General features: G+C 34.6%; 7 protein-coding genes and 3 long non-coding RNA genes across 16 annotated transcripts in view; 5 read left to right on the top strand and 5 right to left on the bottom strand.

The window, feature by feature from the left end:
* Positions 1 to 526, bottom strand: part of LOC126815061 (solute carrier family 52, riboflavin transporter, member 3-B) — a 6,833-nt gene extending 6,307 nt beyond the window's left edge. Inside the window, exon 1 of the mRNA XM_050540592.2 lies at positions 379 to 526. The gene's annotated coding sequence lies outside the window, so the exon portion shown is untranslated. The remainder of the gene's footprint in view (positions 1 to 378) is intronic.
* The window catches only part of LOC126815059 (bromodomain-containing protein 7), a 22,271-nt gene extending 6,490 nt beyond the window's left edge, over positions 1 to 15,781 (top strand). The window contains exons 1-14 of one of the 2 annotated variants that reach the window (XM_050540591.2): positions 780 to 976; positions 6,099 to 6,271; positions 6,609 to 6,826; positions 7,910 to 8,054; positions 8,767 to 8,877; positions 9,870 to 10,036; positions 10,454 to 10,571; positions 10,864 to 10,936; positions 11,442 to 11,552; positions 12,148 to 12,283; positions 12,701 to 12,878; positions 13,385 to 13,427; positions 14,930 to 15,079; positions 15,466 to 15,781. In XM_050540591.2, coding sequence (XP_050396548.1) covers positions 916 to 976; positions 6,099 to 6,271; positions 6,609 to 6,826; positions 7,910 to 8,054; positions 8,767 to 8,877; positions 9,870 to 10,036; positions 10,454 to 10,571; positions 10,864 to 10,936; positions 11,442 to 11,552; positions 12,148 to 12,283; positions 12,701 to 12,878; positions 13,385 to 13,427; positions 14,930 to 15,079; positions 15,466 to 15,701 — 1,920 coding nt within the window. In that variant the 5' untranslated portion in view covers positions 780 to 915 and the 3' untranslated portion in view covers positions 15,702 to 15,781. Of the gene's footprint in view, positions 1 to 779; positions 977 to 6,098; positions 6,272 to 6,608; positions 6,827 to 7,909; positions 8,055 to 8,766; positions 8,878 to 9,869; positions 10,037 to 10,453; positions 10,572 to 10,863; positions 10,937 to 11,441; positions 11,553 to 12,147; positions 12,284 to 12,700; positions 12,879 to 13,384; positions 13,428 to 14,929; positions 15,080 to 15,465 lie in introns of those variants that run through there. The other variant, XM_056099531.1, reaches the window with a different exon arrangement.
* On the top strand, positions 1,302 to 2,354 carry LOC126827608 (uncharacterized). Its single transcript, XR_007682774.2, has 3 exons — positions 1,302 to 1,513; positions 1,816 to 1,931; positions 2,269 to 2,354. It is a non-coding gene; the product is annotated as an uncharacterized LOC126827608 (long non-coding RNA).
* Positions 15,782 to 16,668: 887 nt separating the features above from the next.
* LOC126816815 (E3 ubiquitin-protein ligase TRIM9) lies at positions 16,669 to 57,266 on the bottom strand. 4 transcript variants are annotated; one of them, XM_050543558.2, is made up of 8 exons: positions 57,133 to 57,266; positions 52,133 to 52,318; positions 24,829 to 24,978; positions 23,253 to 23,806; positions 22,269 to 22,364; positions 21,457 to 21,755; positions 20,718 to 20,839; positions 16,669 to 19,838 (listed from the first exon to the last, which is right to left on the bottom strand). In XM_050543558.2, the coding sequence occupies exons 2-8, from the start codon at positions 52,179 to 52,181 to the stop codon at positions 19,279 to 19,281; spliced, it is 1,830 nt and encodes a 609-aa protein (XP_050399515.2). In that variant the 5' UTR covers positions 52,182 to 52,318; positions 57,133 to 57,266; the 3' UTR covers positions 16,669 to 19,278. The 4 variants fall into 4 exon arrangements, with proteins under 4 accessions (XP_050399515.2, XP_050399514.2, XP_050399516.2 ...); XM_050543557.2 differs by lacking the exons at positions 52,133 to 52,318; positions 57,133 to 57,266 and adding an exon at positions 46,076 to 46,544; XM_050543559.2 differs by lacking the exons at positions 52,133 to 52,318; positions 57,133 to 57,266 and adding an exon at positions 35,140 to 35,159.
* Positions 26,222 to 29,072, top strand: LOC130012332 (uncharacterized). The gene is made up of 3 exons (XR_008787755.1): positions 26,222 to 26,492; positions 27,993 to 28,105; positions 28,627 to 29,072. It is a non-coding gene; the product is annotated as an uncharacterized LOC130012332 (long non-coding RNA).
* A 5,901-nt stretch (positions 57,267 to 63,167) lies between the features above and the next one.
* On the top strand, positions 63,168 to 82,104 carry LOC126816816 (uncharacterized). Its single transcript, XR_007678614.2, has 3 exons — positions 63,168 to 63,388; positions 68,364 to 68,723; positions 78,532 to 82,104. It is a non-coding gene; the product is annotated as an uncharacterized LOC126816816 (long non-coding RNA).
* A 2,558-nt stretch (positions 82,105 to 84,662) lies between these two features.
* Positions 84,663 to 97,227, bottom strand: LOC126816814 (toll-like receptor 2 type-2). Of its 2 annotated transcripts, none has more exons than XM_050543556.2 (2): positions 97,093 to 97,190; positions 84,663 to 90,582 (listed from the first exon to the last, which is right to left on the bottom strand). In XM_050543556.2, the coding sequence occupies exon 2, from the start codon at positions 90,307 to 90,309 to the stop codon at positions 88,432 to 88,434; it is 1,878 nt and encodes a 625-aa protein (XP_050399513.2). In that variant the 5' UTR covers positions 90,310 to 90,582; positions 97,093 to 97,190; the 3' UTR covers positions 84,663 to 88,431. The 2 variants fall into 2 exon arrangements, with proteins under 2 accessions (XP_050399513.2, XP_050399512.2); XM_050543555.2 differs by lacking the exon at positions 84,663 to 90,582 and adding an exon at positions 91,862 to 94,400 and having other exon boundaries at positions 97,093 to 97,227.
* A 2,488-nt stretch (positions 97,228 to 99,715) lies between these two features.
* On the top strand, positions 99,716 to 101,291 carry LOC126816774 (uncharacterized). Its single transcript, XM_050543495.2, has one exon. It carries the CDS (start codon positions 99,864 to 99,866, stop codon positions 100,956 to 100,958), a length of 1,095 nt encoding a protein of 364 aa, XP_050399452.2. The 5' UTR covers positions 99,716 to 99,863; the 3' UTR covers positions 100,959 to 101,291.
* Positions 101,292 to 106,571: 5,280 nt separating this feature from the next.
* Positions 106,572 to 117,509, bottom strand: LOC126816771 (monomeric sarcosine oxidase). The gene is made up of 9 exons (XM_050543490.2): positions 117,388 to 117,509; positions 115,541 to 115,610; positions 115,286 to 115,342; positions 113,722 to 113,853; positions 113,063 to 113,276; positions 112,328 to 112,494; positions 111,817 to 112,003; positions 108,976 to 109,109; positions 106,572 to 106,805 (listed from the first exon to the last, which is right to left on the bottom strand). The coding sequence occupies exons 1-9, from the start codon at positions 117,506 to 117,508 to the stop codon at positions 106,643 to 106,645; spliced, it is 1,245 nt and encodes a 414-aa protein (XP_050399447.1). The 5' UTR covers position 117,509; the 3' UTR covers positions 106,572 to 106,642.
* A 3,862-nt stretch (positions 117,510 to 121,371) lies between these two features.
* On the bottom strand, positions 121,372 to 140,956 carry LOC126815167 (monomeric sarcosine oxidase-like). Of its 2 annotated transcripts, none has more exons than XM_056099807.1 (9): positions 140,798 to 140,956; positions 135,642 to 135,711; positions 135,394 to 135,450; positions 133,892 to 134,023; positions 133,165 to 133,378; positions 132,575 to 132,741; positions 125,066 to 125,252; positions 123,244 to 123,377; positions 121,372 to 122,189 (listed from the first exon to the last, which is right to left on the bottom strand). In XM_056099807.1, the coding sequence occupies exons 1-9, from the start codon at positions 140,916 to 140,918 to the stop codon at positions 122,015 to 122,017; spliced, it is 1,257 nt and encodes a 418-aa protein (XP_055955782.1). In that variant the 5' UTR covers positions 140,919 to 140,956; the 3' UTR covers positions 121,372 to 122,014. The 2 variants fall into 2 exon arrangements, with proteins under 2 accessions (XP_055955782.1, XP_055955783.1); XM_056099808.1 differs by lacking the exons at positions 121,372 to 122,189; positions 123,244 to 123,377; positions 125,066 to 125,252 and adding exons at positions 126,468 to 127,383; positions 129,725 to 129,858; positions 132,110 to 132,296.
* Positions 140,957 to 144,179: the final 3,223 nt, after the last annotated feature.

Genomic DNA, 144,179 nt, shown 5'->3' with positions numbered 1-144,179 from the left:
ACTCCTTGTCACGTACAACCGGGGATTCGAAACCACGCCAGTCGACTCAATGACAGACTTTATGATACACCGCGTGCACGCTAACCATTCAGACATCCCCCCCCCCCCCCGACTTATGCGAAGGCGAAGTTTACTGTAATTATAATAACATATAAATTTATATAATATGTCTGCGTTCATTAGCCCGATTGGTGTTGAAAAGTGGGACGTTATAAACCCCATTAAATTACATTTCCCTGATTACATCAGCTATATAATAGATCCTGGTAGTGGTATGAGTATGACATTGACAAGTCAGTTTACATCATTTATTATAGGCCTATATTAGACATAAATTGTTGTACGAGTTTCTTTTAGTAACAAAGGTTATATTCTCACCTCCTATATATTCCACAACGTCTAAAACATATACTATTTCGGTATCAATTAATTTCAATACACAAAATTATTATCATACTCTCTGCCCTTGTAAAATGTTGAGAGACATCGTTTCATTCACAAATTCACATGTTGTTTACTTGGTGAGAAGGAAGTTTATGACGTAGTCTTGGACAAACAAACGTATACAAACCATAAGTCATGATAACCAAGACTACAAAGACCCATTTCGTCTAAACTATGGATACAAATCCGCCAAACCGCCGTGTAGTAAATCAACTAGGATGTTGGTATAAACTTAAAAAAGTTATCTATCACTTGTAACCCAATTTCTATAGCAAACGTTCATAAAAGAAATCGTTTCTTTAATAATATTATTAGGAATCGAAATATAAGTATCCGTGCCGGTCCATATACAGACTCCGCTTGATTCACGTCCCTTTTTAAACTTATCCAAAAAAGCCGGAAGTGTTCGGTGAACGAAAATAAAGAGTCTCGAAAATAAACAAAAGAAAATAAAACAAGATAGCTAAAGAAATGGGTAAAAAACACAAGAAACATCATAAATCAGATCGAATTTCGAATGACGAAGAAACGGGTGAGAAATCGTATTTTATCTTCAATGTCTGGTATGGCCATGGGCCAAGTTAGGAAGGAACTTGGAAGGGTGTCTTAAAGTAGCTAAGTCTCTAACTCAATATCATCCAAAATCTTCAACATTGAAAACACAAATTATTTGTCAATTTAAATCAACATTGATGCTGTGATCTTACCGGAAAAATGTGGGCTTCTGATATCCAATATTTAAGACAAAATAAACATTTTACCATTGGTACACGAATAGTGTACCATAATCAATTCAGCCCCAGTTCTAGCAAGAGACTCGAGGAACGAGGCTAGACATATTGCACCAAACCATAGATAATACCGTATGATTGCCGACTCATGAATTCTCGACGTTATGTTGCGAAACGCGTGAAACGGCGAGAAAGGTGGTTAATCACTTCCGGTCTTCTGTTCTCGCTGTTTGTTTACTATAGGCCCAGTAGCGATATTTTTATTTAGCGCTTTCTTGTAGTATTAAATGTGGCATCATCTGGTTAAATGGTAACGAGAAATAGAAGCAATGTTCGAGGTAAGAATAAAAATGAATATCTTATAATTTTGATATTATATTGTATTATAAATAAGTATTACATTTCATGAAAATCTCGACACGTGTGTTGTCCAGTTAAGGCAAAGTTTGACAGCTTTGACCTACTTTTAAAAATCGGCAAAATAGAGTTTTCAATTCATTAATTTGTAAAATAATACTTGCAGATCATTAATAAATCGTAAATATATAAAATACAGTTTGGTATGAATAATAACATTGCTGTGTTGGCTATATATAAGCTTTTAATTACACAATTTTTTAAAAATCTTTTGTATTTTCAGCAGAACGTACTGGTAGTGGTACCCGTCTTTTGTTTGCTACCTAGGGGCCTAGGGGAGTGCCAGCTTGTGAAGCAAATATATTTCATGTTGATTTATTGTGATACTGATAAATAATTGTATGTTTTATTTATGTTATTTACTTCTTTTCATATTGTGTGTGTGTGTGGGGGGGGGGGGGGGGTATAAATATTGAGACACTAGACATTAATATATTGATAAAGTATTTTATTTTATGTATCTATTTATTTATATTTTATTTTTTTTTATTCCATTTTTTTTGGGGGGGGGGGGGGAGGGGGGGATATTATTATTTTCATTATTTTATTTGTTTTATTTTAATACTCAACAAGGGATTTGGTTTAAATTGTTTGATTGTATTATATCATTATTGATTTTAATTTTGTATAGTTGAATTAAGCATAATTATTTAATTTTATGTATTTCAAACATCAGAAAATAAACCATTCAAGCTATGTGTAATGTGTTTGTATGGTTATGTTGATGGTTAAATAGGTTGAGAATTGAAGCCAAATGACCAACTTTCGCGAAAAAGGGGATCTGCCAGTTGGTGTTACAGAATTCAGTCAATTTTGCTCCGATATTGATAAGGTTGGTTTTGTTACAATGCTGAGATGTATGGCTTTTCAGGAAATAACACGGTTCTGGAGAAAAATTAATATTTAAAAATAGCTGCCGGTCAATATTTAAGGATATGGGTTTACTGTTCCATGTAATTAAATTAATCATTAAAAATATAACCTACAATTTTTGTTTCAATTAAATAAGTTAATCTTAACAATAATATTAGGCTATTGCATTTTTTGATTTAAATAATTTAATCTTATCAGTTGAGGAAGAAGAGTTGGTATTTCAATCTAATAAGGTGCCTATAAATTATATAATTATTCATCCAATTATGTAACATTAACATTGTCTGATCGCTTTATTTAATAATACATTTATTAATTTATCATAAAAGTATTGTTAATTAAAGATGCGTTTTTAAATGTTAAACAGGCATGATGTAAGAGCTAAATCTGCTTATTGCAGGTCTTTCTTTGGGCCTTAATGTTATGTAAATTATCAATTAGACATTTATTTACATGAATAGACCATAATCAACTCTCATGCCATCTGATTGCTCAGATTTTAAATAGATTAGAACGGTATGGTGGTAAATTTTCAATATATTCAATTTGCATTATCTATTTTTGAAATGTTATAGTTAATAACGAGAACGACCAGCTCTTTATCTAAATCTTACATAATTCCCCTTCAAATTTATTTCTATTGTTATTGTTTTATTTTAATTTAGGACACAAAGAAATATATTTTGGTTCTCGCTTGGATGACGTGTTTTAATTATTTTTTTTTAAAAAAAAACCCTTACAAAACAGTCTTGTTAATTACCCCGGTTACACGAAGTAACTCTGTAAAAAAATTTGACTAGATCTATAGGCTAAATTGTCAAGTATGCAAACAAGTTAAATGTTAATGACATGAATGATATTGGATACCGTAATCATATATTCATATAAACAACATGATGAGATAAATGTAGTGCCTTACAATTTTTAAAAACTCATCTGTTACAAACAAGTGATAACTTAGAGCTAAAGACTTTGTGTAGGTATGTTTTGCCAAGCGCTATGAACACAATTTTTGCGGAATTTTGGCGCTATAGAAATGGACGTTCATTATATTTATTTATTTGGTTCTTCTGGAAAAATACATACATCTATTTAAACACCAAAAGTACTTGGCTGTACTGTTCAAAAGCTTATAGTTCCAAATTTTTAAACAAAACATCTTTCACATGATTTAATTAGCTATTTATTTTTATATCGAAGCCCGAAGAACAGGAAATCAAATTGGTGTGGCCAACATTGAAATATCAGATATCAAGGATGAAGTTGCCTTTATCAACTCTTGTAAATCTTTTAATGTACAGGATTCCTGGAAGAATCTATTTTAGAACAAAAATTCCTTTTCATTGACAACTAAAGCAATAATTCCGTTTTTATTTAATACTAATAGTGTTTTCTTTTTCCTTATATATAATTGTTATATCTACTGAAGCTAATTTAATTTCTCAACAAAGCCTAGATCAAAAAGACTATGAATAATTGCTTACATTGGGGTGGATTTATATAAGTAAACTTTTTTCCAGTTGTGCAAGCTGAAAAAAAAGTATGTGTGTATTTTTTATTTTTTTTTTATTTGGGGGGGGGGGGCTGCATTTATAAAATTAACTAAATTAAATGACAGAGGGACTTAAAATAAATAAATGGCCATTTTCTAAAATTATTAATTAGGCCTAGATTGGAAAAGAATTTTGTAGGGATATTTACATCTTTATCAACTAAAGTATACAAACAAAGCTGAATTTATTAAAAAAAAAATGCACATTTAAATATAAACAAGATTTTTAAAACTGTTCTAATATACCATGCAATTGATAATAAAATGCAACATCTAATTTTATTAATCATACTATTACTAATTACTGTCTATAGATAGGCCTATACCGTAGGCCTGTGTGTGGCACAGAGGTGCGGGTTAGTTAGCTCGCAATATAACCTTTTTCCTTCTGCAAATTAAATTGTAGAACATTTTTTTTGAAGTATTAGAAAAATAAAAATAAAGGTGTTTGAAGTATTATCTCTATATCAGAAATATTTCCTAATTTTAGTGTAAATTGGTACGGTACATGATTCATGAATGAAGAAAGGCATTTTTTGCCCATTTGTAACCTTTTTTCAACTTAACGTCACACAGTAGCTATTTAATCTTTTGCAATATTCTAAAAATATTTTGGAAGGAGATATCTTGTTCTTTTTTTTCATATAATTTTTATATACGTGTTCATTTTATTAATTTCATAAACGTAAGTTTCAAAAATGTCAATTTCGCGTGTCACTGTGCGTACGTACTATCGAAACTTAGACCGGAAGTAAACAACCCCCCCTGCGCAAAAAAATATGCGCACGAACCAGAACGCAACATCACGTAAAGGGCTAAAGACGAGTCGGCAATCATACGGTATTATCTATGACCAAACCAAACAGCGTATGTAGACTGGAATAACCAGGCGCTAGAAATTTGCATTCGATTGAGACTGCTGGCTCTCGCGGAAGATAACTGATTTGAAATTAAGAGTAAAAACGGAAACCATTGAATGTATATCAGTTTATATACATTCAAATTACAGTATTATATGAGTTCCGACCCACTTGTGTCAATTTCTAGGTCCCAAATGTTAGCGATTTAGCTCCTTTAATCAGACGATGACCTCTCGCCGGTCTGAGTTTATTATTCCCACCTCTGTTCTTAAGGTATTTTGGAATCCGTACCGTCAATATTTCACCGAGATTCTTCTTTGTTCTCCAAAAGGAACTATTTCTCGCCACATCTGACACAAATTTATAATAATTCAACACTATTTTCAATTCTTTAGTAGAATTTTGCGATTCAATAAACAATATCAATATAAATATATTTGAATGCAGTCTGCAGAGATTGCCCGGTGCACGCACGAGTAATTTTTTTCAGAGATCGGTGCACGCAAATTTTCTATAGATTTGCATGCCAGTTTGGCACAACATTTTTACCTTGCACGCAGCAACTTTGTCAGTACTAATTGTCATTTTTTTCCATATTGTCTATCGGCATTCGATAATAACAATAATACCTGACATACAAGGGAGACAACTACCATAACGGTAAGTAGTGAAGTGACACAGTGTGCGAGGCAAATTGAACCAATCGAGTTACCATGTGTGGTTAATGTATGCGTGCAGTGGTTGCTATAATTTTGAATTTCAATGGTACTTTTTTTAAATTACACGCCAGAAGAAATAGCATAATTTATCACTCGTGGATTTATCTGCTTCAGACTTGAAGTGTTAGGTTGCACGCCGGAATTTAGTAAGGATTTTCATTGCACGCTCGGTGTATTTCTTACGATATGAATCTGTTGCATGGTGTAGAAATGGTCGGCTATATAAATAGTCAAAAACTGACAAAAATGATTATCAGATATGGCCCGGATTTGAACTGATTTGTAAAACACACACAGACTTAGATAGATGGATCTGAGGTGGCTCAAATGCACAAGGTGTATTTTTTACGATTATATGAATAGAATGAATCTGTTGCATGGTGTAGAAATGGTAACCAACTTATATGTTTTAGATAAAGTAGGTGCTTGAAGTTCGAAAATGCAAATGACGATCAGCAGTACAGAAATATGCCATATATAATTTAGTGTTCTATTCTTACAGAAGTGGACAGACCAGTAACCAAACCATTAAAACTAGTGTTGAAAGTTGCACAACCTTCTGATAGTCTATCTGACAACTACAGCTCACCAGCGCACGATGAAAAGAAACATAAACATAAGAAAAAGAAGAAGAAAAAGTCCAGTGATAAAGAAAAATATAAAGATAAAGATGAGGTACAGTACATTAATTATAACTTAACCGCAATAAGATATTCTTTAGATAGCTATTTTGCAGATTAAAAACGTAGGTTAGATGCCATTTTGAGTATATATTCATGATTCATCGGTTAGACATTCACTAACAATCTTATGGAAACAAAACATTACTGCATGAAATTGATGGAAATTAATTGGGTTGAGCAAGGTGAAATTCTACCAGTATGTTATACTCAGATAGAACATCTTATTTACTGGATAATTTATATATAGCTATTGATTTGTGAACATTATACTAAACATTTTAAACATTTGTTTAATTTTACTTCTATTTGTAATTGTTTTATTTCTTTAGAGTCGAAAGAGAAAAGCTGAATCTCCTATATTGGAGGAATACGATAGTCAGGAATCGCCGGTCGTTAAGAAACAGCAGCTTGAAATTGATGAACCAGAAACGAAGATGGAAGTAGATGATTCAGATACAAAATCTGAGTCCAGGTTTTCAATGACACAAGAAAATGATGGAGCCTTATTAAAAGTTTGTCTTCAGTATCTTCAGAAAACAATTCAAGGGTGAGTTTAGAAAACATTTTCCATAGATTAGTGTATCAGACAGAGAAAATTTTACATAGAAATGAAATGAAATGGGGTTTAACGTCCTACTGTTCTGCTCCTATGCTGGGCTAATGAAGATGGACATACGCCATACAGTGTGCTATGAGGGAAATTTTGTCCAGTCTGTGGCACTATCGCCTGCTCTTATATCGAATTCCAACTGCCAAGGGATCTTTTACGTGCATTCCAATGTATACACAGTACCTCGATTTTTCGTATCATCCGAAGGACTTGACAGCTGTCCTTGTCAGGCCCTCCGTCCTGCATCACTGACAAGGGGGAACCACGCCGGAAAATCTGGATGAACTTTCTCGGCCAATGCAGGGATCGAACACCCGACCTCCAGGCTAGCGAGCCAGCGTCTTACCCACTTAGCCACTTGATCCCCCTATTACATAGAGCTAGTTGTTTGGCCATTATTGGATCATCATATACACACAGACAACATTTATAGCCAGTTCATTCTAGGTTTTTGGTCCACCATCATTATGCTATCTATTACATAGAGCTAGTTGTTTGACCATTATTAGATCATACAGTATACACACAGACAACATTATAGCCAGTTCATTCTAGGTTGGACCACCATTATGCTATCTATTATATGGAGCTAGTTGTTTGGCCATTACTGGATAATCGTATACACACAGACAACATGTTTATAAACATCTTTTATCTCTCTTCTTCTTTTATTTATTTCTCTGTTGGTATATTTGCCATATCTCAATCATTACAATATGGGGGCACTTACTTGTATCAAGACGTGCAGAGTAAATTTTTGTAGCCACAAAATTTTTCACACGTTACCTGCCACAAAATATTGCACACAAGTGTCATGACGTCAAAGTACGTCATTTGTGGCAAAGCAATGGTGGTAATCAATAGCAGATATTACTTGGAAAATAATCATTTGCAAGCTTCTTAATCAGAAATAAGATTTTTGAAAATGCACTTCTGTCATGCAGAATGAGAAAGGATCTTTTCGAAACTCCCAATCAATCATCAAGTCAAATGTATTTTGTTACTATTTGTCTTCAACAGGAAAGATACACATGGGTTTTTTGCATTCCCGGTAACTGATGCTATAGCGCCTGGTTATTCTAGTATAATACATCATCCAATGGATTTTAGTGCCATGCAAGCTAAAATAGAGAACGAAGAATATCGCAGTGTTGGTGAATATAAGGTGAGATATATTAAAGATATATTATGTAAGATTTAGATAAAGAGCTGGCCGTTCTTGCTATAATAGTTAAAAAATAGTGAGAAATGAATATGTTGAAAATTTCAGTCAAAATACTTTATTCTGAGTGAAGTGTTTGAAGATTTCACAAGATAGTCTTGATTGTCAAGTACCGTTGCTATTATAAAAAAAAAACAACCAAAGTCTTGATTATCCATTTTAACATTCAATTATTAAATGATGCAGGTGTGTTCTAATTCATTCAATACCACGGTCATCAGATACTCTAGAGCCTTGATTATGGGCTTGTTATGTGTCTGTCTATATAATAATTTATATAACATTTGAAGCCAGAAAAAAGACCTGCAAGGGGCAGATTTAGTATATAATGCATCATTAACTGTACCATAATTTATAGGTTGTTTTGGATGACGCATTTGGTTGTGTCGGTTAGAGGACACTGGACTCACAACCAAATATTTCAATCCTTTGGGAGCTTTCAAATCAAGTTCGCACCGGTTGATCCCTACAGATGAGAACCCTTAGCAGTCAGAATTTGAAGAAGAGTAATTGGATATGCCACTGTCTGAGCCTTATTCTTCATCTTGCATTGTATGTGTAACCATAGAAAACAGAACATATTTTAATCTCAAAATGACATATTGAATGCTACTGTTTTTCATTGATCTCATACAAGAATTTGATTGTTTTACAGAAAGATTTTGTTTTGATGTGCAATAATGCTATGACATATAACAGACCAGAAACTATTTATTACAAAGAAGCTAAACGATTACTGTTTATTGGTGTTAAACAACTTAGTAAGGTATGTAAAGAAGACATCACCATCAGTGTATCTGCCTTTCTACACTTATTTAAGAATGGTTTAACGTGTGTGCTTTACTTCATACAGTCTGTCAACGAGTCAAGTGGCGTGGTTTTGATTCCCCACTTGTATGTGACAAGAAGTAGGGTTGCCTGTCCAACCTAATGGATTTTCTCAGGATCCTCCAGTTACCTCTCACTGCTTAAAACCCATATGTACCCAAATGTGCAAGATAATTATTGAAATAGAATTGAACCATGTGTTTGTCCTGAAATGACTTAGTTTGTGTTGCGTGAATTATTTATCTCTCTATCTTTCTCTTTTCTTCACTTATTTCAGATTTATTAGTGGGAAATTTTAAATGATTTGGATTAAGAATAAGTTGTTGCTCTCAATGCAATTTATCTGTGGGTATCTGTCTACTGCTTTTGTGTCGACTCTTGGCAGTTAGACCAATAATGAAACTAAAACTAATAAATAGGTTTAGCTGCTCCTTTTAGTGTTTATACTAAATGCCAATTTAACTAAATGTTGGAATAGTTAATGAGTTGATTATGTTCATTGCCATTGCATCAGGAATAGGGGGGAGGGGGGGGGGGTGGATGGCTGAATGGTTAGCACGTGCGCGCTGTATCATACAGTCTGTCATTGAGTCAACTGGCAGGGTTGTACGTGACAAGGAGTGGGTTTTCTCCGGGTCCTCCGGTTTCCTCCCACTGCTAAAGACCCCTACGCGCTATCGAATTATTGAAATAAAATTTAACCATGTGTAAGTCCTGAAATGACCTAGTTTGTGTTGAGTGGACGTTAAACCCCATTTCTCTCTCTCTCTCTCTCTGCATCAGGAATAAGAGATATTAGAGACTATAAGTTGGCTGTATTTATTTTATTCAACGATTTTTCTTGTTTATTTTACACATGTGTAACTAAAAGAAGATTATGTCTATATTAATTTAGTAACAATTTATTGCATGGCTGAATTTGTATTGTAGGAGAAGTTATTACATATGAAGAAAAGTATGAGTTTTTTAGCTAATTTATCATTAGAAGAAATGGGTTTAGATGAAATAGATAAATCAGCTGAAGTTGTTAATATGATTAATGAAGAAGAACAAAGACAAAAAGAACTCCAAAAAAAGAAAGAAAAGCAAAACAAAAGGTAAAAATGAATTGTGTAACTATCAGATTAGCTGATTATAGTTGTCTGCGGTTGTTTAATGTTTGAAACAAAATCTGATGGATAAAACAATGAACCTGCCATTATGGTATCACAGATCAATCTACTTTCAAAGAGTTCACTTATTACTTGTTGATTAAGAAGCCAGTCAAGCCACCAGATAATCCATAGCATTCATCCAAGTGTAAGATGATGCAAAATCGTTTTGCTTAGTTCACAATCAAATGAAATGAAACAGGGTTGTTTAGCATCCTACTTTTATGCACTAATAAGTCTTAATGAAGACGTCAGATCACGAACAAAGTAATTAGCACATTTTAACCATATTAGTATTAGGCATTATTACTGCACGTTTTGCTCTTATCTCATTATTTTTGTGTTTATTTATTTCTATTACAGTTTAGGAAGATTTGAAGCTGTACCAGATAATCTATCACCAGAAGAAATATTAGCACAAGCACAAGCAGCAGCTAAAGAAGCTAAAGAGGAATTAACTTTACGACAACCTAAAACCGATGTAAGTATATTATGCTTTTGAGTCTAAGGGCAGACTGTTTTAGGCCTAGAAATATAAAAATATTTTTTTACAGTATAAACTTCTAGTGGTTTTATTACATGTATGTCAGTATTACAGGAAAGTATTTAACACAGGCAAAGGATCAACTTGGGTCCACTATCTTCATTTTTATATCTAATACAACTAGTAATTTCTTGCAAGAGGCAATTGTTATGGAATATCAGAATTATTTAATTGGCTTTTTTATTAGTTGGTTTCTTTAGATATATATGAGTCATATTTTATTTTTCAGTTTGCTTTTTTGAGAAAAAGGGAAGATGGTAGTACAACATTAAATATTTTAAATCCTGATAATGATGGCAAAGGTAAAGTTTCAATTTATATTTCTTGTCTGATTTGACTTAATATTCCTCTGTTTGCAGAAGACTTGTCACATTTTGTGTTTTTTTTAAAAAATATTTTGCAGTGGGCCCAATTCACAAAAACGTAAAGTAAAATATTATAAGAATTCAACCCTTTTATTTCCTATAGCTAAAATTTGTCCCCGGATTTTAACTCTCTGCCAATAAACTGGCTGCATTCTTAACAGATTTTCATGTTAAGTTTCGTGAACTAATATTGATGTACTATATGGTTATTGCAGGTTTTATTAGGTTTATTTTTCATTGTGATGGATGAATATTTGTGAACTCTATAGATATTGTAGTTATTATTAATTTTTTTAAAAAATAAAGTAATCATTTCATTCCTTAAATTATTAAGATAAGTTGAATTTATGGAACCATTATCACTTTCATGAAGAAAATAATTTTTTTATTTTAATGATTTTTTAATGATGACATTTTAAAAATTTATTTATATATGTTACAGTAAGTGAAACAGAGAAAGTTGTAAATATTGGAACGTTAATAGGAAAGTTAACCTCAGGGACGGGCACACTAGCTGCTTATAAAGAAGATAAACGAAATAAAGTTACACCAAGTAAGTTAATATGCAATATTGCTAGAAAACCTGATACCACTTTAAATTTATTTGAGGTGTTTTATATCATAATATTTGAAATTATATCAATGGTATATGGAAAGGGTATGAGTCATTATTTTCACGGACTAAATTTTTTTAAATAACTAAGACAGTTATCTTATTCAAATTTAGGAGTCTCTTTCTTTATTAATAATAATCTTCAGTACAGCTTTTCTGAGCCTGCATTTGACCATTTTTTTTTCAAAATCATGGCATGATATATTCTAAATAGGACATGTTATTGCTTGAAAACTGTTTGGTAGAGAGTCATGCTAAAAAAGACTGGGAAAGAGTAAATAAAGGGGATATACTGTATACGCTATTGTGTCTAGAGCATCTGATACCACACCTTAATTATTTGACAAGTTCTAACAGATAATAAAAATGTGTTATACGTTTCCATTTAATACTTAATAAGAATATATTTTTATGGCTACACATAATATCAGTTGTAGTGAAACTGCTGTGTACTTGAATTTCAATTTTCCAGGCATTTTTTAAATATGCTATCAATATTATGAGATTTTTCTAAATTATTCTCTTGTTATTTCAGTTAACTATTTAAACTATGGACCATTCAGTAGTTATGCACCAACATATGATTCTTCTTTCTCAACTTTATCTAAAAGTGAATCAGATCTTTTATTGGCTACATATGGTGATGAGACAGGTGCTCAATATGCTACCAGGTAAGACACCATGGTCAATACTACAGGACATGCTGGTCGAGGATTGGGGGTGTGGGCTGTGGGGGGCGGGGGGTGCATATAGGTCTAATTGTACAACTGACATAAAATAAAATCATCATACCTAAGTTTTTTCAAAAATTTGAAATTAATTTCATCAATGCTAAACGTCAGAAATCATCAGTATTTTTTGTGGATAAAAAGTAAATGGTAAACATAATACTGTTTTTGACACAGTAAATTTGTACACACAAAAGACAAGAATGCTAGTCAATTATTTTTATTTTGCTGGAGGTTTTGATCCGGTCACCTAAAGAAACCAACAGTTTTTTTATACACCGTATTTATTGTGGACCCTATAAATGTCAGATGATTTTGCTACGACTTACACTCTATAAATGTATTTCTCTATAATTATAGTGTAATGGATTTTGTGGATACTTCTGGTGATTATGCTGTTAAAATGGTGAATAATTTATTAGATATCTTAACTAAATGTGAACACAGTAAAACACAGAGAATATTAGAAGCTAAACGTAAGGAAGAAGAACAACAGAGAATACAAGATGCTAAAGAAAAGGAGTCTATTAATAGCGTGGTAAGTTCTATTATTGTTATTTTTAAGAACAGGGAACTATTAATAGTATGGCAAGTTCTATTATTATTTTTAAGAACAAAACACCATTCATAAGAGCTGTTCTGTTACATTCTTAGAACATGACACTAATAGCATGGAAAGTTCTGTTATAAAACTAATAGCATGGGAAGCTCTGTTATAAAACTAATAGCATGGGAAGCTCTGTTATAACACTAATAGCATGGGAAGCTCTATTATAACACTAAGAGCATGGGAAGCATTGGGAGTTCTATTATATTTTTAAGTATAGGACATCAGTAGCATGGAAAGTTCTATTATATTTTTAAGAACAGGACATTAAATAGCATGTGAAGTTTTTAAGAACTGGACTATTAATAACTATAGCCTGGTACGTTCTATTATTAATTTCTAAATATATTCTAATGTTCGAATATGCATAGAGAAACTTTTGTAAACAGTTTTGGTATCTTCAAAAAATATGTTATTAATATGTTATTTTTTTGCAGGTTGCTGAGCACACAGCAGTAGATACATCCATTGTTAAAGAAGGTAAGAATTTGGTCTTATAAAGAAATTATTCTGGTTCTCCTCAGACAACTCGTGTTGCTTAAAAAAATCCACAAATAAAATGAATAAAAACATCCGCGGTCATAGTTCTATGAGTCCGGAGCAAAAACACAGAAACTATTTTTATGAAAATAATTAGAATTGATAGGGACCATTGTACTAGCTATTCCTGAAAATATGATAAAAATCAGCATAACCCTTGAACTACAGAACTTTTGCAAAATAAGTCAACAGAGACCCCAATATTAACTGTTTCTGAAAATTTGAGCAAACTCAGTTATGAACTTAACTGATTGAGTGCATCCAAGTCAGTGTGGACGGCCGAACAGAGGTGACACCATTTTCTGATCACATCAACATGTGTAGGTTTATAAAAATGGCAATAGTTTTAGGAAATTTGTCAAATTTTAAATGTCTTAAGTTAAAGGAGCTAAATCGATAACATTTGGGACCTAGAAATCGACAAAAATGGGTCGCAACACATATAATAATGTAATATGAATGTATATAAACTGATTTACATTCAATCGTTTCTGTTTTTACTGTAATTTCTAATCAGTTATGTTCGGCGAAATACGCCAGAAGTCTCATGTGAATGGCAATCTTTAGCGTCTGGTTTTTCCAGTCTACACAGATGGTATTTATTGCGCATGCTCTTCAGATAAGAATATAGTGTCACCATTTGACATGACTTGTGGAATATGTCTATCCCTGTTCTTTGAATGCCTTGTTCCAAATGGCGCTGAAACGCATTATGGTACCAATGGTAAAATGTTTATTTTGTCTTAAATATTGGATATCAGAAGCCCATCTTTTCCCTGTAAGATCACAAGACCATTGTTGATTTGAATTGACAAATAATTCGTGTTTTCAATGTCGAAGATTTTTGATGATATTGAGTTAGAGACTTAGCTACTTTAACCATAGCCCTGTATTTACAGAAATAAATTTATGTACATACAGAACAAGAACATTATATTTACATGCATTACATAAAATTTATTTGAAACTAAAACAAAAACTACTAAACATTTATGCATACCGGTATGCATGTATACAATCTATATTATTTTGTTAAATTTTATAATAATATAACTGTCACTGCTGTATTTGTGTATCATTTGTTATGGCTGTGTTTAATTCTGCAGTTATCCTTTTTTGTATATTATTTTCCGGTAAGGTTTCTTCTTGTCAGTGGTACAGGAAGGAGGGCCTGACAAGGATTAGCTGTCAAGTCATTTGGATGGGACAAAAAAATGAGGTCCAGTGTATACATTGGAGTGCACATCAAAGAACCCTTGGCAGTTGGAATTTGATGTAAGAGTAGGCCATAGTGCCGCTGCCCGAGCAAAATGTCACCTATAGCACAATGTTTTGCGTATGCCGGTCTTCATTAGCCCAGTCAGAGCAGAATAGTAGGACGTTAAACCCCATTTCATTTTTTTTTTGTATATTATTATTTATTATGCTTTTGATTTTTTCAGAATCAGAAATGGATAAAATACAACAGAAATTAGATCATACAGCTAGTTTAATTACTACATTACATGATAAACAGAAAGAAAGACTTAGTGCTAAATTACCCTCACATTTAGCTCATATACCAGGTCCTACAGAGAAAGAAGCTGAACTAGGTAAGCAGAACATAGAAATATAGCCCTTTAAAAATAAGGCATTTCCGAGATCATTATAGTCCTTTCTCCGAAAGTTGCAAAGAGAGTAATTTTTTAGAGCAGATTTTAATGATAGCTTATATTAGGTGACTGCCTTATTTGATAGAGCAGTTGATTTTTTGTATCCAATACTTCTTTGCTAGGAATATGACTGTATCTAATTTAGTGTGCCCTGTTTCAGTATTGTATCCAACGCTTCTTCGCTTGGAATATGTATCTAATTGTTGTGTGCCCTGTTTCAGTATTGTTTCTTCTGTCCGTGTTTTATTCTACATTTATCCTGCATTATCTATCATTAGCATGGTTTTCTTCTTTCTTTATGTATAATGATTCTTTTTGTTTTACAGCTGAAAAAGTTACACAAGAGTTAACTGCCCTTGCTAAAGCAGCTGCACCACAAGAGATAGTCAGTATGAATTCAGTTCGTAAAGCAATGGGTATAACACTAGTACCAGTTTCACCATCCTCTACACAACCAGCAGATGACAGTAATACCGAAGCAGACGTGAATAATCAGAGTATGAATAGTGATGTATCAGAAATAGACAATGAATTTCAGGAATTTTTGCAGTCGGCTTCATGAATATTTTGCATTATTTTATTATCATATTTTTTCTTTCATTTTTTTTCATCCTCACATCGTAATAAAAGAATGTAAAAATTGATTTTTCTCTTGATTACTTTCATGACTCATGCATCTTCAATATAAGGCTTGATCTTGCTTTAAATCTGTATATCTTATCAAGACCTCCACGTTGAACATGTGATTCAACATGGCGATCGGGGCGTTAATATAGTTAGGTATAGGTTAGTATTGAATAGTTTTATTGTAGGAGTCAAGATTTGGACTGAAGTGTCTTGGAAATCGGAAGTGGGAGACGACCTGCTATATGCCCCTACCCCTCGGTGTTCTAACTTTGGATTTATATTTAGTCTTGTAACCCTCTCATGGGTGTTATCTCAACACCTTTTTCTATATATTATCTCTTTATTGTATGACAAGTAACAATGTCACACAATTCAACATAACACATCCTTGTTACCAGATATGATACTAGAACATCAGTCTAAATGATCAGTTGACAAGCTCTGTACAGAGAGGGAGAGAGAAATGGGGTTTAATGCCCACTCAACACGAACTAGGTCATTTTGGGACTAACATATGGTTCAGTGGAGAAAACCCACGAGGTTGGACAGGCAACCCTACTCCTTGTCACATACAACCGGGGAATCGAAACCACGCCAGTTTACTCAATAACAAGTTCTGTATAACCCCGATAGTAAATCTGCTGATCCTGCTAAGAGGCCAAGCCCAGTAACCTTGCCTGGGTTTAGGAATGGTATAAATAAAAGCCTACAATGAGGGTCCAATCGGTTTGAAGATTTCTATAGAACGAAATTAATCACTGATACTCTGGATAACCAGATTAATAGCCTTTCTTATCTCTAATATTATACAAAGATTATTAGTCTGGATAAACACAGCAAAATGTAAACAGTTTTCAAGGTGTTGCAGAATTTCCATCTAAAAACCATGTAAAATTTAAAAAAATTTTTGCAGGAATATTTTATTAATTCTGTGTAAATATGGCAGCACAGATAACAATTCTATATCTACATTGTACATATAATAACATTTATATATAATAATATATTACTATGACATTTAATCAGAGGTCGTCTATTTAATTAATTACCATATAAATCATGACGAGAGAATTACAAGATTCTATCAATCATACCAAACACATGTTTATTACCTCTTTCTTTTCAAAATAAACCAATGATATGTTTTACATAAGTTGCATCTAGCTCTTTTTCTTGAATTTCGTAGATAAAACCTTGTAATTCTCAAGTAGTCACAATTCATTACGAATATACAAGATATAACAACAAACGTTATGCTATATTTAACAATATGCAATCTAACATAAAAATAGTATTCTTATTGATATGTAGCAAATTATATACTGTTCACAACTCAAATCAGTCTTGTCATATATTTAAATTTTCCTTTCATCTTAAAAAATCTATTTAAAATATAATTGTTTAAATGAATAGACATTTAACTATTTAATATTTACGGCTGTTAGCTATGCCTTTGTAACAGAACTTCGCCAGATCCAAACACCAATGAAAGATAGTTTGCAACAGCGCTGTTCAACTTTCAATATTGGTATTGTGCAAATAAGATTTGTGTAAAACTGAAAACATTTATCTATCTATAATAAATTTCCATTTTGTGCATTTTATTTTTGCATGTATAAAGAAAACAATTATTGCATACAGTACAATGAAAATCATTAAATAAATTATTTACTGATATTGAAGTACAATCTAGTTCAAATAAGGTTAGCTCTTTACACATGGTATATGTACTGATAATTCACTCAGGGACGGACTGGGATCTGGAAGGCTCGGAGATTGATCCCATGACCGGCCCCCAGTCTTAAGCACAGCCTAGCTTATGACTGAAAAGGGCCTTGAAACTACTTGAGAACATTTACTTATTTAAGGGAACAGAGTCTGCCATACATGCATGATCCTTCTCAGTCCGTCGCTGTATGAACTATTTTAAGGCATATGGTACTATATCTGTAAATATAAATGCACAGGAATACCTGTAAGTCTAAGAATGCCCTCTAGGAAGAGTAACTTATTTTAACGTTGTGTGCAAATACCTTTACAACAAATAATTTAATAAATGCAAATACATGTTTTTAACCTGAATGTCAAGATAATTCAAAGTATGTAGACACACCATCTTGATTTTTAGTTATATTATTATCATTACTCTATTTAAGTTTAATTTGTCAATTCCACCATCTCAGGAGGGTTTTACCATAAAAACAAAATTAGGCAAGAATTTCACCATTGGCCTTGGCCATCATTGGTGGATCTTTTGAAGACTGAAAGAATGACCAAGGTTCACAATTATCTATTAAAACTAGATATACTAGCCACATGGTTTCTGCCTTGGGTATTTCTCACTAGAACTAAATTTATAGAATTATGTTAATCAGTTCTATATATAACAAAACAAATTCTCCAGCAAGCATGTAAAGTATATTATTTTGTTTGATATTATGTATAAGGCAAGTACATTAATCCCAGCCCAAGCTTTATAACAGATGTATAAAATACAAGTGTAAATCTTTATCAAAAAAATCCAATTTCCGGTACTTCACAACCTCACAGTTAATAGATTAAAAAGACTGATTACTATTGCATTTACAAATCTTATATTAACTCCAGTGAAACATGCCATATACACATAGTGCTCCGTTTCTTATTCACAAGAACTTAAAGAAACCAAACCTCTTTGATTTTGGTCAATATAAATTATTGAATTGTGTTGATCTGAAAACTTATTTTGATTAGTGGTAAAAATAGTTCTTTATGATTCAACTTTCCTTTCAAAATATTAAGTTTTGTTTTTGGTTTAGATGTTGAAATGTCAAAACTATCTGAGGTCCTAAAATTTTAAATATAATTACATCAACACATTGACCCAAATCTAAGAGCATTTAGCTATTTTCAATTGTTTGTAAAATAAAATCATGATTGTAAAAATATCATCTCACTAAATCAAGAAATGATTGCAAGTTATATAAGTTTTGTTAATATTACTGCATTACTTTAATGTTGAGATATTTATTTGAAATTCATTTCCAAAAAGGAGGAATTCCTGAAGTTACTGGTAATCCATTGATACACCTGGGTTTAAATTCCAGATGGCTTACATGCAATGGGTCACCAATTATAAATCATAGCCACACTACCAAGTAGATATAGACATGGTTATCCAAATGCTGCAACTATGGAAACCTCTGGCCAATCACAGACCTTCATCAAGTCTTTCGAACAAATTAACCAGATTTGGAATGGCTCCTTTAAATTGTATAACAATAGTATAGAGTAACATAAGTATTTTCAATAATAAATTAAATGTCATTGATTTCATGTACTATGGAAATGAAATCCCAACATTTATGGACAAGAATATACAGCTCATTCACTAGCGTATGTGCGTTGAATCTATAATAGATTTATTGCAATAAAACGTGAGACCCTTATGTAGAAAATACACAACCGCATAAATAATACACAACCTCATAAATTATACACAATCAAGATAAACAGTCTAATTACCCTGATACTCATGTACCTGAAGTAAATTGTAATTTGACTCTATGACTGACAGTAAAGACAGGGTGAAGAGTTTGTTTAAATTTCTGATCCGTGATAACTTTCTTTCCACACAACATATCTCCCCATCTCGAACATTTGACTTTATACGAGAAAATTAAATTTTCAAATGAATCATGCGTTACCGAGAATGTGAGAGATACTGGTAAGTTACCTAATTCTAATAGAGATTCCATTTTTCCATTATGGCACATACAAAGATTGCCATTACTGCAAACGACACCATAAGATATGGGATTCATACCAACTTGATCCTTATTTTTCAATATTTGTGACGATATTCCAACTCCAAATAGATAACCAGTATTGATGTTTCCCATCTGGCTGGAATTTTTGTCAAACGTAATTGACCACAATGAATTAATGTCTATGCTTTCTGCTGTAAATGTGGTGGAACTAAAACCCCATGTATTTAAACTTTTACTCTGTACTCGAGGTGTGTCTGCTTTGCCAGGGGAGACAACTGATAGGATAGATGGTAATATAGCCTTACACTGATCATCTACATCAGCTGAAATAACATAACGAAAATAGAAAATAAGTTAAAATGAAAAACTCTGTGTGTGAAATTACGATAATAGTCAGTGGAATCTAGTAAAGAATTTAGCAGTCACACTTGTAAAGATGTTACCATAGAACCCCACAAGCCCCATCTATAACCACTCGGCAAGCCTCAGCAGATTCCAGTACCCTACATCTAGCCTCGGCTGTATGACGAAGTCTGCCATGGGAACTACTTTCAAGTTCCTGGATTACCAACAGTGTTGCCCATGACGACGCCTTTGAAGAATGTTTTATCATACAAATATTTCAAAGTCTGAAGCTGTTTTTCTTTCAAGTTTATCCGATTTTCTTGAAACATGGACAACTTTGCACTAAAAATTCTACACGCTTCGAACGACGCAATTTTAATAACTAATTTTTAAAAGTGGCAAGTTTTCCTAATAATTGTATACGCGTAGGTACATATCACTTGCCGTCATACAGCCGAGGCTAGATGTAGAGTAAAGGAATCTGCCGTGGTTTGCCGAGTGATCTATAGCAGATTTTAAACACTAAATACATCATGTTACTACCATTTTTATCTTATATTATATAAAAATAATGACTGGTAGTAATATTGATGATGTCACATATGACATAATAATTTTTTAACTCCAAATAATTTAGGGCATTAAGTGGAATTTAGGGCATTAAGTGGTGTAACATATGTGCTGTGAATCATGAGGTCTGAGTAGGGTCTAAATTTGTGGATTCTCTAATTGCTAAATGAAATAAAATTTACCATATTTTAGTCTTGTAATGACCTATTGATTGAATGTTTCAACTCTTTTTATTTCTGATTTTGAATCAAATATGCCTTTATTAATATAAAATATTTTATACCTACCAATTATGGAATTAACACAACCAAGTGAATTCTGTTTACTTTTATCAACAGCTTGTTTCAAATCATCAAGTTTCGGCTGATTGTTAAGAATTGTGGTATAACTTGTTTCTTTCCTATTAATTCTGAAAAATAAATATGACATATTATACATGTATATGTAGCTCTATTGACATAGCGGTGAGGGCCACAGCAGTTAGGAAACAAGACTTAAAAGCAGCCGGGGATTTTTCTAGCCCGGTTCAAACTCATCAGGGGTAGCTTCTATGAGACTAACAAGAAAAATGGTGCCTACTCATGCGGATGTTATTTAATACAACTCTTGTTGTATTTGTAAATGTTACTGCCCAAGCCAAATGTCTGTACATGCATTGCACACATGTCCATTGTGGTTCCCCCTTGTCAGTGGTGCAGGACAGAGGGTCTGTCAAGGGCGACGTATAGTCATTCGTATGGGACGAAAAACCGAGGTCAGGTGTACACATTGGTGTGCCCTTAAAAGAACCCTTGACAGTTGGAATTTGATATAAGAGTAGGCTGTAGTGCTGCTATCCAGGAAAAATTTCCTTCATAACACACTGTATGGTGTATGCTCGCCTTCATTAGCCCAGTCGGTGCAGAACAGTAGGACATTAAACCACATTTCATTTATTTTAAATGAAGTAGTAATATGTAGACACAAGTTTAATTACATGCAAGGTTTACAAGCTTAACACAAATGGAATCATATAAATAAACTTACTCTTTAGAAAACTTTTCAATTTGACTTAGAATAGGTTCAACTTCTGAGGCTTTCTGTAGAATTTCCTGATTATGGTCTTCATCCAGTAACTTTTTACAGTTTTCTGCCAGATTCTCCATGGATTTCAATATTTTCTTATTACTTTCTGAATGACCTTTATATAATGATGTGGTGTGTGCTTTTTGTTTGTTCATTTTACTGATCAAGCCTTGTTTCTGCTGATCAAGGGCAGACGTTAAATCATGGATTAACCGTCTGTAGTGATGATCTATCATCTCTGCTGCCTCCCTATGGATTTTCTTAAATAATATATGAAATTTTAATTAAATAATAATTCAAAAGGATTTTTTAGTTAGTAATCTAAATGATTAAAGGAAAAATTTCGGCTAAATGCGCTATTAAGCTTTACATCCATTGAATATGATCTTGGAGAGAAACAAGATGGCGACACAATAGAAAGTAATAGGCACTTAAGATGGCCATAACATCGTTTTGGCAAGTCTACTTTTATTGTGTATGGTCTTCAAGTCTACATGTATATCTGCCTTTTATTCTGGAAAAAATGTGCCTTTAATAATCTATCTGTTTTCATACAGATAAATCTAAATTTGTCCTACTTGAACAAAACTTTAGAAGAGACAGAGTTACCCCCCTTTAGTCTTCAACAATTCTCCAAATAATATATCAAAATTCTATTTAATTGTTATATTGTAATTTTTTTAATTCTGCACAAACATCACTTCTGGATGCAAATATTTTAAATTAAACATTCAGAGAACACATAATATATTCATTTAATAAAAAATACCTACATCAACATCTTCTGTTATTTCTTCCATTTTACCATTTTGTTCTGTAACTTTTGACATCATAGATTCTAACTTATCTTTACATTCTACTACACAATTCTATAAAATATACAAAATTTAATCATTTAAAAAAATATATTTATGGGCAACTGAGGATAAAGTATAGTTATGTAATATTTCATCAGCTCTGGATATATTTTTGTGAATAAAACTGGTTAATTTTGTATGAAAAACTCTTTCAAACAGTTATCCTCGAACTGTGTAACAATTTGAAGCCACTATTTCAAAGAAATACAAACATTCAGTTTCCATGTGGATTAGCTATAAGCCCCAGAATTCAATATTGTGTGAGTACCTAGATAAACTCCTAAATCTATTTGTTAAGGTCAGCTCAATTTTTGTCAAGGTCGTTGAGATGTAAATAAGGTTAGGGCATGTGATTATTGGTGAGATTGTAGGTTAGGGTAAGCATTGGGGTTAGGTCCAGGGTTTGGGTTAGGTTTGGGATTAGCGCTAGTCCTGTTTACATCTTGTGACCTATGACGAAAAATTGAGCTGGCCTTATCATTTAGAACTAACCCTAGATAAACTTGTCTGTGTACATGCCAGAGGTTAAAGTAGTAACTGATAGTCATGATGATCAAGTCATGCATAAACCCTGTTAAGAAAATCTAGCGATCATTTCCATACGACTAAAGACTTTGAGTATAAATTTTCCTTCAAGGAAAATAGGCTATTTCATCAAATTTCATTAACATATTAAAACTGACTTTTATATACAGCTTTCTAAGTAATTGAAAATTTCCCCTATCCTATGAACAATTTCGATTTTTAAAGATTAAAAATTTTGACACAGAAAGATTTGGAGAAAAATAATGAGACTATCATTTACAATGGTGGGAATTGCATAAATAATACACCTCTGATACATTCAGCCATCTTAATTCAACAAGCAAAATCAAATGGTTTAAAAGAGTTTAAACTTACTCTCAAGGATTTCCATGCAGCATTCAGTGGTAAAATTTTATGACCAGAATGTTTACCGACATCTTCACAAACACAAAGATGACAAACTAGTACTTTACACATATCACAGAAAATATTAGATAACTCAGTCTCGTGGTCTTTACAAAACACAGGTTTCAAGTCTGTCTCAGCTTTAGAAGGTTTGCGTACTCTGTGGTGCTGTAGTTGCCCTCGTTTAGGATGAAAATTATCCAGACACTTTTGACAATAAAGAACCGAACATTGCTGGCAAAACCAGACAGCTTTTAAAGCAGAGTCTTGATCACACAGACCGCAATCTTCACTGCACACAGTTTCATCAGTAAATACTGGTAAGTCAGAGTCTATTTGATCTGACGAATCTTGGGAATGGTAACTGGATGAAGATAAATCCAAACTTTTACTTTTCGTCATTGTATTGCTTTGTATTTCTTGGAATCGAAACACTATGTTCTCTAATGCCAAGTTTTTAGGTAGTACCCCCATTTTGTTTTTTGTGATGGCATGCATCTTTCTACAGGATGGGCATTCTAGTCCTTAAATGATAAAAAAAATCCAACATCATTATTATGTACCAATACATGTTTCTATAATATTAAAAAGTTTCACAATAGTAAAAAAAATCTTTCAATATTTGAAAGCAATACCATGTTTTTGGAGAAGTGTTGAGCACACCGAAAACTATTTTAAAACAAGAAATTAATCAGACCTGAATGGAGAGAGAGAGCGGGAGAAATGGGGTTTAAGGTACACTGGACACAAACTAGGTCATTTTGGGACTAACATATGGTTCAATTTTATTTCAATAATTCGCTCGTGTGTTGGGGTCTTTAGCAGTGGGAGGAAAACAGAGGACTCAGAGAAAACCTACGAGGTTAGCACATGCTAACCAATCGGCCATCCATCCTCACAGATCTGAATGGAGTCGAGAGAAATGTGTATTGTAATTAATTGTGACCTGCCATATCTTACTTTTCTTGACTATGATGAGTGGCTTAACATATAAGTATGTAATTAACATATAATGACACCATTGTTAAGCTTATCTATGTTATTATTAGTCTCTATCATTCTGACAAATATTCTACGAATATTAGTCTGGATCGGTTGTCAGTATTTGAGAATAACTAGCTCATTGGATAGATTATCCTGTTTTTTACATCATCATGAACAAAGTCTAAGGGAGGTAATTTTACTAGCCCTAAAATAAGACGTAGACGGATTTGATACTGGGCTTGTACCTGACAAGGAATAGCCCACCTGCCTAATCTTGTGAGTTTACTGTGGGTCCTCTGGTTTCTTCCAACTGCTTAAGGCCCCTATCATTCCCAAATGATCCTACTGGTAGATTGTGGTGAGTTGCTGTTAAACCCAATTGTCTCTTTCTCTATTTAAGTACATGTAAACTTGGAATTCAGAGTCTATGGTTCCGTGAATCGGATTTGAACTGAATATATTTTTCTTATTTTGCTATCATCAAAATATTAGATAAATGTACATGGATAGGGTGGGGGAGCGTCAAACCTTAAGCAAAAATATCAAACTACTTAGTACTTACCATCTTTACCAGTTTTTGTTCTGGAACCCAGAATATCATGTAGACATTTCTTACAGATACTATGTGAACATGGCAGCATCAGAGGATCTGCAAATAGTTCCAAACAGACGGGACACGTTAACTCATCCTCCATCATATCATATGTCATATCTGTAAATAGAGAAAATATTTAAATAAATCAATCCGCCTTCCATCAATCATTTTAAATGTTGTAAATTATGTAAACATGTCATGAAGTCACGTAAAGATTAGTATGTATACACATACACACTGTCAAACTCATTCATGTGTGTACATTTAGTTATAGTATAATAAGTCCATGCAAATTTTATAGATTTGCATAGTACATATAAAAATAATACAAAACAAACACAAACATTGCTAAAATGGTGAATAACATACATGGAGCACTTGGTTATAAGAGAAATTTAGGATACCGGTATCATAATATCTAAATCAATTAATAAATTACTAGTTTTGATCATAACACTATCGCTTTTTCCAGTCAAATATCTCCAATTGATTTCTTAGACTTGTCTAACATACTAAAAACTGTTTCTAGGTTACTACTTCAAATGTCAGACAATACCCAGAACAATAGAAATAAATGAATGTAATATTAATGGTTGAGTTGTAGACATAAAGAGAATAAATCTAATTACAGTAGTATGTTTAATATTGACTGGATATTAATACACCATGTATGATTATTAATCTATATTGTGTTTTATCATAGAACTAGAATAATATTCTAGTTGTATGGTTTTATTTTCTATACGTGAGTAGTAATGTTTTATCGCATTTAAACATTGATTTATGACTAGATATGACATAATAAACTCCTTCAATTGTAATACCAGCCTTCAATCTTACATACAGCATAATAAACTAGTCAAATTTATTATATAGGTTTCAAGTCAACTGGTTTTAAATTTTTGAACCTGTGATTGGAATGTAATCTGATCATAACAACCAAAAAATATTAATTTTCCTTTGATAAAAATACTAACAATCTTATTAATTTGATAAAAATAACAATTTTGAACATAGTTTCAACTGATCAATACAGTGAATTAAAACCCCTGTGATTTTTCATGTGTTTCCTGGTTTTTAAATACAAAAATCTCCAACTGGCTTTTCTTTTATCCTTATTGACATGTGGTCAACTTGCTCTACAGGGGAGATAAATATCACACAATTTACATTCAAATATAATTCAAGCTACAGTATTTAGCAAACATGGACGTAACCTTTCATTATGGAGATATAACCTTTTATGATATGAAAAAATTCTAATACATGTGATTCTTTAATACTTCCTCCTTCATTCAGCCCTCCGGTCATGTTTTCAATAAATAAATGAAGTTTCTTTTATAATTGCCTGACAATTTCACTATTATTTAACCCTCATTAATTATATAAGACAAAAGATGAAAACCACACAGTGGTTACTGAGACAGATCTCGAACCACATGGTTGCAGGCTTCATCCTCACTCTGCCTGACTGTTAGAAACCTTTAATCCTGTCCATATTCCTGTCTATCCCACTGTAATTTGGTACAAGGCCAGAAAAGCATTTAGGAGTTAAAATAGAACAGAAACCAAGATCCACCAGAGTTTTTCTTCATGTGCACATAAAAGACAAGTCTGTCTTCATTGACCAGGTAATGCAGAGCACTAGGATGTTAAATTCCATTTTATTTTTGTTGATGGACATTAGCACTAATAGGATAGTGCCAGGTAAATTTAACGTAGCTTGAAAATTCTGTATGTGACTGAGTAATTAATGACCTCTGTGTCCACAGGAGTAATAAAACTTGGAGTAACTGGCCTGCTAGTTCCAGCTGTAAAAATTACCGGTATTTTAGCTATCTTCTTGTATTTAATTTAATTCTATCCATTGTAGTAATAAATCTGGATTGCATCTATTTCTCTACGGATCAAATTATACGAGTATATACAGAACTAACTTAACAGTAACAAAATATCCCATCTATGAAAGCATGGGTATAGCCTACAAGATCCAGTTTCTACTTTTATTTCATAGGATATACCAACCACTGCTATGATTATCCATAAATGTACGACCAATGCCTATAGGTCATATGTTATTTTATTATTTTTTAATTCTGTTTTAATTTCAAATCTCTGTTTTAATATTCATTAATGTTTGGTTAGTCATTAGAGGGAGACAGCAATTAAAATTATGACAGGCTGCCAACTAATTAGTGGCTGATCTGTTAAGATTCTTGTTTTAAATGCCTTAAGACTTTTAATCCTTCAATAATTATATGTTTATGTCAAAACCTTTTATAGTAACTAATTTATATGAAAAGACAAATGTATATAAGACGATTCATTAGTTCGAGAGAGACCAGCTTAGTGAATCTATATACTAGTTGGAAGCCGATATACAGGAAATTATAAGTTGTTAAATTGTTGCTGCTCCTGAAATAAAGTTTTGAAGATCCATTTTAAGAATCTGTATTCATTTCTTATACTTGGAGAACACACGTCAACCAGCTACATTCCCTGAAAGTCACACAGTGTTACATGTAACAAACTGATAAGTTTCAACCATAAAACAATATGTTCAATATATCATCCATAAAATCTGTGTATAACTGTTAAGTCTATCCATGAATTATTAATTAACATGTCCATTAGTTGATTAAAATCTATCTTTACAAATCAAACAAAAATTATTCACTGAATTTGACTATCTTTTGAGAACACTGTAGAAATTATATAAATGACATTCCAATTGTGTGGACTTCTGTAATGTTGACAAAGATATTACTTTACTTTATCCAGCCAGATAAGACATAATAAAATGATGCAGAAATTATCTCTTAAACAAGATACCACACCTGTTCTCTTTCTTAACCTGTCTGCTCACAGTTTATGTCAATAACAATCCCAATAACAAGTGTGTCCTTACTTCCTCACTTAAATCATTAATAACTAAATACTTACTTATTCATGTTTGAGTGACATGTATTATACATTTTAATATGCTGTTAAGATGGCAGTCAGCCATGACTGAATTCATCACGTGAACAAAAGAACTAATATAACAATCCATTTGCCAATCTTTTTCTTGTTGTAATGGATATTGGATATGTGGGGTTGCATTTTGACATGATTATCTATTAATCTTTCAGGTTCTCCAAGAAATCAACACAATATTTGATTATATTGATAGAATTTCCTTGATTTGGATAATAAATGAAATTACAAAAAAAAGTGAATTTGACTTCTTCATTGGTGACATGTGGTAGCTATAATTTCGTATTCAAAATGATCCATTTAAATGCAATCAATTTTGTTTTAACAAAAATATAGTAGTACGGTAAACCAATTGAATTCTATTATAAAAAAGAAAACATTTTTTTGTGGAAAATATCAAATTTCTCACTGCTTAATCCACGGCCCATGCTGATATGTATTCAGATTGATTATTTAACATTTAATTAAGAAAACAAAATCAAAATACCAACGTAAGATAATATTCAGACTTCGATTCAATCGGATTTAAACAGGCCAATTTGGTTCGTGGTAAATAAAGATGGTGGCTGTCTTGTTACATAGGGAGCAACATAGATGATGTAATATATAGTCAATTCATCATACATATATCTGTGTAAATACTGAACGGAAATGAACCATTTTTGGACTGATATTCCTGGTAGAGACTCAACGCTAGACAATAACAATTACAGAACATTCCAGCATAAATAATAGCTACCTTGTTCTATTATATGTACAACAGCTCACTATGCTTGATATGTTTTTCAGAGAAATAACAAGTAAACTGATGTTGCAATTGGAATCGATCAAGACATTCCCTGGGAGCAACCAAATGTCTATAATTCTTGAGACTTTAAATTATTGGCTACATACAATTACAGCTGGAAGAAAATGAAGTAAAATTGTACAATGACTCACTTTTTTCCCCTTTTAACTCGAAGTATGAAAGTCAAATCAAAAATATTGCCAAAGGGTTAAAATAATAACTCATGATAATAACTATATGTATGTAAATTTATAATATTAATATCAATGTGAATTGAATTGCATCAATAAACAAGTTGTAAACAAAAAGAATAAAATCAACAAAATATGTCACAAACAACACAGATTTAGATAAAGTTCACATTTACCCAAAATTTCATTAAAATACTTAAACTATAGAGACAATAAACAGGTTAATAAAGGACAATATTGGTGTCAGCCATTATCACTGTGAGAGGATATAAGACAATTTATAAAAAGAACTGACTGTCACTAGATAAGAGAAAATGAAAAAAAATAGAATAATTCAGTGCATTACCATGTTTTTATTAAGTATTGAATGAATAAAAACAAGGGAATGTAGAGGCTATTTCTATTTTTCTTGCTTTCTCTTATCTAGTGACAGTTCAGTTCTTTTAATACTTGTCAGATATCCTCTCACAGTGACATTCAATTATTTTTTTGAAATTGTCAGATTTCCTCCCACAGTCTCACAAAACAACTTATGGTCTTCGAAGCAATTATCAAGGAGAAGAAATTTGCCACATATCTGTTATCACTCATCACTTCAATCAGTTATAAAGAGAAGGATAACTCATGCTTTCCTTTGGTCACTTCTGTTTCTTCAAATCCTCGTTACGCATCTATCGTTGCAATGATCTCTGTGTTAAAATTATATTTGGAATGTGTTTAACCCAGTGATTCTCAACCAGTGTGCCCACACTAAGAAAATGTGAAAAACCATGTGATCCAAGTTGAGTATTCACTGGTGTCTACTAATAAGTTCATAGTCGGTTTTTTTATGTTGTGTCAAACTATGTGTCTATGACTTGTCTCTGTCTATATGGTTTGGGTGTATGCCGTCTGACTTGCCATGTTTTTATTTTGCAAAATTCAAATATTTTTCATATATTTAACCAGGTGTGCCGCTATTTTGTCTTGTGTTCCAAGGTGTGCTGTTGGTAAAAAAAGGTTGAGAACGACTGGTTTAACCAGTTCTATCTCATATGTGATAATGGCTGACACCAATATTCTTCTTTAAAAACAGTTATGAAAGTTCCCAGATCAGCAAAATATATTTGTCTAGTAGCAGTTTTGTCTTCAGAATTTTACCTTTTTCTTGCCTTTAACCCAAAAACCCTATGAATATTCCCATTGATCTGTATGCTCATATTTCAAATCATGCCATTAATTTTTGGAAATTTTTTTAAACAATAATTTTATGTTGCTCTAACATATCTTCATCCAAAAGACTGCCTCTAAAAAATGTTTATATAAATATTAAAATTCATAATTAAAGTCTGATGAAAAAAAACAACTGTCCAGACAAAAAGTAATTTCGATCTAACAATGTCTGACATTATAAACTTAATTTAGACAAAACGACTATGTTGAAAACTTAGAATTCCTGAAACGATATTCATGACTAAATCAACCAGCTATAACATGACTAAAAGTCATTGATATCGATAAACAAATGGAAAGAAGCCATTATAAAGTTAATTTATATCATCAAAGTAGACACCACACTGTCATTACAATAAATCAAGCATCAACCATTATGTTGAAATCTCTGAACTTCTAAAGTGATCTCTGATAAAAAAAAAAATAATCATCTAACATTTGATAGTCACTATAAAAATCAAACTTAAATAGTTGACCTGATAATAGCCTGATAACACCTGAATTTAGAACCGACTGGGTTAATGAAGACGGGCATATGCCATAAAGTGCGCTATGAGGAAAATTTTGGCTGGACAGCATCCCTATGGACTACTCTTATATCAGGTTCCAACTACCAACAGATCTTTTACAAGGATGCCAATGTGTATACAGGACCTTGGTTTTCTGTCCCATCTGAATGTTGTCCCTTGCCAGGCCTCCCTTCCTGCACCACTGACACGGAGGGAACTACGCCAGAAAATCCCTATGAACTTTTTCGGCCAACGCAGGGATCGAACCTGGGATCTCCAAGTTAGCGAGCCAATGTCTAACCCACTGAGGCACCATGGCTCCAAATTTCAGTGAAAAATTACTCCAAATTACAGGGAATAGGTGCAAGTTGTCTACAATACAGGCACGTTATTTCTGCTTACAATAGACAATACTTTTAGTTATATTATAAAGATAAAAATCTTGAGACACCAGGATCATATCAAGTGCACTCACTGAATTTTTTGTATGTGTCATATGAATAGGTGTGTTCACGATTTCTATGTTCTTTATACCATTCAGATATTTTTAACCAAAAAAACATTTTAAATTTCTCAAGCGAATGACCTTTTATACAGATACCTAAAATGTATGTAAACCAAACTCAAGAAATTTTCCCATCCATTTATTCATTAAAAGCTGAGTGATTCAATAATATGGGTTCTTGGACCACAGTTGTATGAATAGTTAAATGTTTACAGACTTAACATGGAGATTGTAAAATAAACACATTATTTACATATAGATTATTATAGTCGTATAACTAACAACCAAATTATTTACATGTATTTATGTCAAGAGGAAAACATGACCTACTACTTAAACAATACAGCATGTCTGTTTTTACTCAGATCAACAATAACACTCATATTTCAATTTTCTCCACAACTGGCTTCTGAAATAAAATGGAGTTTAATGTCCTACTTTTCAGCTATAGGAAAATATTGCCAGGACAGTAGTGATACACCCTACTCTTGTTTTGATTTCTAACAGTCGGAATTTTTAACAGGCTGCCAATAACGGACCTGTTTTTTTTTTTTGTCTCATCCAAGAAACTAGTTAAATTTTTCTTGTCACATCATCTGCCCTCTAAAACTGACATGGGGAAAACAAAACACTGAACCATTCAGAAATGATCGGGGTTACATATTACTCATTTATGGAATTCATACTTCTATTATCAGTATATGAGTGACTTGATAATCCTGATGATCACTTAGCACTTTAAAGGGCCAATCCCGATAATATTTTGGAGAATAAAACTGCTTAATTCTGTGTTAAAATCCCTTAAAATTCTCTACCTTAGGGCCGAGCAACTAACTCAACCTACGTGATACGTTTTTAAACAACGTAAACCCGTCAGTCTTCATCTGGAAATGAAACGGTGTCCCAAGCTGTTTTATGCGATGTCTGGATAAAACCAGACTTTTATTTTATAAAAATGACGCGTAGGTGACATTTACTGTTCTTTATCAAGTACAGCACATGGGTCATGCACTGTATAGACCTCTAAAAGAACAGAATCGATTATGAGGTCACCCATTGAAAAAATTGACCCGAAATCTTAAAAGGGTTACGTGTCCGGATAACCACTTTTGACGTTCACGTCCAAACGACTCAATATTTTGAGCTGAAAGTTGGAGACAAAGTAAATACATCATTCCTCTATATTTTGGCGCTTAAATTTCATATTTTCTCAGACTTTTATTTTTGAGACTCTGTTCAAATCGGGAGAGTCCCTTTAAACTCATCACATTGTTATCCAGTACCTCAGAGTTTTAAAAGGGTACAATGACTAGGAAAAAGGTTTGTATTATTGTTTCACCTAAAATAAACCAGCTTTATTTACTAAATTATATTTGGGACTCTTGCTTTAAATCAACTTTGTGTTGGATGAATATAATCTTGTAATCACTGACTTTCTACAATATTCATCTGTATGCACTGTAATGTTAATGCTGACCTCTTAATCTTACAAATTGTTTTTCTAACATTTGAAATGAATTACCTACACACATAAGTAAGTGATTATAAGGTACAATTCTCGGCCATCATTTCTAAAATGGGTGGTCCAACAGATTGACAGCTACATTTATACACATCATTATACTATTATACAATATCTGTTACATTTGAAGTCAACTAAAAGATGTTTATTACTAGAAACTGTTTATGGTAAATTTCTAAAAAATTTAATTTAGAACAGATCTACATCAAAATAAATTCATAACTTCGTCTGAGATTTTATAATTCCAATAAATTAAGGAAAACAATGCAACAGAACTTGGCAATGTTTCAGACTAAAAGGGAAATATAGACTCTCAGACTATACACAATATATAGTACTTTTACCAAAAGGCATTATTATTGATACGAAAATTGTTAAAAGACGGTCAATTTTCATGTAGATTGTGATATAAATTTATTTTTGATTATCTGAATGACAACTCATTTATATGTACCCATGAACATCAAGACCAAGATGGTATCTAACCTTGATTTTCTTTGTTTTACTTGTCTAAATTCACATGCTTCATTCAAACCTTATTTTTGTTCAATTTGAAAATGTTCATTGGTTTTCTGCCACATTGTCTAAGCTTAAAATTTGGGTATTCATGGTCATTCACCCCTGATGGAAACTTAAATTTGTAATTCTTCGAAAAGGTGTCACAAAGCTTCAAATAGTTACACAGTATTAGGATAAAGATTTGCAAGAATCTCTCACTCAAAATCAACCACTAAACTAGATCAGGCACATTTCCTTTAAGTCAATTATATGTAACTGAATAGACTTCATATACGATTTATAAAGTAATAGGCCAATCTAAACTTTATTTTAAAAAAGATATCCCGCTTTTCTAAGTGTAACTGGTAGAACTACTTTTTTGTTTGTTTTTTTTTAAATTCTAAATATAAAAGTGTGACCTTTTTTTTACACAAAGTAATTATAAAGTATTTTTTTAACTTTTACCTACTTGTCACAGGTTCTCAAGTTTAAACCTGTTTTACATAAATACATCACAATAGCTGTATCTATTGAAGCAGTGTATGAATATCAGCGAGCATATAGGGACCCATATGGTACTTTTAAATGGAGAGGGATAATCTATGTCTCATCAGCTCTAGCCACACCTATGTGATTCTGACTTCTGATGAAAGCAAAATTATCTTTATTTGTAAAAGGTATACATCCAATTGTATGTCTATTAATTCTTGAATCTAATCTACATAAAGTATGAGGGAATCTTTATGTGCACTACCAATCTGTACACAGAACATGTGTTTTTCAACTTATCCAAACAACTAGACACACAATCGTTGTCAGGTGACTCCCCTGACAAGATAGAACTGATCTTAAACAATTCCAAAGATTCTACCATTGACCTAACCACACAACCGCTGCTTTCTGTGCTGGAACAAAATTAGAACTTTCTGCATACACCCTACTAGTACAGTCAACTTGGCTTTGACATATTCCAACTACTTCAAACTTTAAGTGTATTCAGAGTGAGGATATCATTCCTTACAAAACAAACAATTACCTCTATACATGTACATAGGATCTAACCAAGGTTACATGTGTTGTAGGTGTTCAAAGCATGTATATATTTATATCACAGCCTACAGTTAATTATCTCACACAGATTGCTCCACACATGGCCCAATTAGGACTGACCACATCAATTAGAAATCACCACTATCTATCTACAGTTAATTAATGGTAACACACATGAGGTCAACAACTATTAATAAGTTCAATTATATCCTGATGTAGCAATAAGCCTGTTATCATTATTATCCTGGCTTCATAAAACTCAATTAATTAGTGGCAACAGTTGTCATCAATAAACAGTACATACACCTTCAGTATATGTCCATATTCATAAAATATTTTCCCAATATCATATTTTGCCTACATCGAAGATGCTTGTGTACAATATTTATAAGGGTTCTTGACTAAATTCCAGTTCAGCTGATGAAGCAGAATTAACTATCGATTTGGCATTCATAATGAAATTTGGAACAAAAAATCAATTAAGAAGATGTCTAAAATACATTATACTCTCCTCGTTTTCGACAAAGTCATCAAAAGACCAGGAAAAAAGTCAGACATTTTCAACTAGGTAAATACTAATTATAAAAGGCTATTATTTTTTTTACAAATCTGAGACAACTCCTTAAAAGTTAATTTGTAATGCATACATAATGTTGTGACTATTATAAAACTAATGCTTGAGTAGGTTCACTATATAATATTCCTTCTACATAATATAAATGAGAACACAATTATTCCTTTCTATCATCAAACAATTCATGATTCCATGACTTATTTTCAAAACAACATGTTACCCACAAAGAGATCTAATGTTGATAATTTCTCTGTCATTAACTTACCACCAATAGATCGTACTTAATGAAGTCATACTAGGTATTTCTATCCTGAACTTCTAGAAAATCCTTCAAATTACAGTTGCGTGATAAAATCTTCAAATACTTTATAGCACATGGTCAAATTACAAACGTATCAGTAGCAGCATACAAAAATAGAAACATTAATTATTAACACAATTTGAACTCACTTACATTCAATAATCATTCGTTTATGGAATCACAAGAAATTCTTGAAAGCTTTCAACACCTATTTATCAACTAACCAATTACGATCTAACCAGTACATCCTTGTGAGTGCTGTTTTAAGGAAAACTGCACAAAAAAATAAGTATCCAGTAACAGTAAGAGGTGAAATCAGTATCTTAAAGTGGCATTGTGTAAGATTTAGATAAAGAGCTGGCAAAACTCTCACTATAATATTTCAAAAATAGATAATGCAATATGAATAGAAAATTACTTTAGTTTGTAGTTTTGACAATATATGTGTGGATTGATCGTACCCACCATACTGGTCATTCAAGCCTTAGCCTTGCTTCTCTAGTTTTAAATTAAATCATTAAATGGTCGAATTATTCATATATATATAAAATCGGAGCGATCTGATGGCATTGAGAGTTGATTATGGTCTAATCATGTCAATATATGTCCAAAGAAAGACCTGCAACAGGCAAATTTAGCTCTTACATAATGCCTGTTTAAAGGGCCTATCCCGATAATATTTTGGAGAATAAAACTGGTTACGTTTTTGTTAAAATCCCTTAAAATCCTCTATCTTAGGGCCGAGCAACTAACTCAATATATTTGATACGTTTTCAAACAACTTAAACCCATCAGTCTTAATCTGGAAGTGGGGACCGGTGCCCCAAGCTGTATTATGCGGTGTCTGGATCAAACCAGATTTTTATTTTATAAGAATAATGTGTAGGTGAAATTTACCTTTCGTTATCAAGTACAGCACATGGGTCATTCACTGTATAAACCTCTAAAGGAACGGGAATTGATTATCAGGTCACCCAACGAAAGAATTGACCCAAAATCTTAAAAGGGTTACGTGTCCGGATAAGCAGTTTTGACGTTCACGTCCAAATGACTCAATATTTTGAGCTGAAATTTTGAGACAGGGTAAATACACCATTCCTTTATATTTTGGCGCTTAAATTTCATACCTACTCGGACTTTTATTTTTGAGACTCCGTCCAATTCGGGATAGTCCCTTTAAATGATATGTTTTAATATCCTTGTAACAGTAGATAGCTTATATCTCTGTTTATTAGCATCTGTGACCATTTGTCCATACAGTTTTATATTGTATCCTGTTTCTTTTTCAGCTCTCTCTTCATAACTGACTGCTTTCTACAATGTCATGTTGACTACAGAAACCAGGGTTGGATGCCAACACAGTACATCTGTAGTGGCAGACAATCTGAGATGTCAAATAGTGTATTCCAATGTGCAACTTTATCATTTAATTGATAATATTTTAAACTTGAATGATTCATTAATTGTCTAAAAATAATTTAACAGAACAGACTCATGCAAATTTGACCAGTTTGTCAAAATTTGTGTACTCTAAGTTTTTGAACCAATCTGGACAACAAAGAAAAAAGATACATTACAATTTTAAGACCATGCCTCATTAAAAAAAGAAATTAATGAGAGAAGAAATGGGGTTTAACATCCTACTGTTCTGCTACACAGGTCTTCTGCTACATAACAAAAAGGATCAGCATTTTCATAAGTAAATCAGCATTACCCCATTTGAACCAGTTTACTTCTTTTCTGTTACAACCCAACACTTCAGATATTACGTGTTGGATTTAAACAATTATTATGTGCCTCCTATCATAGATGCATTTTACCCGGAGTTACTTATACTTGTACTTAGCGGCATGACAAAATTTAAGTTTTATAAACATTTCTATATTTGTGAAGCAGTTTACGCAAATTAATGAATCTACCAACTGTGTACCAAATTTAAATATAGAACGGGCTGTAGCGTCATCTGGCATCATTTTATATGCTGACTACGACAGGTTACATGAATTTCAATATATATATACATTTGGACATAACAATAATGATAATAATAATAATAATTATAATTGATTTATATAGCACCAACAATTCAACTCGGCGAGCTGCTCTCGGGCACTTTACATAAGTAAAACTAATGTAAAATTACAACAATCACAACACATTAATCCATAAAAAAGACAAACAATAAACGGAGAACATTATTTAGTACACATGGTAAAAGTCTTGCATTAATTGCATTAATTTCTTGTTTTACATTAATCAGCTCAGTCCAAAATTAATTACATAAATTAACTTTTCAGGTCGATTTTTCATACGAATAAGATGCTTGTAGATGTCACTTCATACACTTTATTTTTAATATAAAGGTTTTTATTTCAATAACTTCTCATGTAAATTCTGAGTCTTGTTTTGTTGGGGTTTTTTTCTGAAAGTAATTTATACTTCATGTATAAAAACCATACTTCATATAAAGGCATTATATTTTTAAAAATGAAAACCCTGCAATGAGCACTGCTCACATCATCAAATCAACTTTCAAAGGAATTTCTCAGGTATTTCTTGGGTGGCTGTAACAAACAAAAGACCAAACATTAGCGGAATTCCTTTGAAATTCCCCTTGTTGTTTTTTTCCCACCCTCCACAACAGTGGTTTGATTCAGTGTCTTAAGAAGAGCGATCAGCCAACCATCTCCTAATCTCACAGGGTAATGAGGTAAAACAATCTGTAATTAGTGGCCTGAGGACAGACAGTCATTGATGACAAAGCATCTAAATCTCCTTCAATATAGACCTCATTAGACAAGCAAATTATACTGGTAACAGACGGTCATGTAAAAATGACTTTTGTCACGCAATATCTACATCTACAGATCAAAGAAACAATTATTTATAAAATATTCACAAAATACAGCACATGTGGTCAAATCTGGGATTTCAGATTTAGGAACTTTCAACATGAAAACCAACAAGATGCAGAATTTCATGTTTCATAGACTTTCCTTGGAATAATATATATTTAAAGATACCTTCCAGTGTACAAACTCTGCGATTTGATGATATATTTGGTCTACAAACATATTCAAACTAATTAATCTATCAAAATTTTGCTTCAAATCCTTCTCAAAACATTACATTCGTGAGGAAATACCCAAGCTGTAAAAAAACAATTTAAAAAAGTCATGTTTGGATCACAAGAGTGGGCCGACTAGCTAACGCGATACCTAGGCCAGAGGAGAATTCATTGCATATACGAGACGATGTTGTCAAAAATCGCTGTACATTTATCATAAATATCAAAGCCTAATTAAATTCTCATATTATCCACTGCCCACCTCTTTTTCCGTGGTTTTTATCTCAGAAACTGTTGTATGTTTAAGTCTTTCACCTTTTCAGTGACACTGAGAGATCAGACAATCTTCACGTGCAACCTTTGACGTCACTCTAATCGTTGGGTTGCCAATTAGGAAAACCCTTACATTTTTGTCCAGTATGCGCTCTATGGGTGTTTTTTTATTTAGGGAATCCAGTATTTTTCTAGCAAGATTGGATGTTTCTACTTTCCATATATATCAAAATTACCATACTTTTATTGGAGATAACCACCCAATAAATTTGTGGGAAAGTATGTTTAAAGAGGTTGTCTGATTTCTACAAGGACAATAAATATAATTACTTTTGAATGTCATTTATCAAATAACCTTATAGAATCCAATAATTGTTGAAAATCAAAATGCTGCATTTCTTAAAGGGTTTTTCCACATGCATTTGTTAAAACTCTTTGAAAATCACCTGAACATATGTAATATGTATCTATATATATATTTGTGACTGTCGTTTGTCTGTCTGTCTGTCTGTCTGTCTGTCTGTTTGGGGTTGGCGGCTACACTAGGTCTGCCCCGAGTCTGAAATTTGGGGTATAGGGTAAGCTCGGACTGGGGAGTAACATAGGCCAGGTGGCGTTAGTCTACCACTTCCGGTTTCGGAGTTATGACTCCCGAGCGAAGCCGGTCTGTTCGGGGTTGGCAGCTACACTAGGTCTGCCCCGAGTCTGAAATTTGGGGTATAGGGGTAGCTCGGACCGGGGAGTAACATAGGCCAGGTGGTGTTAGTCTACCACTTCCGGTTTCGGAATTATGTCTGTCTGTTTGTCTGTCTGTCTGTTCGGGGTTGGCGGCTACACTAGGTCTGCCCTGAGTCTGAAATTTGGGGTATAGGGGTAGCTCGGACCGGGGAGTAACATAGGCCAGGTGGTGTTAGTCTACCACTTCCGGTTTCGGGGTTATGACCCCCAAGCGAAGCCGGGTATCCTGCTAGTAACTCATAAACTGAAAATTAGAACATATCTGCAATGGCTTGGTAAATTTGTGTCATATTATGCACAGAATCTAATCTGAACACACTTGATATTAACTGTAAAGTGAAATCATAGACCCGTGGTTGCATGCCATGCAAGATATGTCCACATTTTGCAAGAGATGGACAGAGATGGCTAATAACGACAGATAGTGCCATGCAGTGTGCTATGAACAAAATTTTGCAAGTACAGCCGCACGACAGTCTATGCTTATTCTGAATTCCCACTATCAAGTATCAAGGGTCATTTTGCGTGCATGCCAATGTGTACATGTGACCTTGGCTTTACCATCCCCTCCAAATGACTAGGCATTCCTTATTGCCAGAACTCCATCCAGCACCACTGACAAGCGGAAACCAATGACAACAGGAAACCACGCTGAAAATCATGAGGTACTTTCGCTACCAACACCAGGATATGGAACCAGAGAGCTAACGTGGCCCCCCCTTTTAATCGGAATGCCTCGACATAAATCTATGAGTTATATTGTACTAAAATACATGTATGGGTCAATTTAATACATGTGAGATAAACCAGGACAATTAACTGTTTAGTTTGTGCAGCTATCATACACTAATAAATATTCAGAAGAAGATAACTTAGTTTAATCTATTTACAAAGAACATATACTAAAATATAACCTACGTTTTTAATAGATAGAAATCTGCAAGACAAAATAACTGGATCTAAATAAAGTATACCTACCTTTATAAGTATTACGAATCCAATGTGATTGAACTGACATTGTGCTGCTATATAAAACCCTTAAGACATCGAAATAAAGCACCTACATGCAACCCTCTATAAACAAAACTTCACAAGTTTACACACCTCGAAAAGGTCAAAATGCTCTTAATATATATATAATGTACTTCTAAACTGTACCTAGTTTTCTACATATATCAATTCGACTCACATCTGTTTCAAGTTTTAGGTTTCTCCATAATAAAAACAAATGTTTCTCAAAGATAAATATTTCTAGATGGATTTATTGAATGTAAACACAAAATATTAGTTTCCAAAGTAACAATAATCGTGACACGTTTTATATTTTGCTAGTTCACACCTACATTGTAAGAACCAAACAGCATTATCTGCTGTTAATTAATACTCTGTAAATATGAAAATGATAATATTAACACCATATGCCTTATTTGACTGTTGTTTCTCTCCCAATCTTTTATCATAGTGTTAGTTATGGACAGCCATTTAACTAGTTCTCCGGATACCATAAATTGTGTTTGTTATCAGTAAATAACGGACAACGGGCTATAATCCGCCCAATCAATACAGAATGTCTAGACCACACAATATCGTGAAAACGTTTTAAGGAGAAAAACTGGCCTTTTGTTGGAATGTCATACAATTATTTTCGTTTTCACCTTTACGTCTGCTTCCTTAGTTCTCCACCTTCAACTAAAGGTGATGACCAGTACGCCCAGTAATCAAAGAATGTTAGAATGAAAGAAAAATGCCAACGCTGGCTTTGGTCAGATTCTTTGTAAAAGATATCTCATGGATATCTCAATTGGGGTAATTTGTAAGAAATAGGCTTTATTAACCATGGATACAACTTATTTATTACTATTACATATTGAGTTTATTTATAAGATTGCCATTTTTGGGGGTAAAAAATAAAAGTGTCAATTTAACTAAGTCAGTTTATAATGTTTTTTTGAGGTGGGTGTGTTCCTTATACATTTTAGATTTCATTTTAGTTCCACAGATAGAGTCAAAGTTGAGATATAAATGATTTTCTGTTCAGTCATCAGAATAAGACAAAAATTGTAACTAAAACAAGTAAACAGACTATTTCCACTTTAACTATTCAGCTGAAATGAAAATTTACCCATTGATTTAACACACTAGATCAATCTAATTCTACATCTAAATCCAAGAGGTTTAACTCTTAGCTAAATTGATAAAACAGTGATGGGTTGAAATTCAAGCACTGAAATGTTTTCTATACTACACTTTTCCATGTAGTCTACAACATTCCCGAATTTGTCAGATTCTGTATAGTTGCAGGTATTACTTTAGCACATTTCACTGGGTAAAATTAACACAATATTATTCTATTTTGTCTTAATGAAGGCTAGCTCTCTATTATGTTCACAATGTTTGTGGGAAAGGGGAGATAACTTTAGAACAGAAAGTCACTTAACCCTGATGCTCCAGACTAAATTGGAAAAGAGTCTGTGGAAAAGTATAATCTATCACATTCACAACGTTTTTCCAAAAGGGGGGACAACTCTGGACCAGAAAGCCACAGAAGCGGAATGCTGAATATTGATAGAGTGACCACAAATTTGAAAAGAATCCATTAACAACTGTAGCCTCTATTGCATTCAGAAGGTTTCTGCAAAGTGGACATATAATAAAATTAAGTACATGTAGTATCAGATGTTCTAAGAAAATTAAACTTTTAGCATTAACTATTTTACAGTCAATACATGCACATGGCACTAGAATAAAAAAAAAACAAAAACAGAACCAATATTTTTTTTTACTTTGCACCTGATACTTAAATGTATCACAAAAAAATAACCCACATCAAATCCATTTTAGATTTTATAAAAATTAGAATACAGCAGGTGCAAGGGACTGATATTCTAATTTTTGCTGTTCTTGACATTTAAATGCAAATACACAGAGCATCTGTTACCAGTGCTGATAACAAAAATTACTATTTTCCGAATGATAAATTATCTGAAAAACATAAATAATATTTTCTACCCTTCAGTTTATCAAAGAAATGTCCTACAACTGTTTCGTTAATTGGTTTATTATTGATCAAATCAGACAAAAAATCCTGCTGTGCCTGGTTTAACTGTATTGATCTTTTATACATATGTAGGACCAAATAAATACACAGTCGCTAAGAAAAATAATCTGCTTAAAAACAGCAAAATAACATAACAAAATAAAAAAAAACAGTATTTTATTTCTCTTTCATTACAAATAACCACAAAAATAATTAAATGAAATGAGGTTAACATATTACTTTTGTGCACGAAACAAGCTAATGAAGAAAGTCATATACCATGCTGTGTGCTATGTGGCAAATTTTGTCTGGGTTTCTAGTTACTCTTCATAGAATTCCAACTGTCAAGAGTATATTACATGCATGCCAACATATACATGGGATATTGGTTTTTTTTCATACTATCCAGATGACTAGACATTGTTTCCTGCTAGGCCCTGTACCACTGACAAGATGAAACCATGCTCAAAAATCGTGAGGTACTTGCTTGGCCAGCACAGGGATAGATAGAACCAAGGACTTTCTGGTGAGCCAGCGCCATACTCACTTAGCCACTATAAACAATTTAATATCACAACTCATATTTTGGATAGAATTTACCTTTGAGTTTAAGCTTGAATCTGAGTTTTTTTTTAAAGAATTTAATCAGCCAGGAATAAATTAGCTCGGTTGTTCACGGGTTGTGCAAAATAATTTTCGTTTTAACAACACATCAGCCATGTTCAAATAAGATTATATATATGCAAAATTGTATACCCATCTGAAACAAGTATTATCGTTTAAACTTATGAATCTCACTAATACCTAAGTATTTTTTTTAGAGCTTAACAAACTGCTTTGAAAAATTCATTACTCTAAATATTTTAGGGCTTGAATTTTCAATCAGTAATTAGGTGAGTCTAATGTTATTTTGAATATGATTCCAAATAAATTACATTTATTTTCTTGGTGACAGTGATAATACCTCTTTAACATTTAGCCAATTTCTTATTATTTTCTTTGAGCAACATTTACATGTAGCAATTGACACATGCAACAAACACAAAAACATACAATATGAATCACAATTATCATTTTAATTAAAGTGACGCATCGTCAAGGGTTTTTTCAAAGTTATCAAGCAATTGATTCCTTATTACTTATATTTGTTTCAAGATCACTAAACAGATCATTTTAGTAATGGGAACATATAATTCATTTCAATATAATAGTATTATCAATGAAAAAAACAAATCAGTAACTTATGATTTATGTATGTATTTAGACCCTACTTCACAATCAACACATCAGCCATCTTATATTTTTATGATCCTATATTAAAATGTTTACATTTCTCTACCTGTTCCCATATATATCAACTTTATTAGGTCATTGAATCATTATAAATGTCAAAGACGTCAAACTCTATCTTATCAAGATTTATATATAATATTAACGGATAAAAGAAATACTGATAGTATGTGTAGCTTGGATTTAAAGTGACGCTAACACCATAAAAACTTAATAGAATTCAGATTTTATGATTGAATCCAGTCAATAAGATGTATGCGTGTTTTAAAAGAAACCCATTGTCCTATCAACTTAAAGTTTGTGTAATTAATGTAAGCAATAGAATTATTTAATTATGGATCACTGCATATCTACTCTATAAAAAGGTTATCAATTGACGTTTTGAAAATATATCTGAGATCTTAATGAAGAACACACCCAACCATGTAACACATTTATAACAACATCCTGCTGTTATTGTTCATAGGATACTTTTGTGTTTTGAGCAAATAAAACAACCCAACGGGCTAGGTTAAAATCTAATTTATATAAAAAAAATGCAATTTAAACTCCAAGAAACAAAATCAAATTCTTAATCTAATGTTTGTCAAACTTGCAATCACATTAAGAAATTGTGCTGCAAATAATTTAAGACATAATTCATTCCATAATACAGAACAGAAATGTTTAACTTGAAATACTTTGCATAAATCATAGAATTATGTTATGAGTATAAAAAATGTGCCATGTATAACATTTTGGTTCATTCTATTCAGTTTAGTGCTGGCACGATTCACCTTCTCACACTTTGCGTATTGAATCACGAGATGCTGAATCCATGTATTGCTGTTCTTTTTTTATGTTTTTTGTTGCTTCAGTAAGTAACCTGTCACACAAGTAACACAAACACTCTTAAATTGTTTTGGTCCTTATTTTGATGTACATCCATATCGTTATAAAAAACAGTTTTATTTCTTCGAGATCGGCAGGACTAAAAATATCAATTATTCATTTAACCTGTTGTTTTCTTGGTAAATATTGACCTGGTTATGCATCATGATACAAATTGTATCATAGCACCTGAATCGCAATACATATCGTATCGTGACTGCAGTGGCAATGGCCAACACTAATTCAATTCTCACATTTGCCCACAAAACTTTTGGAGAATGGTGTGTAAATGAACTTTTGGACCAGGAACTGGCACCCACTCACTATCGTACTCATCTTGTTGTTCTTGGGGGTAGGGGAGAGGGGCATACGCTTCATAAAAAGTCTAACCAGACAATTCTGCATTTCCTGGTAATCGGTTCCTGGTACATAACGCATGTACGGTACTTAATTTGTTATAACAACAGATTTATGATTCATGCATTTTATTAAACAATGTATAAGTTTTTATCTGCATTTGGTTGAAAATAAAAATGTGTGTAAATGCATCCACAGCCTTGACGTGTCAGTTTGATATCTATTTAATTAATCTGCTTTCAAAGTCATTGCATTTTGTAATTTCTCTAATATATGACCTATAATTACATACATGTATACATACAATAATACAGGTATTTCCTGTTTAATATCTATATCCTATTAAATATGTATCAAATTAATTATAAGACAAGCTGTAACCATGACATTTATAAATCAATGTAAAGTACATCATGTTGATAAAACTAGAAAGTAGAAAATGTCCACTCCACAATAACTATATATTCCATATATTCTTCACTTTAATTCAATTCTTGTTATATAATCAAATAAAAACAAAATGATTATCTAAATTTGTGTCCACATCAAATGCTTATTTTACAGTTTGAATATATATGTCATTATATTATTGGAACACTATTTCAATATTCAATTTAATTTAAATGATCATTTTTTCTTTTTTTTATGGGTGCTTTTCCAGATTTCTGGAGATTGTGAATTTCTCATATCAATATACCTTTATTTAATTTTGAATACTAGTTGATTGTATTTAATTAATATTATTATTAAATATTTCCTATAGGAAACAATGAACTGATCACATTACAATAGTTTTATATAACTCAAATAATAAATACTAGTAAAAAACAACTCAAATAGGTTTGAAATTAGCTGGATTGAACTGCCGTATTATAGTGAGGTCCTGGTGCAATAATTGGACAATACTTGTTACTGGATAAGTAACAAATTAATTCAAAATGTTATTCTCATTTCTCACATTGGTCAACCTGTACACAATGCTGTCAATATTTTGAGCCCCATTCTGTGAAGAATAAATAATAGTACAGTACAGCAACTACCCTTTAGGCAATTAACAAGCCTCTGTTTTAGGAACGTATAACCTATGACATGTATGTAATGTATGAGTTTCAACAACAACAGATTTACACTATATAACAATAAATGATATATTGATATATAAGACTTCCATCAATCATACTCAAATTACTGTTGTTGATTACACAGAAAACTTATAAGTCTACATGGGTCATTTAATCAATAACATTAAGACGATAACAATGTTTGATAAATAATATAACATTATTCTTTTTTGTTTGTATATGGTTGATAAGATATAGACAATGCAATGCACTTGTTCAATAAATCAATAACATTCTGAGATCAAAGTGATCAAACATCAATAAATTTTCAAAAATACATTTTCTATCAAATAAAAGATGAACATTGTCAATATTGATAAATGTTTTAAGAATTACCTGCATTGTTGCTAAATATAAAAGGTCGATAGTCCTTAATACATATGGGAGTCTCCACACCTTTACTACTGCCCTTAGAAGCTGATTTCAAACCAGTCTCTTTATTTGTTGATTTAGATTCATTTGGTAAGGTCAGTTTGACAATCGCACCTTCCTCAATAACTGCCACATTTGAACTAGCCCGAAATGACATCTTCCAATTTCTTAGGTAAATATACATGTACTCTTAATTAAACAAAATTCATGACGGAGTACAGCACAAAACAACTAACTCCTGACCCACACGCCAGTCAACCGCCACACAGTCCTATCCTACACTATAACCCCTGAACTTTCAACTCTATAAGCCATGTGATCTAAGTATAGCATACATACAATGACACAGCCTTTCTCATTGGTGTAGAAATTGATAAATGTAACCAATGTAAAAAAGCAAGGAGGTATTCTATAATTAGAAATGAGTAATCGCTCATGCGGACACCTGGATCTAATACAAATAAAAAGTCAGAGCTTACTACACAATGGTCCACGTGCTGTCGCATGGAGAGTGTTTTCTTAATATAATCTCTTTGTTAATGTTGTATAACGTGGTGTGTATATTATATAAACATTATATTCACACCCCTTACTCTTTGCACATCATAATTTATACTCTTCATTCTTTAATATTTTATCATTAAGCTCATTCAGAGAGAAAACTTAATATAGACCCCTTGAGGCAGGACCCCTGAGTCCATGAAAAGAGCCCAAAGTCAGAGAAAGGGGACCCTTTGACTTCTGTGATAGGACCCATGTTAAGGCACTGAGTAACGTGTCACGAGTCATCCCATTATATACACAGACTAATTATATGCAGCACATTAAATTTGGTGTCTGTATATTTCCTTCTGGTGTGTGCATATCATCAACATTCCCCAATGTATATACTGATCTCAGGATTTAATAATCTATGGGTCAGGACTTAGGTGTACTTGAATTTTTTCATTTTATCACTGAATTAGTGATAAAAAAAGGGGGAATAATTAAAGTGACAGAAAAGTAATAAAAATAGTTGTGAAATTATGTGTATTTTTTTTATATTTTGACATTTAGTCCTGTGCCATTACTTCCCTGCCACTTTCTTCCTGATATTATGTACTGTGTAATTTTATCTTGTGAAATTATGTCTGTATTCTTTCGTTTAATATAATAATTTCTATGTAAAGTAGTCATCTTTCGTATAATTTTATTTATAAACTGTCATGTTATACCAGGTCTATAATTTTTTGACAGTTAAGTTGGCAGATAATCTGTTTCATTAAAAGGTTCAGTCAACTAAAGTGTAAAAGAAAGAAAGAAAAAAGAAAACCTTTTCAATGTTGGAAAATATGTGTATGACAGCTTCATTAAACCCAAAATGATGCATGACTGCAAGATTTATTGATTTGCTAGTTTTTTAAGCCAAAATCGATAAGGCTGCAGACGACTTTGTCATTATCCCCAGGAAGTAACTGGCAATGAGCAGACGTAATAACTATCATTAAAAAGAATAACATCAACAGTTGACGATTCTTTACCGTCCAATTACCGGTACCCAAATAATGGCATGGATTCATTCAAATTTCAAAACCCTCCAATCAATCAAATTCCACTTTTTTCCCATTTTTTTTTCTCCAAAGGTTTGATCCATTCTGCAGAAAATAAATTGTAACTAGCCAAGTTATTGATTTTAAGTTATTTGATACATTCCACAAATACCATGAGAATAGAGTAATAATAAGTCTAGATTGATTTATATTATGTAAAAATAGGATTCCAGGCAACCAACCATACGTCTACAGTATCTAAGTCGTTGGATCAGTCCAGATGTAGATGTCATATTGCTAATCTTTAATTCAATAAAAACCAGCGGCTGCCAGGCAGGATACGCCCACATTTTCGAGAGATGGATAGAGAACAAGCTAAGAAGAAAGTGATTTTTCCTATAATCAAGGGCCATAATTCAGGAAATTACAATTCGATATGCGCAAATATCGAAAAGAACCGAGATCTTTGTGTTATAAACTTACATTTTAAGTTTCAACAAAATCGGATAAAAATTGTGACTTCTATAGGGTTCACAATTTTGATATACCCTACTTTTACGCTATTTGAGAACGAAGGGTGGCCATTTTATCTGTCAGTTTTGGGCCGATTTTCACGAAATTCGAACTCAGTCATGCTTAGGGTGTAACGGTGATATAAACAATACGTTTTTTTAAATCGGATAAAAATTATGACCTCTATAGGGTCCACAATCTAAAAACGTGATTTTTCATACAATCAGGGGCCATAATTCAGGAAGTTACGGTCCGATATGCGCAAATATCGAAAGGAACCAAGATCTTTGGGTTATAAACTTACATTTCAAGTTTCAACAAAATCGGATTAAAATTGTGACCTCCATAGGGTCCACAACCTTGATATACCATATTTTTACGCTATTTGAGAACGAAGGGCGACCATTTTCTCTGTCAGTTTTGGGCCGATTTTCAAGAAATTCGAACTCAGCCGTCCTTAGGGTGTAACGGTGATATAACAATACGGTTTTTTAAATCGGATAAAAATTATGACCTCTATAGGGTCCACAAGCTAAAAACGCGTATTTTCGTACTATCAGGGGCCATAATTCAGGAAGTTACAGTCCGCTATGCGCAAATATCAAAAGGAACCGAGATCTTTGGGTTATAAACTTACATTTCAAGTTTCAACAAAATCGGATAAAAATTGTGACCTCTATAGGGTCCACAACCTTGATATTCCATATTTTTACGCTATTTGAGAACGAACGGCGGCCATTTTGTCTGTCAATTTTGGACTGATTTTCACGAAATTCGAACTCAGCCATCCTTAGGGTGTAACGGTGATATAATAATACGTTTTTTTAAATCGGATAAAAATTATGACCTCTATAGGGTCCACAAGCTAAAAACGCGATTTTTCGTACAATCAGGGGCCATAATTCAGGACGTTACGGTCTGATATGCGCAAATATCAAAAGGAACCGAGATCTTTGGGTTATAAACTTACAAGTTTCAACAAAATCGGATAAAAATTGTGACCTCTATAGGGCCCACAAGCTAAAAACGTGATTTTTCGTACAATCAGGGGCCATAATTCATGAAGTTTCGATCAGATACATGCCAATATCGAAAGCAGCCGAGATCTTTTGGGGATAAACCTATATTTCAAGTTTCGTCAAAAACGGATAAGAATTGTGACCTGTAGAGAGTCCACAAACAATTGTGGACGGACGGACGGACGGACGGGGGCGACGGCATAATACGTCCACATGAAAATGTGGGCGTATAAAAACCTACAATCTTTATTATACTGTAATATATCATTGGCACATTAATAAGATTATATGACATAATCAAGGACAATAACTATTAAAGTAATTATCAGAAAAATCTTTGTAATTGTTTTTCATCACAATAATTTTTAACAAAGAACACAGATCTGATGATGACCTTTTCTGTTATTAGTGTAACCCATTCAAAAAGGTCTGCAGAGTGAGCAATGACCATAATCACAGAAGCAATTAACAAAATTTGTTGAAATTCATGAGGTTGGTCTATTTTACTAATTTGAATGATTCCTATAAATTTCAAGCAGATAGGATAACATCTGTCACTACATGTATCTTATAAGCGTTAACGCAATTCTACAGTTCTAAGGACAATAGCTCAAGACATAACTACCAGAAATCTCTATATGTTTGTGACTGTCGTTTGTCTGTTTGGGGTTGGCAGCTAGCCGGCTACACTAGGGCAGCTCCAGTCTGAAATGTGTGGTATATAAGGGCAGCTAGAGACGAAGAATGCCAAAGGTCTTTTGATGATGCACTATCACTTCCAGTTCTGAGTTGTACTACTTCTTGTTTTATGAAAGTTCTATAGTCTTCTTTGATTTACTTATCTGGACATAACTCTAAAGATAATTCATGTAAAAAAAAACCACATAAGTTTTAAATAGATTGGAGGATAAATTTAGTCAGTGGATGTTGGTGGATAGAAATGAGTGATGGCAAAATACAACAAATGGCTTGTGATGTATAATCTCAAAATTATTCTAAAAAATAATTTACGAAAGGCTATATATCTTTATACATTAAAGAGAATTAGTTACAAAAGAATACCATGAAAAGATTAAACAAAATTTGAGATCTCACAAATGTGATTTATCACACATTCCTTTAATTGAGTTAGATTTACTCTTTTTTTCTTTTTCTTTTGATGTTTAGTTGCTACATGTACCTCTTTTATGATTATATTATAGGAGAAATTACTGATATAATTCTGTTAATAAAACTGGTTGTGTGGAATATCTTTAGCTCTGCTCGAAATAACATTAAGATAAGTTAAAATTGGACATTTTTTGAGTGTTTCACTAACACCTCTTCTTTCCTCAAACAATTCAAGTCTTGAAAAAGCAGAATTTTGATAAATCTGTTAACTTTCTATTGATAATTGTTTATGATATATACTCTTCAAAAAAAGTAGGGGATATTCAGAAACAATACAAAACTGCCGAAATGCACTGCTAATTTTATTAGAGGTAACCAGTGTATGTTAATAACAGGCCAATTGCCTACACGGGCAATTCCACGGTAACGGACGTATATTTTAAACTCGACATATCTTTATTACTTCCAATATTTTCTAACCATGAATAATTAACTGTTTGAGTTTTATATAGCATTAAAGACATATGATTTAAGTATCAATTGACATATTATTTAATTTGTTCATGAACACTGGAAATAAATATGGCTTTAAATATGAGTTTTTGAACAGTTTCATAAATAAATATGAATGAGAGAGATAAAATGGAAATATTTGGTAACATGAAATACTGTGAAAAGTAACGGACGTACATCTATGAAAACCCAAGTTATTCTGAGAATTTTTTGCAAATCTTTTCTTTTTATGTTCATTATAGTAAGAATGGGTTATTCTAGCTTTAGATATGAAGTTTTAAATAATTCTATATAAAAATATGAATGAGAGAAAAAAAATGTGATATTTTTCAATGTGGTTACCTTCACAAAAATATATTATTCCTATATTTTAATGTTTAAATATTATGTTTATATATATTGTCAGATAACTAATACGAAATCATTCATTATGAGTCAGTCAGAACAATCAAACAAAGTAAGAAAATACAATAGAATTATAAATTCGAAGTAAACCTTGACACAAGACCAAATAACAAAAAAATCGGAAGAGTTTCCACCCAAATTGAGATTTTTCTTCAAAATATGGATTATTTCCCACCATTAAGACACTATTTTTGTCCACTTCTCAACTAATTGTATACTTTAGCGTGGAATTGCCCACACATGAACATAAACAGTTCATATGGGCGGCTTATCTGACGGCCCCATTTCACTCGCAAAGAAATACACTGTCAAAAGTGAAAATGGACATTTTTGATTTTTGTCTTAATAATGAGTAATTGCTCAGACATTCAGCAATTCGTCGTGGCATGCTCCTAATTAACCATCCAATCACGATTTGGGGCAATCTGACCCACTTCTCTTGCAGTGCAACACCCAATTCTTGCAGTGTTGTCTGTTGACATTGACATGGATAGGATAAACCAGCACACGGCAGTTTTCATCAACCCTTCCTTGAAGTGTCAAATTTGACAATGAACCCCTCCCACGTGTATGGTGCTATTGCGTGTCACATGTGCAGCTCAGTGGTTCTGTTTGGGCGATAAGTTCTTCATCTGTGAACCTACTCTCAAAGCATGTCAAGTGTCCATGACTATTTATCATATCGCAACGTGCATATGTATTTGCATTTCAATATCCCCTACTTTTTTTGAAGAGTATATATATGTTCAAACTGTCAAACAAACTTTATTGAACTTCAATTATTTTCCCTGATATATAATTGGCATAGCCTGATATGACTTTTTAAACACAAGGGATACATTGCTATCAAAATTCAACTAATCAGGTACCAGTACCAGTTACTGGCCTTCAAAAATTTCTTGACCAATTTCAAAATCAGAAGAAAGGTTTACCTGCAGAGGCAGCTTTGACGTGAATTGGTTTGGGTTTTACTTCTGACATGCTGGCTTATCTGTACTATGACTGCCGAGCTAATACATCACATCAGCATACTGAACGAAAGCTGTAATTGTTCTAGCTTCAGGCTATTCTATGTGCTGTCAATCAATTATACATTGAACTACATTTTCACATTATTTCTGAAATGACAAATTCAATAATCAAAGTATTTTGCATGTAATAATCACACTGTTGGCTGACAATGAATTAGTATTTTTTTTAGTGAAGATTTATGATGGACAAATTCAATGTCTTAAAAAATAACGGTTGGTTGTGGTGTTTTGTCAACATTTCAGCTATTATATCTAAATCTACGTCAAGAACCATCAAGGGATATAAATCAATGCCAATCACTTAGATGGCCCATAAAATATTTACGAGTTAAAACAAAATGTTTACAATAATTAGATTTATATCAAACTTGTTTTTGTTTATCTGTAGTTACTTTTTGAAAAACATTAGTAGCTGGAAGACATTAAACTATTTAAAAAAACATTATATAGATTGAATATGTGTCATTAATGATTCATGAGATGGTATTGGTGTCCGGAATTAACTAGCCAAAATTTTGTGTAGGCTTACATGATAAAAATTTTAAACATCCATTATGTAAGAGTTAAATCTACCTATTGCATGTCTTATCTTGGCTTCAAAAGATATATAAATTATTATTTCATTAAACATTTATTACTATGACAAGTCCATAATCAACTCTCTTGCAAATCGCATGGCTTTAATTTTAATTAGATTATAAGAATACAGCAGCCATTTAAAAGTTTAATGATAAAATACATAAATCAAGACTTAGTCAATATATTAATTTCTCATCTATTTTTAAACTATTATAGCAAGAATGGTCAGCCAAGAACGTGGTAAGTGGTAACACAGGCCACTCTGAAAACACCCAACTCAGGTCACATGACAGTATTACGACACGTTACTTGATTTAGTTCTGTGTGAAAAACAGGATTGTTTCCCTTGAATAGCTATTTATTGTGCAAGCAGACATAGGGAGAGGGATAAATGGGGTTTAACATCCACAAACTAGGTCATTTCGGGACTAACATATGGTTCAATTTTATTTTAATAGTTTGTTTGGGAGGAAAGTGGAGGACCGAGAGAAAACCCACAAAGTTGGACAGGCAGTTGCCGAGAAATAGTCAATATTACATGAGTCACTTTTCATGTTATTTTGCCTGTAAAAGAGTCAATTACTAATGGATTTTAAAAAAAGTGATACCATTTGATGCATAAAGCAAATATGCGTTATATCATATTGATCATAATTTAAAATTGACACCGGAAGTGAAACTATTTTGTCAAAAACTGTATTTCTAACAGAGATATTTTTTCAACTGAGTATTATTTGCTACATTTTGAAAATTTTAAATCCTAGTTTAAATCAACAGATAAATAAAAAAAATGCGGTCATATAAATATCACAAAATTGTTACTAAATTGTTCAGTTACGGAGAAATAGACGATTTTCTACTAGTCACTTTTCAAGGTTTTTAGTCCATAAAAGTGCCAATTATTATTCGATTTTAATAAACATTTCACCATGTGAAGCCCAGTGCCATCTATGGTTTCATAAAGTTTAACATTTTCATTATCACTGAAGTAATGCCATTTTGGCAAAAACTGTACTTTTTCTTTTACTTTTAGCCTCCAAAACAAACATTTTTTTGAAGTAAGTGATATTCATTATTCATATAAAATAAAGATATCTGATTCCAGTGGATAAAATTAAATGAATGAATGTGATCATGTAGATATCAGAATTAAGTGTTTTTAATTTCTTTGCCGAGAAATAACCCAATAACCCATCAGAATTAAGTGTTTTTAATTTCTTTGCCGAGAAATAACCCAATTTTATCAGGATCACATTTTCGCTTTTTATTAAACATACACTATGCAAGAGCTAAATATGTCTATTGCAGGTCTTTCTTTTGGCCTAAAATGTTATCTTAATTATTAATTAGACATTAATTAACCTATCCAGACCATAAGCAACTCTAGATGGCATCGCTAGCCTGCAATCTTTAGTGGATTGTGAGCCAATTTACTGCATAACTTTCCTTCACGATTTAACGATTAAATGGATAATCGAGACTATGCTGTTTATCGTACTGACTTTAGTAATGATGATCAAAGCTAGGCGGAAATTTCAATCGCTTTGTTCTCGGTTCATAGTAGATCAATTTGAATGAAATTTTCAGCAAATTGCCTTTACATTATCTAGTTTTTAACTATTACAGTGAGAACTGCCAACTCGTTATATCAAATCTCCCATAATGTATCTTTAAGGCTTTATATGGCGTTATTACTGTTCAATTTTTAATCAATTTTTCTGTCACAAAAAGGATAAGCAAAGTCGTTATTTCTGTAATCCGATTTAAATAGTGATGTCAACGTGTCAAGCCTTTTTTGCTGCATTTTTATTTTATGACATATGTAACAAATGTATAAATGGAACTGATATTGCTGAATTTATAACAATGCCCATTTGGAAATTTGTTTAATGGTTCGATGTTGTCAGTTCAAGATTAATGTGGCACCGATAAAACCTGTCATCGCAGTTCTAGTTTTAGTAGTGAGTGTGATAATGGCTAATAAAGACGGGCATACCATGCAGTGTGCTATGAAGGACATCAATATTTCTGCCTACTCTTAAGGGTTCCTTAAAGTGCACACCGATGTGTAAACAGGACCTCAGTTTGAGAGAGAGAGGGGTTTAACATCCACTCGACACAAACAAGATCATTTCGAGACTAACACATGGTTCAATTTTATTTCAATAATTCGCTTATGCGTAGGGCTCTTAGCAAAGTAGGAGGAAACCTGAGGACCAGGAGAAAACCCACGAGGTTGGACAGGCGACCCTACTCCTTGTCACGTACAACTGGTGAATCGAAACCATGTCATTTGACTTAAAGGAGCTAAATCGCTAATATTTGGGACCTAGAAATTGACACAAGTGGGTCGCAACTCATATAATACTGTAATATGAATGTATATAAACTGATATACATTTAATGGTTTCCGTTTTTACTCTAATTTCAAATCAGTTATGTTCCGCGAAATAAGCCAGCAGTCTCAATCGAATGCAAATTTCTAGCGCCTGGTTATTCCAGTCTACATACGCCGTTTGGTTTGGTGCAATATGTCTAGCCTCGTTCCTCGAGTCTCTTGCTAGAACTGGGGCTGAAACACATTATGGTACACGATTCGTGTACCAATGGTAAAATGTTTATTTTGTCTTAAATATTGGATATCAGAAGCCCATCTTTTTCCGGTAAGATCACAACATCAATGTTGATTTAATTTGACAAATAATTTGTATTTTCAATGTTGAAGATTTTGGATGATATTGAGTTAGAGACTTTATAGCTACTTTAATGTCAGACCTTATGATACAGCATGCATGTGCTAACCAATCGGCTATCCAAACCCACCTTGTCCTATCTGAACAACTAGATGCTGTCCCTTTTGCAAGGCCCTCCATCACTGACATTGGAAAAGATGGAAAATGCTGATAACTTCCCATTTAACACCTGGATTTAATTCCGGACCTTTTGGTTAGTGAGCCAGCACTGCTTGCAATTCGATCCCTAGCTATCAGTAGAAACATATAACTTCCGTTTAGTTGGATGAAAGCAAAAGTAGGAATATGCAATGCAAGGTGCTGAAATAATAATATGACTATAATAAAAGTCGATATTATAGCGATGTATGAATACAAGTATGCAACTACAAAGGTCTTGTTTATTCGGAGTTTCAGCTATTATTATCCCGGATACGTTTTGTAATTAATGAATTATGCAATTACTGTCGGGAATAGAGTATGCATAAACCAACATGTTTGTTGTTGAAAAGACGACTATCCGTTAGGCCTATCCGTGGCCAGTTCATTTCAAAATGGATTAAGAACCCTGGTCAAAAGGTCGTATACTGTATCTGGATTTTGCGAAATTGTCCAGGAGAGCCAAAACTAGCCCAGAGGTTAAGAATCGAAATGTCTTATAAAATCGTCACGTTAAAATGTCGTATTTCTGAACCTTTTCTCAAATATTTCTGTACAAAATGTAAGTGTGGCCATTTAAACAGTATGTAACGACTCGCACATATCAAGCTCAACATCTACATGTAGTGCAGAAATAAGGAGTGAAAGCTTGTTATTTGCAATTTTATACAGGAAAGACGTATCTCTGGAAAATATTCAGCTTTACCTGCTTCAATTTCATAGATTTCACACAGTAGAGCCTCAACAATAATTTCAATAATACGTATTGAACCATAGAACAATACTGGCTATATTTCATTTGATTGTAATGCTTTGGTTAGACACAAAGTTGATTTTTCCAAGAAAATACGACATTTTCACTCTTAATAATTTTTTTTTGTTAAGAACACCCCATATATGACATTTTGAAACTGTATCTATAAAACCTCTTTTTATTGGCTTAGAAATACGACTACTAGATGAAAAGATGCGCATGAAAATTCTCATTCTGAAAAAAACAAAAGTGAATTTCGCAAAATATGCCAGATACGACCTTTTGACTCCCCACCGACGATATGATGAAGTAGATACTCAACAATATTGGCAAATTTTGGTTTGCTTGTAAAGCTCTGAGAAGGATATTATCAACACTGTGACTGTAGGCCAATTATGAATGAATATATTTGTTTCTTTTGGATGAACATTTTGATTATGAAGAATGAAGAGATGAACTTGTAACAGATATGTCGCTTTGATTTCCAATGGTGTGCAAACCTATTAAAAGATCTGCACATCTATCTATCATACGACTATATATGGAAACTTCGTAACCAACATAAATAATAAACAATTTTATTAGAATTGATCTAACTAGCCTATCTCTGCCAGGGTATGGGGTTATTAACATTGATTGTGAGTTTCAATCAGGTATGAGACTTAATTATTACTTACAAACATTTACACACTGTTATTGACATGTCATACAATAACCCAATGCGACCCGACAATATATTTTTCTTCTTAAAACTTGTCAAGCTGACGTTAGTCAAAACGTCAATATGAACTCTCTTTTATTTAAGGTCTAAATGGTTTATCTTACACGTTTAAAGGTTGTCGTGATTTTGAAGTTAAATTCGATTCTGTCCTACAAATAAACTACGATACATACATTTATAAATATAGCTTAATATGTAGGCCTAAGTGCATGAAGGCGTTGTTATTCGTCTTATTTACATTTAAACAAATATTTGTTATGGAAATACGACATCTAAAATGGAGTTAGCTCCCATTAATTTAAAGCTATGTACCATTGCTAGAGTTTATCAGTAATTCAAGATTATGAATCAACCTGTGTGTGTGTGAAATAGCTTTATTTTTATGTCCACTTCCACCGAGGTTATATCGCAGACAATAACATGTTATATATACACAGTGATATTATTTACAATGTGATCAGCGAATAGGATTTAAAAGGATTAATAAATATGTACAGATTAAAACAATACAGGACGAAATTACGTTACATAACTATAACAGATCGTAGGGCCTACAGCACATGAACATTTTACAGACACGAATTTTTACGAACATTTAGACTGTTAAACATAGAATGTACATAGAGGATATTTGTCGTTTTAGAGTGAATAACATATTTTATTTCATCGAGAAGCAAGAAAACTTATATTTTCACGAATGCGTAGCATGAGTGAAAATATAAACGTTTTCTTGCTTAGAGATGAAATAAAATATATTATTCACAACAAAACGACAAATGTTCTATTTATTTTATGATTTTACAATCATTTTAGGTAAAAACAACATGCACTACTGCTAGCCAGTGGAATAACACTTTTATTTCACTGATAAAACGCGGTATTCCACTACTGATCATAAAATAAATATGTATATTTATACAAGTCATTTCTGTCGGTCAGGTCGATTTGTCCGGTTGAATGGCAGGGCGGTGCAACTCTTCCTTGGGGCTTGTTGGTGAGTGTAGGGCCTGGTCCATTCTTTCTTCCATTTTTCTTCTTGTCCGGTATGGTAGCTGATTTCATCTTCATTTCGGTTGTTGGTTACTTGTTTTATTGGTTCTCTGATGGAAGAATCCAGTACCTGGAAAGAAACGAGAGAGATAAACGAGATTATTTGGTCTTATGTTGTTGAAGGTCATCTAATAAGGCTTCCGGGGGCGGAGGATTTTTTGAGAAAAAATAGATTAGTGAATGAAAACTGAAATTATATAGCATTCTGAAAGTATGATCATATAGTTGATCGCAATATATATGGATTTAAAAGCAATCTTTATTTCGAGTTCATATTCAAATACAATAAAACAGGGTGGTATGCGTTACCCTCTGTGGGGTCTTTTTTGCGCTTCACCCTGCTTTGGTTATTTTAGTTTTGCGCAGGACGAAATGTTTCCCTCTTGGGGACAGTTTTGCGCCCCGCCGCCCTGCTGTATGTTAACATTTATTTTCTCTAGGAGACATTTTAACGTTTTATCTGGCAGCCTTTGTATATCATTATATGCGTTTTGTCATACCTATTTGATCAATGAAGTCCCCGATTAGCTGAGAGGTCCAATATCTGTCATCGGGTGGTGGGGAAAGCAGATTATTGAGACAAAGTGCTTTATCCCTTCTTCGCAATTCGTCAATGACAGATGTTTATTCTTTAATTGATTGCAATCGACTAATAGGTGTGAAGGGGTCGCAATATGTCCACACGGGCATTTGGTTGGTGTATAGTCCACTGTATAGGAATATTCTTTGACAACGTCTATTGTTTTAAGTCTCGGGATGAGCTTGCATACTTTGATCGATGGATGATTGACATAGGCCTTGTCTAGAAGACTGCTATCTATTTGATAGCGATGGGTGTTTCCTTGTTTTATACGAGATTTCCATGCATTTTAGATCCTCTCTTTTGCTTTGCTTGTAAATTCCTGACTGCTATATTCTAAATTGTCCAAATGATTTAGTGACAACCCCTCCTTCGGTAAATGGTCGGCTTGTTCGTTTCCGATAATATTGACGTGGGAAGGGATCCATGCGAGGATCACCTCACTCCCATTGGTTTTTATCCTTTGGTTTAGGTACCTAATTTCTTGGATTATGTCCTGCTTGCTTTTGGGGGAGTTTGATTCTATGGATTTGATACTACTCAGGGAATCAGGCAGTTATGACGGCTGTTTGGCGTGTTTGCATATAGCTGCTCTAGTCGCTTTATGGCTTTGCTTTGTCTAGCCTGCTAAGTTGACTATCACCTGCGTTGGTATATGTCAAACATCCGTAGTCGATAACCGAGCGGATGAGTGATCTGTATATTAGCATTAGAGTGCACCTACCGGATCCCCATTGTTTTCCTCTGATGTATTTCATCATGTTGAGAGTTTTGGATGTGCGACTTACTATGCAATCAATATGTGGCTTCCAAGTAAGTCTCGAGTCGAACGTCGTGCCCAGGAATTTGCCCTGTGCTTTGAATTCAACTTTTGTGCCATTCAGATTTAAATCAATTTTCATATTACTATCAGTCGGATAAAACAGTATTGCCACTGACTTCCACTCTGATATTTTGAAACCCCAATCATTTGCCCACTTTGAGTTTTGTTCTAGAGTAAATTGCAAATTTGTTAAAAGTTTTCCTATGTCCATTGAAGCATTCCAAAAGGAGCTATCGTCTGCGAATAGCGCCGACTCTGTGCCCCCCCCCCCCCCCCAGCTTGGAAGGTCATTTATCATAATGTTGAATAGTATTCGACTGATGACGGACCCTTTGCGGCGTTCCATTTGACATTTTGAACTTTTCACTCATGCAACTCCCTACTCGTACCCTAATATGCCCATTTTTCAGAAAATACTCTATCCACCTATACATTCGGCCTTTGTGAATCAATCTGTATATGACTGACCTTTATAAGTTCAAGTATGCCTTCTGAGGTGACGTCACATCACGGGGTGTCCATCTCTATGGCGCGTGCATTGTTTACATGAGACGTTGTTGCGTTTAATTAACTGATCCGGGCAGAGTGGTGCGTTTTAGCCTACTCATTTTATAATATACCCTTTACACTAAATAGGAAATGAACCAGTAACTGGTCGCTAACCGCTACTCATCTTGTTGTTGTCCTTCTTCTTCTTGGGTGACGCTCTTTGAAAAAGCCCAAGGCTCCGTCAATTCAAGTCTGATCGACATGAAAATTGGCATGATTCTCCTCTGAACAATTCTGCATCGATGTGGCGAATTAAATTTTTGAATTTTATCCAACAACTTAGTCAGTTCCTGGTCCATAGTATGACCGTACTTTTATCTCTTTTTATCTTTTACTTAAGTTCAAACACCGTTATCTATTTTTCTAATAATTTTTTTTTTTCAGAATTTAATTTGCAGTTAATATTGCAAGCTCATTAAGCCGCACCGATGTCATCCTTCTCAGCGATTGTAGCGGCCTAACTGCTGACCAGTGTCATTATGAATAGATGAATAATAAAAGGAAATGCTATTTAAAAAACAACTAACCCCAGTTTTAGTATATGAACCTATATATCAATCAACATGTTATTTTAGAGTAGGTTCAAACAAGAAAGAGGAAAATACATTAGTGTGAGGATGATTCAAATTCGATGACAAGAAAGGGTCGAAAATATTTAGCACCCCAAAATATAGCTCGTTCATTGGGAAAATGTGCAGTGATAAAAAACCCCCACAAAAAACAACACGAGAAGAGACACTGTCAAGCACAATGGGTGGCATATTAATGTAGACACACGTGTAAAGAGGACCTTGTCGTGCCTTTGTGAAAAGTTTTACATTTAAACAAAACTACTAAACGTGTATTTCGTTTGTCAGTTTTTATTCATAGAGCCTGCATTCTAATTCTTTGGGTTAATGGAATACTGATTTTGTAAAAGGATTATTTTTGAGAAAATACCATGTTTTAATAATCAAGGACAAAAGAGGCCTTTAAGACATTGCAATTTAATGTTTTGTTTCTGATTTTAAGGTATGTTTTTGGTGGTAGAAAAATGATTGTTTTTAATTTAACGTGATTAGACAATGTAATAACAACACATGTTTGAATTAGTAAGCTATGCAAACTATGAAATAAATCTGTCATTTACTGCTGAGATACACGTTTTAGCTAGAAATATATGTGCCTCACAATCTAGGGTTATTTTGAACATTATATTCAAATTTAATGACATTTATCTTCTTAGTGACAATATTGATGGCCCGGTATTCGCTGGTCCAAAGATTTATTAATTTAAAATTACCTACCAAGCTAAAGATTTCGCGAGGGGGTGGGGGGGGGGTAGTTCCCGTTTAGTGGACGTGAAACCAAGCGTGGGTCCTGGTCCAGGATATCGGATATGTGTGAATTTTCTGATTCCCAGGATTTGCACAACTATTTTCTGTGTGTTTAAGTCCTGTCGACATCCCCATATGTTCACACCTTAATCCGACCCTGGTAAGTCCATCTCTCGACCCAGGACAGGTTGGATTAATGCGAAATTAATACAAAATTCGAACAATGCATATTATCTTCTTTAAGCGGCATTTAGCAATTGCCACGTAAACACAAAAATATAATATGGAACACAAAATACTATTTTAATTAAAGCGACGTTTTGTTGAGGGTTCTCTCAACATTTTTTATGTTCACTGGTCCTTAAAGTAGCTAAGTCTCTAACTCAATATCATCCAAAACCTTCGACATTGAAAACACGAATTATTTGTCAATTGTAATCAACATTGGGGTTGTGGTCTTACCGGGAAAAGATGGGCTTCTGATATCCAATATTTAAGACAAAATTCAGTGCAATTTGTAGCAAGCGACTCAAACAACTAGGTTAGACATATTCCACGAGTCATGTCAAACGGTGACCCCATATTCTTATCTGGAGAGCATGCGCAATAAATACTATCGGGGTAGACTGGAATAACCAGATGCAGAGATTGCCATTCGATTGAGACTTCTGGCGTATTTCGCCGAACATAACTTCTTTGAAATTAGAGTAAAAACGGAAACGATTGAATGTAAATCAGTTTATTTACATTCATATTACATTATGAACGAGGTTAGACATATTCCACGAGTCATGTCAAACGGTGACCCCATATTCTTATCTGGAGAGCATGCGCAATAAATACTATCGGTGTAGACTGGAATAACCAGAGGCAGAGATTGCCATTCGATTGAGACTTCTGGCATATTTCGCCGAACATAACTTCTTTGAAATTAGAGTAAAAACGGAAACGATTGAATGTAAATCAGTTTATTTACATTCATATTACATTATTATATACGTTGCGACCCATTTGTGTCAATTTGTAGGTCCCAGATTTTGGCGATTTAGCTCCTGTAAATCTCCCTTTCAATAGTTTTTTTGTCGATAAAAATAAAGACTTATACTTTAACAATGGTGCTGTTTTTCGAGGTGGTGATGTGTTCATGTATTCATGGGCCGACAAGGGCATCGCAAACAGTACGAACGTACCCCCCTCTCTATCTCTCTCTCTCAGGAATTTGGTAAATGGTTTCAATGGATTAAGAAGGTGACCATTTCGTCAATGGTTTCGACCAGCTGAGCAGTACACAAATAATGATTTCCACACGGACACCCTTTTCGCCAATATTTACTTTTTTGTTTTGACTAGCCGCTGTAAATATCTTTTTCTCCATGCTTTTTTTAACGGCTTTAATTAGATATTGATTGATTTGTATCTTAGATTTACCACAACCGATTTATTTTATCTCATAACCGCGGTCGCCATTACATAATAATACGTTAGACCCCCGAAATCTATTATACTTCTGACATATTCGTGTTTATCCACATAGTTTAAACATGTCAACCATGAAGAATGCTTTACAATCAATAGTCGAATAGGTTCTTCACCTGAAGTAACGATAGACTTGGCGTCAGGACAGTTTTGACTCATAGAAAATCAAAACCATTTGATACGCATAAGACTGGTAGCTCGAGATTTTATAGCGCACAGTTAAATGCTCACAAAAGAATTTTCGATTTGAACACGTAATTCAGCTTACATTGTTGAAAGGGTCTATTTTACGACCGGGAATACTATTAACCTACCAGTGTTCACGTATTAGCTTATTGTGAAGTGAAACAGAACGTGAACTCAATTCATTATGTTGATACACGATGTAATATACAGTTGACTTACAAATCTGTTACAGGTAAGTCGATATATTTTATTATTATGAAATAATATATTATGATGAAAATTATTGTTCTCGATATCGACCAAATCAGGAACGGATGCCAATCGCGAAATCGTTGTACATTTAAAAAAAAAATAGATTTCATAAACGGACTTTTGGTGCGAACTCGTTCCTTGTAGCCAACCAGGCGACATCGACTAGTTATATATATATATAGAAAACCCAAACCCGTCGGCGCTGCATGTCTTATTTGGAAAGATATACACCGTGTTGATACTAATTCAATATTCTGGATTTAACTGTCAAAGATTACAAGCTGTTGATTATTTTTATTATTAAAGGGGCATTATGGGAGACTAGATAAGAGTTGACAGTTCTCGCTATAATAGTTAAAAAATACATAAAGTAAATAAAATATGCTGAAAATTTCCGTCCAATTGCTCCACTGTGAACCGAGATATTAGCTTTTGAATTTTAGGCAAGCCTCGATCATCATCATTATTATAAAAAACAAACTCTCGATTGTCGATTTTTACGTATTAATTATTTTTCTGAAAATGTATTCCAATCCGCTAAATATCGCAGACTAGCGATGACATTGAGAGTTGATTATGGTCTGGATTAGTTAATTAATGTCTAATTAATAATTCAGATAACATTTCAGGCCTAAAGAAAAGTCCTGCAATAGGCAGATTTAGCTCTTGCATAATGTATGTTTAATTTAGGATTACAAAAATAGATATTTTGATTTTGACAATTATCTTTGTAGCTTAAACATACATTATGCAAGAACTAAACCTGCCCATTGCAGGTCTTTCTTTAGTCCTGAAATATTATCTAATTTATTAATTAGATATTAATTAACCTATCTAGACCATAATAAACTCTCTATGTCATCGCTAGCCTGCGATATTCGCCGGATTGGAATCCGATCTGCTGCCCAACGGTCGTTGATGATTAAATCAAAGATAGGTTGCCAGGCAACAAAACATACGCCCACAGCAGCTAAATCGTCCGGGTGGTCGTCAAGGGTTGTCGCATATTTATTCCTTTGTGGTAATTGGGAGCCTTTACAAGACAGTTCCATACAGACCAGATTATAAATTTTGTCGTTTTAGGGTTTACAAGGTTCTACAAACTGAAACAAGGGTCTCATCTCTGGAAGTAATCTACAGAAATTGTTGAAATTTGACAGGCTTTTTCGTTTTACTAATTTAAATAATGCATACAAATTTCATACAGATCACATTTGTCATTCAAACGTTCACAATCGCCATAACTCTAGAAATTATTGACGGAAATTGCTGAAATTCAATAGACCTGTTTCACAAATTTAAATGATGCATATAAATTTCATACATATCGGATTATCAATCGAGCATTAACAAGGTTTAACAAAGTGAAATAAGAGCAATAACTCTAGAAGTAATTATTGTAAATTGCTGAAATTCAATAGGCTTTTTCGTTTCACTAATTTAAATCATGCATATAAATTTCACAAAGATCAGGTGATAACTTTTTGCGTTAGAGCGTTCACAAGGATCAATAAAGTGAAACAAGGGCCATAACTCTAGACGTAATAAACGGAAATTGCTGAAATTCAATAGGATTCTCCGTTTCACTAATCTAAATAATGCATATAAATTTCGCAAAGATCGAATGATAACTTTTGGCGTTGGAGCGTTCACAAGGATCAATAAAGTGAAACAAGGGCCATAACTCTAGACGTAATAAACGGAAATTGCTGAAATTCCATAGGCTTCTTCGTTTCAGTAACCATAATAATGCATATAAATTTCACAAAGATCGGATGATAACTTTTGACGTTAGAGCGTTCACAAGGATCAATAAAGTGAAACAAGGGCCATAACTCTAGACATAATAAACGGGAATTGCTGAAATTCAATAGGCTTCTTCGTTTCAGCAATCTAAATAATGCATATAAATTTCAGAAAGATCGGATGATAACTTTTGACGTGAGAGCGTTCTCAAGGATCAATAAAGTGAAACAAGGGTCATAACTCTAGACGTAATAAACGGGAATTGCTGAAATTCAATAGGCTTCTTCGTTTCAGCAATCTAAATAATGCATATAAATTTCAGAAAGATCGGATGATAACTTTTGACGTGAGAGCTTTCACAAGGATCAATAAAGTGAAACAAGGGCCATAACTCTTAGACGTAATCTACGGAAATTGCCGAAATTCAATAGCCTTCTTCGTTTCAGTAACCTAAGTAATGCAAATAAATTTCAGAAAGATCGGATGATAACTTTTGACGTGAGAGCTTTCACAAGGATCAATAAAGTGAAACAAGGGCCATAACTCTTAGACGTAATAAACAGAAATTGCCGAAATTAAATAGCCTTCTTTGTTTCAGTAACCTAAATAATGCATATAAATTTCAGAAAGATCGGATGATAACTTTTGGTGTTAGAGCGTTCACAAGGATCAATAAAATGAAACAATAGCCATAACTCTAGACGTAATAAACGGGAATTGCTGAAATTCAATAGGCTTCTTCGTTTGAGCAATCTAAATAATGCATATAATTTTCAGAAAGATCGGATGATAACTTTTGACGTGAGAGCGTTCACAAGGATCAATAAAGTGAAGCAAGGGCCATAACTCTAGACGTAATAAACGGAAATTGTCGAAAATCAATAGGCTTCTTCGTTTCACTAATTTAAATAATGCATGTAAATTTCAGAAAGATCGGATGATAACTTTTGGCATTAGAGCGTTCACAAGAAATTGTGGACCGTTCACAAGAAATTGTGGACGATGGATGGACGGAAGGACGGACGTCCGGACCGACAGACGGACGGACGGGGGCGACGGCAATATACGTCCACATTTCAATGTGGGCGTATAAAAATGGATAATCGAGACTATGTTTTTATCGTACCGACTTAAGTAATGATGACCAAGGCTAGGCTTAAAATTCAATCGCTAAATTCTCGGTTCAGCGTGGATCAATTTGACTGAAATTTTCAGCAAATTGACTTTACATTATCTAGTTGTTAACTATTACAGTGAGAACTGCTAGCTCTTTATCTAATCTCCCATAATGTATCTTTAAATATACGATACTTAAAACTCAATACAAATGTTGGTCTTTTATTAGGTCTACCGTTTAGTGCTTAAATGTGGCATGTGTGTCCAATCGTTCGGGTGGAAGGTAAACCCACCACTGCTCGGAACAATCCCCCTATAGTAAACTGCATGGATATGCCCATCTTCATTATCCCGGTTGGTGCAGAAAAGTAGGACGCTAAACCCATGCATGTATTTAATTTCCATGATACTATTGGTATGGATATTTTACTTACTGTGTTTATAATCCACATAGTTTGAAAATAAAATTATGCAACTGGGGAAGAAGATTGAACCTGTAACGGAATTTGACCATTTTCCTAATCAAAATTGGCAGCCGACGATGATGGTTTGAATTAATATAAGTAGGGATAAAGTCGGTCTGGCATGAATTCTCGCACATAACATTATTGTATTTGATTAGAATCATATACCACACTGAAGTTCTTTAATTACGATTTTTGTAACAATAAGAGTGTTTGTTGTTTTTTTCTCAAAGGGGTATTTATCTACATAGATATACATCTTAGTTTAAACATGAAATAAACAGGGTCAGATATTATTTTGTAGGGTATTGAAATTAACATTGGTCGTTTATTTGTAAGAGAGAAAACTTCATTCTACACCTGTTGAGAAATTTGTGATCTTCAAATATTTAATTGCGAAGGATTTTTTGTTGAAATGTTCTAATGTTGAAATAAATAACTCTTGCGAATTTACCATCTCGCCGAGGAGTATTTATTAGCCTCTTGAGTTTTGATTATATTTGCGTTGAACTGGGTGGGATTTTTCAAACCTTTTTTGTCAAAAATGAAAAACCAAATTGTTATTCGAGTACCGAAATGAATGACCTCTCCTTTTATGTTGAATAATGGACTTTTGTATGGTGACCCATGGATGCCACATGAGAATTACAGCATTATCTCAAGAATATCAATGGGAACTTTCATAAATTCTGTTTAAATGTGGTGTTGTAAAAATAAAAAAAATCTATTTTAAAGAAGAAGTAAGGTGATAAAATCAAACAAAATGTTAAAGACAAACAAAATAAAAATTTAAGAAAATAATATCGTAAAACAAATTCAAAATACTCTTAAATATTTCTTTTATAAAAGTGGAAAAAAAAGTAAAACAAATTCAAAATATTCCTTTGATATTGTTACTTTGTAATTAGCTCGTAGAATATAGATTTTTTAGAGGTGATTATACACATATAAATTACACTCTTCACAATAGGTATGGATTACTTACTATAAATAGAAGACAGTCTCATTAGTTTCAACATAATATATGTTCACTATACATTCGCAAATGTTCCAGTTTTTATTCGATATTCATGTATTATATGATGGTGTCTTATTTCTAAATTACAATAGCATATTGATGAAATTGTGTACATGGATGAGTCTGACACTTGGATCAACACAGTTTTATTGTTTATTGTTATCTGAATCATCAGTCTACTAATATCGATTTATATTTATTTGTATGGAAGCTTTACACTTCTAGAAAGGTAAGGTAAATTGTAATGTGATCATCGGGCATTGGTGGTGGATAACCGAAAAATCGAAATGAGGGTTCTGGTTAATACCTATCCACGGTCATCTCTTATTTAGAAAACGGTGCGACTGACTTTAATATTCCAGCTAAAAACACTATACGACAATATACGTGTAAGTCAGTCATTGAATTTACATGATAGATTAGTAATTTCATTTACAGGTAAGGCATACCAAAGAACCGGTGTCTCCATTGTTATTCTGTTGACATTCGTTATTGACCTCTTTTTTTACCTGTATAAAGTGACAATAAATATCTGAATTATTCCGATGGAGGAAAAGTAGTCCTCCAGACATCGATTAGGTTAATACATTTCTCTCTCATTAAACTTTCAGAAATATGTGTGTAATGTGTCATGTGAGGACGAGAAGCAGTTAGCTACGAGCCAGCAGAGGGTAACAAACAGGGACGTACGTTTGAGAATGATACCAGTGCTCACGCGCTGAAAGGACAATCGGGATAATCGAACGTTACATACGTCTGCTATACCAAGTGTGTTTTTGTGATCCCAGAGCAACCACTCGAGTGTAAACGTTGTAGGTCCATATGATTTTTGACAACAGTACATTCAGTTGTTTAGGTTGAAGTTAAGCCGTTCAACCCAGGCTGCTCTAAAATGGATTAAGCTCATAGTTGGTAAAAAGTGAAGAGAGGGATTTGTAAGCATCTGAAAAGTCGTCCAAAGCAAAACCAAGGTAAATACAAATACCCTTAATTTTTTGTTTACGAAATACATGTACGTCTTGTTTTCTCTTTCTTGTCTATAGAAAATTAGCATGAAGCAAATTCAACGCTTCAAGGCACAAGCAATTTCAACTATAGTGTTTTAGCAACAACACGTATTATGTTTGTCAGTCATCTTCGATTTTCATGTTTTTGTTTTAAAAAAAACTGCCGATCGACAAACTAGGACTTATGGCTACCGTCAACAATATTTTTAGACTTGACTTCAAATTGTGATACCATTTGACAACTTTAATATATCTTAAACATGGGTGTCCCGAATGGAGCTTCTGGTTGAATCTTTTTTTTTCGGAAAATGGTCCCATTTAACTCAAACTAGTAACAATAATCTTACAAAAAGATTACCCTGCTCTCCTGGCAATTGAGTATTGTATTAGCTGCAAAAAATGTGTTTATCTTTTGCAATGTTACCCTAACCACGAACCACACTCACAATAAAACATCCCACATTAGAAACCGCTTTTTTGTGTAAATAATGATTCCCGGACTTTGACAAAACATCCAAATTTAAGATGGGTAGGCCTACAGTTATACTGGCCTGCAGAATTATAGATTTCAGTGACACAGGGGTGAATTTTTTAAAATCGGAAACCGCAGCTGCATGGGATCGTATTTTTGGTCTTGTCACTTTGTAGCTTGGGTATTATAGTTTGTAGTTAAAATACATGGATGTTTAGTCTCGACCAGTGATGTTGATGAGATCTTTATTCACTCGACTGTTATATTACTTACAATAGGCTGTAATTTCACAGAAACAGAGTAATTAAGGAGGAATGTTTACCGTACCTTTTGTTTATCAAAAGTCTAGAAGAGTTTATTGTTGTGATGTAACCCAAGTTCAGCTGTGTTTTACACAGTGGTTGATGTAATAGTCTCAAGACATTTGCCAGTAATTTGTCCTCAACAAACACTTATTACTTCTTGACATTTTTCGTATATTTTTGTGTATCATGTCGTCAGTTCAAGGCAAAGTAATTAGTTAAATAGAACTGGAAATATGTACAGAAGGCGTCAGTAGCAATACATTTTCAGTACACTCTCAATTAAAATAATAGTGCATAAAGTAATTCCCATATAGAAAAATATTTGACTAGCATTACTGTATGAAATTGTTGTCATTTGATGAAGCAAGTCATGAGACATTGGACAATAGCATGCGAATTTCACACTAGACGCTTACCATTGCCAGGCCTTCCGCTCTGCACATTTTACAAGGGGAACAGTGCGGAGATCGAACCCAGGACTTCCTGGTTAGTGAGGGGGGGGGGGGCAATGGCGTTATGGTTTTGAATTTTTGCGCCCCCCCCCCCCAAATGTGTTTTTGCCAAAAATTCACGCGGTTTCAATGCGGCTTTCAACATTATAATCATAATCATAATGCTTAACCACTGTCAAACATATATATATACGGTGGGTCAGATATGCTACAAGTCGACTCTAGCATGTTCCACAAAACCCGATATTTCTCGGCGGCACTGAGAAGGAACCCACCCCCCACCCCCCACCCCCACACACACACATATATAAATATTGTTTTTGGAGGACTGGACGGAATCTTGTTCCCCATGCAAAATCATGGGTCACCACACCCCTGCGCCATAACCGGGCACCGCGGCTCCAGAGATAAATCACTACGAGAAGTAGGCCTATGAATTGATAATAATATATAAGATGAAATAAAACTATGACCATTACACTGTAGTTCAATAGTTCAGTTATAGATTTCTGAAGAAAATAAACACAAATACTAAACAGCTTAAAGTGGATTTATTGTGTCACTATAGATAATTCCATGTTGATAATGTTTTCAGTTTACTAAATCTTTTACAAACAGTGTAATATTTGTTGAGGGAGGATTGTTATGTAAATTTCACTGTGGTCCAAAAATCCCTGGTATACATAAAAAAAAAAAAAAATAAAAAAAAAAAAAAAGACTTGTAGTAGACGTCCACTTTATTATAGTGCCTTTGTTAGAACATGGTCCGTTATACCTGTTCTCTCAATGTCGCCATCTCTATTGACACTGCCTCCATGATAATATATTGTATATTATTATAAGATTTATTAGAAGAATTGTTTGTAGGTGTATTGTTTGATGGGTATTATCCTTTAAGTATCGAGAAAAAAAGGTTTAAGGTGTACATGTACTTAAAATAATATATTTATATAGTAAAAAGTTATGATTGTATTTATATTAAACAGATGTTTTAAACACGACTTTAATTTCATGTGTCACGACTTAACATTCCCATGTTTCTTTATGATAAAATTAACACCACAAGCTAACACAAATATTTAAAAACATTTTTTTTTTGTTTGAAGTAACACTGTCTTAGTAAACAGATTTTGTTATCAGACCCATGTCTTTTTGATTTAACACCTATTCCAATTTCAAAGAATGTTCAGCGGAAGCATTTTAAGTTCAGGTGTAGGCTGAGTTTAAATTGTAGTAAAATGTGGACCTGCAATATTATAGAGTAATTAATTTGAAGGTGCATTATGTAGGAGCCAAATCTGTTGATAGCAGGTCTTTCTTTTGGTTTCAAATGTTATATGACATTTATTCACACGGCTAGCACATAATTAACTCGCCAGGCTATCGGGTGGCTTAGATATTGAATGGATTATACCATCTGCGCCATATAATCGGTTAACGTTAAAATGGACGTAACTGAATAAAAGGATTGGTTGATCACGCGACAGTGTTACGTGACAATCGGCTATTTCTTGTCAAACCCTCAAACAATTCGCTCAGAATGAAGTAATTTGATTGATGTTTTCAAAATATTCATTTTTCATTATGTATTTTTGAACTATTATAGCAAGAACGTTCAGCCCTTTTTTTAATTCTTACATAAGGCCCTTTTAAAATTCATATTACTGGTTATACAAAAGTAATAACAATTTCTATACAGTATATAATCTCTAGTCTTAGCAGGTCATTGATTATTACTCGACGTATTGTTAATCACCCTGTACATGCGGAATCAATCAGTTTGGTAAGTGAATGTAGATTTAAGTGGGGAATTACCTGATAACTAACAATAAGGATTTCCCGATGTAGGTATAATGTTTATACACGTGAATATGTTAATAATTAAGCCACTGTTATACACCGCTAAACATTATTAATATTTAATAAGGAACAGTTCATTTATAATTAACTAAAGGAAACTATAGGGGTTCTAATATTTGAATCAGCTAATCCATGATTAGCTGTATTGAAGCATTCAGGCTATATAGTTTACCTGTAATATATTGAATACCACGCAGGCATTGAACGTACTATTTTCTAAGAATTTTTTTTTAAAATTATTCGAAAAGAAAGAAACCAAACAACTTTAGTGTTCCATTATATCGTCGTTAGGGCAATATATTTTTGCGATAGAAAGCAGGCAGTTTTTTTTAGGTAAGTAGTTATTGATGTGCTTTTTGTGTACATAAAAATATCTGGGGTTTTTTTTTAAATCCCTAGTTTTTGTTATTTGAAGGAAATTATCCGTATTATCACAGAAATATCTGTTATTTGAGATAATTAACTAGTACTTTTACCAAAAAACCTGTTGGTTTAGTTGCATTTCTGAAACTTCGGTATATTAACATACTTTTCAGTATATTAACTGATAGAATCTTTTCAATAACAATATAAATTGTATTATTAATCAAAAGACCTGTAATATTCCAGAATGTTATGTTATTTCACATAGTTATACTGTTGGGAAAAGTTAACGCATGCGCATTGCAGACTTTAGCGGTGAATGTTTGAATGTGTGTTGATGCAAGAGAGAGAGAGAGAGGATTAAGCACACAGACTAGGTCATTTCGGCCCTAACACATGGTTCAATTATATTTTAATAATTCGCTTGCGCGTAGGGTCTTTAGCAATGGGAGGAAACCGGAGGACCCGGAAAAACCCACGAAGTTGGACAGGCGACCTTACACCTTGTCACGTACAACCGGGGAATCGAAACCACGCCAGTTGACTCAATGATAGACCTTATGATATAGCGCTCACGCGTTAACCATTCGGATACCCCCTCCCGCCTCCCCCCCTCGCCCCCAAGAATAAATAATAGAGGGAACTCAACAACAAGATATGAGGGTTGATCTTCCTAATAATAGGTATATGTGAAGACAAATGAACCGTGACTGTTCTTGGATTTAAAGATACAGTCGTTGCACTGTCTGTTTAGTTTGCTGCATTTTTATATTTGGAATATGCGATCAATTCATTATGGCGGCCAAGCAAATGTATATCTGAATCGACAATGTAAAAAATATTAATGTGTCAGGCACAATGACCTAGAGAATATGAAGCTAGGCTATTAAATATTGGCCAAGAAAGCTTCACTGGCTTGTTTTTCAACTTGTCCTTCCTTGTCAATGGTGCAGGTTGGAATTTATTCTCCTTGGACGAACAACTGGGGCCCTGTGTGCTGTTGACATAGTAAGCCATAAACAGATATCCCCACTGCTTTCGCAAAATTTTGCTGATATGATACTCCATGACATAAATTCATATCTGATACATGGCATTTAACAAAATAAATTATTTTTTACAGAAGATGATTCTGTTTTATATTTGACCAAAATAATTATGTTAAAGAACAGAAAAGATTCTGGTAGCAGATTTATCCCATTTTGTTCTGTATTTTTGCTGCTGTGGCTAAACAAGAATTTTCATTTATATAATAAAAAAAAAAAGAAAAAAATTCTGGTAAATCTGCTGCCAAAATTTTTTCTGTTTTTTTTTTTTTTTTACAGATTTATTTTTTACAGTGTATGTTGAATGGATTCCGGAAATGGGTCCTTCTGATTTAAAAATAGAATTTACGTCTTTTCTAAAATACAAATCGTGATAAAAAATGAAGTTTGCGGAATATCCTATAAGGACATATTTGTTTTGGGTAAACCATTAGTGTTATCAAACCGGAGCTTAATTGATTTATTTAATGTTGGTGATGAAACGTGTTGAGCGTAGTTTTATAATGTGTTCCTAATTTGTCTTATTTTGAGAAGATAAATAGGTGTTAATTATATAATGCATCTAATAGCATTAAGTTTCTCAAATTCTATATTCCATATTCATAAATATTTTGAAAGAAAGTAACAAATATGACAAAAGCAAATCATGGAACTGTGTGTGTTACCATATCACATTTGAGATTACAAACGAAATTGAATGATTAATTTGGCACGATCAAAGTTTACCTACTTTCGATGACCCGGAGTTATCAACAATTCGTTTCATGCAGAGAAGGGGGTAGAGGAAGCCGTGATCCTGTGTGTTGTGGGGGGGGGGGGGCATCAAATCAAAGTGTTAAATCAAAATATAAAAAGAAAGTGTTTTGAAATTTGAAATTATCGCTGTTAACTCGGTGTACTTAATTTGAACAAAAAGTATATTTCATCCGTTTTTACATATTTAAATTGTCTTCCATGCTCACATAACTGGGTACAAGCCATGATATATACCAAACCTATGAATGACACACAAATAAATATACACACACGTTTACGTTTATAGTTGTTTTGACAGTGAAATTTTAATAATGTGTCCAGAAAATGATTTTATCCATTCGTTAAATAGCTTCACTGAGCATGGATACATGTTGGAATGTTATTATCCGATTATAGCTATATACTTATTGTTATACATTATACATATTTACCCGTATAATACAAAACACCCATAGAGTTGTATTTTGGGCGTATCAGATTTTATTGTCATGCCGAAGTTAATCTTTGCTTAACAGGATAAGCTATATATAGGATATGATATAGTTATTTAATTAAATCCTGTCAAGTATACATCGATCGATAATAAATCTTCAATATCCACCACATTATGACGACTAACAGGGCGTTTTCTGACATATTGGCTTTTATATATACATATATGTATATATAGACTCTCAATAAATATGTCACGTCATGATGTAAAGTTTTATTCAAAGAAGGGCGGAAATTTAATGAATTGTGAGTATTTTTTCCACTTAAACATGCATTATGCAAGAGCTAAATCTGATTATTGCAAGTCTTAATTTAGGCTTCAGATGTTATAGAAATTATAAATTAGATCTTTATTTAAACAACAAGACCAAAACCAACTCTGTAGACCCACGGGTGGCTCGGCTACAGCTCGGATTTAAATAGGGTTTCACTAATTGATTAAATCAAATAAGGGGTAACCTGATGAAAATACGTCAGTTAGATCGAGGCTAAATGATAGAGTGTACTTAGCGAGGCTGCTGTAAAGCGTTTCCGTTTGCCATTGAAAACTTTACTTGATAATCGAGATATGTAGGTGGAGTTAACGCCTGTCAATCAAACGATCGGTAAAGGTGAAGACGCATTTCGCTACCATTTTTAGTCAAATATTACAACGATGATAACTATGTTCAGAATAAAGTAATTTGACTGAATTTTTCAATATATTTTTCTTTCATCATCTACTTTTGAACTGTTATAGCAAGAATGGCCAGCTCTCTATAAAATTCTCCCATAATGTATCTTTAATGTCGCCCATGATTTCATATTTTTTGTTTGTTTATGTGATTTTGTTAGAAATTAACTTCTATCGTATCATACAATACATAACTATTAGGGACTGTGGTCGAGTTTGGGCCTCTCGACTAGAATACCCCAACTTCTAATTCAAGTCCGGTTCTTACATGTCAGGACTGGCATAATATGTTTGGCTGACACGGACAGTGCCTAATTGTTCGGATGGTACGGAAAATCCGAGGTCCATACCCATACGCACATTTGCGTACATGTAAACGAACAGGTGGCAGTTTGAATTCGAAGAAGAGCACTACCACTCCCATGTTTGTCTCAAAATACCCGGAGCATTATGTTGATGAGATCGTAAACAGCATTCTATTACTTTAATGTTGACTTTATCTATTTAAGATCTGATTTGAAAGAAAGCACAAGAAGAGATAGTTGCAGTTGAAAATACAATATAAAAAAAAAACCCTTCATTACTTATTCCCCTAAGAATAACATTAAGCTTGAAGCAATATTTAACATCAACATTTGAAAACTGATTTAAAGAAAAAATCGGTTGTTGTATAATGTTTAATTTTATTTGGTTCAATCGAAATACGGCGTCATTGGGTCGAGTTTCAGAAAGTATGTACCCGTAGTTAATTATACTGTATTATATGAAGGCAGACCTAATTTACATGTATATATACACTGGGTCACATGTTGTATTGTATCCTCTAATTATTTATAATCAATGTTGCTTCTGAATAGGTAGCCTAATGTATAATGAATACTTTTGAGTGTTTTTCAATCTATAAGATCGCCCCGGCTTACATATTTAAATTCGCAATGTAAACGCTCCACAGACTACACAGAAGGTCTGTTTTTGAGTCAAACCACAACGTACTATGGAGTACACTGCAACTATTCAAAATACTGTTATTGGACATACAGTCATGGCCTGCTATGGCAATGCTATGTTCGATGTAGCTGCAAGACCCGGTTTTTTTCGCCATTATGTTCGTTTGAAATCTCTTAATATTTGTTCTGACCTTTATAGAATTACAGTCTGGTGATTTGTTAATATTTCATACCAGAAATTACAGGGAAATTGAAACACATGAAATTCAATAACTATCAAAATGTATTTAATGTAATCATTTTTAGTTTTAAAACATTCTTTTATTTTTTACATATGCATACTAGTCATCGCTTATACATATAGGTTTCTCTTCTCATGTCTATTTGCTTTTACAGAGTTACTGTCTCATAGTATGGCACACATCCGATTTCAATTTCACTTCAATATTCGACGAAAGGATAGGTAGATTCCGGGGAATTCTCTCAATACAAAGCATTCACAATTTCACAATATGTTCCAATGATTGGATCTTACATAGCATATTTAAGGCGACTTTTTAGTAATGGTTGTGTTTATAGCGACGTTTTGTTTTAGGGTCATGACTTGATATAAGATCCACATTATTTGCAATTCAAATAAGAGCATCGTTATACATTTAAAGAAACCTGGGTAAGACTTTAGAATAAATGATGCGCGATCGACAACAGAAACTCACGAGGGTTTTGTTTTGGTGAAAACCTACTCCTAAGTTTACTATTTATATCCATCAGGTCCGGTGGTGTGGGGGTGGGGGGCTTCTATAATTTGACCGCAAGTATACTTTTCTCCGGGTTATTGCACGCAAATAATTATGCCGTTAGACAACAAGGTTTGATTTTAACATAGAAGTGTGACTTCTAGAACGTAGACTTTCAGAAAAAAAACCCAGTTATACTCTATAGTGATCCCTGGGTAAAGAGACTTCCGGTTGCGAGGGTCACGCTTAGTTAATTGAACAGTCGATCTTTATTTCAACCCCATCTCACTACCGTTGCATCTATGATGACAGATTAGGTAATTAACACCCCCCCCCCCAAAAAAAAAAAACCCCAACAAAACAAACGACGGGATAGACTTTTTCTCACACTCTTTCTCTGTGTCCCTTATCTATCAAATAATTCACTGCTAGTGCTATCAGTTATGAACAGTTAAAACAATCAGTTGCCATGCAAAATACGGCCACATTTTCCAATGGGGAAGAGGTAAAATCAATAGGGCTCATCCTCTCATTCAAGATCTTTTGATCCTTAACATATTTGTTAAGTTTCATCAAAATGGGACAACAATTGTAGCCCTCCGGAGGGCCTACAAAATCCATACATATTTCACATTTTGCGTAAAAAGCAGGGGCTATAGCTCTAGAAGGTGAGGTCTGCTGCGTACCAAAGTCGAACTCATCCAAGAATTTTTGATCCTTAACACATAGTTTAAGTTTCATCTCATTGATCGGAAAAAAATTGTAGCCTCCGGAAGGTCCACAAACTTCATTCATATTTCATATTTTGCTTAAAAGGCAGGGGGCCATTGAGCACCAAAATTGAACCCATCCAAGAGCTAGTAACACTCGTTTTAAGTTCATCTAATTCGGAAAAAACTTCTGACCTCTAGATGGTCCGCAACCTTGGCATTACATGCTTTTATACTATTTGCGTAAAGGGGGGTGGCCATTTGACTGAAAGTTTCGGTCCGATTTTCAAGAAATTTGGACTCAACCGTAATTATTATGTAACGGTGATATATTTGAACGGTTTTGAAAATAAGATACACATGATGACCTCTAGGGTCCACAAGCTAAAAACGTGACATTTCGTACAATCAGGGGTCATAATCCAGAAAGTTACCGTCCAATACGCGCCAATATCGAAAGTAACCCAGACCTTTGGGATATATCAAAATTGGATGAAACTTCGAACCTCTGGATGGCCCACAACCTGGGTATTATATATGCTTTAAAGGGTAGCGGGCAGTTTCGGTCCGATTTTCACGGAATTTGACCTCAACCGTAATTATGGTGTAACGATGATATATTTGAACGGTTTTGACAATCAAATAAAAAATTACTGTGAGGTCTAGAGGGCCCACAAGCTAAAAAAAATGTCGAGATCTTTCTTTTATAAACATACATTGTCAGTTTCATCAAAATCGTATAAAAATTGTGACCTCTAGAGTGTTCACAACCTTGGTATTATTATAATATATGCATATTTTTGTCAAGTTCAGCATCGCAGGAAACCACCATCGACTGTGTTTTCATGGTAAGAGATTTAGAAAAGAAATAATCTCATTAGTCAGAAAGCGTCTCTGACGATCTAGATCCCTGTCCATTTTGATATTTTTAAATTCGTACTATCTTTTGTCTATTTCAGATACCGGTAGGCGATTCAAGATGCCTTCATTCTGGAAGTGTCTTTGTATGCCAAGTAGAAGAACGCGCATGCGTTCTGAGAGAAGAAAATGGCAGAATTTGAATATTGGTTCGGGCCCGTCTTTATCAATTCAAAGTAGTAAACATAGATTATTGGACCACAGTGACCCAGGCTTTTACGACTCAGATGTTATTATACCTCCAGTGGTCGATAGCTGGTCTAGACTAGAAAACCAACCTGGCGTGAAAAAGCGAAAAAAATTGGATGAAATTTTTGAACGTCCCAAACCGGACCCTTTTCAAACTTCTGGCGATTCTTTTCATTTGAAATCAATAGGATTTCCGTGTATGGTGGCGCCACATCTTGAAAGCATGTACGGTTACACCCCAAGGGCAGTGCAAGACATTTACGCCTCGTCGGCTTTAGAGGGTGGCGCGGTGGAGGACTATTTTACAGAGTGCCGAAATGACAAAGTTCTCGACAAATTCGCTACAGCAGAACGCTGCAACACGAGTTTAGAAACGAACACGATTACAAATATAGTGCATTCCAAAACCGAAGATCGTAGGAAGAAATATATCGTGGACAGCGAGGGCGATTTGTCGTCATCAGAATCGGACATGGATGTTACTGACTTTCCAGAACTTTTCCCAAATACCAAATATCATGATGTTTGGCCAAATATTAACGCATTAGCGCAAAGTACAGAAAGTCAAAATGGTTATATGTGTCAATCTGAGTTTCGCGGCTTTCAGAATCAACATTTTGATGAAATATTTGGTGGAGACGGTGAAGTACTATATTAATGTGCAGCGTAGAATTCTGTTGATGTTATTGACTTTTATCAGATGTGCTCTTTTTTAAACAAACAAAAATACAAAAAAAACCCCTCAAAATCACAACAGATTTATTTAAAAATTTGTTAAAATATAGTTATGGAAACAGATTAACAAAATGTGCTTTTAAAAAATTAAGCATACCCTCACTTTATATTAAATATAATATGTTAAGTATAACGGGCGAAATGTCAGAATAATAATAAATAAATCCCATCTTAATTTATAACATTTTTTTATATCCCCGAATTCAAGTAATTAATACATATTGTGATATATCTTCTTAAAAATGTCAACTCATTCTTGTGTTAGACTATAATAACAGTCATGTTTGAAACTAAAATAGAACATTTTAACAGAAGTTAAACAATGGCCCATCTGTTTTTGTTGTGCGCTACATTTTATATAGTATATAATTTGTATTCAGGATACAATGACGTTTATTTTCTTTTCGTGTATGGTGAAACCTAACGGTAATATTTTACCGTTAGTAAATGACACGTCCATTCGTATAATATTTACGTACACACGTGTCTAACAAAAAAAATTCCTTATCCTCACATAAACATTTTATTACTTATCATATGAAATATAAGTACTAGTAGTAAAGCAAAACGTGTAATGCTTTCATAATGAAATAAAACCACATACTGAAAGACCAAAGGTTGATTACCTTCAGTTTTATATGTCTTCACGTTGGTCTTTTTTTCTATTATTCTGTTGATTTCTATTCATCCGTGAATAATGCCCCACTTTCACCGTTATCAATTAAGAATGGGCGAATTGGTTATCAAATAACATTATATTCACACATGTAAAATACACTGTAAGATTTGAGAAAGCATTCATAACTTTTGGGTTCATAAGACATGATAGTTTGCAGTGTTAGGTACGTTGTTTTATGTAATAAAAGTGTACCAGGTAATTTAGGATGCGTAACAAGTCATTTTCTCGTGCACTACACCAGTCTCTGTAGTGAAAGAACTTGAATTTGAGGCCCCTTATTCAATAGTTTAATTGAGTATGTATTTCTTTCTAGTGCACCTAGTATCATCTATTCCTATGTATTTGGAAAGTTCACCTCATTATTTGGAAAACTTTTCAAACATTGAAATCAAACATTTAAAGAAGAAAGGTTCACTAATTTGATCGTAAAAAAATGCACCGTGCAATTTTCAATATTGATTTGTAAATAAAAGAAGTGTTTAGAATAGAAGTATTCTATTTAGTCTATTTTTAAGTTGGTTCCATTGTAATTTATATTTAACTTAATTGATATAATAATCGTTTTGGATATATGTATACACTAACTATAATCCATATTTTCATTTACAATATTTACTGAAGCATTAAGCCGTTGAAGAATCGAATATTTGTATCGTTTCTTTCTCTATTCTTAATAGAAAAGTTCATCTGCGAAAGGATAGTGCAATGGTTAATATAACATAATATGTAATACCGCGTTAAGACAAGGGAATAAAAAATGTAACTATTATTGTACATATGAAGATTATAAACAGTTAATTGTAAAAAATAACAAAAAAATATACGTGTTTATATTACCATCTACTTTATAATTAATTTGTAAATCTGTCATAAATGGTTATAAGAAAAAATGTTTTCTAGTTTTGCATAGTATAGTGATATTTGGATAAGCTGGTAAAAGGACTAACTGATACTGTGCTTTTTTTTCTAGTGGGTATAATTGAATTCGAATATATTATGTAGGCCTCTAAAACTCACATTTACGATTCCGTTGCCAGTGCAGCAACAAAATACATCGCTGTTCTGTTAAGACAACCGCAGATGTCTGTTCTTGGAATAGAGAAGTTAAATAACTGTACATTGTTGAATATATTACATTTTAATTTTAAAATGTTTGTCAATCTAGTCATTATGTATCATTCCTTATATGGACCCTATTCAAAAATTGCCCTATGATAGATGTAACACACTAACCCCTGCAAGGTTCGTCAAATTTTGTTTGAAAGTCTACCTTGGTATTGATAAAAATATTTTATGAAACAGTCACAATGCTACCAAAATCAAGGAAAATGTTAGATATTCTATTTACAGACAAACATACAAGTCAGAATAAAAGTCAAATATATGATCTGAGACAACATTGTCGGTCGGGTTTGTCAAATTCTTTAAGAACAAGATACTCTCTCCATCCTGACCACATGCAACTGTAAACGTAGGTATATATGATTTCTATATTACTTCTTCCTATGCAAACAAGGATATATATATATAAATTATGTATATTTAAGTTCAGATCTACTGGATGGAAAAGAACTCAATTTTATCTATAATACCAAATTGAGAATACAGATAAAGAATGATTATACAATATGGCGTGTTTGACAGTCATACGTCTCAAAGAAGCGACATTATAATAACACATTCGATACCAAAATTTGACCATGATCAGTCACATGGTGATATTGATCGCACTATTTATATAAAAACACGTCAAATCGAAGTTTCTATTTACCGTTTCTACCCATAAATAAAGCCACTTAATCCACTTTTACTCGTGGGGCTACTTCCATATCAAGGAAATGCCGTAGAATATTTTAGAAATTCTTTTGACGCCAACAGCAGTTGTTTATATTAGTAAATCTTATGGAAGTTCTGGTGGCGGCGTTATTGTAGACGAAGATGTCTAGATTTTTTTATAGGGATTAGGCGACTTTCTGCTGTGTATTGCCTGTAACAGTTTGTAACGCAATGATCGGATAAGTTATCTTTTTGTTTTCTAATACAAAATACAATTATTTATGATTAATCAATTGAAATACAAAAGTATAACAAACATTTAGCTTTGTGAATTTTCAAGTAAGAAGCACCTCGGTATCCCGAGCGGTATCTTTCCGTTCTACTCCACTAACCCCGGTGTCCATTCACGGGGGAGACAAATTATCCACCCTTGATCATTGTGAAAATTATTTTTAGTATTTCTCTCCCTTTCCCATTTTCACCCTTTTGCATGGCGATTTTTGTTTACTTTTTGTTGAAGAATCGAAGAAAAGGGTTTGAAAATACATTTTCTGCCAGGTTTTGGTGAATATTCTTGATTTTAAGGCGGAAGGATGAAATTTGGGGCGACTAATTGCATGTTTATTGTTTTTTACTTCCAGTTTGTGTATCTCAAGTTTTCCATGGTGAACCTCAAATTGCTTTTGAGCAAGAAGTTGCCACATGTTGCTCCAGCTGGAAAGCGTTCTACCCAGCGAAAATTTGGGGAAAAGTTAAAGCCGTCTAAAAGACGAGGTTTAACACTAAAGTCAATGGTGAAATCATTAGTGATCAGTGGCCAAATACTTTACAACGGAACGATACCACTAATACCACTGAGGATACCGAGGATAAGTAAGAAGTGTCATCGGATGTAGACTGGTTACAACACAAACGAAAGCAATTCAGTACTCGCTCAAAAATCGATGTTCGGTTCAGTTTGGAGAACGAAATCGATGTGTATATTTATAAGCGCTCTGGGTACGTGACTGAGAGAGAGAGAGAGAGAGAGAGAGAGATGGGGATTAACGCCCACTCGACACAAACAAGGTCATTTCGGGACTAACATATGGTTCAATTTTATTTCAATAATTCGCTTGCGCTTAGGGGTCTTCAGCAGTGGAAGGAAACCTGATGAACCGGAGAAAACCCAGGAGCTTGGAGTGACTGATAGAAGTTTGGGGATATTTGTTATGATAAAAAATTGATTCACAGGCGTAGGGGCTCGATGACAGTTAGGGGGGCAGAACCCGATATGCCCGAAAAAATTTCGGGTTTACAGACAGCAGCGACCTTGTATACCCCCCCCCCCCCCAAAGACAATTTTGGAATATTTGACGGCAGCAAACACGTTTTCCTGCTATTGCAGCCGTTGAACAAAGCAACTTCAAAGTGGTCTAATATAGCCTAATTAAGGTGGCTGACTCGGAATTCCAATCAATCGTTTACAGTCCTCGAAGACGGGACCGTTAGGAGTAAATTTTGAAAATTTAACTGTCGCAAACGCGTTTTCCTGCTATTTCAGCCGGTGAACAAAGCAACTTCAAAGTGGTCGAATATATATTATAGCCTTATTAAGGTGGCTGACTCGAATTCCAATCAATCGTTTACAGTCAACGAAGACGGGGCCGTTGGGAGAAAATTTTGAAAATGTAACTGCCGCAAACGCGTTTTCCTGTTATTCCAGTCTGTGAATACAGCAACTTCAATTTGGTCCAATATAGCCTACCTGGCTGACCCGAATTCCAAACAACCAATCAATCGTCGCGCGGTATATGGAGGCCTCACCCTCCCGGAGAACAATTTGAAAATTTAATCACCGTAAATGCGTTTTCTGCTATTCTAGCCCGTGTAAGCAACTCCAAAAGTATCCAATGGTTTTGTAACTGAAATCCCACTCTGAATTCTAACCATCCAATCAGACTGTTGCATCTGCATTCACAAATAATAATCGATGCCTGAAAAATGTCGCACAAAGTAGAGTGGCTCCAGACAAAATGTTTTAATCCATAGTCAATTCAGTACAAATTCGTGATATTCAATTACAAGAAAAGTAAAGTTAGTGTTTTATTAGGGCTCGATGACAGTTAGGGAAGCAAAACTAGAAATGCCCGAAAAATTTCGGATTTATAGACAGCGGCGCCGGTTTTCTTTGAGAGGCGAATGACCCGCCAAGAACATTTTGGAATATTTGACGGTCGCAAACGCGTTTTACTGCTAGTTTCCTCTGCTGCTTTCCGGCCCGATGCCAGTTTTTCCGGCAATACCTATTTTCGGGCAATACCGTTTTTTCGGGCATACCTATCATAAGAGAGCTTCGGGCATATTTTCGGGCATATGCAGTGGACAAGAAAAAGTGTGGATCTCATAGAAATAAGTTAGTTATATTTTTTCTCTAAACGTTAATAGCAAAAAAAGGTCGTCGAATTTTTCATTGCCCGAAAATAAATTTTTGGGGGGGCATATGCCCCCCTGCCCCCCCCCCCCGGCTCCTACGCCTATGAATTGATTTAAATGCTTCATTTGGTATCAAAGTTTGGTGGAATATACCTGCGTTTCCAATATAAAATGGATTGCCTCGTACAAGACGAGTGAAACAGAAAAACATCGTAAGTGGAGGAATAGCCCACGGGCCCTATCTATTATTGGCAAACGATCATCGTTAGTGGAGGAATAGCCAACGGTCCCTACCTATTGGCAGGGCCCGTGAGAAGGGCGGGGGGGGGGCAGCTGGGACACTTGTCCAGGGGCCCGGAGCCTAGAGGGGCCCGGAGGTATGCCAAGCAATGTTGTTTTTTTTAAAAATTTGTATAAATTAATAAGAAAAATGCACTGTTACTTAAACATACATTATGCAAGAGCTAAATCTGTCTATTGCAGGTCTTTCTTTAGGCCTGAAATGTTATCTAATTTATTAATTAGACATTAATTAACCCATCCAGACCATGATCAACTCTAGATGGCATCGCTAGCCTGCGATCTTTAGTGGGTTACGAGCCGATTTACTGCATAAGTTTCCTTCACGATTTAACGATTAAATGGATAATCGAGACTATGCTGTTTATCGTACTGACTTTAGTAATGATGATCAAGGCTAGCCGGAAATTTCAACCGCTCAGTCCTCGGGTCGTAGTGGATCAATTTGAATGAAATTTTCAAAAAATTGCCTTTACATTATCTAGTTGTTAACTTTTATAGTGAGAACTGCCAACTCGTTATCGAATCTCCATAATGTATCTTTAATCGTAAAGAAAATCGGTGATTTTTCTGAATATGGGTACCCAGTGGCGTTGGTAGGGTTAGAATCGGATTATGTAAGTTCACTTCGCGCAATGGGGCCACGGGACGTCCTCGTTACTTTTGACGTTCTCGTCACCGTCAGGGTAACCGGGCCCCAGCAGGTAATCGGAGCCTAGTCCAGGCCTGCAGAACGCTACAATGATGGGTTAGGGTTAGCTACTATGATGGTGCGTGCGCCTGTGATCTAGCGAAACTGAAAGCGAAATTTTTGCCTATCTCAGTTTCTGTGTTTTAACCAAGTGACCTCCAGTGACTCCAGATAACTTGAGACCACATATCGTTCAAAAATTTTCGAGCCCGGATAACACGCCGCCCCTCAACAAGTCGCTTATCCCAGGACCCGGGCAGCCTTGTCGAGGGCCTTGCTTATTGGCAAATGATTATCGTGAGTGGAACAATAGCCCACGGCCCCTATCGATTGGCAAACGATCATCGTTAGTGGAGGAATAACCCACAGCCCCTACCTGTTGACAAACGATCGTCGTTAGTGAAGGAATAGAAAACGGAGAACAACAGGTAGGTGGTGGTAGTGATGCTGTTGCAGAATACCGACGCTTTAGCTTTGGTACTCTTCTTAAGGAAAATATGACTTCAAAATAACTTTTTTTCTGTTTTCTTTCTGGTTTTTTTTCTATCGATTACAACTTCACATACATGTATTTAAAATGATTAATTAACACTATGCAAATTAACGTTCACACAAAAGTTGAAATAAAAAACTATTACTAGTACACCAAATTCTGTATGATAATCAAGACAATCTGACAGACTATTCAACAAGAGGAGTCGATTAAACTATGACAAAATATACTCGCCATTCACAAATTGTTCAAATTGGCCCTTTAAACAATTCTATTAATCTGATTAAACTAAATTTAAATGCGAAAGTGTTCGACATGCATGTTCATGTACAAACTTGTGCACAACCAATCTCTGGACTTGTTATGTAGCCTTTGCAACCAAAGGGAAAGAACTACAAGCAAATGTGACACCCTTTGGCTAACACCCGCTAAGAATGACCATAATATTAATAGCACAAATCACAATCATCTGATATATAAAAGGAAATGTGTTGCCAATGTCGATATTCTGTTACGCTCGGTCAAAACGTATCGATAGGCCCCGATTCATTCATGTCTGTTTACTTCTTGATCCCTTCGTCTCAAAATGGCAAAGCTAAATCTAGCAAAAAAAAAAAAATGTAAATTAAAACACCCTTCTTCAATTGTCGACCAAAGAAATGGCCAAACGGGGGAGACAAGGGTTAGCGAGAGAAATGTAGTCCGAGTTATAAATAGACAATTTTTTCCTTAATTTTTTTCTCCCCACTTCCTGCAATTTTTGGTTGACTTTTTGGTCTAGAATTGGAGAAAAGGGATCAAATTTGCAATTTCATAGCAGTTTTGGGTAATACTGATGATATTAGAGCGGAGGCATAGGGGGTGTAAAGTGTCTTTCTGCAGAGCAATCATTGTGTCGGAAGTAAGATTTTCACCCCAGTCAACTTCAAATCCCCGTAGCAAAAAATCTAAACGGTCAACCCCCTACAAAATTATGATGAGGAGATTGCCAAATGTAGTCCCCATAGTGCCTATAAAGATGGGAACCAACGGAATGTTGAGCAAAAAGCTACAACCTGTGATGTTACATCCTTTTAACATTGAAGTCAATGGGCAAATAATTGCTTGTTCGAGTCCATAGACGGAGATACCGATTACCTCCCTTCAATGTTGATTTTAAGACTGCGTCGTTTACTGGTCTAATACAAAAATATATTTTATGTAAACATATATACATTACTCTTTAGATAACTATTATTTGATTTGATGCATACTTTACATACGGAACGTTTGATCAATTCAATGAACGAGATCAGTTTAAAGAGGTATAAACATGACAAAGCCTCTAGATATATTACTGCTATGATTTAGTGACGACGCACCAAACCGACCGGAATTAGAAATACAGATTCAGATGAATGAGACCCTTTATGATTCTATAAATTATCGAAAAGTAAACAGCACCTCCCTGAGGAGACTGGTCATTAGCCGACAATTGGAAGGGACAACCTTAAAGGAATTAAAACCAAGATTGCTTATTATTTACAGGTAACTTCCTCCATTCCAACTAAATTAGTAAAGAATACAAGTGCCTGTTAGTGTCTGATTTAGATTGCAAATAGTGCGAGTGGTATTCTACATGTATTATACGTTTTACTTAGGAATATCATAAACCCGTGTAGCGTCCTATACTTATCTAACAAAATAAAGATGGATGGATTCACTATTGAAATATTGCTTGAGCTTTATCTATATTAAAAACGAAAGAAATATTCTGTGATCTATCTGATTTGTCGCCTCACAGAAAGTCATATTTGTGTTCTCGAACCCCAGCACCCCATACATAAAATAACATATTTAAACAAAATACCACATAAAATTACATATTTAAACCATACACCACATAAATTAACATATATGTTAAAGACAATCATATCAAATCACCTATTCAAACAAAGACATGATAAAACTACTTAAAATCACAAAAAAATAACCTATTGCAATCAAAACAATCACATAAAATAACCTAATTAAACAAACATAATAACATAAAAACATATTTAATTAAAATGGTCATCTAAAGGGAAGATAGACAGAAACAAACATTTAGCCAGTTAACCATATCATAATATTACCCGAGTGTGCACTCAATTTTAGGTGAGAGAGGGGGGGGGGGCATAGAAACTCTATACTATTGTTACAGATAGAAACAAACATTTAACCAGTTTTAGAGAATGTTAACCATAGCATAATATTACCCGAGTATGCACTCAAATTTAAGAGTGAGAGAGAGAGAGAGTGTGTTAACTCCGCCCATACACGCTAGGTCATTTCGGGAATGGTATGTGTTAATATGTGCACGTATAGGGGGTCCATAGAAACCCTATACTATTGTTACTGATATATTTTTGTTCTGAAAAAACACAACATGTATATAGATTAGAACACAAATCACTTGTATCTCATCAGTGGATTGGCAGATTGGTCAGACACTTAGAAGATAATTCCATACTAAATCTAATTTGACTTGGTTACATAATGCGCTGTGTTGTGAAATTAATCTCGAACATATAGATAGAGGAAATAGAAAATGATTATGGACTTGTTACTTTTAAATATACCCGCTAACAACAACACAGTCTAGTATCCACACTAAAAACAAATTGAGAATGTAAACTGGAGCCTTAACTAATCACAACAGACATAACATCACTATTTACAGTACTCTTCTTAATATGCACTGACGGAGACGACCTAACTGGGCGGGATTTCTTCGCCAAAGCGTAACGTATTCTGTCCCAGAACAATTTGTCGTCTGCTTTAATAAATGTCATCGTCTGGAGACATCGACGGAAATCTGCTTCGACGTCTGTTAAAGTAACGTCTTCCAAGAGAATAATTACCATATGCTTTCGCTTCTCTAGCAGACTCTGGTGAAGCGCGGTACGGAATTCCAAAACACACCACTCACTTTGTAGAAAATGTCTAGAGACGACCAAAATAGTATGACGACTATTTTCCACACTTGATATAATGTTATCGGAAATATACGAACCGACTTCAAAATCTCGATGATGTAGGCAAAGCTTGAAATTGAAATCCGATTCTTCAACTTCCAGACCCGGTGCCAAAGTTTTCAGAACCCATTCAGTATCCGCACTACTGTAGCTAATAAAGGCGTCGAACTTTTTGTGCGCGTTGTCTTCCTTTGGTTGACATGGAAGAATGATATTTAAGCGTGTAAAGAATATTATACGAATATCTTTACGATATCTTGTTATCAATACAATAATAATCAGTAGTATTATTACAACTGTTGATAGAGTTGCAATCTGTGCAACGTAAATTGAAACATCCGCATCACAAAGAATACTTTTGTTAAGTTCTGATATTTTTCGCCCTGCAAGTCTTGGAGGCTGAACGCACTTTATATCCCACAGATATTCATAGTCCGCCCGAAGTCCCGCGGCTACAGGACCGTCATTTTGCAGTAGAAATTGGTTAAAGTAAGTAATTTCGTTACACTCACACTTAAATGGATTATTTCTGATATCAATTAAGGCGGATTTTAATAGTGATAAAGACTTGATTTCCGTTTCACTTAAAGACTGTATATTATTATACTGAAGGTTTATATAACCAGTAGGTGTCGTACCGTACCCCACGTCCTTAAAATGGAATCTAGATAGATCGTTATGAGACAAATCAAGTTTTTCTAGCTTTGGGAACTCTTTGCGCCAATCAACAAGTTCGTTGGGAATATCTGTGTGACCAGTATTAGTATAGTTTATTACTTTCAGATTGGGGAAATATAAATTGTCAGTCAGCATTGGTAATTCAAACTTGGACAATTCATTTGTATCCGAGAGCTCATAAATTTCTGCTGCTTTGTATCTGCAAGTGTTGGACGGGTCGTGGGTAGATCTGTAGGCTGATAATTGTATATCACTTACAGATGCTACACTAACATTGCGTGCTATGTAAGTTCTCAAATTTAAAGGCCCACACTTGTATTCTGCTGAAATCTCACTGAAGTTTACGGAGATTTGCATTGATTCTTTAAAATCTATTTCTATATTTGTATCTACTATTTCAACATGCTTAAGCTTGTCCGGTATCCTTTTAATAATTTCAGTGTCAAACACCTCTATGAAAAATTCCCGAACCAGACAGCCTAAGACAAATAATCGTACAAGATTAAATGAACGAAAGGGCCACGGCAGTTTAATAACGCCACCTTCTGAGCAAGTTATGGATAAAGAAATAGTGGAAGAATTTGGCTTTAACTTAGACCATTCTCTAAATTTTGTAAATTCAAACACACTATTTTTATCGACACTACAAATAACCGTATAATTCTGTTTCTTTGAGTTTATATCGCACATCTTTTGTATCTGTGAAGTATAATTGCCATCACTGAAAATTTGATCACTTAAATTGTTTCTGTCATTGTTGCCAGATATATTGTGGCCCAAGGACTCTTTTATTGGCGGTGTCTTACAAACTATACACCCGCAAATAAAAGTGAATCCAAATACGACAGAAATTATCTTCAGGACCATCGTACTTCTGGTAAACAAGAGATCGGGTTATTTATATCGCACACTTTGTTTTCTATCTCTGAAATGTATTTAGTACCACTCAAAGAATGATTACTTAAAATGCTATTATCAATATTCCCCGATAGGATTTCTTCAATGCGTCTATTTGCAGCTAGGTTGCCTGGGTTATCGTTTGTTGGTAGTAGTGTCCCGGCAACTATGTATCCACAAATTAGAACCAGTCCAAACACGACAGAAGCTGCCTTTAGGAACATCTTGTTTCCAGTAAAATATCTGTAATCGAAAGGGTTAGTATTATTTGCCTTTACTTATCTAAAATAGATTCAAACATAATATCTTATCAGTAACTAATGCTCTAGAACTACATAATATTTGCTTATAAGCATTGCAAATTGGAAGTTGAGATGATTTTAGCCAACCAATAATAGTATCATAAGAAAGGGGGTTCCCCATGACAAGTTTTCCTGTTCGCGACGAAAAAATGATTACAATCACTTTACAATGGTCACGTGCTCAGTGCAAGGGTGGGGCAGGGTGGGAGAGCGGCCTTTACATCTACTATGTTCTAATAGTCGAGGTCCATTTACGTGCATGCCAATGAGTACACAGGTTTTCATCCAATATGAAAAAATGGAATGGCGTTAACATGGAAAAATGTCGCCGTTCGGTGTCGATCCAGGGTTGGATTCGAACCCGAGACATTATAGTTCATATAAGTAAGACTACAGCGGTCATAGACATACATGATCCCGTGGGATTAGAAGGACTGTATAGATTTTGCCCAAATTTTATATAGAATATTAACCGAAAATGGTATACCCGGGAGTATATAACATGGGTGTTAGTAGTCACTCACGTGCCCATCAATATCTAAACGGTTTGCATAAATAGTCCCGTTTTCTGGTTCAGTAGTTTATAATGTATTCTGCTACCCCCCCCCCCTCCCCCATCATATAGCCATTCCCCCTAGCTTTGCTTCAGGCATTTCTCCCCAGGCCTTACATATGAATGAAAAAGGTTGAAGCTCAGTCAGAAAATTTCCGATTATTGCTCGAACGCACACTTACACCATTTATCAAGTAATTATAGACATAAATTTTAACAAAGGTTAGACGGTATTTTCTAGAGCGTTCACACAGTAGGGCAGTCTGAAAATCACTACCCAAAATTACATATATTTAAAGGGGCATTAGGTAGGATTAGATAAAGAGCTAACAGTTCTCGCTTTATATATAATAGTTGCAATGTAAATATGCTGAAAATTTCATTCAAATTGCTTCACTGTGAACCTAGATATTAGCGATTCAATTACTACCGTTGTTACGATAATAAATAAAGTCTCGATTATCCAATACGCGGTTATTTCATCCACAACAAAATTTAGATAAGATTTAAGACCTAAATAAAGGCCTGCAATAGGCAGATTTAGCTCTCGTGTAATGCATCTTTAATCATCTTACTGATATAAACGATGTAGAAATATTAAAATGATCAGATCGATCTTAGATACGAAACTATCAGATACTCATGAGAAAATAAACACAATGAACCATACAAAAAGTAAATGTATTATTATAAAATATACAATACAGGAACAAAGCACAGATGGATAAGCATGCATACATTTACATCCTAAATGGCAGGACAGAACAAGAAGTATTCCTAACAGACACACACGCAGATACAACCAATTACAGTTGGTTATATAATTATACCACATGGACAATCAGTTATTTCCTCGTTCAAGCAAGATCATTAAGGTATGGATTGCAATTTTGTTAATAGATATGTCATCGGCTGACCAAAATAAACCACGACAACATAACATAACTATTAAAACTACCCGACAATTATATCGCAATAACAATTAGAATAACCATTGAAATATAAACATTTAAAGAGCACATCGCAATATGATAGCTTTCAATATTGTCTGGTATTAAAGTCATTTTATATCTCTAATTGAATAAAATAAATTCGTGACTAAGGCAAAAGTGGTCATGCAATTTGACTTAATGCAGAAGCACATTATGTTTACTTTTATTTTGGAATTAAAACCAGAAAAAATGATAATACAATTAAAGCTGATACAACTATGTGACAGTTTATTGACTCTCTTCTTTTAAACAGATAGGAGTAGTCTTCAAAGGTCGGGATTTCTTCGCCAAAGCGTAACGTATCCTGTCCCAGAACAAAATGTCGTCTGTTTTGATATATGTCATCGTCTGAAGACATCGACGGAAATCTGCTTCGATATCTGTTAAAGTAACATCTTCAAGGAGAATAATTACCATGTGCTGTGACTTCTCTAACAAACTTTGGCGAAGAGCCGTACGAAATTCCATAACACACCACTCACTTTCTAGAAAGTGTTTGGAGATTACCAAAACAGTATGGCGACTGTTTTCCACACTAGATATAATATTATCGCAAATATACGAACCGACTTCGAAATCTCGATGATGTAGGCAAAGCTTGAAATTGAAACCTGATTCTTCAACTTCCAGACCCGGTGCCAGAGTTTTCAGAACCCATTCAGTATCCGCACTACTGTAGCTAATAAAGGCGTCGAACTTTTTGTGTGCGTTGTCTTCTTTTGGTTGACATGGAAGAATGATATTTAAGCGTGTAAAGAATATTATACGAATATCTTTACGATATCTTGTTATCAATACAATAATAATCAGTAGTATTATTACAACTGTTGATAGAGTTGCAATCTGTGCAACGTAAATTGAAACATCCGCATCACAAAGAATACTTTTGTTAAGTTCTGATATTTTTCGCCCTGCAAGTCTTGGAGGCTGAACGCACTTTATATCCCACAGATATTCATAGTCCGCCCGAAGTCCCGCGGCTACAGGACCGTCATTTTGCAGTAGAAATTGGTTAAAGTAAGTAATTTCGTTACACTCACACTTAAATGGATTATTTCTGATATCAATTAAGGCGGATTCTAATAGTGATAAAGACTCGATTTCCGTTTCACTTAAAGACTGTATATTATTATACTGAAGGTTTATATAACCAGTAGGTGTCGTACCGTACCCCACGTCCTTAAAATGGAATCTAGATAGATCGTTATGAGACAAATCAAGTTTTTCTAGCTTTGGGAACTCTTTGCGCCAATCAACAAGTTCGTTGGGAATATCCTTGTAGCCAGTATTGGTATAGTTTAATAATTTCAGATTAGGGAAATACGAATTGCCAACCAGCATTGATAATTCAAACGGGGAAATTCCATTAGTATTTGATTGTTCATAAGTCTCCGTTGCTTTGTAATTGCATGTGTGTGTCGGGTCGTTATTAGCTCTTACGGCCTGTTGTCGTGCCGTTTCTAGACTGTCATCATAATGATAAGAATAGTCTGGTAATGGCATCTCACCAACAATTGACATAGTAACATTGCGCCATATGTATGTTCGAACATTTATAGGTCCGCATTCGTATTCTGGAGAAATGTCACTGAAGTTTAAGGATATTTGCATTGTATCTACAAAATCTATTTCGATATTTGTATCTACTATTTCAACATGGCTAAGCTTGACTGGTATCGATTTAATAGTCTCAAAGTCAAACATTTCTGAAAAAAATTCTTGAACCCGACAACCTGATACAGATAAGTATTCTAGATTAAGTGAAAGGAAGGGCCATGGCAGTTTAATAACACCGCCGGCTACGCAAGTGACGGATAAAGAAATAGTCGAAGAATTTGGCATTAACTTTGACCAGTCTCTAAAGGTTGTAAACTCAAACACGCCATTATTATCGACATTGCAAATAACACTATAATTCTGATTCTTTGAGACTATATCGCACAAATTGTCACCTAAAATGCTAATATCAATGTTCTCGGATGTATTGCTGACCTGGATATTTTCATTGTTTACATCTGCGACTGGGTTGTCTGCGGTATCGTTTAATGGTAGTGGCGTCCCAACAACTATGTATCCGCAAACAAGAACTAATCCAAACACGAAAGAAGCTGTCTTTAGGACCATTCTGTTTCTAGTAAAATGTGTATACTGTGAGGTGTCGGAAGCGAATGCGCTGGCATTATTTCCCTTTATGGCACTGGCGTTTTTACAGATCTAAAATAGATTCAAACATAATATCTTATAAGTTAAAGTTTTGTTATACTGTAGAATTGCTTGTTTATGTGGATGGTAAATAGAAGAATTTGACACCTTTGTCTTCTAGAGTTGTTCAATTATTCGGCAACCCCTTTGATATGTTGTAGTAGTTGCCTTAAATAATTTGAAAGAAGAGAAGAGGTTAGCTTGTCCTAATCTCATTTAAGATTCATATACGTTACAATTCTGATGAGCGAGAAATGGGGTTTAACGTCCACTCGACACAAGCTAGGTCATCTCGGGACTAACATATGGTTCAATTTTATTTCAATAATGTTCTTGCGCGTAGGGGTCTTTAACAGTGTGAGGAAACCGGAGAACCCGGAGAAAACCCACGAGGTTGGACAGGCGACCCTACTCATTGTCACGTGCATCAGGGGAATCGAAACCACGCCAGTTGACTCAATGACAGGCCTTATGATACAGTAATCAATATAGAATAAACTCACAGCGCTCGTCGATAAATGTGGCACACATTTAATTATTAACCCTAAATTCTAATCGGAATGCCCCAGAAACAATATGGAGACACAGGTCCTGGGGTAATTGCCCAAGGGCCATTTATGAATATTTTCACACAATAACATATGGCACATATTTTTTAACTGATCAATGCTGTGATTATGAGATCGCTTAAAAATACAACGCTAAAGTATAGGTCTAATGCAACATCGACTCTGCATCTAAGTTATTTCTCAAAATAAAATCAACACCAACGGCTTATTCTATAGAGCAATCTGCGTTAATACAGAAATGAATTACAACAACGGGACCGTTACCCAATTCATCAATTAATGACAAAGATGATTGCATTTGAAACGAGAGAAAGAAAAAAAAACATGAGCAAACATATTTATCATAGCTAGACGTGACTGATGAATTAAGAATAATATTTGAATAAAAACAATTTATAAGCATACAAGTACCACATAACTGAATGCGTAAATGCAGTTTCTTTGTTCTCTATTACACGCAAGATCAACATATTCACCATGTTCGGTAACCGGATATTGAAATGACTCCATTAGCATCAATGTAATGAAACTTTCTACCGTTCGGCCCCCGTCCTGTTTGTCAGAATATATCACGGAGATTATTTACACACCATACTATACATTACGAAGTAAAACCTACATCCTGTATGTATATTAGTCACATCCTTCAACTGTGTTGCCTTTAAAATATACTGTCATGTCACACTGATTCACCCACATTTCTCCAAGTACCAATAACCGGCTTTAAACTGCATAATTTATAAATCATTCACTTAAAGGAGCTAAATCGCTATAATTATATAGTATTTGGCACCTAGAAATGGACATAAATGTGTCGCAACGCATATAATAATGTAATATGAATGTATATAAACTGATTTACATTCAGTCGTTTCTGTTTTTTACTGTAATTTCTCATCAGTTAATGTTCGGCGAAGTACCCGAAGAGTGCAAATTTAATGGCAATCTTTAGCGTCTCGTTATTTCAGTCTACACAGGTAGCATTCACCTGTGGGATATGTTTAGCATTCGTGTGCCAATTTTAAAATTGTCATTTTGTCTTAAATAGTTGATATCAGAAGCCCATCTTTTCAGGGTTAGATAACAGCATCATGTTGATTTAAATTGACCAATAAGTCTTGTTTGCAATGTCGAAGACTGTCGATGATATTGAGTTAAAGACTTACCCCCTTTAAGATGTATTTCCGAGTGAACAGAAGTCACGATGCGTCAACGGAAGAAGAATAAATTATCTTAATTGTTAGACAAAGATACACCCCGTTAGTACTTGAATAACTACAGAGTTGAATAAATTATTCGGATCCTCCGAAGATAGACACATAACATTTAAATAAAAATACTTAGTCTGTCGAAACCAAATTTAAATGCTATTATTAGTATAGAGGTAGTCCCATCACTAATCAAAAAGGTTTAGATCCTTTAAATCAATAATCAACCCAACCGCCAATTAAGAGCCCTAAAGTTTAGACCGTCAATTCCAATCAATAAAGTTCCAACCGTCAACTCAGAGTTACAATCAATAAAGTTCCGACCCAATCACTAACGTTCCAACAGTCAATTCGGAGTCCCAATCAGTCAAGTCCCAACAGTCAATTCGGAGTCCCAATCAGTCAAGTCCCAACCGTCAATTCAAAGTTCCAACCGCCAATTCAGTATCGGATATAAGTGTAATTTCATCATTTCGATGAATAAGAAAGATGGGACTTGGACTGTAGAAATACGTACACTACGACTACAGGTTTAGGTCTACAACTTTCTTACAACGTTAAACTCCAATTCATTTCATTTCATTTATTAAGGAATGGTCGATATACCATTTTGTTTGAACATTTTAATATTACAAGGACTGTGTCAAATACAATGCATGGGTTCCTCTCCCTCCTTCGTCTTCTTTAGCGATTTTGTATTCTATTGTGGTGTCACTTCGTACAAATAATTATGTATTCAAAATACAAGCAACTGTCCCGTATGACACAACTAAAAACCTCCATCAAATCAAAACAACCCTTACACTTTCTATAGCAAGCAACAAAGATAAACTATCGGGAAATAAAGTGGGTTGATTTAGTATAAAACCATTACTTAATTATACAAATAACATAAATTGAAAATATAACATCGAAGAAGAAACTTACTTTACTAGGCACACCCTTTCTTATTCATTGAACTTCCTTGCTTGACGTAAGTGATTTTACTTGCAGCAGGTGGAGTTTTAATGTAAACAATATTTGGGATGCGGTTGACCCAAACAACGTCTAAATGTAGGACACCATATCAGCCAATGAAAATTCGCGATGCTTCTGGTGTCATGCTGTCATTGAGAAATACAGAAACCGATATGTGTGTGTGTATATATATATATAAAGAGAGAGAGAGAGAGAGAGAGAGAGAGAGAGAGAGTTTAACGTCCACTCAACCCAAACAATATCATTTCGGAGAAATGAGGTTTAACGTCCACTCAACACAAACAATATCATTTCGGGACTAACATATGGTTCAATTTTTATTTCATTAAATCGCTTGCGTGGCATGAAACCGGAGGACCCGGAGAAAAACCACGAGGTTGGACAGGCGACCCTGCGACCCTAATCCCTGTCATGTACAAGCGGGGAATCGAAACCACGCCACTTGACTCAATGACAGGCCTTATCATGCAACGGGCACGCGTTAACCATTCGGACACCCGAAGCAGGATTATTAAGTAGATACTTTCTCTGTACTTTTCCAGTTCATTATATGTCGTTTGGACTTAGACGAAGAGTCAGTTGTGAAATCTTTTAGATGGCCATATATGTAATTATTTAAAGATACATCGGCAAATGGCCTGTTGGTCAAAATAATAACTTGACGTGAATTTACATGTAACCCACCTAAATAATTCTGCACACAGAAAACTATCTACTTTGAGAATAGATCTCTACCCTGAATGACTGCCATGTCCAAAATTATCATACTATTTTTTAATGCGTTTCTACTCCGTTTCACATCTGCCATTCACACGATTTTATTAAATGGAAGCGATGTAAATACTTCTCAGCAATTCAACGTTTACTTAATGTTTTTGACTAAAATCGTCCATATAGGAATTAAAATGTCGGCCAACTAACTTAATGTCTGATCTCAAGCGGGGCTAATTATAGACAGACAGCGTTAGTTTAGTATGTGTTTAAATCTGAGTATATGTCCATTTATTTTGTGACAGATGACCCGTGTCAGTTTACGTGTCGTACAAATGTGTCTTTCTAAAACGGCTACTGATTAGACTATCGGTAATAAGTATATTTTAGATATTATTCAAATTTAAATGAAATCCATTTTTATTAAATTCAACCGAAATGTACAAGTGACCCCCAACTTCGATTTCCTTGTTGGTTCAAACCTATCTGACATTCCTAATTTGGTTATGAGATATATATTTAACTGCGGTACTATTATCTTGTCAGTATTTGATGATTTTGTATTTGTATTTATTATTGAATATTTATATATGTAATGTTAATTTCAGTCCAGTACGTTTAAGGGGGGTTGGGTGGCCGAATGGTTAACGCGTGCGCGTTTGATCATAAGGTCTGTCATTGAGCCAAGTAGCGTTGTTTCGATTCCCCGCTTGTACGTGACAAAGAGTAGGATCGCATGTCCAACGTTGTGGGTTTTCTGGGTTTCCTCCCACTGCTAAAGACCCATTGATACCCGCTGACGAATTATTAAAACAAAATTATTGAAAGGAGTAGGAACATGATAGACAAAATAAACAAAGTTTGCCCGATTTACTTAGAAAAAAATGTCATTTTTCACACTGGCTATGAAAGAAAAAAGGGGCTGGCCATTGAGAATGATACTAAAAAAAAACCTTGGACCGTGTATGCCATTGATAGTACGTTGTAGATGCCTCTCCATAGATCTGGGCAAAATATCCCTAGTAGCACATTACATGACGTATACCTGTCCTCGTTAACCCAGTTCGTGCAAAATAATAGGACGGTAAATCATATTTCATTTCAGAGTCTGGTATCTTGCAGCCATTATTAAAACACTTATCTGTTGAAAGTGGAAAAACGACAACTTAATCTAAAAATATTATGTAACCGTATTTTATATAAAAAAAAAAAAGATTGTAGCCAATATGTAATAATTATCATACAGTTTTAACCTAAGCCTTGAGCAGATGACGTAGACGAGCATGCTTTAGTACTGTTTGGAGGTATCTTGAACATACATTAATCCAACACATTAGAAGATGCATCACAATCCTATAAATATTATAAGGTTATAATTCTACCAAGATAAATATCTATATGCCTGTCAACTTCTCTCTGATGAATCTCAAAGACCCGAATCCAATATCTTTCCTAATGACACATTCCAACAAAAGCTGAGCTTATTTTGTCTATACTGAAATTAAAATTTTTCTTGAGGATATTTTTGTTCCCCTTGTACACGCACCCCCGTGTCCGTGATACATCATTTAAGGAAAACTGTGTGATTAGCTTCATGCGACCAATTCGTGATATACCGTCATGTCATTTGTTTTGTCTCTCTTATTCAACATTGTCTCCTTAAATCCGCGTTGTACGAGACAAATATTGTTAAGTGCGGATATGAAAGCTACACCGCATAAATTATCTTACATATTTATAAAATGAACGGAGATAAAATCACATTATATAGCTTAACACCCCTTTCTTTTTTATTTCAAATATTGTTGTTTGGTTGGCTGAACGAATACATCCGGGTGTCACTTTGTTTTCCCATTGTTGATTCAGTAGCCTCCAAGGCAGATGTTTTCTATTTGACATGCCCGGATCATGTAGGACCAGTGTTTTATATAAAGTAGATGAATTTGTTTCGTTCACTTAGATCAGCATTAGATACCGAAGGTTTATTGTAATATAACTAATATTACGCCATGCTTTCACAACTTATCGTCCTATGCGTTGCTATGAACGCCATCCACGCACGATCAGTTATCACAGAAGCAAGGTTACCCGAATACTGCCTGTCGGATAATCAAATCACAGCCAGGGATACCAACATTAACTGTCTTGTTCCAAGTGACGCCATCCTTAATTATGACGTCTTAAAACTATGGAGTGATCGTTTAAACCAAGATTTCAGCTTTACCATTGAATGTGAAAATGGTGGCACGGTGGAACTTCCATGGCCAATGAAAGCCCAAAGAATCGTAAATTTAAAGGTGAATGGATGCAGAATGGTGGGTTTCTTCAAAAATATGAAGTTACCATCCAATATACCCGACACTATGAAAGATCTGATTATTACGAATTCTACCATTGTTTACACCATGGGAGATTTAATTGAAGTGTTGAAGCGTTACAGTGATGCCAGTTTATCGGAGGAAAACGAATGTGGACAGCAGACGATGACGAAATTCATTTTCAGGGATATTAAATTCGATGCCCAGATGGATATAGTCGATCCAAATATATTGATGGCAATGGAAGGTCATGTGGAAAACATGATCAATTCTTCCTCATCTCAGATATGCGATTACAGACATTTGGCATATTTTGATGAGAGCGGATCCACACCAACGTCCAGTTACCATTTCAAATTACTGACAATGAACACTCAATATCCATCTCTAAGAACGTATCGAACGGCTGAAGTTGATTTATGGAGAATACCGGACCAACTTCAGAATTATCGACAGTATTTTCCTTGTTTAAAACGCCTTGATATGTCTAACAACAACATCGAAACTGTCAATTTTACCATGGTCAGCACAACGCCATGTTTGTTATCGCCTACCCAGCAACCAAGTTACATAAACTTACGCTTCAACAAGATCACAACAGTTTCTGCCGCCATGTTGGACACCATGATGGATAATGACATCATCGTAGATGTTCGTAACAACCCGATAAATTGTACATTACAAGGTGATTCCTTGAAGAATTATGCTGAACACATGGTTACTGTTTATCCGACGTTTTCCTCGCTCTTCAGTGATTTACCGTGTCGTGAACAACAAATATTCTGAGTTAAAAGTGGAAAAAACTTTAATAACTGTAGACTAGTGAACCAATATAAAAAATATAATATTATATATTAAAGAAAAATGCAAATAGCAAGAAAATTAGAATCGTAATCGTAAAACTTCAAAAAGTAAATATAGCCTTTTTGTGTAACGATGTGAAATTGACAACGATTTAATATTACATAAATTTGTATTCTAGTCATAAATTTATTATATTTTATCAATTTGAAAGCCAGTCGATTATCCATAATAACATATAATTTAGCTATGTATAACCTTACAGAATAATCAGTTTTGTAACAATCAATATGATATATTAAAGTTTTTATTATTGTATTGTAGTTACTTTATAATGTCTTATATTTGTAGAACAAGATTTAAAACCTAGTTAATATATTTCGAAGAATTAATATAATGCGAGGGAGAGCGTCTGGGAGTTGGCATACTCGTGCCTAACCAAGCCAGGACATGCCTCCTCAATACAAGTTAGTTCTGGGTGTCTTTAACATTTCGATGTCTGTAACTGATATGTAAGAAGCAGAGAATAAAAGTATTATAAGATGTTAAACTAGTCTTGTCATCCGAACCTGACTTAAAGACCCAATACTGTCACATATTATTTCAGAAGAATCAATATAATAATGGTAATAATATTAATACATTATTTTACAATTAAATTTGTCATCATATATTATTATAATTGCATTGCTGTTACTTTGTATCTTAACGAATTAAACACCAAAAATGGCTTCTATTAAAAATAATGAAATAGGCAATTACAGCCTTATTATTGCATTGTTATTGCTTTAAATTGTCTTTAAATAAAATTACAGCTTGGCCCTGGCTGCAGCTTGCTCTGCTATTTGTTTTCCCCACTGAAAGTCGTTGGGGTAATTAGGGTCAGTAATAGCTTCTCTGTATCTTATAGTGTTCTATTTCGGCAAAATCCGCGTCGCGCGTCGTGCGTAGCTATAGAGAAAAAAAAGCGACGTCGGGTTCAAAACTCTTTTCCCCTATAGCTTAACATTGAAAAAGGCGACGCGTGTCGTGGCCGAAATAGAACACCATAGTATCTTGTAAAACCAGCAATGTCGTACTGTGTTTCACCATCTATTGCCATTTATTGCCAATAAACAAGCAAATCTGTTCACAAAAAGTAAAAATGCTAAATGCTAAATTTTAAATTTATCCCTCTAGGAAGAAGTTAATCGTTAAAACAAATGTTAAAAAACAAAATTCGAAAAAAAGGAAGCTTTTTGGGTTCAGTTGAATCTTTGCATGCCATCTCAAACAAATAATTATAATGCACAGTACGTTGTTTGTTTGTGCTCGAAAGACTCAACAATTTATTTGCCCAATTCGGTTAATTTAATAGCTCTTTATTTTTTTAAAAAAAGGGGAAATAGTTCTCGCTTTTCCACTAATACAGTGGTGTTTTTGAGTTGGTTTAATGGGTTTTATTAAAAGGAATTAGCTTGCTTGAAAGCATGGCCAGCACCGCAGCAAAATATCACATCAGACCAACCCTCCTTATCACATTTGTCTATGACAAAATGTCTATCGGGTGTCATGGTATTTAAACAAGTTTTCGTATACATTATTGGACCTACAAACTATAAAAAGAAATATATATAAACAAGTTAACCTAATTACCGTCAACCCGATTATAGCAATAGTTAACATTGCCAGTGGTGTAGGATGGGGGTTAGAAAAGCTCAGCGTCTAGTTGTTCGGATGGTAAGAAAACCAGATTCCCTGTGAACACGTTGCTGTTTACGTAAGAAAAAGAAAACATAGGTCGTAGGACCGTTGACCTCGCAAAATTTACCTCATAGCCCACTGCATGGCGTGTATGTTGGTCTTCATTTGTCCTGTTAGTGCATTAAAGATGCATTATGTAAGATTTAGATAAATAGCTGACTGTTCTTGCTATAACAGTTCCAAAATAGACAATTCAAAATTAATTAATTCCATTCATTTATATTACTTTATTCTGAGGGTCGTTATCACTGTTTGAAGTTTTGACAATGATTGTTGTTAGCGTAGCAACGATACATTGCCCCGAAAATTGTTATTTCCAATAAAAGTATGGTAAATTTGGTATGTATGAAAATTATAGACACCTAATCTAACTAGAAACAGACTGGATTACCTGAAAACACCCATGGGGCAAGCACTGGGCAAAAATGTCAGGGTATCACTAACAACACTGATCAGAAGCGAATATTCGCTAAGCCGCTACAATCACTGATTGCCCGTAGGGGTCTTTAGCAGTGGGAGGAAACCGGAGGACCCGGAGAAAACCCACGAGGTTGGACAGGCGATCCTACTCCTTATCAACCAGGGATTCGAAACCACGCCAGTTGATTCAATGACAGGCGCTCGTGCTAACCATTCGGCCACCCCCCCCCCCCCACACACACACTGATAAGGATGAAATCTATGCGACTTAATGAACCCCAAATATTAACTTTTTTCTTCCGACAAATTAAATTCTAAAACATTTTTTTTATGTATTAGAAGAATAAATAAAGCCGTTTGGAGTATTTGTAGGTAATATTTATTTCCTATTTAGTTTGAATGGGTATTAAAATGAGTAAAAGGCACCATTCTGCCCAAACCAGTAACAATGCACGCCATTGTGCCAATAATTGATGCCGCGTGATTTGACGTCACGTGTTGAAGGCAGTCATCTTTTGCAGAGATATTAGAAGACTTTCGTAGTTTGAATATGTTTTTAGTCCTATCTGGTTAAAACACAGATCCTATTTCGTTTCGTTTTAATAGTTCAGAATAGTTTAACTCGTGTTCTGAATGGTGTCAGGGATAAACCAATGAAACGGTCTGTTACGGCGAGCTTTAGTCGTGTTTTTCACTGAACTGTGGGTAATCCAATTGTAACATCAATGCTGATTGGTTAATCAAATGTCTGACGTCAAAGGGGTCATAAGTCGGTCTTTTGACCCCTGACGTGACCTATCGTTATAACTTGTCAGATCTTCATGTAGTGTAGGCCATCGAAAGTATAAAAAAACGAAATATAGATCTGTATTTTAATTAGATTGGTTTTTAGTCCAAATATATCATCAAATCAAACATCTTTAATCGAGATTCAGCCTCGCTTCTCTATTTTTAAATTAAATCATTAAATGGCGATCGTATGTAGCACCATGGGCCTTCTGTCTGACGTGGAAAGCGGGGATTGGAAACCGGTCGCCACATCCTACGTACGACCCATGCATCTTTTCTTCCTACATATTTCTGTAGCCTTGTGATCGTCTAGTATTAGTCTCCAGCTGTCTTTACTTCTGCTTCACGTTGTGTATTTACTTCTTACAGTTTTTTTTAAGACGTTTGTCTTACCAGGAATAACAATGGAACAGTTCGCTTTTAAATTTAATATATATATAGCCGAATACATGTATACAAGCATAATAGATAACAATACTAGCTAAAACCATTTCTCCACCCTAGCCAGCCTCGCGGCTGTCTAGGAACTCAGATGGAACCTCTCTGGAAGCTAATGGAAGTCTGCTTGAAAGTTTCAAATAGATATCTTATATAGCACTCACTTGTGTAATGAACAAAATGATTGGTTAAATTAAACCTAATGACGCAATACTACTTTTCTTTGCACATATGCTCACTGTGGTATTTTATAGACACATGTTTTGGCTAAATAACTCTTTTTTATATAAAATTATGTCATTTATACCCTAAGTTGATTTAAGTACACACTATATATGATATATATGTGAATATGTGTGAAACTATTAATTTGCCAAATATATTAATTAATGAAATATAAAGTCATCTTATTTCTCTATTCTTTGTCTATAATAGGCACCTTTAGCTCTTACATAATGTATCTGTAAGGTAAGGTGTTAAACCCCATTTGATTTCACATTGGTAGGTATTCGGAAACTTATCGCCAACCACACAACACACACTTTATTTGTGACGCCTATTTTATAGTTGTCATCAGCCAATATTTACATTTTAATTATTATTTTGCGATAATTATTTTCAAAACATATTCTAGTGTATATAGCAAACACAAATCTGGGAAATTCTTGTAAAATTGACCAAGCTTCCCTGTATATTTACATCATGATCTTTACTTATAGTTCCCCCTTGTCAGTGATGCGGGATGGAGGGTCTGGCAAGGGAAGCCTATAGTCGTTCAGATGGGACGAAAATATAAATCCCCGTGTACACAATGACGTGCACGTAAAAGAATCATTGGCAGTTGGAATTCTATATAAGAGTAGGCCGCAGTGCCGCTGCCCGGGAAAAATTTCCCTCATAGCACACAGCATGGCGCATGTCCGTTTTCATTATACCAGTAGGTGAGGAACAGTAGGGCGTTAAACCAAATTTCAGTTTATTTCTTTACTTATAGGAATGTTTATATAATGATTTCTGGATGTACTGATGTATATCACTGTAATATAATGAACTTCTAGAAAAGACTGATCTAATCTAGTTCTACAAGCGGCAGTTTCTTATTTCCCGTGGTATCTGTTTAAACAGTTGGTTCAAGAATGCAAATCAAACTCCAAAATCAAAGTTCAATACAGTCTAGTAGTTTCAGATTAAATATTGGGGAATTTCCAAAAGGAGCAAAGTAACACAAAAAGTTTTTTTTTAATGTAGATTTATGAAGAAAGCATATCTTTAGGACAGTGTTATTCGTAGGCACAATGTTTACGAATAATGAGTACCTCGATCGTAATCACCGTGTTTACAAATAAAGATTACCTCGTAATTACGACGAGCTAGCCCTAACCTGGCCTTAATCTAAACAAAATGTGGCTACGCATAACCTCTTTCATAACTTAATAACTTAACTATACAAATAGTGCTGTTATATTACCTTTGGGGCAAGCGATTGCATCAAGTCTGCACATATTTTTTCTCTTACTGAGTCCACAACGAAGTTCCTGGTATTACCAGTTACAGGTGGACCGCCAGCGTCCACACCAATCTTACTACAGGAATTACCATGAATTGGAATCTGGTAATAATCGTGTTATTTGGCATGTATATATCCAAGGCCCCCGCCCCCGACTTTCAGACCGCAAGTTATTCTGGGCATAGAATCCCCAAAGACCAAAGAGATTTACCGTTACAGGTTTATAACTGTATATAAAACAAATGTGGAGAGGTTTTAATAATGAAATACTCACACACAAAGTATTAATATACTAAGTAGTAAACATGATGTATTCGATATGCAATGAAAATAGAGCACAATCGATTCTAACCAGCTGTCAATTTCCATATCTAGTTCAATATTCCGTGAACAGAGAATAGACATAGAAACATGCTGAAGAGACAGGTATCTCGACTAAAATACCCCGGGTTCGTATCGCATAGAAGCCTTTTAGGAAATATCGGCATGTTTTTCTTTAATCCTAGATATCTCTTGTCAGGGTTAACGTATTTATAAACTTGGGCTAATTGGCACCATAGTCTCAAATTACCTATCTCCTGGAAAACAAATTGATGTGTTTAATTCTCATGCATGAATCATTGACGATAATTTTGAAATACAAATATTTATTTCAAACATCCAATTCTTTTAAAAAGAAAAACTATGCTATAATGTAGTTATGTAGATTAATATAATCCATGTTGTAAGTAAACATGTACATAGGTAAGGTTTTATTGCGGCATGTCCTCTCCTAAAGTTTAGCTTTGTTGGCGCTGCCACCAGCCATTTGGAAAAGTGGCTTGAAATTAGGATTTGTTATGGCCTCTCTGTCTTTGGTAAAACCAGATATATCGTATTGAGTTTGACCATCTATCGCCATTTCACTCAAAATTTTACCAATGAGACAGGCAAATCTGAAATAAAAAATCATTTTATTAAAAATAACAACAAACTCATTCTAGAGGTGTGGTACCATGTGTGCGCGACAATCCGTGTCATTGAAAATCCATATCACTGATACCCATCATGCATTACCCATCTTACCAATGGCGGGTATACGTAGACTACACATGCAATGCAAGCCTTAATGTTTGTTTGAAGTATGATTCCTATACGGTACATATCAAAATCATTGAAAACCTCCTGAATAGCTTCTATGAGTACGCACTGCGTGACGTAATCAATCTAGAAATAATTGTGTCATGTGTTTTTGTAATCAATCCAGTCTGTGTTCAATGATTTTGATATATACGCACCAAGCTTTGCACATTTCGTACACATGAAATCGTAGTCTGACACAGCCGCTCCGTGCTGTCCACAAGACCATGCAATATTTCCTGAATGTAGTTAGAATCAGAATCACTGATAAGGATGACATCAATGCGATTTAATGAGTCACAAATATTAACTTTTTTCCTCCGACAAATTAAATTCTAAAACATTTTTATTTTATGTATTAGAAAAATAAATAAAGCCGTTTAAAGTATTTATAGGTAAAAATTATTTCCTATTTAGTATAAATGGGTATCAAAATGAGTAAAAGGCACCATTCTGCCCGAACCAGTAACGTCTTATGTAAACAATGCACACGCCATTGAGCCAATGATAGGCGCCGCGTGCTATGACGTCACGTGTTGAAGGCAGTCATCTTTTACAGAGATATTATAAGAAGACCTTCGTAATACTCTGTCTAAATTATATTCCCACCTTTACCGGAAGAAACCATTCCCTAGAATATCAGAGTTATCTCCCCTAAACAAATGTGGGCTCCTCTACTCTTTATACATTTAGTTCAATCGCGAATAAACATTTCTTATATTTAGATATAGATCCTTGTCTTAAGGACTAGCATAGATGTGACCTGTGTTTTAATCACTTAAATTTAAGAGGGGGCAAATAGCGAGTGTTCGAGAGGCCCCTGTTCCTCTTCATACCCATCTTCACTCCAACCGGATAATATTACGTTCTTCCAAAAACAAGTACTATGGACCAGGAACAGGAACTGAACATGACCCCATCGCCGCCATCTTTGCATACCAAGTTTCATATCGGTGGTACTTGAATTGGCGGAGTGTATAGGCGCTCCTGGCTCAATTTCACTTTTGCCTGATCAGAGCAAGAAGTCGCCCCAGAAACAGAGCAAGAACAACAAGACGAGTACGTAGTGCTGGGGCCCAGTTCTTAATTCAAAAATATAAAAGATAGGTTGCAGGCAACGAAACATACGCTCAAAGCAGCTAAGTCGGCCGGACAGTCAACAAGAGTTGTCGCATATTTTTTTCTATTGTCGGTAAAGAAACAATTATAATACACTAATATCTGATAAAGAGTAACAACTGTGTAATTATCAGAAAATCATTAGAATTTGTTTGGCTTTTAGTTCTGCCCCATGCTAACGTTTAGTATACGAAACATTTAATATCACGAATTTAGCTGTTCAAAATTAAAAGAAAATCAATATACTTGTTCGTCTCAAGACCTTAAACTCTGTTTATCAATTTAAAGTCAATCGGATGATAACTTTGGTCTCTAGAGCATCCACAAGATTTTTCAAAGTGATCATGGGCTATAACTCTGGTAGTAATTAAAGGAAATCATTGAAAATCACTGGGATTCTTCATCTCACGACCTTAAACACTGTGTATAAATTTAAACTCAATCGGATATTAACTTTAGCCTCTAAAGCGTCCACAAGATATTCCAAAGTGATCAAGGGTCATAACTCTATCAGTAATTATCGGAAATCGTTAAAAATCAACAGACGCCTTCGTCTCATGACCTTAAAAGCTGCGTATAAATTTAAAGTCGATCGGATAATAACTCGAGCCTCTAGAGCGTCCACAAGATTTTTCAAAATGATCAAGGGCCGAAATCGCCGAAAATCAATAGGCTTCTTCGTCTCATGACCTTAAACACTGTGTATAAATTTAAAGTCAATCGGATATTCACTTTAGCCTCTAGAGCGTCCACAAGCAATTGTGGACGTCGGATGGACGGACGGACGGGCGGGCGAACGGGGGCGACGACAATATACGATCACATTTCAATGTGGACGTATGAAAAGTAAAATCTTCCTGTGCTTACTTGTACGCATGCCCAGCACCACAGCAGAATACAATGTCCGAGAAGCCAACATGATCACATTTATCTATGACGTAATGTCTATCTGGGGTCATAGTATACAGACATGTTTTAGTTTGTACAACAGGACCTATAAACTAATAGAAAATAAGAAACATCAGAAATGTTATGGTATATAGATATTACATAAATACACATGCCTTATCACACCTCCTCGAAAAGTCTAATCCTTTAGAGTTCATGTCCATCAAACATGAACATCTACGATAACAATATTGAAATATTTAGTTGTCATCAAGATGACTTACCCAACTTTTAATTAATTACCTACGTAACATTAATTGTGGCTTCCTAGAATCATAGGTTATGACCATGTTTAGAAGCTAAGAGGATTAAAAGTTACTTAACTCTGATAATAAGGGATAGTGTCGTTAGGGGGAAGTGAGCCCGGCCTCTCTTCACTCACACTGTCTAGCACCCGTAAAAAATGTTGGCTGTACTTAAAAGTATTCTTTTCCTTTAGTTTTTAAACACTCCAGTGTCAAGATGAACCCCTAATGACAACGTATCGTTATAAATAGTATTGCAGTGAGACAAGGGTTGAGCATTATCGGTAGTCACCCCTATTCCCATGAAACAATAGCTACCCCTATTCCCATGAAACAATGGATTATCAAGGTATGCTCGGTGTAAGAACAGATAGATAAATAGAAAAAAAACCCGTCCCTAGAAACGACGAAGAATATAAATGGTGAATGAAGAGTTTTCTAACTCAAAAGAGTTGGGATCATAACTAATTCCAGCAAATCAAATGAAAACTGTATTTCCCAGAATGGTAACAGCATGCTACACTGATATAAAAAGTTATAACGCTGGAAGGTTTCTCGGCATATGTACACAACGTTTCGAAAAAATGATTAAAGGCATTCACAGTGGAATTATTATCCAAAATTATCAACACTTTTTCCGACCTAACCAATGTGCGTAAGTATATTTGATAAAAATTAGATGTTCACATTTGTTTTCGCGGGGTCGCAGATTCTATAAATTGATCAAAGAAATAAATATGACATAGTTAATATAAAAAAAAATCATTGGAAAGTTACGGACATCTCAAAATCACTAATCTAACGTAAAGAAAACGGCCCATACAGTGTTCACGCAATCCGCAGAGGATATCTCTACGGGAAAAAGTGACGGCCATATACGACCACATAATCAAATTCACGTTATCGGTCACAAGATAACTTCGAATCTAGCATGTTTTACCGATGATCAGACCGAGTGACACTTCACATTGCACTTTTCAAGGACAGCTCTTGATTACACAATTGGATGATACGTCATTTTAAAGGAGCTGGTCCGTTGATATCTTTATGTGTAAAAATAACTTCGAAGAAATTATTTGATGCTCTGTAATACAGTTTAACGTTTCAAGTTTTGTTGAGGCCATTATTTTGTACTCGAGGGAGCCAATATTTAATGTAGGGTTTATTGCCCTGTCTTTCTGCAACAAGAGAGCTAATATGGGCGTACATACGGCATGCAGAGCTACGGCCTTTTTGTTATCTCGATTGCTAACTATCAGGCGATCTTTAACAGGCTGCAAATGATATACAATACACAGGACCTCGGATTTTTGTCCCACCGAACGACTAGACCACTTCCCGCGTCAGGGGATATCGGATTGGAAAATCTCGAGAAAATTTCTCGGTCAACATCGAGATCAACATCGAGATCGTACCCGAGGGAAGTAGTATATTTCTCCTTGATAAAAACTACAGAAGTCTTGTCATAATGTCGCTAAGTAATACGCATTAATTGTTTAACATAGAATTATGACCTTTGTAATTGTAATTCAATTACTGAATGCCATAAATACAATTTGGCTTTGTATTGTTATTTCAGTTGCATATTAAAACCCAGTTTAATAAACAAATTAGACATTGTTAATTCTGGGACAGCCCCTTTAATAAGGCGTTAATCTCGTTGTATTATGTAGGTAAACGTATAATAGATAATACCAATAAGTCATATGACAATATTATTTTAAGGGGTCATACTACTTCTTAGACCTTGATATGAGACAGGAGAAGGTCAATATGTAGGATTATGCTATTGTTATAAGGGGCATGGCTCTAAATTTTTTTAACCTTGAGATAAAAAAAATGATTCTAAAAAGTATAATAGATAATACGAATAAGTCATATGACAATATTTTTTTAAGGGGCCATACTACCTCTTAGACCTTGATATGAGACAGGAGAAGGTCAATATGATATTGTTAAAGTGCGCATGGCTCTATTTTTTGGAACCTTGAAATAGACAAAAATAGTTCTAAAAGCACACGTGAATGTAATATTAATGTATGTAAAGTGATTTATATTCAATTTTGGAATAAAAAAATATTGTAATTTCTAATCAATTATGTTCGGTGAAATTCGTGAACAGTTCCCTGCTTAGTGCATTCTACACATTTTTTAATTTATTATTTTGTCGTTTGTGAATTAGCCTTCACTAAATACTTCCACATTGTGCTGTGGGATATGTTTTATTTATAGAATACAAAATGGCACAAGAAACCATAGGGTACACGACTCGTGTACTGATTATAAAATGTTGATTGTGTCTTAAATATTGGATATTAGGATCCTATAGTTTCACGGCAAGATAACAAGATCAATATTGATTGAAATTGATCAATATTCAATTCTAATTCGTGTTTTAATTTCGAATATTATGGAAAAAATTTAGGTAGAGACTTAGCTACTTTAAATATATCCTCATCAGCAAATTGTAAATAATTTTAATACAATGTTTTACCTAGATACATAAACCTCTTACTTTCGGTGCTATAGATGCCATGAAGTCTATCGACTGTTTCTCTAGCTCTGCATTGGGAGTAAAGGTTCTGGTAGCAGCGGTCACGACCTCGCCACAAGCATCGGCACCTACTTTAGTTGCTGCATTCCCATGAACTGGGATCTGATAAAAATCATGGCCTGGGGTATGGTAAACAAAAATAGGAAACCTATAAAAGAATCTAAGTTTATAATAGCAAGTCTCGACGGCAATCTTAATCGATTGAAAATTCTTTTTTAATACCAAGAAAAGGATATTCTGGACAATACATTATTCTCTTGTTATTTTGGATTCAGGGATATTTTGGCCCCAAATTAAACAGCAACAAGAGAATGTTTGAATGGTAAATCGTACATGATTAATTGTGTTCGTGGCGTTAAATCTAACGATATTTAATGTGGTTGTGTCGGCCATTAAGGCAACCAAATCATAATCAGTACATTTCAGAATTTTGTTATACATTGGGGTGTAATATTGAGGATGGGGATCTTACTTGTCTTTGGTGAAATCTCTGATATACGGAGTGCCCAAGTAAGTAACTTGTTCTTGTGTAACTGTAACTGGTATGTGTACGCCTACAGAGCCCAAGACTTGATTAATCCAGGCACCGGCAGCTACTACTAAACGACGACAGGTGAACGTCCCTTTCGTTGTTTGAACCTAAAACATAAATAAAGTGTTGTTTAGTTAGATATCATTATTGCTATTTTTAAAAATCAATCCCTAATTGTTTGAAAATATGCCTTTATGTATATATGTTTATCCCAGATTTTGTTTTACGCTATGGATGCCTACAGCAACGAGACTAAAATTGTTCGACAGATCTTTCTTTGCAAATATTCAGAAATATGTCCACCCCAAGTCTCCTGTATAGATCCATGGTCGATTTGCAACTTAAAGTGCCTGTAATTTATGTTCTCAATTTAATTGATATCTCATTTTTGGCGTCGTTCACACGGGGGAAGGGGAGGTGCGAATGGTTCAAATAGCGTGTTTTCCAGGCTGAGAGCAAGTTACAATTTCCTTTAACTAGTTAACGTGTTAGTTAATGCGTTAAAATTTTAAGTTAACGAGTTAATATATAAGTTAATTATCGACGCTCCAGCAGGATGATCATTATCATACCCAACCTCTTTCAGGGAGTAAAAAAATAAAAATCCATCTCTCTCTCTCTCTCTCTCTCTCTCTCTATCGTTCCCGTGGATAAATGTAAGTTAAACCATCTTACCGTTATTTGTCCAGTATCATTTCTAAGCACACGTATTACAGGTGCGTTAGCAAGTATAGATGCTCCATAACCTCTAGCAAGCTGAATATGGACGGAATTAGACAAGGCAGCATCCACGAGACCTGCGTCCGGCTGATATAAACTGATGACATCTTTGCCAACCTCGAACTGTGGAAATTTTTTCATCAGTGCTTCAGAATCCAGGCGTTCGTATCTAAAATAGAAATAAAGTGTACCTATATCAAAGGAAAACTTGGATCTTGGTTGAATTTGACAAGGATCCCTTTCAACAAATCTGATCTCTATCCCGTTCGGAAGCTTTATTGGGCGCATAATCTCAGCAACACAAAGTCCTATTTTGCTGAAGATCATCAGGGTTCATCATCTCCTATCTTAATGCCTCACACCATATCTAAAAATTAACTGAAAAAACCCCAATATGGTTCAACCACTCACAATCACAATCACAATGCTAATGCTTTACCCTAAATTTGCAAAACAATCTGTACACTGAAATATGGGCGTATGAAACATTATGTTATTTGTATTTATCAAGAAGCTTTATCATTTGACCAATCACTAATCCATGTATTCAAATTTGAAACGGAGAATGTACCCGACGTTTAAAAGTTAAGCAGCTACTGTTTTGAAGGACTTACTTAATGTTATGGCTGTCCATACCCTTAGCATAATTTTCCATGACAAAATCAGCTTCTCCACGTCGACTCATATTTAAACCACCACATTTATGTACCAACTGTACACCAGATTCCTTCTCTACTTCATGCCAACTATAATTTAATAAATAACGTATTTTAAAATAAAGCTCTGCACCCCCCCTCCCCACACACACACACAAAATAAACTGTGTAAAATTATCTCCCAAATCCGGACTTTATTGTTGAATTTACAACTGGATTGTAAACATGCAAATTTAAATAAAATCGACTGCTTTTCAAATCGTTTTTCGTTTCGTTTTATATAACATATTTTTATTTTGCTCAATTACAACCATATAGCTGAAACGAAATAAATATTTAATTTTAATTATGGTGGTATTTTATAGAATGGAGTCCTTTTACAAAAATATTATCCTGAAATTAAAACTGCTGTTGGAGTAAAGTAAGGTACTGAATCAATTTCTCAGTTCGTTAGTATTTTAAATACACTTATCTTTGAAATTTCGAAAGTATTCTGAATCATCATTATTTAAAAAGTAAGGCCATTATAGAGACATAAGTAGAGTAATAGTATTTTTGATATTTATTACTTTAGGTATGAAAAGTTTAAATATATATTTGGAGGAAAAGCTGGACATATCTACACGGGGTGGAATGGCAGATATAGACTGGTTCATGTCCATGATAAGCAATATTCAGGGACATAAAATTCAGATCAACCTTATACGAAGTCGATAATGTCCAGTTTCAATAGTTTGAAGTACACACGACAAATCATGGAGCCAATGGGTGAGTTAAGAATGTTTCAAGATGTTTAAAGATGCCACCCCGTGTACAAATTGTGTGATTTGATGATATATTATCCTCTACCAATATCTTTTTCTGCCGTTTAATCACAGAGTATACTGGATGCCCAATTCTCTCAATGTTCTCACACTCTTTAGCCATGAGATCAATACACAAGAAGGGCCCGTTACATCACTCAAAGAGACTGGATGTCATTTAAAGGCTCAATACCACTCTTGTTGTAACTGAATAATATGTCCCAATCTTTATTCTGGTCAACAAATTGCACTAGTTTACAATATTCCAATTAATTGATGATACAAATTTCATCTTAACACACCTAATTTAAAAAATTGGAAAAATTCAACTAAATGATTTGAAAAGCCTGACGTAAAGTTTTTCAAATGTGACTTGGATTTAAAAATATTTTTGAACCCTCTGGACAAGTAAAATAGGATTTAATGGATAATTTACATAACAGGTAGGACACTAACACATCTAGTACTTAGAATAAGGCTATTTTTTATTTTCTGGAGCTGTCTAGCCAGAAAGAGTGTTATTGCCCCTTTAAGGATACCATCACATTTCCTCTTGTGCGCGCCACGTGGGTGTTTTTCTGGCAATCCATTATTTTTCTAGTAAGATTGGGTGTCTCTACTTTCCGCATAATAATATATACCAAATTACTATACTTTTATTGGAAATAACTATCCGATAAATACTTTCGTGGGAATGTATCTTTAATGTATCTACTTACGTTTGGAGTGTATCACGTGCTAACTTCGTGTATCGTTTATCATGGTAAGTTAAACGTCTGAAATTAAATAGGAAATATATTTTTCAGTATCTTTATAACTTTGTAGTAATTACCCAATACAGATTATAAAAAGTTAAACTACTGACCACTGAAATTTGAACAAATTGAGAATTTTCAATTGTTCACATCTTATGGAACTCTTAATGAAAACACAGAATTCAAAATACTCGAAATAGTCCATGAAATAAATCTTACACGATTCTTGAATGATCTTGTGAGCCACCATTATGATGCCCCAATTCAAACTGTTCTATTCCTAAAACATCTGAAAATTAAGAAATTAAAATTAAATTGACGAACGTGGTGAACGAATAAAATTTATCAATGATTGTCACAGAGTAAAGAAAAGACGAATAATTGATGAAAATAGAAACTGGGATAAAAACATGCGGGTTGCTTATTTATTTTTTCTGGTCAGTTTCTTATAAAACATTTGTCTACGGTATCACCCACGGCAAAAGCGGACCTTAACACCCACTGACGAACAAACAAACGAAGATAAATTTAGCAAGTACTCCTTTCTCCAAGTTACTATTCGATTAAAAACAAAGAGGCCTGATTTTAACATAGACATGGGGTTTCTAGAATGTAGACTTTCAGAAGAAGGAAACCCTGCTGTTCTGTATACTGATCCCTGGGTTAGATAGATAAATGAACAGTCTATCTTTTTTTAAGTTCAACTAACATCGGTTGTATCTATTGCAGATAATGTAATTAGGAAAACGAGTTTTTCTTATACTCTTTCCTTGTTTCCCTTATCCATCAAATAATTCACTGCTATCAGCTATGACCAGTCGGAAATGAATGGGCAAGAGGTAAAATCAATAGGGCTCATCCACTTATTCAAGATCCTTTGATACTTAATATTTGTCAAGTTTCATCAGAATGGGACAACAATGGTAGCCCCTCTGGAAGGCCTACACAAACCATACATATTTCAAATTTTGCGTGAAAAGCAGCGGCTATAGCTCTGGAATGTTAAGTCTGATAGGTACCAAAGTCTAACTCATCTAAGAAGTTAACATATAGTTTAAGTTTCACGAGAAAGGTCCACAAACTTTATTCATATTTCACATTTTGTGTAAAAGGCAGGGAGGGGCAGATGCGCACGGAAATTGAACTCGACCAAGAACTAGTGATACTCGTTTTAAGTTTCATCTAAATCGGAAAAAAATGTGACCTCTAGATGGTCCACAACCTGGGTATTACATGCTTTTATTATAATATTTGCGTAACGGGGAGCGGCTATTTGACGGGAAGTTCCGGTCCGATTTTCAGGAAATTCGGACTCAACCATAATTATGGTGTAACGGTTATATATTTGAACAGTTTTGAAAATAAGATAAAAATTGTGAAGGGCCCATAATATAAAAACGTGATATTTCATACAATCACGGGGTCATAATCCAGAAAGTTACGGTCCAATACGAGCTAATATCGAAAGGAACCCAGATCTTTGGGATATAAATATATATTTTAAGTTTTATCAAAATTGGATAAAGAATTCGAACCTCTGGATGGTCCACAATCTGGGTATTACGGTCAGATCTAAATATTAAGTAAAAAGGGTCAGGGCATGTGATTTTTGCCGAGGATTGTGGGTTAGGGTAAGGGCTAGGACTTAGGTTAGGGTTAGCGCTAGCCCTGTTTACATCTCGTGACCCTGACGAAATCTGCAGGTGGCCTTAATATTTAAATCTAACCCGGGTATTACATTCACAAATGATAAAACAATAGTACAAAAATCGTGTAGAGCGACTAAGCAGGCATAAACGATTATCGTTCAATTTGGACTGTTCAAGTATTTCACCAAACATAATTGAATAGAAATTACAATAAAAATATTGAAAGAATAAATGACTTTATATACATTCATATTACTTTAATATGTGCTTTTTATGCCCATCTTTGTCTATTTTAAGATTCCAAAGAATAGAGCCATACACCCTTTAGTTAATATTATGATAAGAGCACATATTATGTTGACTTTCGAGATAATTGTGAACCACCCTGCTTGTTGACATCTTGAATAGAGACATTACCTGCTTTTGCGCGTTTTGCTAACCAATAAACTGCAGCACTGCCAATTCCCCCACAACCAACTACGATATATTCAAAGTGAGTTCTTCCCTCGTCATACCATGTTCGTCTGCTAGCCGCCATGTTTACAACTGCTTATGTGCAAGATTAATAAAACCTCTTCACTTATATACTTATATCAGTGTGTGTTTTTTGTTTACTGATAATATACCGGTATTATATCTAGTTTCTTATCATTATTCTGTATCAACAAATATTGAAATGCAGTATGCATACACCATTACATACAATTATCCCCCTAAAGGGACGATGTCTCAAAAGTAAAAAAAAAGAATAAAAAGTACTATAAAGACAATTAGTATAAATCAGTTGAGCACGTACCAGTACGAACAAATATCATTACACGTACAGATTTGGCTGGCTTATGGTGTAAGTAAACTGGACCACGACCTATGAAAAGATTCATGTTATTGCCCTTCGTTTTATAAACTCTTTTCTATGAAAAGGGATAGTTACGGAGCCCGGTGTGGGATAAAAAATAAAGCAAACTATCTGGCGGGCTGGTTATTATCCACGCGTGGAAATAACTATAAGTGCGCGTCAGATAATAAGTAATGCACACCAGAAAAATTGTGCCCGAAAGATAATATAACTATAGTGGATCTACCACAACCCTCTACGGTTCAAGGGTAATTTCAGTGGGTGTTTGCGGCTCATTAATATAAACAATGCACACAGATATTTAGTAACTAGCTTGTAAAACGTCTACAAAATTCTACGAAGTAAACAAGGGCGATGACCTTGGAAGTAAATGTCGTTCAGAATCCATTGAAATCCAATGGCCATCATTGTCTTACTAATGCATACAAATTTGAGGTTCGGCTAGGGGGCCAAACTCACAATGGGGCCCAATAAATTAAAATGTCCTACCAAATTAAACCTCCATTCTGAATTTGGCCCCCTAACGGAATTCACCATCATTATTAGGAGGAATGCCCAAGCTTATTGGATTCAGCGGGTCGAATTCTTAAAGAAACCATCTTCAAACCGAGGTCCGAGTGAATCTGACACATATTTTACACCACTAAATAACCAGCAAATGCCTTATGTCGACCATCTTGAATATTTAAATTTTCCCAAGGGTGCCAGGGTGGCATCATCCGGATTCTGAATCTACACATTTTGAAGATATATAATACACCAAATAACATTAAGTGGACTATATTTCCATATCAAGGGGTTTGGCAACCGGACTATCTCCTAATCAGTGTTGATGCATATTATATTTTAAACACCGACGGGTGGTATGTCAGTGGTCACTGAGTTGAACCACTACTTATTATTCTTCATACGATTACTTAATCTTTAATAGTTATTACATACAGATGAAAATATGTAATATCCAAAATTCTCAATAAATCTGACCACAAGCTGATAATGGAGAAGATATTGGAAGGTCGGGCTTGGCTGTCGTGTCTGTTTGCAGAACCCCACCACACAAACTTCATAGCAATGGGCAGTACGATCCCTGGGGTGCTAAATAATTTCCAAGCAGTTTTAAATGGTACACACTTCAGTTGCGGGGCGTGGCAGGTTGGGCGTGTCTGTCAGGGGTACACCGCAGTAGTCATTCATGATTCAGATGATACAGACTTCAGCTAATCTAGTCTATTTGCGGGGCGTGGTATTTTGGGCTTGTCTGCCAGTGGTAGTTCATGATCCCTGTGGTGGTGCTGAACAACGTTCAAGCAGTTTTAGGTGGTAAGGATTTCAGCTAATCTAGCCTAGTTGGGGCGAGTATTTTGGGCGTGTCTGTCAGGGGTGACCCACCACACAAACTGTCTGGCAGGGGTCATTCTTGATTCCTGTGGTGGTGCTGAACAACTTCCTAGCAGTTTTAGGTAGTACAGATTTTAGCTAATCTAGCCTATAAGCTGTGGTATAGCAATTACATGACTGTCAGGGGTACCCAATTACTAAAATGTTTGTCAGAGTGTTTTTGTAATACTTGAAGATGTAATCTACACTGCTGTACCAATGTCATGTAGTACTAGTACTCTTTTGAGCTAATCTAGCTCAAGAATTCATATCCAGAATCTCAGCCCTCACAGTCACATCCACCGCCAGATACCCGGCAGACTTACATTCTGGTGATACCAGATATGTATGTATATTGATACCATATAGGTAAAAATGGGTATACTTATAAAGAGAATTTTTAGTGTAGGTAAAGCAGAGCTAAGACACACCAGGGTTGTGTAACTGGGTGTATTGTTTTAGTTCATCAATTCTTAAAGAGACATTAGGTAAGATAAAATAAAGAGCTGCCAGTTTTCGCTATCATAGTTAGACAATAATAAATGGAAACAAACTATGTTGAAAATTTCAGTCAATTTGCTTCACTCTGAACCGATATATTAGTCATTGAATTTTAGGCTAGTCTCGGTCGTCATTACTGACGTTGGTATGATAACAAAGAAAGTCTCGATTATCCATTTTATACGTTAACTTATCCATCACAAAATGTTTTCAAATCTTTATGTGCAGATTCTGTCGATTTCCAAACGCGTTTTTATAGAAGGGAGATAACCTACTTTAACGCGTGGAGGCAGTTCACCTTTTCGATGGAATCAATGCTTTCCGCCACGAATGGGGTAGAATCTGGGCATGTCTTTGCTCTGAAGGTGGAATTAAATGGTGTGCAGATTCTGCCGATTTCCAAACGCGTTCTTATAGAAGGGAGATAACCTAATTTAACGCTTGGAGGCATTCACCTATTCTATGGCATCAAATGGGATAGCATCTGGGCATGTCTTTGCTCTAAAGGTGGAATTAGTGGGCGGTCTACCTCCGTTTAAGCCCTATCTGCCAGGCTTTACAAAGTTGGTTTATTGTAGATTGATTTTTTGAACAAAATCCCAACAGATGGATGTTTTGATTGATATTGTTTTCGCAAAATCTGTGCATGGATCTTACAAATAGTGCACGTTAATTAAATATGGCGATAATTTGTTCGTACTTGTGGATAATTCTTTCCTCGAAAGGCGACTGTGACATGTCTGAAGTTGGCCATCTTTTTGGAAGTTGATTAGTTCTAAGACAGCGATAGAATAGACCAGAAGGAATAATAATGGACAACGAACTGTTTGGTTTTTTTTTAGAATAAGTGGTGGGTTTCTTCCAAAAAATGAAGTTACCAGGCCAGTTTACCGGAGGAAAACGAATGTAGACAGCAGACGATGATGAAATTCATTTTCAGGGATATTAAATTCGATGCCCAGATGGATATAGTCGACCCAAGTATATTGATGGCAATGGAAGGTCATGTGGAAAACATGATCAATTCTTCCTCATCTCAGATATGCGATTACAGACATTTGACATATTTTGATGAGAGCGGATCCACACTAACGTCCAGTTACCATTTCAAATTACTGACAATGAACACTCAATATCCATCTCTAAGAACGTATCGAACGGCTGAAGTTGATTTATGGAGAATACCGGACCAACTTCAGAATTATCGGCAGTATATTCCTTGTTTAAAAAGCCTTGATATGTCTAAGAACAACATCCAAACTGTCAATTTTACCATGGTCAGCACAACGCCATGTTTGTTATCGCCTACCCAGCAACCAAGTTATATAAACTTACGCTTCAACAAGATTACAACAGTTTCTGCCGCCATGTTGGACACCATGATGGATAATGACATCATCGTAGATGTTCGTAACAACCCGATAAATTGTGCTGAACACATGGTTACTGTTTATCCGACGTTTTCCTCGCTCTTCAGTGATTTACCGTGTCGTGAACCACAATCATGATAACAATTCTGTGAGACGTCAAGAATGACCGTTTAAACGGTGACCAGTGCCATACAAAATGGGCATTTTCTCTTGGACAAAACATTAACAAATATTCTGAGTTAAAAGTGGAAAAAACTTTAATAACTGTAGACTAGTGAATCAATATCTGTATGATATCTGTCTCACAGAATAAACAAATTCCAAAATCTCATATAAATATGTATAATATTATATATTCAAGAAATGTTTGTGTAACGATGTGAAATTGACAACGATTTAATATTATATAAATTTGTATTCTAGTCATAAATTTATTATATTTTATCAATTCGAAAGCCAGTCGATTATCCATAATAACATATAATTTAGCTATGTATAACCTTACAGAATAATCAGTTTTGTAACAATCAATATGATACATTAAAGTTTTTATTATTGCATTGTAGTTACTTTATAGTGTCTTATATTTGTAGAACAAGATTTAAAACATAGTCAATTTCGAAGAATTAATATAATACTGATACAGTATATTACAGTTGTAGTTGTTTTTATAATTATATAATTTGGTGGATTCAACAATATTTTATTTAAAAACTAGTCAATATATTTCAGAACACTTAACATAATAAAGGTAATAATATTAATACAATATTTTACAATTAGATTTGTCATCATATATTATTATACATGTAATTGCATTGCTGTTGCTTTGTATCTTAACGAAATAAACACCAAAAATGGCTTCTATTAAAAATAATGAAATAGGCAATTACAGCCTTATTATTGCATTGTTATTGCTTTAAATTGTCTTTAAATAAAATTACAGCTTGGCCCTGGCTGCAGCTTGCTCTGCTATTTGTTTTCCCCACTGAAAGTCGTTGGGGTAATTAGGGTCAGTGATAGCTTCTCTGTATCTTGTAAAACCAGCAATGTCGTACTGTGTTTCACCATCTATTGCCATTTCACTCATAATTTTACCCAATAAACAAGCAAATCTGTTCACAAAAAGTAAAAATAAACTAATATATTACTATACTCTTCAAAAAAAGTAGGGGATATTCAGAAACAATATAAAACTTCGGAAATGCACTGCTGTTTTTATTAGAGGTAACCAGTGTATGTTAATAACAGGCCAATTGCCTACACATGAACATAAATAGTTTATATGGGCATTTCACTCGCAAAGAGATACACTAACAAAAGTGAAAATGGACGTTTTTGATTTTTGTCTTAATAATGAGTAATAGCTCCACCAATCCTCAGACATTCAGCAATTCGTCGTGGCATGCCCCTAATCAATCGTCCAATTACGATTTGGGACAATCTGACCTACTCCTCTTGCAGTGCCACGGCCAATTCTTGCAGTCTTGTCGGTTGACGTTGACGTCGACGAACACGTCACCCGATCAAATTAAACGTAACACACTAAAGCAAAGATACACTAAACAGTAAATATTATGCAAGAACCGATAGGAAAGCAAACATGGATGGGATAAACCAGCAAGCGGCAGTTTTCATCAACCCTTCCTTGAAGTGTCAAATTTGACAATGAACCCCTCCCACGTGTATGACACTGTTTCGCACATGCAGCTCGAGTGGTTCTGTTGGGGCGATAAGTTCTTCATCTGTGAACATACTCTCAAAGCATGTTAAGTGTCCATGACTATTTATCATATCACAACCTGCATAGGTATTTGCATTTCAATATCCCCTACATTTTTTAAAGAGTATATTTATCCAGCTGCTGAATTAAATTTATCCCTCTAGGAAGAAGCTAATCGTTAAAATAAATGTTAAAAAAAACATTCGAAAAAAAAGAAGCTCATTAGGTTCAGTTGAATCTTTGCATGCCATCTCAAACAAAAAATTATAATGCACAGTACGTCGTTTGTTTGTGCTCGAAAGACGCAACAATTTATTTGCCCAAATCGGTTAATTTAACAGCTCTTTATTTTTTTTAAAAAAAAGGGAAATAGTTCTAGCCTTTTCACCATTACAATGGTGTTTTGGAGTTGGTTTAATGGGTTTTATTAAAAGGAATTAGCTTACTTGAAAGCATGGCCAGCACCGCAGCAAAATATCACATCAGACCAACCCTCCTTATCACATTTGTCTATGACAAAATGTCTATCGGGTGTCATGGTATATAAACAAGTTTTCGTATACATTATTGGACCTACAAACTATAAATAATAATATAATTATAGAAACAAGTTAGCTCGATTACTGCAACAGTTAACATTGCCAGTGGTGTAGGATGGGGGTTTGAAAAGGCTCAGCGTGGACAATTCAAAATTAAGATACTTAAAATTCCATTCAAATTACTTTATTCTGAGGGTCGTTACCACTGTTTGAAGTTTTGACAATGATTGTTGTTATCGTAACAAGGTTACTTGTTAAAGATACATTGTCCCGAAAGTTGTTATTTCCAATTCAAGTATGGCAAATATGGTATATATAAAAATTATAGACACCTAATCTTACTAGAAAAATACTGGATTACCCGAAAACACCCATAGGGCAAGCACTGGGCACAAATGTCAGGTATCACTAACCACACTGATCAGCAGCGAATATTCGCTAGGCCGCTACAATCACTGATAAGGATGACATCGATGCGACTTAATGAGCCCAAAATATTAACTTTTTTCTTCCGACAAATTAAATTCTAAAACATTTTTTTTTATGTATTAGAAGAATAAATAAAGAGGTTTGAAGTATTTGTAGGTAAAAATTATTTCCTATTTAGTGTGAATGGGTATTAAAATGAGTAAAAGGCACCATTCTGCCCGAACCAGTAACGTCTTTTATAAACAATGCACGCGCCATTGAGCCAATAATTGACGCCGCGTGATGTGACGGTAAGGTAAGGTATTAAACCCCATTTGTTATCACATAGGTAGGAATTAGGACACTTATCGCCAACCACACAGCACACACTTTATTTGTGACGGCTATTTTATAGTTGTCATCAGCCAATATTTACATTTTAATTATTATTTTGCGATAATTATTTTCAAAACATATTCTGGTGTATAAAGCAAACACAAGGTATACAAATCTGGGAAATTCTTGTAAAATTGACCAATCTTCCCTGTATATTTACATTCTGTTCTTTACTTGTCACTGATGCGGGATGGAGGGCCTGGCAAGCAAGGGAAGTATATAGCCCTTCAGATGGGACGAAAAAATAAGTCCCCGTGTACACAATGGCATAAACGTAAAAGAACCATTGGCAGTTGGAATTCTATATAAGGGAAGGCCGCAGTGCCGCTGTCCGGGAAAAATTTCCCTCATAGCACACAGCATGGCGCATGTCCGTTTTCATTATACCACTAGGTGAGGAACAGTAGGGCGTTAAACCAAATTTCAGATTATTTCTTTACTTATAGGAATGTTTATATAATGATTTCTGGATGTACTGATGTATATCACTGTAATATAATGAACTTCTAGAAAAGTCTGATCTAATCTAGTTCTACAAGCGACAGTTCCTTCTTTCCCGTGGTATCTGTTTAAACAGTTGGTTCAAGAATGCAAATCAAACTCCAAAATCAAAGTTAAATACTGTCTAGTAGTTTCAGATTAAAATATTGGGGAATTTCCAAAATGGAGCAAAGTAGCACAAAAGTTTTTTTTTTTTAAAATGTAGATTAATGAAGAAAGCACATCTTTAGGACAGTGTTATTCGTAAGCACAATGTTACGAATAATGAGTACCTCGATCGTAACCACCGTGTTTACAAATAAAGATTAACTCGTAATTACAACCAGCTAGCCCTAAACTAGCCTTAATCTAAACAAAATGTGGCTACGCATAACATCTTTTATAACTTAATAACTTAACTATACAAATAGTGCTGCTATATTACCTTTGGGGCAAGCGACTGCATCAAGTCGACACACAGTTTTTCTCTCACTGGGTCCACAACGAAGTTCCTGGTATTACCAGTAACAGGTGGACCACCAGCGTCCACACCAATCTTACTACAGGAATTACCATGAATTGGAATCTGGTAATAATCGTGTTCTTTGGCATGGTACAAAAACATTGGAAATCTACAATAATATAAGAGAAGAATTTAGTTAATTGTATGGTTGGAACATAATTTGTCCTATTGAGAAAATCACCATTCTCACTGAATTCTCTATTGGATTATCTCTTATATTTTACGAAGAAATGGTTAATTTTGCTAATTAATGATTAAGCTGACTTTACAGAACAATGGTTACTACTATATATATAGAGAGAGATTTTATTTTGTCATTTTGATAGGATCATCAATTAAAACAAGCACTTACAGAGAAACCACAATAATTGTGTACTCTATTAAGCCAGGCATTTCAGATATGGACAAACATGTTTTAAAATATTATATATCGTTAGGGCATGTGTTATCAACAGGAAAAACAGTTTATAAGGCTCGTACATAAATAATAAGTCGGAGTTAATTATGAAACCGGAGTTAATAGAGATATATGCTTTATATAAGAAAGATATTGAAACGCAGTCGTGCTGGGATATATTTTCAAGAATAATGTTTACTTATTAGCACAGATAGAGTAAAGAAAGTGCTGTTTAAAGGATACAAATTACATGCAAAAGGAATTGAAGACAAATATCTGCAGAATATGAAACATTAAACACAATTATAGGAGAACATTATTAATTTCATCTCGGCAACGTTTTGAAGAGTATTCTCTCAACGTTATCGAAATGTAGCTGAAATAAATTATTTTAGAGAGAGAGCGAGAGAGAGAGAAATGGGGTTTAACGTCCATTCGACACAAACTAGGTCATTTCGGGACTAACATATGGTTTAATTTTATTTCAATAATTCGCTTGCGCGTAGGTGTCTTTAGCAGTGGGAGGAAACCGGAAAATTATTTTAGAGTGTGTTGAAAGTCGTAGTAAAGTCAGTGTTGAGATAAAACGATTTTCTATTCAACTGTGGACACAAGGTCGCAAAAAAGTTAAAATCAGATCAAGCCAAATCAATACTTTATTTTGACCTAAAACAAATAAGATCATCAACTTTAAAACTAATGAAACTGGCGTGGTTTCGAATCCCCGGATGTACGTGACAAGTAGTAGGGTCGCCTGTCCAACCTCGTGGGTTTTCACCGGGTCCCCCGGTTTCCTCCCACTGCTAAAGACACCTACGCGCATGCGAATTATTGAAATAAAATTGAACCATGTTTTAGTCCAGAAATGACCTAGTCATCATTTTATTTAATATCAAACAAATAATACGCCTATGTATGTATATAAAACAAGTGTGGAGAGGTTTTAATAATGAAATACGGAAATGAAGTAATCATTTTATTTAATATCAAACGAATAAAAAGTCGATATCTGTATAAAGAAAAAACAAGCGTGGAGAGGTTTTAATGATGAAATACTCACACAAAAAGTATTAATATACTAAGTAGTAAACGTGGTGTATTCGAAATGCAATGAAATAGAGCACAATCGATTCTAACCAGCTGTCAATTTTCAACTCTAGTTCAATATTCAGTGAACAGAGAATAGACATAGAAACATAGAAACATGCTGAAGAGACAGGTATCTCGACTAAACTACCCCGGGTTCGTTTCGCATAGAAGCCTTTTTATATCAGCATGTTTTTCTTTAATCCTAGATCTCTCTTGTCAGGGTTAACGCAATCTGTTCTGATAATTTGGATCGACGACAAAACGGTTAAGGAAAAGATCATTAGGTCAAAACGTTGCTGTCCAGGCTTCAGGCCCAACTATCTGCATATATACCTAATTATATATTTATAAACTAGGGCTAATTGGCACCGTATTCTCCAATTACCTATCACCTGGAGAAAAAACTGAAGTGTTTAATTCTCATGCATAAATCATAGACGATGATTTTGAAATTCAAAATATTTATTTCAAACATCCAATTCTTTTAAAAAGAAAAACAATGCTAAAATATAGTTATGTAGATTAATATAATCCACGTTGTAAGTAAACATGTACATGTATGGTAAGGGTTTTATTGCGGCATGTCCTCTACTAAAGTTTAGCTTTGTTGGCGCTATCACCAGCCATTTGGAAAAGTGGCTTGAAATTAGGATTTGTTATGGCCTCTCTGTTTTTGGTAAAACCAGATATATCGTATTGAGTTTGACCATCTATCGCCATTTCACTCAAAATTTTACCAATGAGACAGGCAAATCTAAAATAAAAAATCATTTTATTAAAAATAACAACAAACTCATTCTAGAGGTGTGGTACCAATGTACCATGTGTGCGCGACAATCCGTACCAATGGCGGATATATACGTAGCTTACACATGCAATCCAAGCCTTAATGTTTGCTTGAAGTGTCATTCATATACGGTACATATCAAAATCATTGAAAACCTCCTGAACAGATTCTATGAGTACGCACTGCGTGACGTAATCAATCTACAAATAAACCTCTAAGTAATTTGTATTCCATATTATAATTGTGTCATGTATTATTGTAATCAATCCAGTCTGTGTTCAATGATTTTGATATATATATGCACCAAGCTTTGCGCATTTCGTACACATGAAATCATAGTCTGACAAAGTCACTCCGCGCTGTCCACAAGACCATGTAATATTTCCCGACTGTGGTTATACGATGACTGAGTAAATTATTTTCCCGCCTTTAACACTATTACCAGAAGGACACAGATCACCAAATATTCCTACCTACGCCGTCACCCCACCAAATATTCCTACCTACGCCGTCACCCACGAAACAAGGGCCAAAGCTATTTTTAGTCTTCCTCTCCCTTTTCCTTTTTCCCCCTTTTGCATGGCGATTTTTGTTGACTTTTTGGTGTAGAATTGAGGAAAAGGGTTTGAAAATACATTTTCTACCAGGTTTTGGTGAATATTCATAATTTTGATGCGGAAGGATACAAGAGTTGAGAGGTTGGTTACGTTGAAATGTAGGGCCTGAAATTGCATGTTTACTTGTCTCTACTTCCAGCTTGTGTATCTCAAGTTTTTCATGAAGAACCTCATACGTGCTTTTGGGCAAGTGGTTGCCACATGTTGCTCCATCTGTGGTAGAAAGCGTTCTACCCAACGAAAATTTGGGAAAAAGTTAGAGCCGGTCTAAGATACGAGAATTAACATTGGAGTCAATGGGGAATCTTTAGTGATCTGTGTCCAGAAGAAATCATTCCCTAGAATATCAGAGTTATCTCCCCTTAACAAATGTGAGCTCATCTACTCTTTATACATTTAGTTAGGGTGACCCATGTACTCACAGAAATACAGTCCACCGCTGATAGTTCGAGACTACCACTGAAGCGTGCACATTCGCCGTGCCGAGACCAACTTTCTGACAGTATGATACTATAAATAGCCATGGCACGTGCAATTCTCTACAAATCTATCAACTATTACAGCCGTAAAAAATTTATTGTTGACGATTTTGAATAGCATTAAAATTAAGCTTCTTGGTTATTACCGCAGATTTAGAAATTACGTTCGTTTCATTTTTTAAATCGCTTTATCATTAACTGTACCGTTAAGAGCGGCATCTTTTGGTTTGGTACAAATAATATCTCTGAATCACTCGGGTTAGACAGGAACATGATACTAGCAGTAGTTTCATTTTACTTTTACAAGCTTCTTAAAACGATTGTTGAGCTACCTAACGTGCTTATTTCTAAATTCAATTTCTTGTTCTAGCTTTCTGTTATGTTTCGTAAAAAAAGTAGTCTTGATTATCCCGACCTGTCAATCAGACGTAGAATGGTCGATAGACTGGTTAAGCGAGACTAATTTCAAAACAAGGGCACGTTACCTATCTTTTACTCAAAAGTGTCTGGATGTTATGGACGACTCTTGGAACCAGTTTTCAGTCTATTATTTATACATGATTAATGGTAATAGCTTATTAAGTACAACATGATCGTTTATTTAGTGACTATAATTGTGTGAAACTGATTTGAGGCTTGGCATATATATAAATATTGTGGCGTAATTGTCGAGATATATGGAGATATTTATTTATGGTGGGTCACCCTAATTTAGTTCCATCGCGAATAAACATTTCTTATTTAGATATAGATCCTTGTCTTAAGGACTAGCATAGATGTGACCTTTGTTTTAATCATTTAAATTTAGAAGGGAGCAAATAGCGAGTGTTCGAGAGGCTCCTGTTCCTCTTCATACCAATCTTCACTCCAACCGGATAATATTACGTTCTTCCAATAACAAGTACTCTGGACCAGGAACAGGAACTGAACATGACCCCATCGCCGCCATCTTTGCATACCAAGTTTCATATCGGTGGTACTTTAATTGGCGGAGTGTATAGGCGCCTCTGGCTCAATTTCGCTCTTGCCTGATCATAATTACAATTAATGTCTCGGTTTCTTCTATGAATAATCTAGTAACCTTAGCGGAGCATTAGGCCTTTTCTTCGGACGGGGTCGCCCCAGAAAAAGAGCAAGAATATCAAGACGAGCAGTGCTGGGGCCCAGTTCTTAGTTCAAAAATGTAAAGAAGTAAAATCTTCCCGTGCTTACTTGTACGCATGTCCAGCACCACAACAGAATACAATGTCCGAGAAGCCAACATGATCACATTTATCTATGACGTAATGTCTATCTGGGGTCATAGTATACAGACATGTTTTAGTTTGTACAACAGGACCTATAAACTAATAGAAAATAAGAAACATCAGAAATGTTATGGTATATAGATATTACATAAATAAACATGCCTTATCACACCTCGAAAAGCCTAATCCTGCAGAGTTCATGTCCATCAAACATGAACATCTACGGTAACAATATTGAAATATTTAGTTGTCATCAAGATGACTTACCCAACTGTTAATTAATTACCTACGTAACATTAATTGTGGTTTCCTAGAATCATAGGTTTTGACCATGTTTAGAAGCTAAGAGGATTAAAAGTGACTTAAACATACATTATGCAAGAGCTAAATCTGTCTATTGCAGGTCTTTCTTTAGGCCTGAAATGTTATCTAAATTATTAATTAGACATTAATTAACTTATCCAGACCATAATCAACTCTAGATGGCCTCGCTAGCCTGCGATCTTAAGTGGATTGTGAGCCGATTTACTGCATAACTTTCCTTCTCGATTAAACGATTAAATAGATAATCGAGACTATGCTGTTTATCGTACTGGCTTTAGTAATGATGACCGAGGCTAGACAGAAATTTCATTCGCTTAGTTTTCGGTTCATAGTGGATCAATTTGAATGAAATTTTCAGCAAATTGCCTTTACGTTATCTAGTTTTTAACTATTATAGTGAGAACTGCCAACTCGTTATCCAATCTCCCATAATGTATCTTTAACTCTGACGATAAGGGTTTGTGTCGTTAGGGGGAAGTGAGCCCGGCCTCTCTTCACCCACACTGTATATATAATGGGCAATGGCACCCGTAGTAAAAATGTTGGATGTACTTAAAAGTATTCTTTTCCTTTAGTTTTTAAACACTCCAGTGTCAAGATGAACCCCTAATGACAACGTATCGCTATATATAGTATTGCAGTGAGACAAGGGTTGGGCAGTATCGGAAGACACCCTTAGTCTATATATTCCCATGGCACAATGGATTATCAAGGTATGCTCGGTTTAAGAACAGATAGATAAATAGAAACAAACCCCGTTCCCAGAAACGACGAAGAATATAAATGGTGAATGAAAAGTTTTCTAACTCAAAAGAGGTGGGATCATAACTATTTCAAACAAATCAAAATCTCTAATCTAAGGTAAAGAAAACAGCCCATACAGTGTTTACGCAATCCGCAGAGGATGTCTCTACGGGCGAAAGTGACGGCCATATACGACCACATAGTCAAATTCACGTTATCGGTCACAAGATAACTTCGAATCTAACATGTTTTACCGATTATCAAACCGAGTGACACTTCACATTGCGCTTTTCAGGGACAGCTCTTGATTACACAATGGGTTGATACGTAGTTTTAAAGGAGCTGGTCCGTTGATATCTTTATGTGTAAAAATATCTTCGAAGAAATTATTTGAAGCTTTGTAATACGGTTTAACGATTTTAGTTTTATTGAGAGCATTTTTTTTTTACCTAAGGGAGCCATATAAATGAAATGTAGCGTTTATTGTCCTGTTTTCTGCAACAAGAGAGCTAATATAGACGGACATACGGCATGCGGAGCTACGACCTTTTGTTATCTCGATTTCTAACTATCAGGGGATCTTTAACAGGCTGCAAATAATATACAATACACAGGACCTCGGATTTTTGTCCCACCGAACGACTAGACCACTTCCCGCGTCAGGGGATATCGGATTGGAAAATCTCGAGAAAATTTCTCGGTCAACATCGAGATCGTACCCGAGGGAAGTAGTATATGTCTGCCAAGTAATACGCAATAATTGTTAAGATAGGATTATGACCTTTGTAATTGTAATTCAATTACTGAATGCCATTAATACAATTTGGCTTTGTATTTAGTTATTTTAGTTGCATCTTAAAATCCAGTTGAATAAACAAATTAGACATTGTTAATTCAAGGACAACTCCTTTCACAAGGCGTTAATCTTGTTCTATTATGTAGGTAAACGTATAATAGATAATACCAATAAGTCATATGACAATATTATTTTAAGGGGTCATACTACTTCTTAGACCTTCATATGAGATAGGAGAAGGTCATTATGTAGGATTATGCATGTTATTGTTAAAGGTCGCATGGCTCTATTTTTGGGTAAAAGTATAATAGATAATACGAATAAGTCATATGAGAATATTTTTTTAAGGGGCCATACTACCTCTTAGACCTATAGGCGAAGGTCAATATGCTCTATAATATTGAGTTAGCTACCTTAAATATATCCTCACCAGCAATTGTAAATAATTTTAATAAAATGTTTTACCTACATACATAACCCTCTTACTTTCGGTGCTATTGATGCCATGAAGTCTATCGACTGTTTCTCTAGCTCTGCATTGGGAGTAAAAGTTCTGGTACAAGCGGTCACGACCTCGCCACAAGCATCGGCGCCTACTTTAGTTGCTGCATTCCCATGAACAGGGATCTGATAAAAATCATGGCCTGGGGTATGGTAAACAAAAATAGGAAACCTATAAAAGAATCTATGTTTATAAATTAGGCCAGAGACCAAGCATGTCTCGACGGCAAGCTTAATCGGTTGAAAATTATTTTCTAATACCAAGAAAAGGATATTCTGAACAATACATTATTCTCTTGTTATTTTTGTATACAGGGATATTTTGGCCCCAATTTAAACAGCAACATGATTAATATGGTTGTGTCGGCCATTAAAGCGACCAAATCATAATCAGGACATTTCAGAATTTTGTTATAGATGATGGTGTAATATTGAGGACTGGGATCTTACTTGTCTTTGGTGAACTCTTTGATATACGGAGTGCCCATGTAAGTAACCTGTTCTTGTGTAACTGTAACTGGTATGTGTACGCCTACAGAGCCTAAGACTTGATTAATCCAGGCACCGGCAGCTACTACTAAACGACGACAGGTGAACGTCCCTTTCGTAGTTTGAACCTAAAACATAAATAACGTGTTGTTTAGTTAGATATCATTATTGCTATTTTTAAAAATCAATCCCTAAATGTTTGAAAATATGCTTTATGTATGTATTTTTATCCCAGATTTTGTTTTACGCTATGGATGCCTACAGCAACGAGACTAAAATTGTTCGACAGATCTTTATTTGGAACTTTTTAAATAAAACATGCCAACAACAAGTAAAGGTTACATAATGACATAAGTAATGCTACCAAGACCTCCAGGGGTGTCGATAGTAGACAGGTTTAAAATCACTTTCACGTGTCAAGATGGTAGGAAGCGTCTATAACATCTGTCATTATGTAAAAATCTGAATGACATTTTGCATCATTTTCCAGCCGAATTCATTTTCTCTCTCTCTCTCCTTCCCTTGGATAAGTGTAATTTAAATCATCTTACCGATATTTGTCCAGTATCATTTCTAAGCACACGTATTACAGGTGCGTTAGCAAGTATAGATGCTCCATAACCTCTAGCAAGCTGTAGATGCACAGAATTAGCCAAGGCAGCATCCACGAGACCTGCGTCCGGCTGATATAAACTGATGACATCTTTGTCAACCTCGAACTGTGGAAATTTCTTCATCAGTGCTTCAGAATCCAGGCGTTCGTATCTAGAATAGAAATAAAGTGTACCTATATCAAAGGAAAACTTGGATCTTGGTCGAATTTGACAAGGATCCCTTATCCTTTTAACAAATCTGATCTCTATCGTGTTCACAAGCTTTATTGGGCGCATAATCCCTGTAACACAAAGTCCTATATTGCTGAAAATCATCAGGATTCATCATCTCCTATCTCAATGCCTCACACCAAATCTGAAAATTAACTGAGCTCATCATATGGCGGAAAAAAACCCCAATATGGTCCATCCACTCACACCCACGATCACAATCCTAATGCTTTACACAAAATTTGAAAAACAATCTGTAAAAATGATTCTTTCGCATACACAAGTCAATTGTTGACGGACTGACGGGGTGACGCGAAAATACGCCCATACAATGAAATATGGGCGTATAAAACATTATGTTATTTGTATTTATCAAGAAGCTTTATCCTTTGATCAATCACTAATCCAAGTATTCAAATTTGAAACGGAGAATGTACCCGACTTGAGGACTTACTTAATGTTCTGGTCGTCCATAGCCTTAGCATAATTTTCCATGATAAGATCAGCTTCTCCACGTCGACTCATATTTAAACCACCACTTTTATATACCAACTGTACACCAGATTCCTTCTCTACTTCATGCCAACTATAATTTAATAAATAACGTATTTTAATAAATTTTCGTTTCGTTTTATATTAAATATTTTATTTTACTCAATTACAACCATATAGCTGAAACGAAATAAATATTTAATTTTAATTATGGAGTCCTTTTATAAAAATATTATCCTGAAATTAAAACTGCTGTTGGAGTAAAGTAAGGTATTTAGTTATACTGAATCAATTTCTCAGTTCGTTAGTATTAAAATATGCTTTTAAAGGGACAATAACACTCTTGCTGGCTTGACAGCTCCAGAAAATAAATAATAGCCTTATTCTAAGTAATAGATGTTTAAGTGTCCTACCTGTTGTGTAAATTATCCATTACATGCTATTTTACTTGTCCAGAGGGTTCGAAAATATTTTTAAATCCAAGTCACATTTGAAAAGGTTTACTTTAGGCTTTTAAAACCATTTAGTTGAATTTTTCCAATTTTTTAAATTAGGTGTGTTAAGATGAAATTTGTATCACCAATTAATTGGAATATTGTAAAATAGTACAAATTGTTGACCAGAATATAGATTGGGACATATTATTCAGTTACAACAAGAGTGGTATTGAGCCTTTAAGTACCTACAAATACACTTATCTTTGAAATTTCGAAAGTATTCTGAATCATCATTATTTAAAAAGTAAGGCCATTATAGAGACATAAGTAGAGTAAAAGTATTTTTGGTATTTCTTACTTTCAGGTATGAAAAGTATAAATATATATTTGGAGGAAAGGCTGGACAAATCTACACGGGGTGGAATAGCAGATATTATGATTGTTTAGTTAAATATATAGAACTGGTTCATGCCCCTGATGTGCAATATTCAGGGACATAAAATTCGGGTCAACCTTATACGAAGTCGATAATGTCCATTTTCAATAATTTGAAGTACACCCGACAAATCCTGGAGCGAATGGGTGAGTTAAGCATGCTTCAAGATGTTTAAAGATGCCACAACGTGTACAAATTGTGTGGTTTGATGATATATTTGGACTAAAAAACATGTTCAAAGTAATTTAACTATTATTATCCTCTAGCAATATCTTTTTCTGCCGTTTTATCACAGAGTATACTGGACGTTAAATTCTCTCAATGTTCTCACACTCTTTAGCCATTAGATCAATACATAAGAAGAGCTCCTTACATCACTCGAAGAGACTGGATGTCATTTAAGGATGTTATCACATTTTCTCTTGTGCACGCCCCATGGGTGGTTTTTTTCTGGGAATCCCGTAATTTTCTAGTAAAATTGGTTGTCTCTACTTTCCGCATAATAATATATATCAAATTACTATACATTTATTGGAAATAACTATCCGATAAATACTTTCGTGGGAATGTATCTTTAATGTATCTACTTACGTTTGGAATGTTTCACGTGCTATCTTCGTATATCGATCATCATGGTAAGTTAAACGTCTGAAATTAAATAGGAAATATATTTTTCAGTATCTTTATAACTTTGTAGTAATTACCCAATACAGATTATAAAAAGTTGAACCACTGACCACTCAGTTACGTCACTGAAATTTGAACAATAAATTGAAAATTTTCAATTTTTCACATATCTTAAGAAAAATACCCGAAATAGCACATGAAATAAATCTTACATGATTCTTGAATGATCTTGTGAGCCACCATTATGATGCCCCAATTCAAACTGTTCTATTCCTAAAACATCTGAAAATTAAGAAATTAAAATATACGAACGAATAAAATTATCAACGATTTGATGAAAATAGAAACTGGTGAATACGGTTTGGATAAAAGCATGCGGGTTGCTTATTTTTTCTGGTCAGTTTCTTATAAAACATTTGTCTACGATATCTTCCACGGTAAAGCGGGCGTTAACCCCCACTGACGAACAAACAAACGAAGAGATAAAATTGTTTATGAAATTAACTTTGCATGACGACAGTACAGTTATAAAAGGACGACAAGTTAAGTAACGATCTGAATTAGCTATTCAAGAGAAGTAATATCAGGTGCTCCAGGAAGATCATGCGTACCCTGCCTCGACACTCTTCGTTTGTGTGGGTCCAGATGTTAGACGTCAAACTACTGCTAGGAAGATAAAGCCAGATCTACTAGTGAGACGCTGGTCTCGGGTTCGCTCCTGGTGTTCGCCGGGAAAGTTCATCAGGACGGAGGGCCTGACAATGACAGCTGTCTGGTCGTTCGGATGGGACTAACAACCAAGGTCCCAGGTATACATTGACGTACTGGCCAAAGAACCTTTGACAGTTTGAATTCGAAATAAAATAAGACAGTAGTGCAGCTGTCCGGGCATAATTTTCCACCATAACCCATTGTATATCGTATGTCCGTCTCCATTAGTCCAGTCGGTGCAGAATAGTAGGACGTTAAACCTCACTTTATTTCATCTTAACCGAGATATTCTAGTGAAGCGACCACCGACTTTGCATCCATTGTTGGTTCAAACTTAACTGACTTTCCTAATTTGGTTATTAGATATGAAGAGGCCCGAGGAAGAACGATCTAGGTCACTTTTTCAACGAACCCCAGTTAATGGCGCCATCTGGTAACAAATTGTATAAGCTTTCTGCGGAACAATCAATTTCAGAAAAAAACGATCGCAGTCACATCGCACCAGGGCCCTACTGAATTGGCCCCAGGAGAAATACAAGTCCATCGTACCCTTTATTTGACCTTAATTTGGCTGAAAAGTGGAAGTCAGTTGTTGTACTGGTAATTATGATTCGTATTAAACATCATTTTGAAGTTGTAATTAAACCCACTCGTTGTTCTGTTCGCGTCAAGCATTCTCGTCCAAAAGTCTGTTTTGCCTTTTACGCGAAAAGACAAAAATGTGACTTAGATCGTTCTTTGTAGTACTATAGGACTTATTTTTGTTGTGTTTACTTTCTGGCGATCTTTAACAAGACTACAGCATAAAATAGTTTCACAACTTTATTTCTAAGTTGTTATAGCTTGCAGGTTCCTCGTTCTCAATAATAATGGCTGCTAGGAATTTTTGGGTGAGCTCTGATCAAACTCGCTTGTACACCCTAATTTATACCCCTTAATTTCTGCAGGTTTAAGATAACCTTGACGTTAATTTCCATCCCATATAAGGAATAAAACTCTTTATTTCCCACCATAGAGATAGGAGACATTACCTATTTTGGTCTACCAACCATGGGATCAATAAACAGCCAGAATTTGATGGATAATTTGACAATGATTATGATTTAACCAAAATATCACTGGTTTTTTTTATGTATAACTATATATTCACGTTCATCAAGTACGTGTGATTTAACTCTATAGACAGAGTAGAGTAACAATTTTGCAATGAACCAAAATTGTCTCAAGGACCAAAGTGTTACATCTCTCCCCTGGACTCTTCATATAGATTTAGTTGTATCAAAGGAGTTAAATCGCTATTCTTTGGCACCTAGAAATGTATTATGAAGGTAGATAAACTGTTTTTACTGCAATTTCTAATCATTTATGTTCTGCGAAATACGAAAAGAGTCCAAATTGAATGGTAGTCTTTGGCGTCTGGTTATTCGAGTCTACAACGGTAGTATTTACACTATGGGATATGTTTAGCCCCGTTCATCGAGTCACTTCGTTTTTCCAGTGATTACATCTCAATCTAACACTGATTATATCTTATCAAGATAAAACAAACATTCATGACGGATATATCTTAATTTAAAGACGCAGATAACATAATTATTTCAGTTAATGCTGGTTACAACCAGCTATGAACATGTTTTTGACAAATAAACAGGTTCTTATCAAAAATTATCATATCAAAGACTTATGACTATCTAACTATCTATATATAGTTGTATTATTTCGCAGATACATATAAATCAATAATATTATCTTCTGATAACTAAGAAATGCAGTGATGCAATATCGAACCATCAAAGTGAAAAATTCCCTTGTCAGATTATCACAGTGGGATTCAATATCCACTCACGGTTAACTACGTCATTTCAGAACTGGCATTAAATACCATGGCCTGTATTCAGAGAAATACCTCGAAGTAGTCTTAGACACGTTCGTGTGTTTAAGTCATGTTTCAGTCTAAGATGATGAGACTTTTCTTGTTAATATAAATACGTATTTAATTAAAAAAAAAATAATAATAAGCATCAGCCATTGGTTGATATGAAGGTTGCTGTGCAGGGTTATAAATGTCAGCGCCAAAAAGGATTTTATTTAACGATTTCCCACCGCTGATAATCTTCAACCAATAGCCACTGCTTTTTCAGGGTGGCTACTTTTATAACAGGAAATGTTTGTTTCTAGTATATAGAAAATCCTGGCCCGGTGGAGGGCCTACAAAATCCATACGTATTTCAAAATTTGCGTGAAAAGCAGAGGCTATAGCTCTAGAATGTAAGGTCTGATGCGTATCAAAGTTGAACTCATCCAAGAACTTAACACATACTTTAAGTTTCATGAGAAAGGTCCACAAACTTCATTCATATTTCACATTTTGTGTAAAAGGCAAGAAGGGGCAGATGCGCTCGAAAATTGAACTGGCACAAGAACTAGTGATACTCGTTTTAAGTTTCATCTAAATCGGATAAAATTGTGACCTCTAGATGGTCCACAACCTGGGTATTACATGCTTTTATTATAGTATTTGCGTAAGGGGAACGGATATTTGATGGGAAGTTTCGGTCCGATTTTAAGGAAAGTCAAACCCAACCATAATTATGGTGTAACGGTTGTACAGTTTTGAAAATAAGATAAAATTTGTGACAGGTCCATATTATAAAAAAAAACGTAATATTTCATACAATCACGGGACCATAATCCAGAAAGTTACGGTCCAATACGAGCTAATATCGAAAGGAACCCAGATCTTTGGGATATAAATATATATTTTAAGTTTCATCAAAATTGGATAAATAATTCGAACCCCTGGATGGTCCACAACCTGGGTATTACGGTTAGATCTAAATATTAAGGCCACCAGCAGATTTCGTAAACATGGTTAGGGCACGTGATTTCTGCCGAGGATTGTGGGTTAGGGTAAGGGCTAGGACTTGGGTTAGGGTTGGCGCTAGGCCTGTTTACATCTCGTGACCATGACGAAATATTTAAATCTAACCTGGGTATTACATGCTTTTAAGGGGAGCGGCCATTTTGTCGGGCAGTTTCGGTCCGATTTTCACGAAATTTAAACGCAATCGTAATTATGGTGTAACTATGATATATTTCAACGGTTTTCACAATCAAATAAAAACTGTGACTTCTACAGGACCCACAAGCTAAAATGTGCTAATTCGTACAATCAGGGGCAATAATCCAAGAAGTGACGGTCCTATATGAGCTAATATCAAATGGAACCGATATCTTTCGGTTATAAACATACATTGTAAGTTTCATCAAAATCGGATAAAAATTGTGACCTCTAGAGTGTCCACAACCTTGGTATTATTATGCATATATTTGTCAAGGTCAGCATCACAGGATTAAACCACCATCGACTGTGTTTTCATAGTAATGGAATTAGAAAAGAATACAATTTCACTTCATTGTTGAGTAATTTTATTAGCCAGAAATCGCCCAGAAAGCGTCTCCCACGATCTAGACCACCGCTAGCTTCCGGTGCCTAGGCGGCCCCTGGATCTAGGATGGTAGCACATATCAAGAATTGCTTCCGCAATTTAAAGTCCACTCGACAAAAGCTCGGTCATTTCAGGACTAACCTATGGTTCAATTTTATTTCAATACGAGGACCTGGAGAAAACCCACGCGATTGGACAAGCGACCCTACTCCGTGTCACGTACAATTCAGCCATCCACCCCCTCAATTTGTGATTAACGAACGAGTCGTCTAGCGCCCTTTTGGCCATAAATAATGTTACCTATAGAAGTTAATGCTTTTGATCCCACGTCTGTACGTGACAAGCTGGATGACCTTATTACGGTTGATGGACTTAAAACCCCCTCTCTACACGGTATATTTTTAGCATTTTGTTAGTCCTGGGATTCTTTTCAAAATATTACTATATATCATGAAAAACATCATGAAGATTTTACCGAAGATAATTGTGATTTATTAAGTTCTCCCCGGAACCGTGTTTTGTATAGGCTGTTAAAACACGATGTTGGTTTCGTGACTGAACACAGACCATTTAGATAAATTTCCTTCGCATAAATACAATAAGATTCTAATCCGAAGGTTCAGGTAAACTTTCAATGTGAAACACAAAGTTTCTTCAACTCCGATGATTTACTATCGCGAGGGTTAAAGGGTCTTGCACTCGGATCTCATAAAGGAGCTGAACCTCTCACTCAATATTTTCCATAAAATTCGAAATAAAAAACACGAATTAAAATTACGTATTGGACAAATTCAATCAATATTGGTGCTATGTTTTCTGGCGCCGTTTGTAATGAACAAAAGAAAAATACATCCTACAAGGCAATTCAGAAGTAATTAGTGAATGGTGAATTCACAAACGATAAAACAATAATACAAAAATCGTGTAGAGTTGGCGTAAACGACTTTGGACTGTTAAAGTTTTTCACCAAACATAATTGAATAGAAATTACAATAATAATAAATACTGAAAGTTAAGAATAAATGACTTTATATACATTCATATTACATTAATATGTGCTTTTTATGCCCATCTTTGTCTATTTTAAGGTTCCAAAGAATAGAGCCATACACCCTTTAGTTAATATTATGATAAGAGCACATATTATGTTGACTTTTGAGATAATTGTGAATCGCCCTGCTTGTTTACATCTTGAATAGAGACATTACCTGCTTTTGCGCGTTTTGCTAGCCAGTAAACTGCAGCACTGCCAATTCCCCCACAACCAACTACAATATATTCAAAGTGAGTTCTTCCCTCGTCACACCATGTTCGTCTGCTAGCCGCCATGTTTACAAGTGCTTATGTGCAAGATTTATAAAACCTATACACTTATATACCTATATCAGTGGGGTTTTGATGCTTACTGATTATATACCGGTACTATCCAGTTTCTTATCATCTTTCTATATCAACAAATTAGAAATGCAGTATACATACATACGCTATTGCATACAATTATCCCCTTAAAGATACATTAGTTAAGAGGTTAATAAAGAGTTGGCCATTCTTGCTATAATAATTCAAAAATAAATGATAAAAAAGAGAAAATATTGAAAATTTCATTCAAATTACTTCATTCTCAGCCAAGTTATCATTGTTTGTAGTTTTGACAAGATGTGTGCACAGTGGTAACCAGTGATAATCGGGATTTAGCATCGCTTTCCCATTTTTAAATTAAAGTTTTAAATGGCGAACCGTTTTAATCTAGTTGAAATCTCGAGTATCCGATGCCAGCGAGTGTCGATTGTGGCCTTGTTTTGTTAATGAGTGTCTAATTAATAGTTTATATAACATTTCAGGCCTACAATAGGCAGTTTTAGCTCTTGCATAATGTATGTTTAAAGGGACGATATCTCAAAAGTAAAAAAAAAGAATAAAACGCACTGTAAAGTCAATTATTATAAATCATTTCGCACGTACCAGTACGAACGAATATCATTACACGTACAGATTTGGCTGGCTTACCCTTAGTTTTATAAATTCTTTTCTATGAAAAGGGATAGTTACAGAGCCCGGTGTGGGATAATCCGGAACGTACGCGTGAAAATACCTGTAAGTGCGCGCCAGATAATAAGTAATGCACATCAGATAAAATGTGCTCGAAAAATAAGACTTCGGCTAATCTAGCCTATTTCCGGGGCGTGGCATTTTCGGCGTCTCAGTAGTAATTCATTCCGTAGTGCGGGCGTGGTATTTTGGGCTTGTCTGTCAGGGGTGACCCACCACACAAACTGTCTGGCAGCGGTTATTCTTGATTACTGTGGTGATGCTGAACAACTTTCAACCAGTTTTAGGTGGTACAGATTTTAGCTAATCTAGCCTATGTGTGATCTAGCAATTACATACTCTGCCAGGGGTACCCAATCACTAAAAATGTCTGTCGGCGTGTTTTTGTAATATTTGAAGATGTAATAACACTGCTGTACCAATTTCATGTAGTAGACGTTTGAGCAAATCTAGCCCAACAATTCATATCCAGAATCTCAGTCCTCACAGCCACCCACACCCACCGCATTATACCCGACGGTATATACCAGATATGTATGTATTGATACCATATAGGTAAAAAAAATCGGTACACTTATAAAGAGAATTTTCGGTGTAGGTTGTTTTAATTCACCATTTCTTAAAGGGGCATCAACTGAAATTAGATAAAGAGTCGACGGTTTTCGCTATAATAGTTAGATTATGGTATGGTCTGGATAAGTTAATTAATGTCCAATCAATAATTCAGAAAACATTTCAGGCCCCAAAAAGATCTGCAATAGGCAGATTTAGCTCTTGCATAATGCATTTTTAACTAATGGGGTCATCCCGTCAATGACCCCCCCCCCCCCCACACCCACCTACGTATTTTAATCTCATGGTAGTTGCAGTCAAGCATGGGGATTATCAAATACAAAAGGATTAAAACTATAATCCGCTTCACGGAAATGTGGTTTACAACAAAAGTGAAACTGGACAAAAAACAACTTTATAATAATCTCTGAGAGGCATTTAGTAACTGGTTAGAGCAATAAACTATAACACATACTTATGGAAAAACAGCTACTTGTTTATTTGGGCGACGTTTCGAAGAGTATTCTATCAACGTTATAATGGATAAAACCGACTACTAACAGATAAAACTAGGAAAGACCCCACTAAAAACTATACCGAAAAACACACTGCCCAGCTATTGGACCTGAAAGAACAAAATCGACTTATCATCCCTTTATTCTATTAACTCAAGTCGTCTCATCCCAGAGCCCTATATTACAGAGCCACGATTAAAACCCACAAGAACCCCATTAAAGCCAGACTTCTAGTATGCTCCAGAGATTCTGTATTTTACAGTACAGCTCAACACCTGTCCCCATTAGGAAAAGGAGCACCTTCATTCATCAAAGATTCCCAAGATTTCTGCCAAAAACTACAAGACCAACCTAAAGACATACAGATCCTCTCATATGATGGCATCGACCTTTTTACAAATATCCTTCGTGATGAAGCAATAGAAGCACTACGCCACAGATTAACGTCATTAGAGAATCTACTAGACACCAACTTCACGGAAGACATTATCAATCTCACCAGATCATGTATCAATTCCACCTACTTTTCCTGGGGAGGTGATTTTATGAGCAGTTACATGGATTACCAGCGGGGAGACCTTATTCCCAGTTCTCAGTGAGATCTACATGTCTAGTTTCGAAAAGAAGGCCCTATCCACATCACCAGGTCAACCTAAAGCATCGTTCCGTAAGGTCGACGACATTTTCGTCATCCTCAATCAGAATAAAGATCCAAACCTCCTTCTCCGTCACCTCAACAACTAAAACAACAAAATAGAATTCACATTAGAAAAAGAACAGAACCAACGCCCCCCCTTCCTAGACGTCTTAGTAAAGAGATCTACAGACAAAATGAATCCAAGCGTATATAGAAAGCCCACACATACTGATCAGTATATAAAGTTTAAGTCGAACCATAGCCACTCTAGCGCGCCGAGCCGTCAACATCTGCGACGATCAAACCATAACAGAACTTGGCCACATAGAAACAACTCTCACTAACTTCAACAACTCCCCCCGGAAATTAGTCAAGAATATTATTAAGACAACCACTAAGCCTTCAACAGATGTTAGAAAACCAAAACCCGATACACCAGCAGTGAGAATTACCATACCATTCCAAATGAAACTATCATACCATCTCAGAAGGCTCCTCACTCCAACAGGCATCCAGGTCACGGTTACAAAAGGACGAACCCTAAAGCGGGGCTTATGTCGACTTTGCAATCCAAAGCAACTAGTTGCAGTCAGTTGCAAGAGTGCTTATGTCGATCATATCAGCAACTGAGGACAACTGGGAGCAACTGATTTCGGAGCGCTTATGTCGACTCGGAACTGATAGCGATCACACTGAACACGTGACTGTTTATTTATTCATCACGTGATTAACAAAATGGCGAATTACTTAGAAGAAGCAACCCAAAGGCATGATCGGTCTTGCTACAATTCTATTATGTAGTATATTATTGTCGACATCATCAAAACTTGAAAAGTG

Source organism: Patella vulgata, chromosome 3 (genome assembly GCF_932274485.2).
Source record: "Patella vulgata chromosome 3, xgPatVulg1.2, whole genome shotgun sequence".
NCBI classification, from domain to species: domain Eukaryota; kingdom Metazoa; phylum Mollusca; class Gastropoda; family Patellidae; genus Patella; species Patella vulgata.
The sequence above is the reverse complement of the archived record's forward strand: the minus strand, read 5'-3'. Positions and strand labels throughout refer to the sequence as shown.

Bases quoted from the DNA above. Each gene is read 5' to 3' on its own strand.
- LOC126816815 (XM_050543557.2), bottom strand. From the start codon at position 46,295: ATGTATATTTACCTAAGAAATTGGAAGATGTCATTTCGGGCTAGTTCA. The intron at 21,756-22,268 runs GTAGGTATTTTT...ATATTATTTAAG, and splicing joins AAATAACAGAAGATGTTGAT to AAAATCCATAGGGAGGCAGC. The intron at 20,840-21,456 runs GTAAGTTTATTT...TTTATTTTTCAG, and splicing joins ATTGAAAAGTTTTCTAAAGA to AATTAATAGGAAAGAAACAA.
- LOC126816814 (XM_050543555.2), bottom strand. From the start codon at position 94,310: ATGGTCCTAAAGACAGCTTCTTTCGTGTTTGGATTAGTTCTTGTTTGC.
- LOC126816774 (XM_050543495.2), top strand. From the start codon at position 99,864: ATGCTTTCACAACTTATCGTCCTATGCGTTGCTATGAACGCCATCCAC.
- LOC126816771 (XM_050543490.2), bottom strand. From the start codon at position 117,508: ATGGCGGCTAGCAGACGAACATGGTATGACGAGGGAAGAACTCACTTT. The intron at 115,611-117,387 runs GTAATGTCTCTA...CTTAATTTTCAG, and splicing joins AGCAAAACGCGCAAAAGCAG to ATGTTTTAGGAATAGAACAG. The intron at 115,343-115,540 runs GTAAGATTTATT...ATTTAATTTCAG, and splicing joins CAAGATCATTCAAGAATCGT to ACGTTTAACTTACCATGATA.
- LOC126815167 (XM_056099807.1), bottom strand. From the start codon at position 140,918: ATGGCGGCTAGCAGACGAACATGGTGTGACGAGGGAAGAACTCACTTT. The intron at 135,451-135,641 runs GTAAGATTTATT...ATTTAATTTCAG, and splicing joins CAAGATCATTCAAGAATCAT to ACGTTTAACTTACCATGATG. The intron at 132,742-133,164 runs GTAAGATGATTT...TTTATGTTTTAG, and splicing joins ATGATACTGGACAAATATCG to GTTCAAACTACGAAAGGGAC.